The sequence below is a fragment of the Barbatula barbatula genome (genome assembly GCF_947034865.1).
Source record: "Barbatula barbatula genome assembly, chromosome: 5".
In the NCBI taxonomy this organism is placed as follows: domain Eukaryota; kingdom Metazoa; phylum Chordata; class Actinopteri; order Cypriniformes; family Nemacheilidae; genus Barbatula; species Barbatula barbatula.
Window position 1 is genome coordinate 8,480,007 of NC_136769.1, and position 106,663 is coordinate 8,586,669.

Genomic DNA, 106,663 nt, shown 5'->3' on the forward strand with positions numbered 1-106,663 from the left:
TTTAACTAGGTTTGCCTTTTTTGATTTAATCTCTGACAGACTCTTCAAAATGCAATCCAAAGGATAGCACTTCTTAAAATGATATGCTTAATGGAGTGACGTTCATGAATCATACTCCTCTGACAGGAGGCTTTATTTGGCACAGCTAAGCAAAACAAGTGTGAAAAAGGTGTTTGAATGCATCGATTCTCGAGAGCCATGTCATCCTTGCTGACACAAACTATCAAGTAAACAATCCGCTCCACTTCTTAACCATTACTACCTTTGACATACCGTTTGACCTATTAAAAAAGAACTACTTACAGCGTGTTTATAATTGAATCAGTGTCAGTCTTTATTTCTTTCAGAAAGCACCTCTGAGCCCTAGTATGCTCTGTGAATCGCCTACGAAGAGACGAGGGCATATTATGGCACTCAGCTGTAAATAAATACATAGTGGAATTCAAAGAACTAAATGCCCTATCGCTGCCCTCTGATGTGCTATACTATACCACTATATTAGAAGGTACACGACCGTTTAGCATATCAGCGTAGGGTCATTTCCAAACATTAAATGGTTTATGCAAGTCATAACCAATGGTAATACATGTAAATAAGTGATGATTATGTGTGCAGTTACGCTAACAAGCCCATTAGCCTTACGAAAAGGAGAGTGTTAAACCCACAGCACATTCATGCTAATGACATGGTGTCTTTTTTAGTGTAGTCTGCATTGCATTAACTAATAATTTCAAAGCAGCTCTGCCTGAATTTTCTTCTGAGATGATTTGAACAGAGGTGAGGAACAGCTATGCACGTTAGTTAAACCCAGAGGCCTTCTCAGGATCGCAGTGACGGTTGGGTATAAACATTGCTTGAAGTGGGGGGGGGGAGGTTTCCGGTACTCTCTTGTGCACGTTTCCATTTGCAATATTTGGACAACCGATTTAATAATGTAAAATACAAATTCGATTGATAATTGTATTACCTGTGACAGAAGTTCTGCAGTCTATTGAATTATTCTGTTAATTAAATCCATCATATACACAGTCATATTTTTCCCTAACATGCTAGAAAGGTATATGTTATGTTTTAAGGCATGTCAATTTGAACACACATTACATGTCATGATCCTGCCTCTCCTTGTCTTGGTTTTCGAGTCTTGTGGCAGGATCATGTCAGTCCCATGTGTTTTGTGTGGAGAAAGAGCATTGTTTTGGTTTGAGAAGCCATGCTCTCTCTCCGGTGTCACGTCCTTTAGCCCCGCCCCCTTGTTTCCCTGTTAGCAGCCCATTAGTGTTAGTCTTGTCTCCAGCCCTGATCCATCTTTCCCTTAGTGTTTCAGTCCCCTCACCTGCCTCGTGCAATCCTCCTGTTAGCTTTCCCTTAGTGTTTCATCCTTGTCACCTGTGGCCACTCTCCCTGTGTCATCAGTCCTTGTTAGTGTTTTCCCTTTATCAAGCCCCAGTTTTCCCTCTGTCCCTTGTCGGTTCATTGTCATTTTGTTGTCATTTCGTCATTATCGTACCTCCTCACGTCACCTTGTTGGATTATTCCTGTCTATGGATTATTGTGTTTGTTCCTGTTCTAAGTTTGTGGATTTTGTTGATTTATTATTCAAAGGACTTTGTTTGTTTTGTTCCCCTTGTGGAAAGTTTTAGTTTACATTTTTGTCTTGTTTTAGATCATGTTCTCCCCATCGAGGGTCTTTTGTTTAAATAAAGTTTTTGTTATTTAACTCTGCTGCCTGCGTTTGGGTTCTGTCCACACACCGTGACAGAATGAACCGACCACAGAGAACCCAGCAGGCAGCCAGGGACCGTGAGCAGTCCTCTGCCAGCCAGGACCACCAGCATTGGTGGCAGTCGACTGCTGACTTAATTCAGCGGGGCGATGGTCCTTTCCAGCCTCAGGGAGATAGATCCCTTAGTGAGTATGCTCAAGCGTCTGTGGCAAGACGTGGTTTTCTGCCAGAGACGCTCATGAATGCCTACTTCCTGGCGGGCCTCGTTAAGCCTCCACCGTTGGAGGAACGGGAGAGGCTGATCCGGGGGTCCTTTCAGCAACTGGTCAGCAGTCTTGCCTCCAGCTGCCCCTCGGCTGCACGCTCTCTCCTGCCTTCGATCCCAGAGAGTCGTTCCCTGAGGATTGGGGTTTTGGGCGTCACCACACACTCTGCTCCACCACCAGCTAGCCTCCGTGGTAGGCGTGGACGGCGGGAGTCGTGGGACTCCCCGTCCGACTCATCCAGCACAGAGATAGTGGGGTCCCCCACCGCTACTCTGCAGCCGGCCACACGTCCTGTGAGCCGGTCAAAGAGGAAGAAGCAGAGGAGAGCTGCACCATCCTGCCCTGCCCAGCACCCGGTATCCAGCCCTGCCCAGGCGTCAAGTCCGGTGGTCCCGTCAAGTCCGGTGGTCCCGGTGGTCCCAAGTCCGGTGGTCCCATCAAGTCCGGTGGTCCCGTCAAGTCCGGTGGTCCCGTCAAGTCCGGTGGTCCCGTCAAGTCCGGTGGTCCCGTCAAGTCCGGTGGTCCCGTCAAGTCCGGTGGTCCCGTCAAGTCCGGTGGTCCCGTCAAGTCCGGTGGTCCCGTCCAGTCCGGTGGTCCCGTCCAGTCCGGTGGTCCCGTCCAGTCCGGTGGTCCCGTCCAGTCCGGTGGTCCCGTCCAGTCCGGTGGTCCCGTCCAGTCCGGTGGTCCCGTCCAGTCCGGTGGTCCCGTCCAGTCCGGTGGTCCCGTCCTGTCCGGTGGTCCCGTCCTGTCCGGTGGTCCCGTCCAGTCCGGTGGTCCCGTCCAGTCCGGTGGCCCCGTCCAGTCCGGTGGTCCGTCCTGCACCCAGTCCTTCTCAGCCGGCGTCACAGCCGGTCCTCCAACCTACAACCCAGTCAGCCTTGCCCCAGCCGTTCCCTACTACGGCCGTCCTGTCATGCCCTACCCCTTCTAGTTCCTCCCACTCCGTGAAAGGTATCCCTACCATGCCCAGGCCTTCCTATCCCATCCCTCCGCCCAGCTCTAGGAAGCAGTGTCCTGTCCCTCCTAAGTCCCCACCCAGTTATGTTCCCAAGTTTTTCCCACCAATTCCGCCTCCCCCCTTCCCATTGATGTTTATTTTATTGTCCAACCCCAATCCCTTTCTAGTCATGTCAGCCCTGCCCCTAGTGTGTTCTGTTCTGTGTTTATGGTGTCTGTCCTCCTGTCTGTCAGTCTTGTCATGTTTAGTGTGATCTTGAAGAACTCCTGGAGGAGTTCATGTCGGGCGATCATGTCAGTCCCATGTGTTTTGTGTGGAGAAAGAGCATTGTTTTGGTTTGAGAAGCCATGCTCTCTCTCCGGTGTCACGTCCTTTAGCCCCGCCCCCTTGTTTCCCTGTTAGCAGCCCATTAGTGTTAGTCTTGTCTCCAGCCCGATCCATCTTTCCCTTAGTGTTTCAGTCCCCTCACCTGCCTCGTGCAATCCTCCTGTTAGCTTTCCCTTAGTGTTTCATCCTTGTCACCTGTGGCCACTCTCCCTGTGTCATCAGTCCTTGTTAGTGTTTTCCCTTTATCAAGCCCCAGTTTTCCCTCTGTCCCTTGTCGGTTCATTGTCATTTTGTTGTCATTTCGTCATTATCGTACCTCACGTCACCTTGTTGGATTATTCCTGTCTATGGATTATTGTGTTTGTTCCTGTTCCAAGTTTGTGGATTTTGTTGATTTATTATTCAAAGGACTTTGTTTGTTTTGTTCCCCTTGTGGAAAGTTTTAGTTTACATTTTTGTCTTGTTTTAGATCATGTTCTCCCCATCGAGGGTCTTTTGTTTAAATAAAGTTTTTGTTATTTAACTCTGCTGCCTGCGTTTGGGTTCTGTCCACACACCGTGACATTACATTATGCAACAAACTCCCTAAGTTTGAATTAAAACAGCAGAATTCGCTAAAGATAAATAGTTTGTATTTCTGAAATCTTACGATTTATCATTTTTATTGTAAAACCGTTGGCTTTGTCGTGATTGCCATCTCACAAAAGTCAGTCATTAGCACACGCCTGCAGACTGTCTTCTTCAATTTGATTGGGTAACATTTAGTCTTTAGTTTTATTGGCCGAACTGCTGCTTGGCATTTGTAATTTGATTGGCAGGAATGCCTTAAACCCTGTTTGATTGGTCAAACTGTTGAAATGAGCAAAGCCATTGAGAGAGAGCGTCAACTCAATTGACTCCAATGAAACATTATTTTCACAGCAATGTCGGTTCATTGAGGCTCTCAATAGTTCCCAGAAGTTACTAGTAACACTTGGAGCTGCGACTAAACAGACCAACTCAGGTAAACTTCTAACCCATTTAAAGATGAAAACCATTTAATGAATAAAAAAATTAAAGAAATAAAGCATTTAAAGAGAAAACATAACTTCTGGAACTATCTAAAGGCTCCATGAATCACGTTGCACGGCTCTCAATAGTTCCCGGAAGTTACTAGTAACGCTGGAGCTGCGACTAAACAGCCCCATTGAAGTAAACTTTGAACCCATTTAAAGACGAAAGCCATTTAATGAATAAAAAAATTAAAGAAATAAAGCATTTAAAGAGAAAACATAACTTCTGGAACTATCCGAAGGCTTCATTAATCACGTGACACTCCAGCATTTTGGACTTCCGTTGGCAGAACTCTCTCTCTCAATGGCTCTGGAAATGAGTAGCTCCACGCCAAAGACATTAGAAGGACAGCCTGCAATCTTTAGCCTTAAAAGCATAATAGCTAATGCTAGCGCCGTGGCTCTAACAAATCACCCAATCTATGATGCTTTGACTCGGAGTGGCAATGTGAGAAGTGCAGGTATGTTAAAGATTAAAATAGAGAAGTGCCGGCTTGTACAGGCCCACTTCAAGCACTGGGTATAAATTATTTATTTTATTAAAAATGTATTGTCAGTGGGATTGTTTAGCTGTTTTTCTTTGCATATTTCATATTAGTGCCTTTGTTTCTTCCAAGATTATTTAATGTTGTTTTAGATAGCCTTCACGAGCACAACTCTCACTGAACTGACCTTTACATCGGACGAATGTGTGCCTGGCCCCCAGTTAACTTCCGATTTGTGTTTATTGTCTAATAATATAACTATTTTTTTATTTCATTTAAATGTATATTAATTTGCATTATAATATACTGTATAATAATTGTATTAAATAAACAATTTGTTGAATTTTGTTGTATGTTCATTTTGTTAAATAAACAATTTATTGAATGGTCCTGGGGCCTGTACCATGAATGTAGCTGAACAAACTCAGGGTATTTGGATTAGTTTTGGGTTGACAAAACCAAACCAACGTGATCGAGCTTTGTTGGTACCATGAAGCAGCTCATGGAGTTTCTTTGTCAACTCAAGCTTTGATCCTGAAGCTAAGATTAGTTTGCGCGCGCATGCACATGAACGAGTGACGTCAGCATGGCAAGACCAATCGCATTATAAATGGATTAACCGATTTCCACAATATGAACAGAAAAATTAATTTCAGCCATGGAGTGATATGTTTCTGCTGTCTACGCAAGAGAGAAGTGCTTCAGAAACACTGCTGATTGCGTTAATGCGCAAGTTAAACGACTATATAGTACACATATTTACTGTAGTGCTGTAGGGCAAACAGGATCCGCGGGGTCCTCGGTGGGACTATAAGGGGTCCGTGTCCTTGCGGGCAACATTTTTTATGTAAGGCACGGGTACAGAAATATTACAACAAATGTTAATTGAAGCTCCCGCATATTGCAATTTTAACCTGCGCGCGGACAAAAACAAAATCCATTCAGGCAGCAGAAGCAAGAAAGTTAACCTTACATCTGCTTCATCATTTCCCTTCCGAGTACACATGAGAGGAGTCGCGTGCAAATAAAGTTCATTCTCATATATTTCTAAACTTACAAATTTGTTAAAGCTGTAAACGGCTAATTTGACAGGCAAATGACACCACACCGCTTCTACATTGTAAACTCTGACATCTTACGTGTTTAAAATCAATGAAACATGCACCGTGTACTGATGGTGCATGTCAAACAAGTTGCCCCAAAAATTACGCGGACTGGTTGCATATTGGTCTCCTTTTTGTCTGATATGATGCTCTGCAGAAAAAAAAACTAGTTCATTTTTTTGCAGAAAGAAGACGGAGCTCAGAATTATAAAATAGCGGTGTGTTCTACAACACAGAGAAGCGGAAGAAAATATAAGAATTACCCTTAATAAAACGGCCTGCTTTTACAACAGAATGCATAAGCCTGTACCTTTCATAGTCTAGTCTTTGCACCATTAACCAGGGTCAGTCATTTCATTGAAGGCCTAATAAAAACTACGGTTCAGGACAAGGAAATTGTCCAGCACAGTAAAATGAAAAAGTATGATGCTGCAAATCCCTTAAAATAATAAAACCGTCTTCATCAATAATCAAAATAATACACAGAAAAGTATGTATGTGCCACAATAACATGCATAACAGTGCAAATGTAGATTAAAAAGGGTTAACATAGCGATGAAAGATATGTGATGTCACCTGTCAATGTATGGGTTTGTCTGTGTCTTACTGTAGCTGTTTAGTTTAGTGGACAAAGAAAAATGTCCTAATACAGTGAAACTGAAAGTGTTCCTAGATGTCCTACACCACAGACAAGAATGTAAAAAATGCAATGCAAATACATGTGATACAATAAAAGTGGAATATAAGTAAGTAAATTGAATTTCATGTGAGTGTAAGGGAAAGCCAGCAAATCTGTAAAATCAGATTTTACTATATCGTAACCGATATTTGATTTTATATTTGTAATATATATTTATATATTTTATATTAGTACTTTTATTTTATTAAACGGTATAAAAAATAACTAGCCATTCTAACACGCACTGTGAGTCAGTTACGTCACCTATATGTTTCTTTGCTCACAGCTGATTGGTCAAACTTCAGTTGAGATATCGAATCCAGAACATAGCCTGCCCCGGAGCAGGTTAGCCGTGCAGCGTAAGATACCATGGCGACGAACACCGAATAAAGCCGAGCTACTTTCATGGTACCTAAAACCCAGGGTTGGCACAAACTAAACTGAGCTGGCTAGCCACCTAAACCAGCTTCATGGTACAGGCCCCTGGAGTTTTGACGCATATTAACGTGTATGGTAATTGATCTAGGGGTTGAGCTTTGTCTAAATTAAAAACATTGGAGAGACAAGTTTAGCCAAGTAACGATTCTTCTCGGTTTCTTTTGATTGTTAGAAATAATCTACAGGCGCTCTATTGTTTGAATGTGTACCGGAAGTTAAATTGGGTCTCAAAAGTGTGCAGCTATGTTTGTTTATGCTGTTCAGATGAAACTGTCTATATATCAACACAATCCATTGGGAATTTGTACCTATTTCACGTAGTAGCTCATTCATGAGAATTCCTACAATCTCATTCATAAGTTTTATTAAGATTTGACTTTGCCCCTGGGACGCTTTTAAGCTAAGTGTAAGTGTCTTTTGCATTCGGGTTGCGTGCATTCGCATTTATAATACTTTCGTCTAAACAGCCAAAGCGTCTCTTACCGGCCCCAGATGGCCAGTCTGCCCCTGCCTACAGCCAAATTGATACCTAGTCGTATCAACTGGCCTCAAACCGGGTCGGGCCAGTATTGGACTCGGATGCTCTAACAGGGAGGCTTAAGACTCAATATTGATGCTAATTCCCACACGACTGCGGACGGTTCATTTAGTCCGTCATCCTTAATCTGAACGTACTGTGTGCTAGTCACATAATGTTTGTCATTTTCAAGCTACAGCGGAACTATATATGGGACACAGTAAAAGCTTTTGTGAAATATTTTAATGGCTATTCTGCATCAGTAACTCAGGGTGTAACATGTATTTTTCTGGTCTGTGCTATAATTGCAGCAGGTTATACAACGACAAATTCTATAATTGTCTATAAAAATCTGTAAAGATTATAATAGCGGAAAGCTGTTAGTGGAGATACAACAAATTACCTATTTTCTATTTAATGACATAATTTGAAGCACCATGTCTATTAAAAGACCTGCAGTAAAGGTCTTTGTGGAATGTTGTACAGCATTTCAAGACAATTTGTGCCTGAAATGTGCCAAACTTCATCTTCCAGAGTATTGTAAAGGCTTGCTCACACTCTTCACAAATTTTAAACAGCTTTGAAACTATTTTAAGGGAAATTTCTGCTTAAGTGTCTACAAGTAAACAAGCAATAACAAGCTATTTTTAGTACTAACATTTAGTAATTTAAAGTTTGTTATGCGACATTATAAACTTGACACATAACAAACTGAACCTGACAGGGAAGTGACGGCAGACAAAATGTCAGCCTATATGAGTCACTTACTCCTGGATTCATTTTCTTCAGGGCACGCAGTGCATATTTTATCAATATGAGGCATGAAATGCTCCGTCATTAACAATAATGATCCTAGAGGGCAAAGTGACCCCTCATACGCTGCACTTTCTAATTGCCTGTAATTCTCCTCCCTGTTAATGTCTGTACATTATCAGCCTATCATTTACAGCCTGGACATTTTAGCTGAAAGGTAATCCGCCAGTCCTGGCAAGTGTCGTGCATCTTTAGAGGACAAATGTATGTGGCCTTTTTTATAAATTATGAATTACGTTTTTTAGGTCCATGCCATCTGAAATTGATCGTCGTTACATTTAACTTGTACTTCACTCAGAAACGTATCAAAAGTAAAACCTTTGATAACTTCCGAGAAACACAAAAGGTGAAGTTTAGCTGAGTCTTCAAGCTTCTCTTTTCAAATAAAGTGAGCAGGGACTGTCAAGGTCAAATACATGCAATAAAGGCATAAAAGCATTCCAAGTATTCAAAGTTTACATTTTAGTATAATATACGGAACCTTTTTATTTTATTTTCAAGGTGCTTTTTATGATCATTTTGAAGCTTAAAGCCGAAGTCCTCATTCAATTCATAGAAGAGTTCTCGGTATGGTCTTGTTATATTCAATGTAGATGCACAGTATATATTGTAGTTTTTAACAGAGCGAACAGCCAGATACACCATCATTTATTTCTCTCTAAAGCATCAGCAAAAACCCCAGAAGAACCGCATGCAAATCAAAACAAGATGAGCTGAAAGGAAAGTAGGGCATTAAATAATAACAGCAGCTTCACAGAAGGACTTATGTGGTGTAAATAGTGTCAGCCAAAGACTGGTGCTAAACCACCTCAGTTCTGGTACCTGTAAGCATTTGCTTATTCGTTTGAGAGTAACTTAACTTTACCATAAATGACTGATGGGTTAAGGTGGTAGGCCTGGCACTTGCTGGCTACAGTATACTGACCTGTCAACAGTAGGACTGCGCTATTAATGGCCTCTGAATGACCGATCGCTGGAGGGAATCTGACTCAAAAATATCTTCCAGTGACAAATGCAATAACAATACAGTCGGTTATATTTTGTTGGGATTCGGAGGAAACTGCATGCTTCATGCAAACATGATGATTCAGTGTATTAAATGAATTCTACCCTTATTTCTCATGTACATGTTTGTAACATTGGAAAGGTTCGCAAAGCCTGTTCTTACAAAAATTATCTTGAGTTTTAGCCTAAATAAAAAAAAAATTATTTGCTAGATACAGGACCTACTTGAATATAATAAAATTTCACCCCCAATAAATTCTGTCATCATTAACTTACCCGACAAGTTTGGAAAAAAACAGAGAAAGATATTTGGAAGAATGCTTGTAACCAAACAGTTCTTGGCCACCATTGGATAAATCGCCATGCAAAGAACTGTTTGGTTACAATCATTCTTCCAAATATCTTTCTCTGTGTTCATCAGAAGAAATACATTTAGACAGATTTGAAACAACTCAAGGGTGAACATTTTCTTTTTTGGCTGAACTGTTCCTTTAAGAACTAAGAACAACACCTAAAATACACTTCATAAAGTGCAAACATGTGCCAACAGCGTAAGACAGTGGCGAAAGGTATCATAAGGTAACAATCCTTCAAAATTAAATTACATTGAGGAACAGATTTCAGCCTTTTAGTGTATTACCCCATAAAATAAATGAACATTTAAACAATGACAAATTCCAATTAATTCGTAGAACTAATGGAAATGTTAATTCTCATATAATGGATTGAACGTACCAGCTGCTGACCTGAATCCACCTGCTAAATCTGAATTCAGGTACAGCAGCTTTGTACTGAAGTTCTAGCAGATTAGTGAGTGAGATGCTCATAGTCAGAGCTTTTAAAAGATGCCATAATCTGCCATGGAAAAGATAGCGGGGTGGGAGAGAACGTGCGTAAGTGAGCAAGCAGATGGGGCCCTCAAAGATGATTTCACTGTTGGGTGATGCAGCGTGTGAATGTGGATTGTGTAGGCGTGTGAGAGTGAATGAGCCAGAGGAGGTTGTGTGCCGTTGAATCGCGGTACGCCTCTCCGAACTGCCAGTGCCATTGAATTTATTTCCGGGGGAAAAAGTGTATATGTAACTGCAACAAAAACAACTAAAGGACAAGTGAGTATAGATCTAGATAGAGCGCAAAACTTTAAAGGCGACGACGTGTGTCATTTCTGTGTCACCACAGAAAATTCTGTCATAAACAGGCAGAGAAATACTGTGATTTGTATGTGTCACAGCTTTAAAGGGATACTTCCCCCAAAATTGAAAATTCTTTCATCATTTACTCACCCTCAGATTATTTCAAACCGGTATCAATTTCTTTGTTTTGATGAACGTTCCATTCTGGGACATTATCCACTATCACAGTAGGAAAAAATTGTAACACAAAATGAGATATTTAAAGAATTTAGGAAAACAAAATGTTCTTGGGCACCTTTGACTACCATTTAGTCGTTCCTACTATATGGCCAATGATGTCCAGGAACTGAAAATAACTAACATTCTTTCCAAATATCTTTATATCTGTATTAATAGAATTTATAAAGGTATGACAGTACATGAGGGTGAGTAAATGATGACAGAATTTTTTAGGTGAACTATCCCTTGAACACTTTTTAGGTACATTTGTCTATACCATCTACACCAGACGCGACACGACACGGCTCGCATCAGTGTGGACAAAATAGTAAATTATAATAAATGTATTATTTTGTTATTGTCTTTTGTTGCATCCGGTGTAGACGCGGTGTTAGGACCTGCTGTTGCCTTGTTGTTTTCCATCTCCATTTGGTGACAGTAATGGTGCACAAATCAAACGTTTGACTTCTGCAGTCTGTTATCTCAAAAACACAGTATTCCAACCTTTTCTTATTAAAGCTTTATTGAATGAAGGAAAAGTACATCCAGAATGTTTTTGGTTATTCATGTCAGTTTTGTTTATTTCAGCATTTCAACAGTAACGTCAACAGGGTAAAAAGCAGCTGCTTTCCATGTTGTTTATCTTCTGCAATAAATCTAAACCGAGTTCAAGGTCTGTACACAAATAAAAACACATACCTGTGATATATTGATCCTTGGGTTACCCTCAGTAAATCAGAAGGGGTTTTGAATGTGTCTAAAATTGTGGTAGTACATACAGTACTGTCATTAAATAATCATCATTAATACGCTGTTATAATCTTGTTTTTCACTTACAAATCATGAAAAATGTGAAACTCACACATAAATCTTTTGAACGGTATGTGCTGCAGTTGTTTTACCTCAGCCATTAACCTTTTTTTACCATTAAAAATAAAGTCAATGTTTTTATCGTCTTGTGCAGTAATACCAGTGTGGATTTTTCTTAAACGTGAAATGTGAACACCAGAAGCAACCATACCTGCTACTTTAAACCATGTTCCAAATGCAATAAATGGATTTGAAACAGGATTCCTCCCTTGGTAGGAGGCAACAGTGTTTCTCATCATGCCTACTCTTCTCCTGGAAGTTGTAAAAGTATTTCAAAGGCTTTTGGCTTAACCTGGAGGTATGCAGATTTGTGAATTTATACACTACATGTGCTTTCAACATCAGAGTCTCCTTTCCAACCAGCATAATCTTTCCTGTTCCTGTGGAGAGTTCTGCCGAGCAATATATTAAGGAGATGCTACAAATCTACAGTTAAATTCATTTAAATTAATATAAAAGGAATATAAATGGCATTCAATGTGTGTGACTCATTTTGATGGATCTAAGTGTTTGTATTCACAAAATTCAGAGATGCAACAAAAATAATCTGACACTGGGTCAGAGTTAAACTTTATTTTCCTTGTTACCGGAAATTTGTTCAGTTTCATAAAAGTCCCTTACAAAAGTGGGAATTAAGGTCCAAAACCAGACTTGAATAAACTGAACTAATCAGTCAGGCTTAAATGGGTTTCGTAAAGCTTAGCTTTAGTTGGCACGCTATTATTCAGCAGCCTTACAAACCAGAGGGAAAGATTGGCAAGAAATTTCTAAATGACTCAACGCATGCAGTAATATAAAGGGCCCTATTGTACACCCGGCACAGGCTGGGGTTTTTGCTAGTTTCGGCCTGACGCAGTTCTTATTTTCCTTTCCTGTGCCTTGTCTTTAAAATAGCAATTGCATTTGCGCTCATTTGTGCGCCCGTGGGCGTGCTGGTCTGAAAAAGAGGTGTTTTCAGGCGCATTGTTGGTGCGTTGCTATTGTGAGGAACTGAAAATAGACTGCGCCATAGACCAACTCAAACCTGGTCTAAATTCAATGCCGCAATATTTTTTATGTTATTTAAAGAGTGCATTAGTGGAAAATGCGCCTTCGGGCAGGTCCACAACGTGCTTCCACTTGACTTATTACATAAAGGGAAGCGCAGCAGAACACAAACATGCCAAATATTGATTACAATGTAATACATTATTATTGTGTACATAAAGATAAAAATCCCCCTTGTCCCGTAGATGGTCTGCTCGCGCGCTTTAACCTCATGCACTCGCAGATGCGTTTCCTCTCTGCAGAAGCAGTCTTTGCTCTTGCAAATTTCACCATGTAAATAGCAAATCCGCCATGGCACGAGTGCAACAGGCTCTTAAAGTGAATGAGATATGAGACTCTGACTGGTTTAGTGCACGTTACGCCCCAAAAACACCCATTACTCATTTAGAGAATTGGGACAACCCGTTTAGACCATGCGCCCGGGCGTTTTCCCATTTTTTTAATTTCCCATTAAATCGCCGTGCGATTTTGACCATGTGCTTAGATCGTTAAAATAGGGCCTAAAAGTGTTCAAATGTATTCATATAGCCTATTACAAATAAATTAAATAATTCTAAATCTTTGTTACATTCATCCTTTGCTTTTCAAACAGTAAGCTAGGAAAGGTGTTATTGAAATATCTTTAAATATGTATGTTAACAAAAATGTTACACCTAGGTTACTAGTTTTTATTTAATATCGTATGTTAATGTTTAATGATCAATTATCTTTGAACAAACTGTTGCCAGTAAATGACATTAATGTAAATCTACAGTAAGTTACTGGCAAACTGCTAAATCTTTTTACAGTGTACAAAAAAAACCAACTTTCATGGTTTGAAATTTGAAGAGTCAAAAATTATTCAAAACACAAGTGTTATAGTGAATTCCTGGAGAAAATGACTTGCCGCCCTCCATCGGCACTTGAGCCGTGCCGTGACGTCATGTGCATACAACCTATACTTATTGATTAACCGTCAGATAGAGTATTATCTACCTTAACATAGCAAATAGTTAAAAAATAAATTAGCTTCATATAACGGTATAGACAACACAAAATCCTTACACAGCCACGGTGGTCTTGAATGTGATGTTTGTGTTAATTGTGTTTTCTGTAAATTGTATGCATAGACTTCTGACAAATAAAACCTTTTATATTTTGTGCAGTGTCTCAGAAAAGAAGAAACATTTAGATTTGTATATGATTAACAGGGCATTGAAAACTATTGACTCATGGGACCAGTTCTACCTTTAGATGGTCAGTAGGTCTCTATCTTCTCTGGTTAGGGGGATATTTCCCACAAATCTATCACGGCATTTATTAAATTGTCTCACAAGAGATACTAACAGGAATACAAGGGCATCACATCTTCTGAAATATAAGCAATTACATATATTTCCAGCTTTTAATTAAATAAGAAGCCTCTCAACGGAAAAATGCTGAGCTCTAATCAGAGCTATCGTGGGCTTTCTTTAGTACAATTTGTATATCTTACAGCATAAATCATCGTTCACTACAATAGCACAGACTGTGACCGGAATTTTTTGTCATCTGTTATGCGTGCAATGTGCAGAAACATATAGACAATGTCCTCAGAAATCATTTTCGAGGTTGTATAAACCTCCATGTGTCACGCACGCAGATCTAGTTTTGTTGAAAGATAAATCTGTTCAGAAAATATGAAAATCAACATATAGATGTTTGTTTGATTCAATATATAAGTCTTTTGTCTGATTTTAGGGAAATTAAGTGTGCTACAGGCATGTAATTGTTTGATTGTTTATGATTTTACTTTATTATTTATATACATAAATATAATATTTATTTATATAAAATGTATACTTTTGATTATTCTGAATTTTGATTAACTCACTAACTAATTTTGTGTAAATAACTTTATTATTAAAAACATTTCTGAAAGTAGTTTTTTGTGTCATTTGTGGAGGATCTATATACAGAAACTCAATATAATAGACCTAACTTTGTCATCAGAGGTGTATAAAGACCTCACATAATGAAGCGTTTACTCTTTATTATTTAAGAATGAGTTATTTCTATCTACATACACCGTGGGTCCCCTTACATGGAATTCACCATGTTGTTTCTATAGCCCTAAACGAACAAATTGCTGTACAGAGTGCGCTTCAGAAATACATTATCTTCTTCGGCAAAGAAGTGACATTTTCGTCCTGTTTCAGCCTCCGTAGTGCTTCGAAAGGGAGTTGTGAGCCGTTGGTTGCAATTCGTGACCTCACCGCTAGATGCTGCTAAACCTTTAACACTGACGTTGCTCAATCAAAGCACAGAAAACGGATTTGCAGTCTCAGTTGTTTCATTAGGTATGAAACAGTATTGTGCAGCTTTTGTATGCAGACAGAGTTTCCTGAGAGTTAATAGAAGATCATTTATAGTGAGGGTTTAAATCTGGATTAGCTAAAGGACAAAGCAAAGCATGGTGGGTTGTATGACTGCAGAAGAGATTACAGGAAATGAAAGTTTCCATGGTGAACCACATTTTTACGTTTCTGAATGTTCATTTAAAATCAGAATCAGGTCATCGTAGAAATTTATCAGATTATCAGATATCTCTGAAGCATCCCACATTACAGGAGAAGGGCTTTTTTGGACATCTGGCTGAAAGGAAGGGAACTACTTTAATGCAAATGCATTTCACAGTGGAATGACACGGTTTGTTTAAACTCTACATTGGCGAGTTATAAATGGACTGTCAGATTGTCCAACCGAGTTCCTTGGTTCAGCCGTGTTGGGTGCTTCACACTAATAAAAACATTTGTTGTCAGAAGTGGGATTCGAACCCACGCCTCCAGAGGAGACTACGACCTGAACGTAGCGCCTTAGACCGCTCGGCCATCCTGACTTATAGCTTAATCAAGCGTCAGCGGCGGTACGCCAATGCAGAAACAGACCTGGCCTCATTAAAAGCATGTTTATCTTAATAAAAACATGTACGTTTCCTAAACTCGTTCTCTTTGCTTTATTTGTATTTTCTTTTTTTGCTGTGGATAGGCGAATGTTTGTCTTTTAGATTACACATATTTAAAAAATGTCCTATATATATATATATGCACATATATATATATATATATATATGCACACATATATATATATATATATGCACATATATATATATATATATATATATGCACATATATATATATATATATATATATGCGCATATATATATATATATATATATACATACATATATATACATACATATTTATACACACACACACAGAGAGAGAGAGAGATAATTTATGGCTGCCTTGTTCTGGTTCTGCCTGCAGAGCCTGGTAAGAAAGTATAAAAATGTGGAAATTTTGCTTATTTTTTGTATTTATATTTTATTTTATTTTTGAAGTACTTGAATCTTTCAATTTAAGCTATTTTGTAATTAATTTTATTGATTGGATGAACAATAATTTGCCTAAAGATGATTATTTTGTATTTTTATCCGTCTGATTGTACGCTTGTGTTAAAAAATAAACCAGTCGTTACTCAACAGTTACTCAGTACTTGAGTAGTTTTTTCACCAAGTACTTATTACTCTTACTCAAGTAATTATTTGGATGACTACTTTTACTTTTACTTGAGTCATATTATTATGAAGTAACAGTGCTTTTACTTGAGTACAATTTTTGGTGACTCTACCCACCTCTGCATGTATCAGAGAGGCAAACCTTTGAAATATTGCAGATAATGTGGGAAAGTAGGTAATACTGAAACTGTGCAACCATCGTTTCAGTGGCATGTGTTTCAGAAAAAAACACTCTAAATAAGGTACTAAAGCCGTCATTGGGACGGTACCCTTTGTATGTATATATTTATATATATCCCAGTATGTATATATTTGGTGCCAATATGTACCTTAGAGGTACTAATCTGCACAATTTAGGTGCAAAAACGCCAGTGACAGCTTTAAAACCCTATATTCTGATTCCATCAGATATTTCAAGATTATGTGGTCCTGCCGAATTTACAGCAGCCCTTGCCCTGCTCAACACACCTTAACCTGCCTCATCCAAAATCACCTGTTTCCATAACATATAGTATACATGCAGTATGAAAATCAATATGCGAAATGAGTACAGTGACACTCAAGTATGTTTCATTAGGGTTGGAGCTAGATTCTGCGGGACACTGAACCTCCGGGAGCAGAGCTGAATAGCCATGTTATATTTGCCTTTTCGGGTATTTCCATTAAATATCAAATAATCTTCATGACTCATAGCACAGGAGCATGTGACATACAACAGTTAAGAATCATGTGTCTAGAGTGCTCTTTATTTTGTAGCTTTACTTGGAATACTTAGTCATTCCATTAAGTCAGCAGGCAATGCAATGTCTGGGGTGCTTTGGTTGGTGCCAAACGCTTATTTGCGTGTGTGATTGTTTGCTTGTGTGATTCTTTGCCAAAAAATATATGGTCAGTCAGGACGTGCAATCTCTTCTTTTTATCTTTCATTATATTCCAACATTTTGGACTCTATAGTGGTCTCCCATTTTGCCGAACATTCCCTTCAAAAGGTACAAACTCCTGGGCCTGTGTCATCAGATTTGTGGTATAAAATGTTCCCTGAAGCAAAGATTTGAGGTTTGATTTGATGTATCAGAGGGTCTGCATGTGCATTACATTATGGCTGACTAATTCAAAATGGATTCTGCTGGTCTCCTCTTCTGTGCTAAAAACATAAACATTTCTAAATTATGCCAAGAAAATCAGATGGAGAACATATAATGTGTATGCATTAAAAACAGTAAACACCAGTAACAACAGGATTAGGCTTAAGAAATAATCATTTTGTTTTAAAAAAACAAGTGCGCTGTGCGTAACGGAATGAAACGAAACACTTTCAAATCAATCCATTTCATTATTATTGACTCGCATCTCACTGTTTTAAGCATCTCATGGGAGACGTTTTTCCCACAGTGCCTCGCTACGCCTTCGGGACCTCCGTGTGACAAGTCTGCTGAAATAAGTGTCCAAGATAAACCCACTCTCTCTTCACCGCACACAAAATCCACAATCCACTGTCCAGGACCGAAACAAGCTCCTTGCTGAAGGATTGAAGATTCTGCTGAATTCTGTGCTGGTGTGATAGCAACCAAAAGTATGTGACTAATATAGATGCACATTCATTAGGTGCCATGAGCCAGTCTGTGTTTGCCCCTTGTATTGTGGACTTTTATGTTCCCGGTTCTGTTTTCTATTGGTTCTTTGTGATAGTCTGCCCAGGTGTTTCTTGTCTGCTTGTTTTCCTGTCTATAGCTGTGTTTCGTTTCGTAAGGCGTAATGCGGAAAAATCCTTGTTTCCTCCAGAGGTCTTATCCTCTAAAGGATGCAGTATACGGAAAAGTATACTTAGAACTAAATGAGACGTCCTTCGTATGGCATACTGGCAGAAAAGGAAACATGAAGTACCACGTTGATATGACGACACGTTGCATTGGCACACCTGTCAAATTAATAATATTTCTACATGATTTTAAGAGGTAAAAAGTTTGATACTTTCTACCTTAAACAATGACAAAAGAATAAAACGTACATAAAAACAGTTTTAAAACATTTAAAATTCACTTAACGCTTGTAAACCTAATTAATGCAAATGCCTGCTAAGATTAAAAAACGTGATACAAACTGTAAACTGTTAACATTTAAACACCACATATTTGATTGGATGTGCAGCTGCTGCCGTTTATTCAAATAACAGAATATAATTGTGTGTTATCTCTAGCAACGAAGGATATACCTTCAAATCCTCATGAAAATAGGGCGCATTTGAAGGGTGCATACGGAGTGTCCTACCTGCTTTTATGAAACGAGACAGCCTCGATGACGTAACAGGCTTCAAATGAGACCTCCTCAGAACGCAGCCTTCTGAAACGAAACACAGCTCATTTAACCCTTGTGTTTCATTTGTCATGGAAACGTTTTTTTGTGATGTTTAGTTTTTGTCTTATTAAATCTTGTATTGCATGTGGATCCGTTTCATGCCTGGTGACTCTGACTAGTTGTTACAGAACGACTGACCCCTGTGCAGTTGCTCTTGTCCGCCTTCGCCAAGGATCTCACACCCTCGAAGACCACATTAAGGTTTTTTATCCCGTCTGCTGTGTATGTTTCTTGCATAACTTTTACTGCACTCTTTAAGTACAGCATGCATATTATGAGAGATACCATATTAGAAATTTTACATAAATCACTATGGTTCTGGTGACATTTCATGGAATCCATTTAGAAAAACCTGTAAAATAGTTTCACTTCTGAATTAGTCATAAATGTATGCTTGTGAAGACAGATCTATTTCACATGCTGCCATCCAAGGGATAACATTTTTACATTTAGTATCATTACTATAATAACAAGTCATTTGTCATGATACATAATAATATAAGCTGTAAATCTATAATTCACTTTTCCTTCTGTCTTTTTTCAATGTATATTTTAAGAAAGTTAGAGTTCATTTATTCATTTTTGTTTATTTATTTTAAATAAAGTCGTGAAGCAGTATCACACAACATATGGAATGTAACAGAAGGCGAGACAGATATGGGTGCGATTTCGTGACGGCCCGGTTCTCTGCGTGTGGCTTTTTTGTTTAGCGTTTGCACTAAATGGCTGATGAATCCTATGTTAGCAGAAGCTCTCAGCAAAAAATCTCAACTAAATAAGTCATTTTCAGCTCGTATCATCTTACCCAAACAAGGGCAGGTGCTGGGCAATCTGCTAGAGAAGTAACATAGAATGCTGTGTCATTATTCAAAAGCAGTCACTGTAAAATTGCCACATAGCACTGAAAACAGGTTTTTATGTGAGGTAGGGTCAGTACTGTGCTGTTCAGGCCTGACAGATGCTCACAACTGGCACACTGGATGCTCGGCCACTGGAAAACCAGAAAAAATAAAAAAGGAAAGATGTTTTACTTGAAAGAAGTGTCAAAATCTGTATGATAGCCATCGCCGGTTAGCCTTCCCATGACTAGCGTGTGTGTTGCTTTGACCTCATAGCTGGTTTTGGTGAATCGAAAATGGATGGGTGATTGGGAGGTTTGAACGGTGGCATGTATTTATCCCTAAATGCGGTGGTAAAAAATCTCAACCTCTGTAGTAATAATTTGTTATGCAACACTCATTTAAAGGCTTTACTAGAAATGAGAGCCCACCTAATTATCCCAACATCGTGGGCTAAAATAACACAGCAGAAGCTCACATTGTATCATAGCAACTGGTTTGGCAAGAAGATATCAACACTTTGAATCCTCATGCATGCCAAAGTCACACAGTGTGGTTACTAATGACATCATTGCAGACTGTGATGTCCCTGCTGAAGAAAACAATGTAAATCCAACATGATTCCAATAGCATTTATGGTGTTTTATTGGTTGCCATCTGTCAGAGAACATCCCATACCAGTACCATTATTGTTTCCATTAAAATCAATTAAATTCCCATTATAACTATTAAATTCATTACATTTTTCATTTCTTTTTTCAGCAGGGGTGATATGATACACAAGACTCTTATGATCAGAACGGCTGTTAGTCAGTTATAGGCGTTATTGCCAATGTTATAAGATTTAATTTACCGGTCAAATGACAATCAAAAGTACAATCAAAAGGCAGTGAAGACCGAGGAGTGTTACAAATCCTCTCATCTGTCTAACTACATGTGATGTGATGTTGGCAAAAAGCTCCCCGCCAAAGTGTAGACTAAATAAGAGTGTGGAGTGAGAAGTGTTGCAGTGTGAGGTACCCGCTCTAGTTCTGTCCCTTTAAATAAACATCATTCTGTTTGTGCCATTCACAAATTGTATTTAATGGTTAAGATTTTAAAAGCAGACATTATCTTGGTTGTTTTGGTAAAGATATTCATGTGTATTAAATCTGTGGTTCTTAAACTGGGGGCTCGAAGATGGATGCAGGGGGTCACATGATTTGTGGCATTTTACGAAATATAGAAATTAATTATAGATTTTATACAATCAAACATCAGAAAACTAAGACCACCAACCAAATGAATTGATGTTCCAGAACTGCATAACTCGATTTGTTTTAGGTTTAATAAAAATTCTAAATTTACGATTATAAGTGTTTATTTGGGGGCCACAAAGTGATGCACTCAACACAAAGGGGGACTTACAATGAAAACGTTTGAGAACCACTGTATTAAATGATGGTTTGTAAATCTGACTGATTACTGTGTCTTACATGCTAATGTTGCCATCTAGTGGTTGGCGAAAAAGCACAGTGGCGCATATTCAATGTTATTTGCATGACCACTGTAGGACTGTGGAAAGTGTCTTTGTTGGTGTTTTAATCTATTTTTAATCAATTGATTACATTTTTTATAATTTTCTTCCGTCTCTCGTTTCTGCTTGTCTACTGAAAAATGTATAGTGTAAAAAAGTATAATGCACTAAACTTTATGCACTAGGATATACATTTTAGGTAAAATTTAAGTGATGCCAAAGTTAGAAACTTCAGTTAAAATTTGTTTCATGAACCGCTTGGACTTTACTGATGATGAAACTCTCAATATAAAAAAGGTAAATGCGTGTGCATGTGTTGGTTCCCTTGCATGCGTGTGTTCCTCTGCATGTGTGTGTTCCCTCGCCTTTACCTTCACTGTCTGCCATTTTAGGTTTGAAGGAATCTATTTTTAGTTCAAATAAAAAAGCTATCACAGCTGCAGCCGATGCAGCAACAAAAACTTGTCTGAAGTTGAAATGTCACTGGCAGGGTGTTAAAATGACTCAAGGTCAACTAGCAGTCAAAGGACCAGAGCTATAGGTAGGATGACATGCGTCTTCACCCGCTCTGCTGAGAAGCAGGCTGGAGGACAAGGCGTGAAAATGGATGTGTCATCGCATGTGATTGTGAGGAGCTAAGTGTGTGTGGGGGAAGATCGTTCTTCAGTGTTACTCGACCTCTGAAGGTGCTGATGATGAACGAGACTCTTGTGTGAAGGACAGGGCGTCTATAGGCTGAGGGTCTACGTGTGCAGGTGGTCCAATCTTTGAGTGCACTGATTATTGAAGTGGTCATTTTAACAATTGTATATTGTGCAATTGGTTTCCCAGCATGCTTTATGTCCTCCATGATACTTTATATTTGAAAATTAAGGATTTGGGTGTGCACACCTCTTGAATGGAGTCTATACTGTGTATTTATAAATTGTGTGCATGCTTGGCATTTGTTGTGTTGCCATGAAAACGAAGGACCCGGTTGCTGACCGTGCTACATCCGTTGCTACCTTGCATTGTTGATAGTGACACATCTTGAACAAGCATTGGCAGATCATTAATCCTGTTTTTTCTCTTATTATATGTATTAGTTCCTATTACAATTATGTATAAATACACACGTGCATAGAAATATATATATATATACATTTACATGCAAGTATACATTTTAAAATGTATATAGGATTTACATAATATAAAAATATTTAATATATACATATACATTTCTTCTTAAAATAATGCATGCATGTGTGTGTATTTATATATACTGTACATAGTTATTATACACAGTATACACACACATACTGTGTATTATGTAAATAAAATTGACTTATTGTTGTACAGCTCTACTTTAAAATAAGGTAGATTTCTCTACATGTACTTAAACGTCCGATTACATTCCGTAATAAAAGCCCCTCTGACCAATCAGTGTTATTAAATGTATCAACCGTTGAATTCAGCATTCATTCATCTACTGCCTATTTCTGCTGTCACCTGAGTAACATGTGTCACTGTTTAGTGATTTTCAGTTTATTGATATAAGTCCTTGCGAAGGGGTGTACTCACAACTTCAGAAACCTGAGGACTGACTTCATCAAAAACTTTACTCTTTTATTCTTATCAGATGTGTCATTAATAATACATACAGAAGTTTCAGGCAGTTATGTTGAATGTCATTTGCAGTCAATCCTGGCTGGAGGTAGTATCTTTGGCACAATTGCCTGAAACCTTAAACATTTTCTATATAATTTGCACAGCAACACTTGACGTGATAGGCAAGAAATGTGAATAGCCTTATTTCAGCTCCCAAATATTTCACTTTAGAAAAAAAACTGGTGGGAAGTAATGCATTTAATTTTTTTACTGAATTCACATAACCATTTTCCATTTCTTCTATGAAATCCTTCGTGCTGGTGTGGTGACTGTCATGATTCTGCCTAATCTGGTCTTGGTCTTCTGGTCTAGGGGCAGAATCATGACAGACCTACGTGTTTTATGTGGAGAGAAAAATATTATTGTCAATCAGGACATGATATGTGTTCTCTCCAGTCTCGTCATTGGCCCCGCCCCTCTCGTTCCTAGTATTGCTTTCCTCCTGTGTCTCATTACCCACACCTGCCCATTGTTATCTCCTTTGTTAGTCTCCCTATTTAATGCCCTCTTGTCTATTGTCTTGTGCTCGTTCGTTGTACGTGTTACCTTGCTGTACTTGTATGCTGTTCTTGGTGCCTTGTACCCTTAAACCGTCTATAGTCAAGTCAAGTCAAGTCTAGTCTTAGTGTCTGCCTGCAATTGGGTTCTTCCTTCAGTTCCATAACAGGTGACCACATGTAATCTTCAAATGCAGGAGGGGTGACAGATTGGATTCAATACATAGTTCTGAAGCCCAGTAGGGGCTCAGAAAATGATTTAGAGATTGTAGCATGACTGCAGGTTTAGCTGAGAAACATGAACATAAATGTGAGAGCCGGCTTAAATCAGAGACTCATATGATAAGACACCATCAATTCAAATGGGAATGCTCAACAGAAAGAGCTTTTTATTTTCTTTATTCGACCATTTGTTTCTTGTTTAATTATTTTTCAACTTTAAAAACAATGAAAAGCATTATGCTAAACGCTTTGCCATCCATGTTAGGAAAATGTAATAATATTTTTGTTCTTACAGAAATTTGAGGATCTTTTTATAAAAAAGTAAATGCATTAAGCTTAATTATATAGAATTACTTTTATAGAAACTACATATTATTTTACAGAAACATGAGAGTTTCGGGGAGGGGTGGTAAGGAAACGTTTAATGCAGTTTGACTGTATTTCAAGGTAAAAAGAAATTCAAATACAGTCAAAAACTGTAATTTTTCTGAATATATTTGCCCCAGAAGTCAGAAAAATGTCAGTTTCTTTATACACAGTATGGTTATATACAAGTTTTTTCACATATTTGTAACACACACTACACAAAACTTTCCTTTCATTTCCTTAACTTTCATTCAGGCTTCCAAATGTCCTTCAAATACAAATCCTCTCACATCTACCATCAAATTCCCTGAATTATCAATTTGAACTTTGATATTGAAGTTGAACAGTACTCTTGAGCATGTCGCTTATAAATATGCCGTCAGACCTAAAAATCTTGGCTTCTCTCTGATCTTTATCACTTGCAGAGATCTAGAGACTTGCTGGGTACTTAGTGAAATGTTGGAAATTTGACACGTCTTAATCTCCCTCAGTCTCTGCTATTTCAGGGTTATACATCAGAGTCTTTTTGATAAAGAGATAAAATCCAGGCAGGTGAAATCCCATGCAGGGGATTGCTGGGTTTTGATAAGGGAAGGGGACATGTAGCATATGAGAATGTGTCTGTGAGCCAACACAAGCACCCAAACTGTAATGCCTCGGAAAGATCTGACAAGTGGAAAAAAGAGGATTTGGCAAGAGTTTAAATGACATCACAGGCATCCCAAGATGATAGCCAGCTATAAATTAGGAAGAGGTGGCAGTTGTTTGGAGCAATTTTACGAGATGTGGAGGTCTGAGAAATGAATGCAAATAGCCATTATGTTTGAGTGCTTATCTGTCCCAGAAAATACAGGTTTCCTTAAATGTAATCTCAATTATTTTCTTAATAATGTATCTTTTTATATTCCTTGTACAAATATAGTTTGTTGAATAGTCGTTACAAATAAACTGAATACATCCTTCGAGAGCTGTTTAAGATCAGAAAATGAGACACTTTAACTATCACTTCTGATGAAAATCTCCCCCAGAAGAGACTATTCCATTTAAATTCATACACCAAAACGAATGAACTCGCTACAGTCAAGGTTTTAATTCTTCATTAAGTTAACACAAGACAATTGCCAGGCAGTTAAAGCTTTTTCATGCCACTATCTAATCTAATGATCTCTCGCAAATTGTTCTTAGTTTCAACCTGAAATGCTAGTTATACTTTAATTCTAGATAATTTTGATGTTAATTTTGATTAATAGGTAATAATTAGCAAACTGTAAAAACAGCATGATATTGTTTTCCTCGTCTGCACGGTACATGAAAGTGTACCTGTCGAAGCGTTCTAAATAGCTAGAAAGAAATAACCTGTTGAAGAGACAGAAACAGGAACGATGGGGAGAGAATCAGATCTGCACTGCAAAAGAAATCTATTTCTTATTAAGCATTTTTGTTTTGTTTTCTAGTACAAACATCTAAACATTCTTCAATTTTAAATACATGTACCTGATAAGAAAAGTGAATGTTTAGTCTTGTTTTATGAATGAAAATATAAGAGCAAAACAAGCAACTTGCCCCATTGGCAGATTTTTTGTCTTTGGAGTGGTGGGGTTATGGAAGGGGCTTCACTGTTGTGTGTTGCTATTCATGTATGTTTTTAGCTTTAGAAAATGCTCATGAATAAGAAACAAATTATGTTTTAAATGTAATTCAAATATAAGAGTCAATCAGGTTAAATCTTACATAAATCTTCCTTGAAGGACATTTTATTTATTAAAAATTTTATAAACATGTTACATCTTTTAATTCAAAGCAAAGGGTTTCTCATTTGGAATAGTTTATAGATTAACTCGGCTGTAAACCAAAGAAGTCTTAGGATAGCAAGTAAACAGGTGTTTGTCAGAGAAAGTGAGGAAAAGGTAAGAAGGGAACAGATCGTGCAGCAAGAGCGAGAGAGAGAAAGTGGTTTGCCAAGTAATTGGAGTGAATGAGAAAAGGAAATAGTGGCAGTCTGAAAAGACAGATAGTGTCCAGCAATAACAGATAAAACTACTCTTCCCCTCCTTCAGTTGGGGCCTGGGGTGTATCTGTTTCAGGCTCTGTTAGTGGAGACGACTGCCTCATTCTAGCTAGTGCTGTGTGTCCGCTGCCGTCATCAGCCTGTCCGTCTGCCTCGGTCATCTCATGGCGATGAGGTGAGCAGATAGGGAGATCATTCATTTTCACAGTACAACAAGTACGCTGTGATATGAATGCGTGTGTTTCAGCAATGATTTTCCAAATGTATTCTGTTTAAATTAATAATTTTTTTACTTCAGCTATTCTGTTTTACTACTACGTATGACCTCTGTGATGAATTGGCCCAAATAATAATTTTCAGCAGATCACTGGATGAGTGATCAGTATGAAAACATTATGGATGCCTAGACCCCTAAAGTAGACCCTTCTGTCTCACAATATACAGTTTGTAGAGATTCTTTATATGACTTTTGTGTTCTGTGGAAGAATGCAAGTCCCATGGGTATGAAATGACAAGCGGGTGAGTAAATGATGACAGAATTTTTGGGTGAACTGTCACTTGAATAGTAGACCAGATATAAGCAGAAAAGAGGTCAAAAAAATGTAAACTTGTAGGGTGTTGTAATTGGATGCTTACGGAAATTATAATACTTAAGGTATCCAGAGAAATTTAATTCATATAGAAATATAATTTTCAACTGTAATTCGTTATCTTCTTTTTTTTAAGTTAATGGAATCTTACATAATAAAATGATTTTTTTGTGCATTTTCTCTTACAATCTTTAGATATTGTTAGATTGTGCTGAATAGATTTTAACGTAATAATTTTAAACTGAGCTGAGATCGAGAATGTGTCTCGGTTCTGCAGAAGTCTGTCTGTCTCAATGGTTCAGCGGTGCTAGCTCATATGATCAAATAACAGATTTCTATAATCTGTTACCGACGGAGGATTACAGGTAATAGTAATATGTGTTGTGGAGCAGAAAGCACACATATGAAATCATTTAAGGACAGGTCAGAACAGTACTTGATCCAACATCTGTTCTCTGTCTCTACTGCTGATACATGGACCTACAGTACAGCCAAATCTTTGTGATTTCGTTCTAGCAGACAAAATTAATAGTAGTTGGAAGACATGTAAAATAGCAAGTCCGTGTCGAGTGGGAATTTGGTTCAGGGTGCACTCAGGACCAAATATCTGCAATGCAAATGTATTCACGGGTGAGACTTCTTTAGCCGGACCTACACAATTCTGACAATGTCTCTGTTATCTTCTCAACAAATCGTCCACCTTTTTATGTAAGTTTTAATCTTGATTTTATGGTAAACTAACATTTGCATGTCCTGCTCCTGATGTAAAATGTTGTTTCAATGGCGCCTCTGATTGTTTGCTGGAATGTTTTAAGATAAAGTGTATTAATATAAAAGGGCACATAACTGAACCCTCCATTTGTATTTTTGGTGCTTTGCTTAAAAATAATTATACATTCATTGTTTGGCTGATAGCATAAGCTCTCTAGTACACGTACAAATCCACAACATGTCTGAAATTATTCGATGCCGCAAAACTTACTGAGCATTAAGGAAACCGGTGACATGTTTCATCTTATCTGAAGGAAACAAACAGACACCCACATATGTCGTATGAACTCAAGAAACCACAGACAAGTGAAGTAATGCTGTTATGTACAAAGAGAACTGTATTGAACAGACTCAAACCAACAGTCTACTAGAGAAGATGGAGGAGAGGTTGAAAGCAAGCCTGCTGAATTTCTCTGTGCTGTTTTCATTTCTCATTTATCCACATCACATCAGTGGCTTTAACCTGGATCTGAAAAACTACACCGTGTTCTCTGGCCCAGAAGACAGTTACTTTGGTTTTTCCGTGGATTTTTATGAGTCAAGCAGGAAAATGTGAGTGCGACTGACCTCCATAATGCAAATTCTGCATTGATTTTGCTAGTTGACTGTGTGTGTGAAACCCTACGTAGTCGGGACCCGCAAATATAGTAATAGCAGAAATGTTAGTTTTTAAATGCAAGAATTAAATACTGTGAGATGTATTTTGTGTAGCTGGGTAGTATAAAAACAAAAAATGTCTATGGAATGTCTCCATTTAGATACTGTATAAAATATCTGTTGTGCCATTGGATCTTTGGCTAGGTTTGAATTGGATTTTACTCTTCTATGATGCTCCAGACAAAGATAACATCTCACACTTTATTTCCTATTGAATAGAAGTTTTTACCATTGTTTTATGAGTCTAAGTTACATTTTCAACCAGTGTATTACCAACTAAAGAACGTTTTTTCGCCTTGTAGTAAAAGTTTGGTGATCGGAGCACCCAGAGCAAACACCAGTCAGCCTGGGGTCTCTCGTGGTGGCTCTGTGTTTCTGTGTCCTTGGACGTCAACTGGAGAATCATGTCGGACTTTAAACTTTGACCAGACAGGTCAGTCGCATACTGTATTTTAAAAAATAATGCCATGCATAATATGCAAACTACGTAACGTGTGGTTATAATGCTTAATTCTGATACAAAGGTGATGAAAATATCACAAGAGATTACATTATTCGGATGGCTCATAAGTCGAACCAGTGGCTGGGTGCTTCAGTTCGAACATACAAGGACTACATCTTGGTGAGTTACTCAAACTGCAGTTTACAAAAAAAAACTCACACACAAATAAGAAATACAGTTTGAGCACATACTAAGTTAGAGACCTCAGGGTCATTAAATGCAGTTTGCACAATTCTAAGTCTGTGCAATGTTTTTAGTACCTTTTACCTATATTGCTGTTATTATTTATTATTTTCTTCCCATATATCTTACTATCATAAAAACACAAAACAATTTTTTATAAGAATATCCTAATGAAGTGAACGGGGACTGTGGCTGTCAAGCTAAATACATGAGAACATAATGATGGCAAAATCTCTTACTACTATAAATGTCCTGTGTTTCTTGCCCCATGAACACGAGCTTATTACCTGTTCTAAATGTACGTACCGGAAAAGATAAAAGTCTCACAATTCCATGGTCAAAGAAAGGCAGATGGACACATTGTGGCGATACACGACCACTGGAGACGCACTGTAAATTGCTGATGAAAATAAATGCTACATTGTTCCTGTGAGGCAGGCCTGTGCCCCCATGTTCCACTGGAATGTGTTAATGGATAAGGAGGAAGCCATGAACACGCCTGTTGGGAACTGCCAGCTTCTGAACATGCAAACAGGACAGGTGGTGAATTACGCCCCCTGCAGGGAACTTCACGTGGATGCAGTTTATACCAGGGGCTGTAAGGACCTAAACCTACTGCCATATTTAGTGAAGCAAACTATTAAACAAACTCCTATTATTTCGAGCATTGCTTATGAGGAATGCTGTTGCTTGTAATATCACATATTTTGTAGACTAAATAGATCATAAATGAAGCCATTTAATGGTTGTCTGACTGTAGATGATTTGGTGAATCTGTATGTGCAGATTCTGACAGACGTTACTGTGAAGCTGGATTCACTGTGGACATCACCAAGGTAATGGCAGCAGCAAAACTTATGTTTGCGTATTTTTTCATCTATTTAGTAATCCGAGCAGTTTTAAAGAGCCAAGTATCATGCAAATATCTTTCTATTATACGTGTTCACTTGTGAAACAGGATGGCAGAGCGGTACTTGGGGCACCTGGAGGTTATTACTTTCAAGGTGAAGTATGCTCTCTTTCACCACTTTTAGAATACAGAAAGGCTGTTTTCACTCAACGGTGTGTCGTTTAATAAAATATATTTGACATTGTACTATCAAAAGCTTACAAGTGACATTATGAGGTTTGCTATGATTGTATTGTTATTGTAACACTTGGTCATGGCTATGAACCTCAGGTCAGATCATCACTGCACCTCTTCCAAACATCATGAGAAGTAGTTCCACTTTCTCTTCAATACACTTTGTAAGTGGAGAGACCAGGACATCACAAACACATGACCCTTCCGACCTTTACTTGGGTATGATGTGTTGTCTGACATTGGTGCATGGTGTCTATGTGTTCAGTGTCTCATCATATTCCTAATGTTTTGTAATAGGCTACTCTGTTGCTGTCGGACAGTTCAATGAAGACGGCATTACAGGTGATAAGATAAGTGGTCAGATGGTTTTTATTGTTTTCAACGGCTGATTTTGAGCTCATATGAATATCTTTTGTCAGCATTCATACATTTTTCTGTGTGATTGCAGATTATGTTGTCGGTGTCCCAAATGATCTGCACACCGCCGGCTCTGTAAGACACATGCAATATGTAACCCTGGACTTCAAAACCAGGATACTTTTTTTTTTGTAATAAATAAATCAAAATATTGCCTATAAAGTCGTTCATTAGTGGTGCTGTAGCAGCCCATTGCTAAGAAGATACAGGTTTGATTTAACACTCTCTATTGACGCCATGGAGAGTAGATGAACTTCGAAATTCTAAGCTTTACTTAGATACCAAACTTGAGTGCCCAAAGAGCGGACAACAGCGAGAAACGTTTGCTTGTTTCTTACACTTTTTGTTCACAATTTTGCTGCATCCACTCCCAATAATTACGTTGTGATATCTTTACGGTAGGAAATTTACAAAATTGGACAGTTTTTTTGGCCCATGGTCACATATAACAGATGATTTCACACTTTTCTCACAGTTTTGCCCTTGTTTGATTTGCAAATGAATATGGAGTGGTTGTATGTATTTACAGGTCAAAATAATAGACGGTGCAACGATACCCTTACAAACGATGAAGAGTTTTAGTGGAACCCAGGTAAAACTGTTATTGTGGATAATGTTAAGGAGACATTCTTGTTTTCTTTCATCTACTTACTTTTGCATTGAAGCATGTGCAGTGGGGAAATCGATTATCTATACTGTAAAATTTGTAAGCTCTTATGTGGTTGATCTTAAATGCAATAAATCTAACTTTGTCTTTTTGTATTGGTAGATAGCATCTTACTTTGGCCATTCAGTAACAGTGACAGACATCAATGGAGATGGGCAAGTGACCACTGCGAAGACCAGTTTCCCTTCTAATAGTTCATGAGAATTGCATATTGATATCAAAATTGATGTCCCCTCCCTGATCATCAGGTGGGATGACATCCTCATTGGAGCTCCGCTCTTCATGGAGCAACTGTCCACGCACAAGTTTCGAGAAGTGGGACAGGTGTATGTTTATCTGCAAAGAGAGAGGTTTTTATTCTCCTCCAAACCCAACCAGGTTTTGACGGGGACATTCACCTTTGGTCGTTTTGGCAGTGCCATAGCACCTTTAGGTGACATCGATTATGATGGCTTTAATGGTGAGAACTGTAATGGACAGAAAATAACATTGCATTTGATACTTTCAAAAAACGTTTATGCATCACACTCACACACAGGTACGAAAGAAATATTAATGCCCTGTGAATGGATACAGGTGGTAATGGGTTTTAAATGAGGAACTGCGGCTGTTGTACAGAATCTCATTTTTCACAAACAAATGAATCTCATGAGTCACTTGATGACAGCAGGTGCTCAAATTTTGCACATTTAAATCCTGTGACAACTTGCCCCAACCACCAAACGTTTAAAAATGCATTTGACCTGAAAACACAGTTCCCAACCATTCCAGTAAAACCTTCATTTGACCCTTATCTGAATGTATGCTAGTATCATTTTATTGACCACTTTTCCAATATTGTATTATTTGAACTCTATTTTGGAGGACATAACTCGGAATGATTGTGTTTGAAAATAAGGTCTGATCCGGTCTCTTTCTGTATTCTCAGATGTGGCTGTGGGGGCACCTATCGCTGGTGAAAGGGGTAAAGTGTTCATTTTCATGGGTCGGGGTGACGGTTTGGCCACCAACTATGCTCAGGTCCTTGAAAGCCCCTTTCAGACCCTCAAAGATCCACCAATGTTTGGCTTCAGTATAAGAGGGGGAACAGATATTGATAACAATGGATACCCAGGTTTGTGATATGTTGCACAAATCAAGCAATGCAGTTTTAACTTCGAGTAAATAATGACAGAATTTTCTAGATTTTGCTTTTCTCAATATAATCAAAGTAAAATGTTTAGAGAACCCTCCGTTGATGATCCCATGTGCCTCCTGTTATCATCTATTAATACTGGAACTCTGGTCATATATATCAATTAATTAAAGGATCCTTATCATTTAAGGATAAATTAATTCCCTAATCTTCCAAACAACCTCAAAGAGCCATCAGTCCCACCCATCTATTACAAAACCCACAAATAAGAGTGTGGTGCAGCCAACCAAAGTCTAAGAGATCTCTCTTAAAATTCAGAACAATCTCCTCAAACAGCCTTTCCCCTCAATCCCTTGAGAAGATTGAAGGGCTTTATAGAAGTGTCATCAGCTGAAGAGACCGCTGTATTCAGTCCTCCGTCTCTCGTACTGCAATTCTAAATGGAGGGTTCAGACTCTGGGGTCCAATGTGGACATGGCAAAGCTTTCTGAGACACAACACCTCCAGCTCTTAAAGAGAGACTCTTGTTGCTCTTTATCTCAATGCCGTGTCAATAGTGAAACGATCTCCAAGGTCTTTTCTCACAGAGACATGTTTTTTCAGGTCAATGTCAGTTTTTTCCAACCTGCCTCTATTGGATGTTTAAATAGTTATAAAATTAGTTTGATAGGTTATAAAAGCAACACTGTTTGTTCCTTAATTCTCTGTTCCTTTACATTTTGGGATTTGAGATTTTAATGGTATAATGTTCTTAGTTTGCATTGGTTTTGAAGCCGGTCTTCATATTATCAAGAATCGACTTTTTTCTTATAATGATGATGTTTTTTTCATTTCAGATCTCATTGTTGGTGCTTGGGGTGTGAGCAAAGTGGCAACCTACAGGTAGACGTTTGAAATAATCTATTAGTGCAAACAGCCTTAAATGCTCATCTGTTTTCCTATAAACCTTTACCCTTTCTGTACAAGTTTGAAGTCCAAAACCAGGGGTTATAAACAGTTTTTTAGCAAGTTCAACTTACATGGCATATACTGTAAAAAAGTTAGAGACCATTTTTCTGAATTGACTACATGTACTGTATGTGTTTAGGTAAAATCTACATTTTTGTTCGTTCTGTGAACATCTTACAAGATTTCTCCCAAATTTTACATAAAAATACTATTTCTATTTGCAGTTATTTGCAGGAAATGAAAACTGGAGAAATTACGCTCTGTATTTTGTCAGACCTGAAATGCTGCAAAGAAACCAAGTTCATATTCACGTTCAAGCAATACAACAATATTTGTACATGCATCTAGGAAAAGTAAAAGATTTATTTGATAACCTCGACTTTTATCACAGTTGCCGTGTGTCTTAACATGCTGTCAGTCTTTGAATTGATGTTGGATGTCTTCATGTCACTCCTGAGGTTTGATTTTGTTGACGTGCATTTAGCATTGTTTCACCCTGTTGTTGGGTCACAGCACATCAATGAAGACCAGCTGTCTTAAAACTATTCATCATGCGGCATAAAAACCAAACTTAGGTGTATAATTTTGTGTGTATTTCTGTACACATACAACCTTTAAGCTTGTCTTTGTTTGGCATCCTCAGGGCACAAACTGTGGTGAGGACGCAAACACGACTTTCCTTCTTCCCTGATCTCCTGAACCCTGAAGACAAGTTTTGTCAGCTCCCCCAGAGCAGCACCTTCATTACTTGGTAATGCTTCTGAACTTATTAAAGAAACGGCTTCGGTATATCATCATGATTCAAGTAGCTGGCATTTAAAATGCTCTGTTAGTCAGCTGTGAAAAACCTCTCAAGGAGTCGTGTTAGAAATGGTACAGTGAGCTGCTGATACACACGCATCCATTATAAGGAAAAGCGCATGTATATAATGCAGATTCAAGGGCATTTCAAATTCATCGACAAAATCATCACTTATGTGCACACAATGAATTTCATCCATTCACTTTCATTTTTCCCACCAATGTTTTTTATAAAGTTGCCAGCCAGCGCAGGCATTTTTTTATAATTTTTACATGATTTTCATGGCCCCCAGAATGTTTTCTTCTATGAATATATGAACATACATCACTCCACCACTCACGTCCCTCTGACACAGGCGTAAGATGTCGTCACATTTTCGCTTCTTGAAAGAGTAAATGCAAAGGTAAAAGCATGTAAAATCTTGATTAAATTATTCATTATTTTCATTTTGTTTTATAGCTTTACAATTACGGCATGCATTACAGTATCTGGCCACAGAATTCCCGAGGAGATTGGTAAGTGATACAACTATTATTATATAAAAGCGAAAAAATGAATTTGCAATATTTCCCCAAAAATACACAATATTTAAACAGACATGTTTGCTATATTTAAACATGTCTGTTTGATTTCGTGAGATTGTGCTGTACATGGTATACCTCTTTAGACTGGATTTAAAAGCATCCAAAAATGCTAATGGAGTCGGAATAGATACAGTATATCAGATATGTTTCATTTCCACATCCACAACGAACCAAACAAACACTAACAATAAGTTATAGGTTATAGGTTAGCTCAATAAGTAGCAGGCTTTTCAACTGCTGTATATACATTTCTATAATTCCCTCTAGTGCTGAACACAGAGCTGCAGTTGGACAAGATGAAACAGAGTATGGCCAGACGAATCCTCCTGCTGCAGTCCAGCCAGCCGTACGCTCTTTTCCAGCTCTCTGCTGCGAGAAACTCAGAAGTCTGCAGGAATTTTACTGCCTATCTTCTGGTGTGCTTTCTCATAACTTTCAGGTTTTGTTGATATGCAGCTTATTAGGGACATTTAAGGTCTTGTGACCTCCATGTTTCTGAACACCACTGAATGCCACTTTGTGATCATATGCTTTTTTGTCATGCCATAAGATATTCTATGTTGGAGTAAAAATGACTCCTTTCCTTTCAGCCTGAGTTCAGAGACAAGCTTAGACCAATATACATCTCAGTCAACTACAGCCTGGCCGACTCCCAAGATGCAGTGCTGCACGGACAAAGTGTCGCTGTCGGACAGGTGAAGACATACAGTTCACATATGGTTATGTCTCTATGATGGCATATATTCATGTTGCCTTTTTATGCATCTAGACACGTATATTACTAGACTGTGGACCTGATAACATCTGTATCCCGGATCTGAGGTTGAATGCAACCGCGTAAGTGTCAATATTATCCTTGACTGAGCTAAATGCTGCTTCATACAGTACGTGTATCTTAGCAAGTGTGTTCTTAACAGGTCAACAGATCCAATCCTGATTGGAGATGAGAATCCGGCGCTGCTGATTGTGGAGGCAGAGAATCATGGGGAGGGAGCTTACGAGACCGAGCTGTGTATCACCCTGCCGCCACACACACACTATCAGGGTGTTGTGAGCGACCGGGAGGTGAGGGTTTAGTCATTTCCTGTTTGTTTCAGACAAACACGCGAGCTAAAGAACATCAAGCTCGTCCGTTCTGTTGTGTGAAAGTCCTCACCCTGTGGAAATCGATGTCAATTTGCTTGAAAACACTGAATGCGACTATGTTTATTGGCTGCAGTCCAAAAGGTACAGACAAACAAGCTCTCCAAAAGGATCACCGTTTGGCCAGACAACTTGTTGGAGTCAAACAAATGTTATCTGACTGTTCTCTTTATGTCGCTACGTTTGTTTATGTTTTTCGGAAAAGCAGCATGATTGCCGGGTTGTGTCACATAATGTAATATGTGTCATAGGACTTCGGTCACTTGGTGTGCAGTCAGAGGAAAGAGAACGGGTCAGTCGTCGTGGTGTGCGATTTGGGCAACCCCATGAAGGCTGGACATCAGGTCAGAATAACAATGACCCATCATGGACAGTCTGTCTGGGTTGCGACCTTGGTGTTCAGCCCATTGTATAAAATGATCTTGTGTTCTCTCGCTCAGCTGAAAGCGGGTCTCTACTTCAGCATGGGTGGACTGGAACAAGTGGAGAACCACATTACGTTCCAAATGCAAATAAAAAGGTAAACCATATAAAAAAGGCTTTAGAAATTAAAAGAATTTTGCTGGCATGTGGGCATCATAATGATCTTTAACTTTTCTGGTGGTTTGCAATATGACAATGATTCTTATTTTCTCTGTCTCTTGGTCTTCCTTATCATTTGCAGTAAGAACAGCCAGAACCCGGAAAGTAACTTGGTCCAATTGCATGTTAATGTAAATGCTGCAGCTTCCCTGGAGATGCGTGGGTTGGTTCCGCTGTCATATCTTCTCATTACTTTTACTTCCCACGTCAATGAAGCTGAAAGCTGAAACTGATTATTTTTTTCAACAACAGTGTGTAAGACAAATGCACCAATTAGAAAGAACCAGAGTTAAAAGACTTTATGCTTGGCTTTTGCTCACACAGTTATACGCTACTTCTGCTAAATGAGTTCTAGTGTGCTATGGTCATATCGCTTTGACTGGACAAGAATGAGTCATCAGTATTTTGGGAAAATTGGGCATTTTAAATGTGCATATCTGTGAGAATAAACTAAATTTATTAGAATTTACACAGTCATAGATACATTCATTTCGTTTTTAATGTTTCGTTTTATGTGGTGTTAAAGGAACAGTTCACCCAATAATGAAAGGTCTCTCACTCTCACCCTCGACTTGTTCCAAATCTGTACACGTGTACTGTTGTACTGTGTATTTGTTTCGATGAACACAAAGAAAGATATTTGGTAGAATAACCAAACATTTCTTGGCCAATATTAAATACCATAGTAGGTCGAATTTAAATTCTAGTCAAAAGTGCCCCAGAACTGTTTGCTTTCCTAGAATAGAACAAAAAGTAATTTTTCCTACTATGGTAGTCAATGGTGGTCAAGAACGGTGGTCAAGTGAGTAAATGATGAATGTTTATTTTTCCTTTAATACTGAATCTAATGGTATTTTTGAACAGAGTATCTTCTCCTGTTGACTGTTTCCTGCCTATTGCTAAATGGGAGGAAAAAGATTATCCAGAAGACTTGGATGAAGTCGGGCCGCTTGTAGAGCACGTATATGAGGTAATACAGAGAACTGATTTCCAACTTTTTCTCTTCATTATACATTTCAAAATCATTCCAGGACCCCTGCCCCACACACGCAAAATGTTTGTATCTTTCGAGGCTTAGCTTTTTTTCATGATGAAAAAATGTATCCAATCATTCTAGGTTTTGTAAATTACTGTTGAGAGAGTCAGATGTCGCATCAGCTTTTTGGAAAACCTGTGCACATGTTCTCCCTCTTGCTTCAGTTAAGGAATATGGGTCCCAGTCCTGTCAACGTTAATCTTGAATTAGAGTTTCCGGTTGTACAAAACGGCTCCTATCTGCTGTACGTGTTTGTTAATGCCTCTGAAGATCTCATCTCTTGTCAAACAGACTACTCCAACATCGACCCACGTGGGGTAAGAGCATCCCCTGCTGATCAATGCTAAAACTACACCTTAAATTTTTCATTTATTCAAGTTGTAATAATTTGCCCCCCAATATTGTACTATTGACTTGTCCACAGCAATATTTTAAAAAGCTCCTTTCCGTGCAAAAATATGTGATACCATGATGGTAAAAGATGGGAATAGCATACTGTATATTATAATATTAAATCATTGTCATTTTCATGATATTTTATTGTAACATGTTTGTGTTCAATGTACACTTTTTCTAATCTATGACGAAAACCTTGCTCTGTTCTTTATTGAATTCTGTGCACAGTTTGTGAAGATGGAGTCCAACAACCTCACTGTAGCCCAAGTTCATCATTTCAACAAACGTGACCTGTCACAAAAAACAGAACATGAACAGCTGTGGAAACAAACTGTCCATGTGGTAAAGAATGATCACTTCTATCTGTATGATGCCCATAAGTTGTGTTGTGGCCCATTTTTAACACGTTATCACTGTCTCGACCAAACCTTGAGGTTTTTTTTAGTAAGTTGCACCAGAACAGGGCAATGTTGCTTTACATACAGGACCAACATACCACCACCAGTTCTTAAAAAATGTACCTATGTATCACAATCAACATTTGATTTGACTCAATTTCGTTTATATATATGGAATTTAACAATCAAGAATATGGTTTAACAACCATATTGTTTTAATGTTTTTATGTTTTCTTATTTTCTGTTTTTTTAGCTGAATTAAATTATCTTGGCTATTAAAAGTCCAGTGTGTAGTTTTTTGGAGGGTATATTGACAAAAATGCAATATAATATACATAATTATGTCTTCAGAGGTGTAATGAAGTGATATGTTTTTATCACCTTAGAATGAGCTATTTCTATATACTCTACATACCCGACGGGTCCCCTTGTTTGGAATCCGCCAATTTGTATTTACAGTAGCCCTAAAGGACAAACTGCTCTACGGAGCGCATTACGTAAATACCTAATCTCCTTCGGCAAATAAGTGAAAACATGACGAAATCTATTTCCTGTGTCAGCCACCGTAGTGGTGGAATGAGCAGTTTGTTGCAATTCGCAACTTCACCACTAGATGCCGCTTAAAATCTCCACATTGCTCCTTTAAGTATATATATATTTTTTAAATATTTCTATATTTCTCACACTCTGCAGAACTGCTCGAATGATGACCAGTGTCTTCTGTTCGAGTGTAAGGCTGTCGGACTGCAAAGAGATGAAAGAGCCATAATAAGAGTGATGAGCAGACTATGGGTGCAGACCTTTCTACAAGTGAGCTTAGCTTCATAATAAGCTTTTTTTTAAAAGAGAAATTTACTTTTATATTTAGACAGAAATTGAATTTGGTGAAATGCTGATTCTAAATCTTCTTTCCTTATCATAGTAACCTTTAGTTAAATCACTGGGTGCTTACACATAATATTTTTCTGCATTATTTGTTGCATATTAAATATGTAAACACATATTGGCAAAAGCATTACAGAAATAAAACTGAATTGAAAGTTTGTTCATTTTCTCTCCCTGTTTCTCGCTTCCTGTGTCTGCTCAGAGACCATATGTAAACTATGTTCTTCATTCCGTTGCTCGCTTTGAGGTCGTAGATGTGCCCTCAAAGATCCAGCCTGCTCTGCTGCCCAGAGGAATCGCAGAGGTGAGGTTTCATTCGTGTTTGGTTGTGGTATTCACTATATGCAACTCTTTATAAAAACTGTTGTGTGTGATGCCGTGCTAGACACGTACAAATATAATGTGGAGACGGCCAGATGGACAAGAGGAGGTGCCTCTGTGGTGGATTGTGGTGTCAATGTTTGCTGGACTGCTTCTGCTGGCTGCACTGAACATCATCTTCTGGAAGGTATTTCCTGTCTTGAGCAGCATAGGGCGATGTGTCCCATTAAAGTAATGTAAATCTCCATTTATGTTAATATGCATCACTGTGTGTTTTAAGGTGGGTTTTTTCAAGCGCAACCGTCCTCCTTGTGATGAAGATGGTGATGACATGCAGCAGCTGAGTGGAGAGCAGACTGAAACAACTTGAGTTTTATAATGCTTTGAAGCTTTAAGTAGTTTTGTGTCTTATAAAAGTCTTATAATAGCCCGTAATTGTTTTATCTATGAATTCCTACACACTCTCTAATAAAGCTCATACTTTTGCCTTTGACCTTGTGCCACATCAAATATCATTATTGATCAGTGCCGTGCTTGCACAATGCTCCATGTATTCTGTAGTTGAATTAAACACGTATTGTGGTTTGTCAATTATAAATATTGAAGATGTGGGTCGTATTGGTTTACATACCGTATACAGAAATATAATTCAGTGGAAATCTGATGCACTACTCGTGATCTCACATTTCAATGTAATGTAAAGCAATGTGGATGAAACCTAAAGGCGTGCCCTTATAACATTAGTGCAGATGGGAAAGGACCATTGATATCATTGAATTGTAGAACTATCAGTCGGCTTATACATGAAACATGAGCAGAATATACCGTGTGTCATTCTTAATAACCAAAAAGCACAAATCTATAAACGATAGGCATGCATGTTTAATGTATGAGGTCCACTCTATTTATTAATAGTAAAATCGAATCATTTGAATACATTTTATGTAATTGAATAGCAACAATTTGTGTTTGTTCCCCACTGACTTCCATTTTGGTCCAGAACCATTTTTCATATTATCCTATTATGTATTTCGCAGAAGAAAGTGTCATATGCAAGTTTTGAACAACATAAGGATGAATACGTGAATTTTAGGTGAACTATTCCTTTAAATGTGAAATGTAAACACGCGTCCAAGTGCGGCGCAGCCTTTGTCACCAGAGGGCGCACGGGAGCACTATACCCCAAGCTCACCCCCTCCCATCCGGGCAAGCAGGGCAGAGAAGCGGCGCTCTGCTCTGAAGGGAGTGGGACCCGGGAGCAGCGAGTCTCGTCATCCCGCGACCGATTATGGATGAACTGCTACTGAGGGAGGATCAGACGATGTAGCTGTGAGAATGCGTTCACCGCGCGCATCCCGCTCTTTTCTTCTGTTTCTGTTCCTGTGTAACGCATGGAGGACACTGGCAAAATCACTGCCGACCCAAACAGCAGTCGGTGAGTTTGTCGTTTCTCTTGACTTGAGATTGTAGCATCCGCGTTTTGCTGTGATGTTTCTCTGGAGCGCGCCATCGATTCACGGCTTTATTATGTAAAGCCCTTTGCGCATTTGCTACAGTGTATCACGCAGCGTCGGATGCGCCCACAGTAACTTTAGACTCTTATGCGAGTTTCAGTTTGAAAACAAAGGATTTAAAACTCTCCGGCGGCCCTTTAGTTGACCCCGCCGCGTATCTGTTAAGAAGTTCGTTTGACGGGCCCTGGACGTCATAAACACCGTGTGTCGTATTTTAGTCCCGTATTCTCGTAGGAGTATATCGTTTAACCAAGTACTGCCAATGAAACCTATAATGTTTTGTAGTTTAACACACGTTGGAAAGATGGTAATTTTAACGAGAGATGAGATAAAGTGCGCAATATTGTTACCTCACTCGCATCAACTCGTTTTTTACGAATATGTACTTACATCATAATTGAATGTTATTTATCTTTAAGTATCATGTTATGTTTTTGTTTAGAAATGACAGCAAAACACATTGGCATAGTATCAGATCAGCAAATGTAGTGTTTACTTGCCCTAAATATTGTCTTATTACTTGACACAGTTTGTCACCACAAGACCAAGCGGATCTTTGGGAGTTGTTTATGCAAACTCTTTTGTGAACACCCTTTTCTTCCTCAGCAACTTCCTATGAATATTAATGTGGATTTATTTGTTTCTCGGTCCGTGATCATGCGCCGTTCCTGTTTGCATACAAACTCTGGAAACTCAGCCACAGATTCTCAGGCTGATGTTTTCTCTCTTAAATGTGGTAATTCGGGAAAAGTTATAAAGAGTTACAAACTGAAACTTTTTGTTTCTTAAAAAGCCATTATGTCCCACTAAGCATGTCTCACTGGTGGCTGAATTTCCGTCAGAGCCTTCAAGGTCCTCGACTCTTATTAACATATGAATAACATAAATTAGCAAGGAATCAAGACACATCCACTCTTTCTTATTATCTTGTTTGATACTCAATCTCTTTATGTGCACGTTAAACATGTCGTACATATTAATGTGTTTTTGAAAAATAATTTGTGAAAATCAGGCTGTAAGATTGTGAGACACAATGTTATTCACCGCATTAGTTCAAATGTGAAGTTAAATTTGACTATAGTTTTATTTGCCTTGCAGCCTTCACTGTAAGAAAATCCGTTTTGGGATTCAAGGATTATTCTCAGGTTTTGGTGAATGTCATGGTTCTGGAAGTAATAATTGATTTTATCTGGACTTTATATGGACTTTGTCTTTTTCTCACAGACTTTCAAGACTTTCTTTAAAATATCTATGCGCAACTTGAACGGTGAACCTAACAATTCTGAGGTGAAATGACTTTAATTGAACAATCCATGCCAGTGTTGTTAGTTCACCGTGTTCAAGTCTCTTAACACAATAGCAGGATGCCTGGGTAGCTTCCTGACACTTTTCTGTTCTAGTTGTTATGTTCCAGGAAATGTGATGATGCTGATTTTTCTATACATCTTTTGCAGAGTATGGGGGTAAATTTATACCCTGTGAGCTTTCCCTGTCCTTGTTACAAATATCCAGAGCCTGGTTTTCTGAATGCTCCTTCTTATTTTTAGGCGGCTTCGCTTAACAGTGGTGAACTAAAGGATGGATGCTTGGTTGTCTGAAACACATAGATGCATCAGATTTTCATAGCAAAGCATCAACTAAAGCATAACATTTGGAAGCCTTATGAGTTTGTGTTGTGGCACAGCATACCCACACATCACCATTCAAATCAAGCTGACACCGAAAGCCTCAACCTCTGATTCAGGACAAAGACCTGGTGAGGAAAACCTACCAAGATACTAATTCAATCTGACTGCTGGAGGTTTTAGCAAATCCGTCTGTGCCTCTAGGCTGGTGTTGACCCTACCCATTTTACACGGTTCTAAAAACAGCTGTACAGTTTCTTGTCAGATGGTTTTGGGCAGAGATTCAAGTCATAAAGGCTGATTTCGGAGCAGTTCGAGAGCTAAAGGTTTTGTGGGGAAGGCTTCATTGAAAACCTGGTGTCTGTTTTGCTCTTGTCTTTTGTGTTGTGTCGACAGCGGCGCAGAATACTGTCCAGGTGCCACCTAATGAGTCATTGTGTTGTCAACCTATAGTGGATTTCAAGAGATTCTCTTGTATTAAATCCTCCTCATGCATAGACAAGTGTTTCTATGGTAGCGCTTGTTTGAGCGCTGTCCCAGCTTGCTTCTGTATGCTTTTATTTTGGGAACAATCACTGCATTGTACTGCATGTTGCTTTGATCGGATGTCATTGAAATTCAGAACCTGTCTGACTTGGTGGAGTAACAGTGATCAGATCAGCCATGTGTAGATATAAATAAAGTTTTATACATTTTTTTTGTTCGGTTGACGACAAAAGGAAGATATTTTTAAGAATGTACGAAAGCAAAAAAGTTCCGTGGCATTTTTGACCGCCATTGTAATTTTATGTAAATAATCAATAATGAAGGTTCAACCAAACAGATATCATATAGAAAATATTACATTATTTAACTATGTGCATAATTGTTTGTATCACTAAACATTTTACATCGCTAGTAATTTCAGCATCACTGTTCTGCTTATAGTCTTAAAATAATCTTAAAAAGCAGAAATAATTTGAAACCAGCCGTAGAGAAGAATCTGTTCTACTGTTCCAGGCCTTTTTACAGATAAGAATATGAAATGAATTGAGTTGTGTTTCTAGTCTGAATCAGTGCAGCAGTTAGTGCTTCTTTGAGTCATTGAATATTTTCTAAGACAACGTCATATGCTTTGACAGCATATCTTATATTCATGGCTTTTTAGAACAGCAGTTTGTGGGTGGAAGGGTACAGAATAGATTTGCAGGATTTTCTGGTCACACGGGCCGTCACATCTTTAGGGAGTGCGCGTCTGGGCACCGGCCCACCTCAATTTCCCCTGGCAGCTGTTTAAAGATAGGAATTTCTTTGTTGACACTAGACACCCTAACACTCAGAGGAAACGGCAGATTTATCATCGACAAAACCCCTGTAGACCCGACCTCTAAAGAGATCCTGCTTTACATCATCATGGTGTGCCTTCAGATGTTCTGATTGGTGGGTGTAAAAAAAGCTTTAGGAGAAACTCATGGAAACTTGGAGATTACATCATCGACATTTAAACTAATCCTCGGGTTTGTAAAATGGCCCAGTGCTTGTAAAACACAATCCAGCAGGATGTCTTCTAGTGTGGTAAGACAAATACCGTGTTTGATATGAGTTTAATTTTAAAAACTTTAATCTGGATTAGATTTTAGAGAGGTTCCTTGTAAATCCGTTTACAATCCGTATACGGTTTTCTTTTTATGGGGAAAAAGCAGACGGTTTGGCAGATGTTTCAGTGGAAATTAATCAAATGTGACAGAAAAATAACAGTGAGACATGAATAGAGAGAAAGACCTTCAAACTGACTTTAGTCATTTGTCATACAGGAGTTTTATACTAAATACTGATACTGTTCTTGTTAAATTATCGTGTTTTATAGAGACAGTCCATCACTCACATGCAGTAAAAGATGAACAAATAAAAGTGATTATCTTGTGGATATTAGGCTTGGCATTTCAGACATTTCCTCCGATCAGGCTTTGCAGAAACTCTTCCCTGAGCAACAATGGCTTCATTAGCGCTGACTCCACAGATATTTTTGCTGCGCTCTTCCTCTCTAGGGATGTTTTAACACCTTCAGAGCCTTTAGAAGATATGTATCTCCCTCCAGCAAAATGTTGCGCTCTGCTTGACTGGGTTGTTTGTGCGATCTAAAAATCTGATCCACTGTTTTCTCTGCCCATAGCAACATTCTTCCCACGCTTGTTTGTATCTCATGCTGCATTATGTGTCTTAACAATATGCAGTGCACGCAGAAATTGTGTGACGAACCAAAATAATAATGTCTGGTAAAAAAACACACAAAAATATGTTTTTAAAGCAGTTTTTCACACACTCCCTGGAAAATGAATGGGCATTTAAAATTGCATTTGTAAATATTGATTTTGATTTCCAAATCAATTTTCAATGGGGTGTATGCACACCTCTAAAATCTCCGTCATATCTGTCACATCCGGAGCTATAGGGAACGATGACGTTTTGCCTCAGGATGCACATAGGATTACGGGCAACAAAGTGTGTCCAATTATTCAAACACTTCGCCATATGTCGACAACCAAAAAGGAGAAGCAATTCAGGCTATCCGTTTCAAGGTACATCGATAAATATGCAAAGTGAACTTTTGCACTTGATCACAGAGGCACTTAACAACGCTCACCCATAGTCGTTTCGCCGAAATTTGAATGTTTTCTTATTTAACACATCGTTAAAACTTTGTGAAAATGTCGTCGTCCCGTATGCATACACCCTATATATCGCTTGCTCCCATTTTTAACATGAGGTGGATTTTTTTGGTGATATTAGTACAGGAATAAATAGTAGTAGTTTTCTTTTAAAGTCTTTTCTTTGTTAAGCTTAAAGGGACATTCTTCAAAATATCTTCTTTCGTATTCAACAGAACAAAGACAATTACAAAGCAATACTATGGCAGTCAATGGTGGCCAATCACTGTTTGGTTAGGGGTGAGTAAATGAAGACAGAATTTACATTTTTGGATTCTTTCAGGTACTAAGGTTTATGTTCTCAATAAAACGATTGGCTTGCAGGCGAGTACCGAGAGCATACCGAGGGCACACTCGATCAATATTTATTTTGGACCACATATACATTTAACTGTGATTTAGCACTGAAATGTGTTGGGTTTATTCCGCCCTCACAGTTTCACTATTGCTAATCTTCCATTATGTCACGGACGTAAGGTATCCCAGAGAAACACTGTGGTTTTGGCAAATGGGATTCCAAACCGTCAGACATTCCTGGAGGCCTGTTAACACTTCGGCTACCCGTCTGAAAAAACAACAGGGTGGTCCATCGGTGACACGAAAATAATTCATAACACCTCTGGGCCTAGTAGAAACCACATATAATGCCAAGCTTTAACATACAGTATATGCCTGTAGTTGTTGAGTTGATGACCATCTGTATGTAGTTTAACATTGATATAAACGATAGGATACCTATCATATCTGGACCCTTAAACATGCTGATCTCGAGACCAGGGGCCCATATTCTAGATGGTGTCTGCTATGTAGGACACTTCTGATTTTGAGCGATAAGTGAGACAGTAGACCAATAGTATTTCAACAGGCTTGGAAGTGTTTGTTTTTCCCTGAAGTGTTATCATAAAACGAGACTTTGCTGGTTGAAATCCTCCACACTTGACTCAAAGTGCTTTGGACTGTCACTGCATGCAGTCTCATCAGTTGCTTATAACAAACCTTAAGAGACATGGCCTGCGGGGACAAGCTACTTCCAATAGCCTCTGTGTTCTTCAGAAGATTGAGTGGAAGAGATTTAGCTTCGTAATAAAGCAAATTATGAGGTGTAGTTTGTTTTAAAGAGACTGTCTTGGTGGACAGAAGTAATCATGGAGACCTGTGATCGGAGAGATTGGGATTGATTGTCACCATTCTTACATGCAGACCAATAGTTTTGTTTGGAAAATAATGTTTAGATTTCAATAAACATTGAAATACAAAGGATGAGAACTTTTACGATGGGGGAAAGGATTCCAGGATGATTTGAGCGCTTCGCTTGCGCTCAAACAATAGACAGGAAGTGGAATTGTATACAGGAAACCTAGCCAGTTAATGTTTTAAAAAAAAGATTTCTTTGACGGAACCATAAACTTCAAATGCCAAGTACTGTGTTTTTATTCACAACAAGAAATCTACATTTTTAGATATTATTTATTGGTTTATCTGTTATTTTTCTCAATTTAATTGCCATTTCTTTTTCTGTAAGTATTTACTCATTTGGTCCTCCTCGGGTCCGAGGTGTTCTGAAATATTTTTTCAAAAGCACATACGAGATCCGCAGAGCTTGACTGAGTCTGAACGAAACTAGTGTCCCCTCGCCAAGAAATGCAGGGACCCGTTTTTTCCCACAGTTAGCCTGCTGACATCTTGTATCCATGGTAACATGCATCAATTGACCCATTTAGAATCAAAGGAACGAGAGGTTCTGAAGGACGCTGTGGTGTGCGAGCATGAAAATGATCAAACATTGAGGGAATGGAGCAGGTAGAGGTTTTGGTAGAAAAATATGAGTTTAAAAGAACAGTTTAGTTAAAAACTTACTTCAGTAGAACACAAATAGGTCATTGATACCAAAATGTTCAAGGTGCTATAATGAAAATGACATGATGATCACTATTATATAACTTTGACTCGGCTTTCCTGAAAGTTATATCTAATTGGGAGAACACGAAGATGAATAATTAGAATTAGTTTTCTCTTTAATGTACCTAAACAACAGTTCAATAACTAAAAACATACTGACAGAATTAGAAGGTATTTACAAGGAAATGTAAAGAACTTATTGAAACAAATCTCCCGTATACATTATTTAATGTATCTATTTAAACGTCTCTGACCCTGCCCTTGTAAACTTTGTGTGGTGATAAACCGGGTCATCCATATCAACCGTGAGCACACATCCAGGATCTAAACCAGAGAGTTTGACCGCATCTGCCCAGCGTTAATCAAATGTGATGGCAGACAGACCGGCTCAATAGCACTCAATGCTTTCTGGTCTTCATTGTAAACAACAAACCATAGTTGGTTGGATCAGGGCAGAGTTATCTTAACATATCGATCAATCTGTTGAATGTAGGCCACTAGGCCAGTTGACTACACAAACTGTCAATGCAAAGTCAAAAGTTGCTAGTTACATGAATGTAGCTTTGGAACACAAAGTCAGTTCCACAGGCCTTAAAGCAATAGTTTGCCCAAAAAAGACAGTTATTTCATCATTTACTCACCCTCATGTCATCCCAAACCTTTATTACTTTCTTCTGCAGAACACAAAAGAAGATATTTTGAAGGATGTTGGTAACCCAAAAACATTGGCCCCATTGACTTCCATTATATGCACACAAAACCACTGACACATTTCTCAAAATATGCTTTATGTGTTCCACAGAAGAAAGATTCACATACACTTTATCGTTAACGTTTTTTTCTTTTTTTTTGTGCCCACAGAAGTGCTGGTTAAAGTGCAGGTCTTTGACAACAGTAACCTCTCACCTTTAAAAGACGCTACAATCCAGGTGTATGGAAACCAGACAATCTTAGCATCCAGCCTGGCAGGAGAGGATGGCATCGTCACACTTAACTTTATGTATCGACCAGGAACGTGGGTCATCGTCACAGCATCAAAGCATGGATTTGTCACAAACTCAGCACCCTGGCATGCCAGTCGCATTCCCTGTAAGTATTTCCTCTCTTATTAAGTTTACTACTGAACGTTTTTCAAACCGCGTCAGTAAAACTCTGCTGTAAAGCAGAGAGTATTCCACTAAATTCTAAAATGATTGTGAATCTTACCCCATGAGTTCCTGTTTTAACTGCTGCCGAAAGACCATCGGGTGTTTTAAGAGCTTTACTTTGTGGTTTTGTGGGTTTTACTGGAAGCAATGTCTCATTGAAAATGTGGGGTGTAGTTTAGCCATTGACTGCTGATTTAAAGGGATAGTTCACCCAAAAAATCATTATGTATGATCATTAGCATTTTGTCATCATGTACAGGCCATCTTGTAATTTCAAATCTTTATGAGTTTCCATCTTACGCAGAAAACAAAAGAAAATATTTTGAAGAATGTTGGTAACCGAACAACAGCGGTGAATGGGTACCGGCGTTGTTTCTTTAAAAAAATCTTCTTTTGTGTTCTGCGGAAGAAAGTCAGTGGGTGAACTATCACTTTAAATCTGAGTGTCGCCATTAACGCTATTGAATTTGTTGCTTTAGATTAATTTACTTTCCAAGTAACTTAAAAAAAACTTTTATTATGAGTTTAATGTCATTTCACAGAGCTCTAAAAAGCTGACTGTTCTATGAAGTTTTGTGTTTACCAGATTTTTACATCACTAGCCATAGGAAATTGAAATACTTAATCAAAATATAGATATAAATACATTTCTAAGCCTAATCGACATCACTAATCATCTGTTGTTAGACAAACAATCAACTTGTTGATCGACGTGTGAATTGTTGGTACTGTAAACCGCCTCCGTGAACTTTCTGAATCTCTCTGTGGATTTGCGATCAGTTGGCTGCATTCTTTTATTTAGAAGTCAGGTCGACCAGTCAGATCTGTACTCCAGATGGAGCTTTGCACACAAACGGACAGGAATGTTAAACAACACTCGCCGGGGTGTGGAGCACGCCGGCCTGTGCGGTGATACCCGGCAGCTGTTTTGCTCAGACCCCAGATTGCGTGTCCTCTTCTGACTCTCTGGATGTCTGATTGGTGTAATTCTGTTTGTACGACACCGCGTTCCCTGACTCCCCTCTCCACCCAAACCACACCCGGTTATGCGGTCAGACCTCTGGGGAGGGGGTTAGTAAAATCATGAATATAAAGCTGTCTGCAGTAGCAGCTGGAAGCCACTTAACCAGTGGGGTTACAGATATGGAGGCAGCCAGCAAATGGACCAGCCAGGCTGGTGCAAGAAGGCATGTTTAGTATGACATGAGACTCTTGGGAGGGCATTACACACATTCCCACCAAGTCACACCACATTGGGAGATGCTGTGTGTTTGGAATGTGGTCGAGGAAATTGAGGGAAAAGGAAGTTAGGGAATGGATTGGGCTGTGATGTAATATAGTCTCTGTGCCAAATGATCTTATAAAGGCAACAGTTATAATAAAGATATTGAACACTTAAGAAAGGGAAATATCAAATAAATTATTCTGCATTAATTGTTAACAAAAAGAAGCATTTCCATCCCAGTCCAATCTGGTCTAAGATAGTCTCCATATGTGTGACTCAGCTTTTTGAAGACCAGCATTTTCTAGTCTAATCTGTTTTGTACCACAGCCATCTGCCCAAACCCCGTGTCTGCTAGCCATGCTTAAATAGAGTTTCTAAAAAAAAAAATTTGAGAAGTTTTAACTGTCCCCGTAGCGCTTTAATAATCTCAGCGAGTCACGCGAACCCGTGGAGTGAGTCATTTTCTGAGCGACGAGGCTCCGTTGATTTCATTGGAGGAGAGGAACACTTTTTCTTTCCTCCGTTAGCCTATCTCACTTGCTCTGTTACGGTTTAGCTGATTCATTCTGTTTTCCTCCTTTAAAAGTTGCCATTAAATCACCATAACTGTTATCTTTCGGCATAGATCAATGCATTTAATAGCTATTGACTAAAAAATATAAAGAATGGACACATCTTTGGACCGGTTCTAATCAACGTTTTCACAATAAATGTCAGTTCAGGACAGAAAACTGTGACGTTTCTTGATCTCTCTGAACTTTTACTGATGTCTGTTCTATAGTTCCTTACTCGCAATCCGTCTTCTGCAATGTCATCTTTTCTCTTTGAAAGCAAATGCATTGTTTCTGTTTATATTTACATTGGTGTATAGTGTTGGCACACTGCGTCAAAAGGTTACATGTTATGTAAAATGAAATACAAATACATATAATATTTCCATTGATCTTCTATTGTGGGTAGTATTGTTTGTTTACATCTTTATTTTCTGTGCATACCTACCTAGCAGAATATTAAAGTCTACCTAGTATACTGGGTGTCCTTCTGTTCAGTGCAGCTGTGCTGTCTGTATGTGCTCGTATCCAGAACGGCATGAGTGTGAATGTTTGCGAAATGCCTGTGTCACGTTTCCTACAATCCGTTCATACAAGGCACAAGCGGTCAGAGGTGATGAAAGCTGAATGCACAACACTCCTGATGTCATCATGATCCCTGCATTTACCTCTTGAATGTAAATTAAAGAAATGTGTATCATGGAATTATGTGAAATTCAATTAATCCGATGATGAATATTATCTGTAATGCTGAGGAGTGGTTGGGGGTTGGCAGTGGCATTGCAGTGTTGTCTTAGCAGATGGGAAGTGAACGCACAGGATTTCTGCTCCCAGCATGCAACGGTCTTCTAAAGCATTGCCAACGCATGTCCTCCTGTCCATAAAGAAACACTCAGGAGTGATGTACCTCAACTGACAGACATAAATGTTGTACGTAGTTAAAGAAAATAATGTAAAACAATAAGGTGGTATGTTATGTTAAAGAAACACTTTAAATGTGTAAAGTATGTGGCTCAGCTGAAACTGCATTGGCCATATGTCTTTGTGTTCACAGAAATGAACTAGTTACATTTTCCCAGAAGTTTGAACAGCTTTTTACTGCAGGCCTTTGGTAGATTCCTTGGGTTTCTTTGGATTTGTCAGAGGGTCTTTTCTAGCGGGTTTTGAGATTGATGGTGGTCACCTTGCTGTGAATCCCTGGAGATTTGGATGCTGTGTCATGTTCCTCAGCTCTGAGCTAGAGTTTGGTGAACTGCTATATATTACCAGAGACCGATACAGATGCTCTCCATTTTTAGTGATCCCTGAAATTGAGGTTGGAGGGTGTTAAAGACCAATACAAATCTTTCAGACATGAGATGTGGATTTAATCCACTTTTTTGAGACTTTTAAAAGTTTTGTAAAAGTTCAACAACATTGAACATGTAAGGCAATTATAAACTGGCATAAATGCGTTGCATATACCTCCTCTGTACATAATCTGCATAATATCTTAATATCATCATAACAGCGTTAATAATGTGAATTTTAAAACATTTACTGTCAAAGTGTCCCATTCCTTACATGTGTACCTAATTTTTCTCATTCTCTTTGTGTTTCAGTATATGCCTCCATTAGTCTGTACCTACTTCCTCAGAGACCCGCCACTCTCCTGCTGTACGATGATGTGGTGCAGTTACTGCTAGGTTCTCCAGGTGAGTCATATTTTTTTAGGCTCAATTGTGCCACATTAGCCAGTTTGGCATCAGGTAATTTAAGGAACCAGGAGAACGAAAATAGTCTCCTAAAAACAGATTTTTCCCAGGCCATTTTCTCGGTAGAATGAATACAGAGAATATTAGCATCCCATGCATATGCACAACACCTCAAGCATTACGGCTGGCAGATTTAGTGTTATATAGTTTAGATTATAGATGGTTACTGGTACGCCTCTCTCCATGGTGGCTCAGCCGGTCTGTGTTCCACATGGTTAGTTTAGATTTCCAAATCTGAAAGCAGCTCAGTTGATTCACACACATCTTGTGGCGTTTTCATGTGTAGCGTGTGGAACAGTTGGTCTTCAGGTTTAGTCATCAAGCTTCGACTACAGACGCGTATCTCAAGTGCTGCCAATAAACAGATGCCATTAAACTGAGACTGGGTGTTAGTCCTGCAAGCTTTTCCATCACATCCTTCACTCATTGAATGTTTTCTGGAATTTACACACATCATCAAATGACGTGATCACTTTGGCAGGTGGCTGTTTCACACAGTGTACAAGATTTATAGAAACTGATGATTGTGTTGTTTGGGTGGCTCGTGTGTTTAACAGTTCCTGTCACCCGTTTAATGGGTTAAATGGTATGGCTTGAATTATGAGTGCACTGTATGAGAGCAGTGTTGGAAGGAAGCGATTTTACACAATAATGTAATGTGCTTTATGAAAGTGTGTGTGTTCGTGTGCAGTTCCCTGACGCAGCTCTTATTATCCGACCCTTATCAACTTAATGGGCCTGATGCTTCTTTGCATATAGGGGTCCGATAATTGTGTTTGGGGGTCTTTGATGTTCACAGTTATTAAATGCACTCTGATAGAGCAGTATCCACCCATCCCCACTTCAGCTGAAAACCAACAGCTGGCTCTCTTTACACTCTCTCACTCTACAATATCATCACTGTCCTCAAGCTGTTCCACGGATAAATGGACAGCACAAGAAAATACCTCTTCAACAGACTAAACAACATTTTTGTAATTAATTGTACATTGCCTACTATATAGTAAGGAAGTGTGCCATTTGCCATTCAGCCAATGGTTATTTACAGGAAGTGGACTCACAACCTCATTTCCAGAGAAGCCATGCTGGGTAACCGCAACCTTACTGAGCTCTAAAAAATTCAGCTTAGAAACTTTAGTTCAAACTTTAGTTATTAAGTGATGTTGAATTTGGTTAAACTATTTTGATGAGTTAAAGCAATAGAAAACGTGTTACCATGACTTATTCAGTGCCTCATTTTTGCAGTGTGGAGAACTAGTTACATGTTCTGTAAGTCGCTTTGGATAAAAGCATCTGCTAAATGTTACCTTGTCCGGCAAAGCTGTGGTGCAGAATTACTTTGTAATATTATGCACAGACACAAAACATTCTGTGTGTTGTATTAATCTTAAATCATTGTTTAGGCTCTGTGGCATATTAATACTAGACAGCTTAACATTGAATCACTTACTATTGAAATTATTACGAGGTGCAATTAGAAAATAAAAAGTATGTTTGTTTGGGCATCCATTGCGGTAAACATTAAACCCTTAGTGAACGCCCCGCAGAGAGAGAGATCAGCACTAGCGTGTTATTTTTCTTACCTCAAAACCTATTACCATGGCAACTTTGGCAGAGGCTGTAGAGCAAGTTATAAAAGAGGAGGGGTTTAATTCAAGTGTTGCATTTCTGGCTCTGTCGCGTGGGAAGAGAGTGCTGTGCAAAACCTGATCTGAGATCTGCTCTTCCGTGTGGAAGGCTTTTCTTGTCTGTCGTTGTGCTGACCACTAGATGACCATTTTCCATAGATGGAGCGAACTGAATCTTGTACATTTAACATGGGCATTTATTGTTTTGCTGAAGCATGCACACGTAGCGTTTCGTTACCTTGTGTTTGCCAGGAGTCAGACAAACATACAGACAGTAGGAGTCCTAAACTCAGAGCTGTAGTGTGGGTGGATGTTTTTGTTCTTTATGTGCCAGCCTGATAAAAGCACCGCAAAGCATTTGGCTTTTGGTAAGAAACATGGATATCATGATATTTTACTTATAATTGGAAATATACATTGAAAATAAAAATAAAAAATTCAGTTGTTTTAAAGATGTATATTTTTCACAATGATTTTTAAGTCCATGATTATTGGGGTATTTTGAAATATTTCCTCTTCAATCCGCATAATAAAAAAGGATGCCTCATTGATCCCAACATGGATTCATGTCACTTACAGAATTCTCAGGTCAAGTAAAGGGACATCTTCCCCTCCCAGCAGAACTCTAAAGCTACATCTGTAACAGTGAACACCTGTAATGAGGAGCGAGATGAGAAATGAGAGGCAGAGTGAAAGCGGAGGAAAGCGTTCTTGGAATAAACTGGTGAGGATCGAGCAGGAATGTGAGGTGAATGTAAAGCTCTTGAGACACAGGGCCCTTTAAGATAGAGAATGCTATTGAATGAGTTCGATATAAAGCATTGACAAAAAGGCAGTTTGCAAATGATAATGTTGGTTTAAAATATATTTTAATAAATATTTGATAAATAGCAACTCTCCCAACCAAAAAAATATTATAAGTGCATATTGCATGCTTGTTTAAGGGAACTGACTCATGTCATTGCAAGTACAGCAGACTCTGAAAATGTTGAGAATAGAGCAATGCTGATAGACATGACATGAACACACCACGGACGGGTTAAAAATAATTTCAGTTGATGAAAGACCATTTTTTTGTGTTGGGGAGCAGATGGTATACATAGATGGCACACATACACAAAACTCTTAGCCCATACCGAACACACCCACACATATAGACTTACTCATCATTAACTTCATAGCATCCAAACAGCCCTCGGCACAAAAGACCTGCTGATGCCAATAACATCTATGGCTTTGTCATGGAAATGGTGATTAATTGTGTGGTGTGTTTAAATGAAATGCACTTTAGTCTTTTATTGTGAGTGGTGTGTTTGGGTGATGGGCTTGTTCCCTCGGGAGTTGTAATTTTCTCGGTCTCTGACCGACATTAAAACGATGGATTCACTTTGGTGTCTGAATGTGTACTCTAAATTCAATAAAATGAATTGCTGTTATTTTTAAATTAATAAAATGTTTAATTAATGTTGTTAGTAAAATATGTTATTAATAAAAAAAGAATATTATTAATAGAATATTTTTTGTTTTATGAATTCTATCATTTATATTTATAATAACCATAAATTATAATATTTATTAAACTATTATTATTTTTATAAAGGACCCTGTAGTTTGGTTGCAATTAAACAAACTGTATGGTACATTGACATCTAGCGGTTGATCTTGGTATCGCAGTCCAAATTCAATATATTGGAGAGAGTAGTTTAGCCAAGTAACAGTTCTTCAGAACGCAGTTTATCAGAAATAATCTACAGGTAAATTCAAAACGCACTCCGCCTCGACCGGTCCACTTTTTAGGCAGTAATCCGCGAAACTGATATGACTACAGCTGACAGCAGCATCTTGGAAGTTTGTGATAAACATCGCTGAATCTCCGTAGGAGCTATCAGTGACATATTATAATGACGTATAGTAGTGGTGTCCCATTTCTTAGGGGAATGTTTTTAGCCCTTCCCCTTGCCACTCGGTTTCAAGGGTCGAGGGGTAGGCGAATGGGTATAAAATAGAATTGGGATTGGGCCATATTTTGTTCACTAACCCCTAATGAGCAGCCCAAAGGTGACTGTGACACACAATGAAAAACAAACATGAATGACATTCATCCTGTTTTTGTTTTCTCTGGATGCAGCTGATGTTTGTTATTTTTATCACTGAGCATCTTTCTGACGCGACACAGTCCCATTAGAGTAGACAAGCCGCATCTTTTCAAATTAATTGTATCCTCTGTAGCGATTGAGAACGGCCAAGCTCCTTAGAAGGCTTGCCAATTGGCTGTGCACCATCCAAATAGACCGTTCTGTTCTTTTACAGCCTAATCATAGTTTTCAGTGTCAGGTTTACTAGGATCAACCCATCTCCAGCCCAATCCTTGTGCAATCCCATAGGAATTGGAAGGTTTCTTTTGGCCACAGGGTTCCTACGCGTTTTGGAAAAGTATTAATTTTATTTGATTGTTTTTCACGTCTGGACTGGTATTGAAACAATAAAATTGAGTATGGAGAACCGTATGAGTTTCCAGACTATTGCCCCATTTGGTTTTCTAAATATTTTTTCTAAAATATTTTTTGGAGCATGTTACGAGCTCTGCCAAAAGATCGGCGCTAGATTGTTTTTCAATCTGGTAATATTTTAATAAAAACATAAATTGACTACGCGTTTACTCAACACAGCTAGAATCATGTCTGATTATCAATGTAAGGGATAATGTACAGGCAGCCGTTTGTTATCGCAGAAATAACCCCTGTATCACACTGAATGGGCTTATTTTGCCATAACAGCCGTCTGCTTGTACGTTATTACACAGCTACTTGCCTTTAAGGTAAGAAAGGACGTTCAGATGTCACGAACAGGCAATTCGGTTTAATCATTTGTTAATATAATGTCATAAATGTATTAAAATATATATTTCTATTTAATTTGTCAAAAAAACCTGTCAAAGGATTACCGTGTATTATTTTTTTTGAGCGGTTGTTATCTGGGAATAACGAACCTGCAAATGTCGTGACTGCCCAATCAGAATCAAGCATTCCAACAAGCCATGTAATAATGTTATCTGATTTGCACTCCAATTGTTATAAAATGCACATATGTTGCTCAAGAAAATCTTATTTTGTTTGGGACAAACTCTGTTTTTGGACCTCTGTATTTCTAAAATCCTGCGTACGGCCCAGATTGATCGACTTTGAATTTTGAAAGAAGCCTTTTAATGGACTTAAGTTCTCTTTTCATGTTCATTAATGAATTATATTTCACCAATCCTTCGGTTGCTGTGGGTTAAAGGTTTACTGTGCGTACACACCGCCAGCGACAAAGCGAGGCGCTGTCATTCATTTCAATGGAGAGTTGGCGACTTCTGGCGATACAAGTGAGTGACCATTGGCGACAGGAAGTTATGACACGACAAAGTTGAGATTTGCTGAACTTCATGCAAATGATGATCGACTTTCGGGAGCGATTACCAATAGGAGTAAAGCAGCGTAGCTCCCATCATCCGTCTCGCGTCAGTTACTGCAAGGTTTGTTTATAACACTTCTAACGGCCTTCTAGCAAGAGACTAGTGACACCTAGCAACACAGTCGCTGGCGGTGTAGACGCATAGTTTCAGTTATTTCATTTGACCAATTATAAACATTGCACTAAATTCCAGTAACATGTTGTCATGTTCAAGATGTTAAATATGGTCTGAAAAGTCTTTGTGGAAGTCTGTATGTTTGAGTCTGGAAAAGTATGGAATTTCAAAATGGAAAACGTGTAGGAACCCTGCCAGACGCTTGTCATCGTGCAGGATGCAAATTGCTGCCAGTGGCGCGAAATGCAATTAAATCAAAGACCTAAAGATAGCCTAATTGAATCTAATCGCACTTGTCTGAATTGGCTGCCGTACGTATGCTATCTTAAAGTACTGCTTTTTAATCTCTCACGTGCATGCAGCGGAGAACACGGTTTATGGAGATGGATATGATAAGTAAATGAATAAATAGCTGAGAGAAGTCTGGGCCCCAAGCACTGCTACACTGTCCTGGATGTCTTGGTGGATCAGTGACCGGCTATTCTAGGTCTAATCTTAGTAGACAGCCTGCGGTGAGAGGTACACGGTTGTATTCTTAAGCCTTTACTACTTGCCAATCGCACGCAAAGAAAGTCAAGTGGAGGAGGGGATTGTTGCACGGGGGGGATTATGTGATCTTGTAGATGTTAGAATAAAAATAGCACCACAGTTCCTTGATTATCCTGGTCTGTAGATATACTTTGTATATCTGGGGTTTTTTTTACACAAAAGAGAGGAAAGTGAAGTACGGTAGCAGCCAAAGCAGAGAGAAGTATAATCACTTATCATTATCACAGCAAGAGTGCTTACAGGAAGCGGTTCTTCTCATAAAACTGCGTTCAGAAGTAAATCACGACAGCTGTTTGTTATTTGGGAAGAAAACTTAAGATCTTTTTTTTTGAGAAAACGAATCCTGAAAGTACTGAAACCCAATTTGCTACTCATTTAAAATGGTTTATAAATCCTTTTTGTTTAGGTTCTCGGAGACAGCCATGGGTACAGCTTCAGAGGAAAGCCATCCGGCCATCTCTAAACACCTCCCAAATCGCCCTCACTGCCCTGCTCACATCATCCCGCAGTCAGTATGAGCTCGGGGGCTTCCCCTACCCCCTAGCCTTGGAGACCAACTCAACGGGTGAGTTCCTCTCACATGTTTCTCACATGAGATCTCACATGTTTTCTGATGTAGGTATGGCATATTTCTTGTGTAGAGTTTGTAAATGGTGGCATGGTGTGGTTAAATCTATTTTGTTATTATGGTCTGTCCTGATTTAGGGTCCAACAGTAGCTGGGTGGAGTTGACAGCTCTAGCGGCGATGTGTGCGCAGCTCACCGGCCCCAATGACACTGAGGTTCATGTGTCTGAACACATTCACATCTCTATTCCACTCCCCTCTGATTCTCCTCTCAAGACTTCCACCAGCGTCCCCGTCTGGAGGTTTGACGACAGGACTGGTAAATCACTGAGAATATCACTGGATATTTGTGTTAATTGATTTGTGTTAATTGTACGTAACAGCAAATCTTATGGGACTCAAGCAACAACCAGTTCTGTATCTAAAGGAATAGTTCACCCAAAAATGAAAAGTGTTCATTTACTCTCTGTTAGCTCTAACGGGAAATTATTTTAATCCAAGCGGCTTAGTCTATGGCAGCCTAATCCCAGCTAACATTAACCCAGTAAGTAAATGAATGATTGGTCAGGGGAGCTATCAAGACCCCCACAGTCCACGCTGTTAGGGAAACACTTCAACAGATGCATATTGAAAGGCATTAAAAATGGTTGTGTTTGTCTTTAATGCATTGTTGACGAACGCAGAATCTAATTAAGTATTAAAAGAATATGCATAGATATATTTATATATTGATATAATATACTACACTCGCTTAGCTTTCTTTTGCTTATTTTAAACTGGCATTCAAAATAAAATGTTTAAAAACATCCCACATTGCATGTTAGCCATAAGTGTCTGTAAATCAGCTGTTCGGAAAAAACATTCGCTGACATCTTTGATCTATCATAATTTCGCCCCCTACAGGACATGAATACATTATTTATATGGTAAAGATATAGTAAGAGGTCTAGCAATGCTGAAGTCAGTTACTACATTTGTATATAATACATTATTGATCTAATTTAAATCAATTTGTCTTTTTTTCTCTTTATAAGTGTTTGTTCAAGCTAGATGATACTGTAAATGAACAGGAAAAATCCCATAATATAAATTTTGTGTGTGTGGTCAGACAGAACTGGGTTTCAGATAAGAGATAACGCTAATGCAGAACAGAGGTCTGTAGTCTTGCGTGGTGGGCAGTTGTGAACTTCTGCTTGTGTTTTTGTCCATGTGATGGTCAGATGTACTTATGTGGTCTAAAACTACAAAAGACTGTATTGTCAATGGCTTTGCTCTGTATAATGAGGATAACGTGGATGCTGGGAATAAGAAGAAATCACCCGGAGTTATGTTTTGTTCAAGTTATACAACTCAAATTACAGTCCATTTTGCCGAAACTTTATCTAAAACATCCCGGTTATGAAAAATGTTTTGCCCTGTGGCCACTAAGGCCGTATTTGTATTGGTGATAAGAGCATTATCAAAATAGGGTCACACAGAGAGAGCAGAGGCTGTTGCACATGGGATTATTCTGGGAAAGCCCCCTATTTTGAAGCATGCCTCCCGCTGAGCTAAGCACATAGCGCCTCCTAGTGTGCATAAAAAAGACATTGCACACTGGAGACATTTGTAATCGTATTTTTCAGAGTATACCCTGTCAGAACACATTAACTCTCTGTCTGTCCTTAGGGGCTTTTTGCATAAATCATGCCCCTCATTCTCTTGGAATAATATTGAATGGTTACCTAGACTGATCCCAGATCTTAAATTACTTTTAAATGAAGAAAATCTATTGACTGTGTAATTTGGCACAGTTGGGGGCTAATCTGTCCCTGGCACGCTGCCCATTCACATTTAATTGAGCATTTTGTTGCAGGTTTATGGGTTCGAAGCGGAGCTGGCTACATAAAAAAAGAGGGCACTCAGATGACATGGAGTTTCGTAGCTCCAAGTTTAGGGTACTGGCTTGCAGCATTTCCATCAACGTCAGGTGAGATCAGCTGTAGTCAAGTGGTATATTGTATTGTAATTGAGTTGTGGTCTTTTTAGCTGTTTCTCATTTGCCTGGTGTAAAGAGACCTGATTTTGTGTTAAAGGGACTGGTATGAATTCCTCTGGTTTAAGAGACATCACAACTTACCACACCATCTTCTTGCTTGCTATTCTGGGTGCCATGGCCCTGCTTGTGCTCATCCTGCTGTGTTTGCTACTGTACTACTGCAGGTATGTGCTCAATGTGTGTGTTTGAGTGGAAAGCTCACCTTTGTAGGCTTGGACTGAATAGGCCAAGATATTTTTATGAACAGATACAGCAAGATGAAGATGAATCATTTTCATAAAAATTCATTTTTGCCAGTACTTGGATTTGTCCCATTTTTATAAATCTATAAATACTATGAATATACAGCTACGAAAAAAATGAAGACAAGATTTTCATTTTTCAGATTTACTTTTTACTGTATTGGTAAAATTATCCTTTTTGTTTCATTCTGTGAACAACTAACAATATTTCTCCCAAATGTTATTGTTTCTATTCGCATGTATTTGCAGAAAATGAAAACTAGAGAAACAAGTCAAAATAGGAGAAACAGATGCCCTGTATTTTTCAGATCTCAAATACTGCAAAGAAAACAACTTCATATTGATTTTTAAGCAATTTTACAGTAATATGTGTACATGTATTTTTGGAAAACTATAAAAAAATATGATGTGGTAACCTGTCAGTATTCACATTGCTGTTGGATGACACTCCTGAGATTTAATTTTGTTAAAATTCAACAGATACTGCACTGTAATGGCCGCTAAAAATGGTGATTAAATTAAAATTTGGTCTCTTCATCTTTCGGTGGCCGTATTTGATGTGTTAAGTATTGAATAAGTAGTTCATCAAAAGTAATCTTTTGACAAAAACTTGCTTTGATTTTTTTCAGGAGGCGATGTCTGAAACCTCGTCAGCACCGTCGAAAAATGCATCTCTCTACCACTCTGGAAAGCTCAAAGAGAGACCAGGGCACATCCACCTCCCACCTCAATCTCATCAGCAGCGGACATATGGAGACAACATCTTCAACCACCGACCCTGACGGCATCAAATCTGTCCTTTCCTCTGACCGTGATGTGCACAGCTCCAGAGAAGACTTCTTCAGATACGGCCCCACCCAGAAACAAAGAGACACCAAGAAAGGCGAAAGCTTCCCAATGAAGGCTACTCGATCTACTCACACAGGAACCCGAGACCCGTTCTTACAAGATGACTACAGCAGAAGTTACAACTCTGCTGAAGACTCTGATGAACGCAGATACCATAATGCTAAAGACAACCAAGGTTATTCCTCAGACCCACCTTCACCACCTCCTCTTTTTCCACCTTTCGCTGGCCACTATCAGGATCACAGTCGGGACAGCAATCCTCCGGAGTATTACATGTCCCAAACAGGTGATCACCTTAGTCGGCCGAGTTCTGTGAACACGCAGGCTGGCCAGCTGATCTTCTGTCACTCCATGGAACAGATGAAGGAGAGCATGTACCACAGCATGGTGCCCACATTGGTCATCCCTGCTCATTACATGCATATGTCCTCAGACCTGTCAGCTGTGGAGCAAGCAATGGAAAGGCAGCAACAGCTGCAGCACAATATGGAGGGCATCCAGGTTAGCATGACGCTACCACAGCAACAGAGTCAACACCAAAAGCAACAGCAGCAACAGGCCAAGCAAGAGAAGGCGACCGAAGAGTCGAACCAGCAGGCCACAGGGCCACCAGACCAGAACTGGGAAAGCGAACAATCCGCTTCTCAAGTCCGTATTCCAATTTTATTCAATGATTCTACAATCGCGCAAATGAATGGAGAGCTGCAGGCGATGACTGAGAAGAAACTGCTGGAGTTTGGGGTAAAGCCACACCCCCGCGCCTGGTTCGTTTCCCTCGACGGACGTGCAAACTCTCTAGTTAGACACTCCTACATAGAGCTGGGAAATGAATCTTTGCGTGCACCTGCGGCCACCAGCAGTCTATCCCAGGAGCATCGTGCTGGAAGTTCAGGGAAATCAACTCAGCGGAAAGTAAAAGAGAGCAGGGCAAGTGAAAGAAAGGCTCGCGGTAAGATTTATTCCAAGCTTCCGGTTATAGACATGCCAGACTCGAGCAGCGAGAGCCATTCTGCCACGTACTCACCTGAGGAGAACTCCACAGCGCCACTGCTCGACGAGACCTCTCAGACAAGAGGCGGGACCTTTCCCCGTAAAGGATGCAGTCGTGACAACAGCACCCGCAGTAGCGCAAGCGAGGTCCAGAACGATTCCATCACCAGCCCGGGCGATGAAAATGAAGCGGACGACAAAGATGACGACGGAGTGAATAAAAAGAGCCCCTGGCAAAAGCGAGAAGAGAGACCCCTCATGGTGTTCAACGTCAAGTAACTCGCTCATCACTATCCAGATCTGCATCATCCTGACCTTGGAGGAGTCCTCACTAAAGATGAGTTTAAAAGATGCAGAACAAGCACAAGAAAGGACGTGGCACTTACGTGAGGGAACAGGTTCCCAGCATCCAGACTAGGCACTAAGAATACGCACTGAATGATGCTTGTTATGAAGAAACTGATGAATTCTCGCTCCTCAGATGTCCTTCGGATAGATTAGCCTCTTGCTATGTAGAAAATGACATTTGGTGTTATTCTGGCACCGGGTTCCTGAGACCAGGAAATATTTTATTGCAAATTCGTACTTTGCTCAAGATGCTCTGTAAATATCCTTTAGTGATGCCCACTTTTTGTAAGAATGACCATGAGCCATTTTAAATCAGACTTTGGTGAGCAATCCATAAGCCTTAAAGAGCTTTTTTTGTTTAAGTGTGAGAGATATGGATGGAAAGGTTTCCCATGAATGGCAAAAGGCTATTTTACGTTTTAATAGATTTTCAGTATAGTTTACCTTTATTGTAGTGATGGATTTTACTTAATTTTTTATTTGATCATGACTACATACTAGAGCTGAACCACTAAGATGTGTGTGGGTAAACGTGGGTAAACTACACTTCACAAATGGGAGTGAATTGGTTGCTGAATAAATCTGTTTACTCCAAATGTGACTTATCAAATCGTGGCGTTTGACACAGAATTACACTGTATTTTGTACTGTTGGTAAAATATGCCCTTTTGTACTGATCTGAAAGCAGTGTTGCTGTTTCTTTTACTGTTACGAATAGCTAGGAAAGCTGTTCCTACAGGTTCTGCTTCAAGGCAGAAGACATGTTGTACTCTGAATATGCCTTTCCTATTGGGTCAGTGCAGCACTTGTGTTGTATGAAAATCAAAGTTCTTGCCTTGGACACCTGTGACAATGTTTCCACACAAATCATTTCAACATTTGCCATAAATGAGAACCACAGCAATTGTCAACTGTGGTAGTTATCCTTTTACTTTTAAGGACTTTTCTGTGGTGCGACTGAAGATACAGATTGTGCTTGAAATGGATGTGCATGGATACATTTACAAAAAAAGTATTTTTTTAAACCACGAGAATTGCTTAAGCTCTCTTACTAAACTCTGAACCACTTATTTGTAAATAACACATTAGTAAATTTACACTCTCAATTTGGGTCTTGTGCTTTTTATTTTTCACATGCGACTACCATCATATCAACTACGACTACCTTGTTTTCATATGCAGTTGCCGGTTTGTTGTCATTTCGGCCCTCATAACTTGAAGGCCATTTCAAACATGCTGTACATCTCACCAATTCCATTCCATTTACGTTCTCAACCTCAACTTACTTCGGGGCAGTGTATATTGTTGTCTTTATTAATATAATATCACGGCCAAGTCTTAGCTTAAGCCAGGACTATGCTTTAGTTAAATTAGGACATTTAAGTCGCTTTTAATACAATGCCTTAGATAAAAACATTACTGGTGTGCATGTTGAAAGAACAAATGCCAATGACATGTTTTAAGATATGTTTGGGCAGTTAAGACAGTTTTTCATTGTAGTGTGAGACTAGTCTTAAGCCTTGTCTGTGAAACTGGGCAAAAACAACGTGTAATGAATTATAATATAGTACGTAAATGCTATAGATGTACATTATTTAGACCTGTGGACAAATTTAAAGTAGCCTACATCCCTCTTCTCGGGGTTTAATGACAATAAACCTAATACTTTAATAAATATGTAAACCGCATTTGACTAGTCATTATGTTTGTCCACAGAGATTTAGGTGGCACAAGCTTAGCAACAGAAATGACATTGATCAACGCCCTATGGGTGGTTGTTATTCTGGGGACACTTACTGGCATTTTATCGCATTTTATCGACTTTCCCTAATAAAAAGTACCGTGATTGATTTAACACCGCCTTACAATCACTAAGTAACAGTTCATGCTCCTCTCGGGCACGTGGTCGGCAGCGCGCGTAAGCATCCTCGAGAGTGCGCATGCAGCTTGACAGCATAATGCGCGCTCTCGCGTTCCCCGGATGCGTGTTTACTCGGTCTCCTCTCTCTCTCTCCACCCTTGAAGTGAGAGAGATACGGAGTGGAAGGGACATCGTTTCAGAAGAAATCCTCCACGAAAGAAAAGCCGAGATCGAGAATATACAGCAGGCGGGTGAGAAGCACGGGGAGGCGACCCTTTGATGCGCGAGGAGAAATCGATTCCACGCCAAGGTTAATTGTCTCTTGAAAAAAACTTCAGACACGGAGAAATCACGAACCCGTGAGGATGGAGCAGGCATACGGGGCAGGCAAGGCTGGCGGAACCTTCGACCCGCTTACCTTCTTTCAGCAGCCGCAGACTATTCTTCGCATTGTGTCTTGGGTGAGAGTCGATCTGTTAATGAAATCATTTAAGCGCCAGCCCGGGTGTCACGTGACGACGTGTTAATCTGCGTGCTCTTAATGTATGTTTTGTTAACGTATTTGCATTTTTATTTAAAAGAAATTGCGTATGCACATAAACGCCGAGTTCAGTCTAACTAAAGGTTCATGTTTCATAACTTAAATACGTTAAGTACAAGACGATTGGTTTGCCTGTTATATAGCCAATATAATCAAAGGATATTATATATTTACCTGCAGGTTGTTTGCGAGTCTCCCTTGACATAAAATGGATGGAAATGTGCCACAGTCTGAGTAAAGTTGAGGCGTTTAGGACGTCTATGATCTAGGGCTGCGCAATTAGTCGAATATTAATCGTAATCGTCAATTTTGGGCTTCATCAATTACAAAAACAATATAATCGACGTAAACGATTATTTCCATTTGGCAAGGATCCTCTCTTTTCTTGAAGTATAAATCCACAGGGCACGCATTTCCTTTACAGTGGTTCAGCAGCGCTGTTTCTTTACATTTTTTTTTTGTTAGTTTTTTTTTCATTTTCAATGTTGTTTTGAAGGTTAAATAATCGGGATTTCTATATTGGCCAAAATAATCACGTCTCATAATCGAGCTGCCCTACTCTGATGGTCACTCGTGATTGATATGATCTCATGTGCACAGAAAAGCTCATGTAGAATTTATTTCTTAGTTTAGAAATTATTATTATAGATTTAATTACGCGTAAATAGGCCTATTTTCATTTCTCAGTCAAATGTTTGATTTTGCTTGTTTTACTGCGGTGACTTTTTTCTCTAGTTGGCTTTCCTGAGAAGTTTCAAAAAGAAAGGTGTTTGTTCTGACCATGCATCCATCTGTGCTGAACCGTATAGGAAATTGTATGTTCATTTGTCTTGAGGCAACTGTCGGTGTACATTCTGCTGTAGGCCTGCACACACATGGGTCAAATGATAATCATGATTATTTTGCTCAAAATCACGATAAATAAACACGGTTGTTTGTCAGTTCAGGACTTTGTTCAGAAATGTGAAGACGATCGGCTGTACAGCATCTTCATCGTGATAGGAGGTGTGTTCCTCTGATTCTTCATCTGATTGGTTGAATGAATAAGTGTTGCTGCGTTGGCATGACATTTATTGAAGACCTGAGACTGGATAGTAACAAGCTTGCTATAAGGAAAATGGATGAACTGTAAATGCATCAATGAGATTGCCTGAGGAGCTGCGGCTCCAGAATACATCTGTATAGAATTGATCCTTTCATGTGTCATGTGAGATATCTCTTTCATTGATCGTTTCTAGCTCATAACAGAAAGAACAGCAACATTAGCATGCAATGAACATTCTGTAGTCGTGTTATTAAGTAAATACCATGCTGGATAGTCTCTGATAGCCTAGGACTTCCTTGCTGCTCAAAAACATGATCCTTTTTTTAAAAGAATGGATCTGACTTTAGCCACTTTTTTCTCATCCGGCCAAACCAAAGTTGTTGGAAACAAGGTCCTTGGTAGAGATAGTTTGATACATGATATGAACTAGAATACTAGATTATTCATGTATTTTACTGTAAAGAATCCTACTGTAGTATGTTTAAAAAACTACAAAATTACATTTGACGACATAATTTCCCCCAAAGTACGCCGTGTAACGCCTATTGCAAGATGTATGATTAACACACGACTGTCTTGTTTTGTACATTGTGCCTATGTGATGTTTTTAATATCTTATGGTACACATATTGTTGTGGTCCCTTATAGCACTAATGGCACAGCTGAATACGGCTGCAGGTGGGCATCCTCTACATCTCGCTCCATATGTCCACCTTTTTCCTGCACAGGCATTATGTCAGAGAGTAAACATAGTTTGAAGGTCCTCTTCATCCCTCTAACAAAATTAAACTGAAATGATACTACAGTATGATTAGTCTATTTCCTGCCAGTATTTTCCATTATCTGGTTGCAATGTTTTGCCAGTGTATCTGTGTTCACTGATGCACTGTGTCATTCTAATTCTGTCATGTTGCATTGTAATTAAAAAGCATCTCGCCATAGTAGGGAAAATAAATACTATGGGAGTCAAGGGGTTGAGATCGTTTTGGTTACTGACATTCTTCCAAATATCTTCCCTTGTGTATGGCAGAACAAATAAATCTATACGGGTTTGGAACAATCTGAGGGTGAGTAAATGATGACAGAATTTTCATTTTTGGGTGATTTATACCTTTAACAGGAGGGCTACTAAAGGTATGAATGTATTTGGGTAGACAAATAAACTATTCCTTGTGTCCTATGGTGTGACAGCATAAATAATATGCTAGAGGTTAAAAAGGGCAAAACCTACTGAAAACGGACATCATTGTCTTCATTGTGTCACACACCTGCAACATTTCAAGTCATTTTTCTACCACCATATTAGTTTATTAGAATTGGATTTCCTGCTCCACAAAAACACAGAAGCTGCGACTATTTCTGTTTAATTAAATTTGCTGTTTATAGCACAGCTGGCCTATTTCGCTACATGCGACTGTTGTGTAGAAGTATCCTTATATAAAATTTTCAAGTCCACTAAAGGTTGCTGCATTAATGCATGAATGTTCTTAACAATGATCATGTTAGGCTTACTGTGACGGCTTTAAAATGGATAGGTGGTCGTCATTTGTAGTCCCATGACTCAGTCTCTCTCTCTCTCTCTCTCTCTCTCTCTCTCTCTCTCTCTCTCTCGTGATCTCTCTTTCCCTGCACTGTGAACACAAGGTCAGGCAGATTAAAGAGGGCTTGAGGGGGAGGGGTGGTAGAGAGGCAAAGCTTTATGGGTCAAGACAACTGCATAAGGAAAGAGAACGGGAGACTTGCGTACAAGATCACTGAGTGATTCCCATATACAGTGTGCCATTATTAATGAGGGGACATAAATTAAAACAAACTCAAAATTTAGGATATTTGTTGGTAACGGTAAGTTTTAGATCAGGCTTATACTGTAAGCATACCCTATATGGGAACATCCTTAATTGTCTTTCCTATTACGCAACACAGACACCATTGTAAATTGTATAAAGGGTCCTTTTGAAGAGCAGAACAGGTCTTTTCCGCTAAATTCTGTTGATTGATTTATTGGTGGGCGAGCTACGGTTGACTGATCTACAATGGTTCCCAAACAAATAAGCCCGAGCTGATATGTATTGCTGAATGAAGAACTGTAAATTAAAGCGACAACCAATGAAAGCCAATCTATATGTCATGCTGACCTTGTAAATGCTGACCGTGCAAATGTGACATAACCTTTATATACAGCTGCGAAAAAAACATTTATATACGAAGGTACGTGTGCAAGTAAATTGATCAGTTTTGTTTCATTCTGTGATTTGGTGACAACATTTCTCCCAAATGATAATAAGGTTTGTTTGTACGCAGATGCTGGCCCAAAGTTAACTTACAGTCTGTGTTTGGTTATAATATAAAAATGTATTTTATATATTTTTTTTTGTTTATGTTAATGTTGTTGTATTAATTAAATAAAAACTATTCAGCAGTTATTGATTCTTTGCGGAAGTCTACCGGAAGTTGAGTTTGGCCCAAATAATGTTTGTTTATGTTGTTATTGCTGAAACTGTCTATTTGTAGAATTCTTAAATGGGACAAACTGCATATAAATAAAAAACATGCCATGTTCGCAGACCTTTAATACCGCAAAGAAAATAAGTTAAGATACCAACATAATGATGGAATAAGACTAAATTTGTCTTCCGCCTTGCTTTTGGGCGACTGTCATTCCAGGGGTTTGTTTTTGTTGAAATTCAACACTGCAGAAAATCTTACATGTGGCACCTTAAAGATAAAAATGTGCATTTCTGTGTGCCTAAAACAATGTCAGCCAGGTTTAAACAGAAAGCGAGTAAAAGCTCTGCTGCTGATGATGATCACAAGATCAGGGTCCCGCGTGCTGCCCGTTACAAAGCCTGCTTTCATGCGACCCTTGTGATCCAGACAGCTAATTTAACACAGCCAAAACACTTGACCGAGAAGTTTCAACAGCAGTTCAGTTGATGACATCTGCGTGAAATTTTGTGCTCTTTCTCTTAAAGAACATTTGTTTGAGGAGATAAAGATAAAGGTTTGAATGATGCATTGAGATGTCACAGATTGAGTGTTTCAATGTTGCCAAACCCCTGATTATTAAAGCTGATTATTAGGTTTAGATTACAGGGTTGGAACAGAAAATAAGGAAGCAAATATGGCAAAGTTTGCCTGCTGGTAGCCAGAATCACTTGAGATATTAGTAGAATAATGGGGACCAAACTCTCTTCCTGTCTTTATAATTTTAGACGCATTATACAGATGCAGAGGCCATCTTTTTTTTTGTTTCATCTAGTAGGAAACAAACACACAAATGGATCTACAAACATCTCTTCTCTTTGTGATGTTTCATTCACCCTGTTCAGTCCTGTGCTATACCAGTCCTAAAAGCAAACTTCATAAATACTTCAACCAGACGTTTTTGTGTTTCCTGCAAAAAATCATTTAGAGCAATGATGTTGCAGAAAAATGACCAGGTTAAAATTTGATTAATGTTAACAAAAGACACAAAAAGCCTGAACTTTTCACTTCACATTACAATTTTGTAAAAATCCCTCAGTATTACACAATATTATTTTATTTATGTCAGCCTTTTTTACTTTCCACAGATCTTTTCCATTGTCATCTTTGGATGTATTGCCAATGAAGGCTACACGAACCGTGCAGAGGAGGAACAGGAGTTCTGTATCTTCAACAAGAACCAGAACGCCTGTAACTATGGTGTGGGGATGGGTGCACTGGCTTTTCTCTGTTGCGCTGCTTTTCTGGCCCTGGATGTGTACTTTCCACAGATAAGCAGCATCAAAGATCGCAAGAAAGCTGTGCTGGCTGATATTGGTGCTTCAGGTAAGGAACGCTTTTATTGTGTAGGTGATGAAAATGTGTGTTTCGTGTTGCTTGTGTCCAGAGTCTGGCATGTTGTATATTGTAAAGCATAGCATAAACCCGCTTCACCAGATAGAATTTGATTTGTGCAAATAATGTGTAGACCTTCAACACAGGCATCTTTATCCATTGCATTCCATTGTTTTTAAGTATCTCACAGATTCAGTGATGATTTTAAATATGCATACTGTAAAAACACTTCTACAATGGATAACAATATCTGTTTTATCTGTTTTAAACATCCTCTGACATACTGCTCTCCCCATACTGCTGAACTTTCTGCAGTGTGTAATGCCAGTGCTTTGTCCTAAAATAATACCAGCCGTGTTTTAAATCCTAGTCTGCTTTTTTCTGCAGTATGCATACTATACAAACAAACAATACAAGTACTGTTTTTATGAAATTACCCAGATGACCCACTACATACACAAGATGTAGCCTCAATATTTAAACCATTTTAAAATGTAAAAATGCTTAATGTTTAAATGTATTTACTTATACTTATTTACTTAAAAAAATTACACCTTAAAGAATAATATTTATAAGTATGCAGTATAGTGTATTCTGTGTAATATGCAATAAACAAGTATTCTTTTTTCATAGACAATATTTTTAACTCAATTTTAAATTTGTTTGTTTGCACGTCCTGCTTGAAAATCTAAATCATTGCACCTGTTCTCTATTTCTTCCAGCATTCTGGTCTTTCATGTGGTTCGTGGGATTCTGTTTCCTGGCCAATCAGTGGCAGGTGGCCAAACCAGAAGATAACCCCCTGAATGAGGGCGGAGACGCAGCCAGAGCCGCCATAACCTTCTCATTCTTCTCCATATTCACTTGGGTCTGTGGTGACTTCTCTCACTACTATAAGACATTTAAAGTAGATTTGATTCACTCTGATTCACTAATCTTCTCTGTTCCAGTCTCCCCCAGATTATTTACTGTATTTTCCATAGTAATCTGTTTGCAGATTTCTAACCCCTTTGTTTTCGATTTGATTACTAAATCCTCAAAGTGCTTCTCTTGCAGAAATCGCCCGCTGCATTGACCAGTTTAATCCTCTGTTGAAATGTTTTTCAGTATTTCCGGATGTTTTTCTGTTTTTTTTATCACCGGCTCTGACCGATCTATTTTTCTTCAGGGGGTTCTTGCACTGCTGGCCTGGGAGCGGCTAAAGAAAGTCTCATTTGAAGAGGAATACAATAAACTGTTCACACCTCATACACCACCTCCATTTGTCTAACATTGAAATAATGACTTGTTTACTATGTTATAGGCATAAAATACAAAACACAGGAATCAGAAACCTGAGGTCGCTAATAGTAACAAAGATATGCCATGTTATCTGTTTTGTTGGTTGTGGCTGTGCCTATCAAGCCCTGAATCCACCAGTTTTAATTTGGAAGAGCCTTAGATTACTATTAAAGTGTCTAGGGGTGGTTTCCCAGACAGGGATTATCTTAAACCAGGACTAAATTTAATTAGCAAATTTGAGTAGTTTTGGCAAACATAATTTCCTAAAACATTACTTGTGTGCTTTTTGAGCCAACACAAAGGCACTGATGTATTTTAGGATATGTCCGTGCAAGTTGTTTTCAGTTTGGACAGCTCTTACATTTATTTCCGTCTAGGACTAGTCTAATCCCTGACTGGGAAACCACCCCTATGTATGCTGAACTAAGCAATACAAAAGGAATAGTTAACCCCCCAAAATATGTCAATTATTCATCCTCATGACATTCAAAACCTATATGACTTTATTTCTTCTGTGGAACCCAAAAGAAGATACTTTGAGAAAAATGTCCATAGAAGGAAAAATGAGAAATGTCCATACGATGGAAGTCAATGGGGACCCATGCTGTTTGGTAACGGACATCCTGCAAAATGTATTTTGTGTTCTGCAGAAGAAAGAAAGTCATATGGGTTATGAATGACATGTGTGCATGCTTTATACATGGAAGTCAAATCTTGTCAAGCTGCAGGTCCAGTTTTTATTAACTAGGGGGCATCAGCACATACTGTATAATATTGCCAGCATGGTGTTATATCCTTAAGAATCTTAGATGTGAGCAGGATGGATTTTGTGGCCCTTTTCACACCACACTGTTATTATGGCATTTAATGATTACATTTTATGACTAGTTCACAGCTGAGCTGCAATGCTTGTTAGATTTAAAATGCATATTTATCCTACGGAAATCATACATTTGCCCTGTTTTTGTTTCTAGAAAATGTTGACATTTTGAATGTGTTGATTAAACCGTCTTAAATTTGAGGTAATTGGTGGTTTATAACCAAGTGTTGAATGTCAATTTCATGTGCACAGTTTGGTTGAAAGGTTAGTCTAGGACATTACATAAATTGCCCGTGTCTTTGTTAAACTTAATCCTGACTAATATTCTTAAATTTGCTGCTTAATTGAACTAACGTTTCTTATCTTTTTTCTCCCCTTTTCTTCTTTCCTCATTGTTCTCACCCACTCATTACACTGTTTCACCCTAATGATACCAAAACTTTACTTCCCTAATGGATGCTTTCACATTTGTTCACATCAATTCTCCTCTCATGCTTCACTTGTTGCCATAATCCTGTAATTCCCTTTGCAACATTTCCACCCCACCCTTAAAACCCCTCCTTTCCACCTCCTCCATTATCCCCATCGTCTAAAGGGGGGTCAAGCTTTCTTGGGATATCAGCGGTACAAGCTAGGTTCAAGCTCCTCCCTCTTCTCTCAGGACTACACCGATCCAAGCCAGGATCCAGCGGCAGCGCCCTCTACAGCTGACAATGCTGACATTGAGGCCAGTTATGATGGCACTGGTGTTGGGTACCAGAACCAAGACTACTGATGTTTGATGTAAGGATGTACGCAACAACCTTAACAAGCTAGGCTACCAGGGTTACATGGGGAAATGGGAACATTTGGGATGAACATGAACATTGGGACTCATTTTGGGAATTGGGTGGATGATGGGGATCAAAGCTGGTTGAGGGGGTGAGAAAATCAGGGGTTTAGTTGGTGCAAATAACCTTCTTTATACTGAGTTTGGTGTAGGTAATGCTATTTTTGTCACAGGGTTTGATTTAATTTCACTACAATGTTTGCCCATAGCATTAGGGTTAAGACATTTGGGACAATTATTTATTGGTTAATAGATATAGAACGTATATATAACATTTAACTCATTTATTCATTAGTTAAACAAACTTTCCAAATTTGAGATCTTTAGCAGACTACCATCAACAACAACCATTTCCTGTGTGGTCAAAGAAACTAACTAGCTCTAATAAAACCTGTAACAAAACACAACCAAACTTAATGCTTTTGTAAGACCACAGTGTCTATTTGTTCGTAAACGTTTATTTCTTCAACTCTTGACCTCTAATAGAACAGATCGCTCTACTCCCTTAATAGCTCTTTGCTGCCATATTATCATAGACCAAGAATCCTAGAAGATATTTTTAAAAACTGATCAGATTGAAAAAATCTGTTTACAATATACCATGATATATTTTCTGTTATCCAAAATATTATGTAATACAGAAAGTTAAAGTAAAAATGTGACTCGTAGCCTAGCGAAGGTGTATGTGGAGCGAGTTTATAACATTTAATTTGGTGCTAATGACAACATGAATCCAGCTACTATTCTTACTCCACAGTGAAGCCTCAAATTGTTGTGTTTGCTTGGAAGAACAGTCATACTTATCATTTACATCTAAATGAATCTTTTAGGGTGAATGGTCAATTTATTATAATCTATAACTTAAAAAAACTTTAAAAGGTTCCCCTGTAGTACCCTGTGGTAAGTCTTTTATACGTAAATGTCTTGAGAGAATACATGAAATGCTGTTTTGAACTCTTAAATCGGAAGGGTTTTACTTTACAAATAAGTCCACTGGGTGTTTTTAAGTTGCAGTAAATGTATCTGAATGTATAAAACCAGCATATTTTTATTTACAAAGATGTAATATAATCAAGTACATAAACATTTATTACCAAAATACTTATCTACATTAACAAAACAATGGTTTATATTGCATTATATATTATTATGAAGTGTAGAAGTTGAGCATTTTTCTCATTTCGAAAGTTATATTGTTTTCTGAATCAGGAAACCTTTATTATCTCTTGTTGAAAGGAAAGCTATAATAGAATGGGCATGTTATAGATGATGTATTATATACTGTACATGTGCAATTATGGAGCTGGAGTTACAAAATAGTGCAAATTTGATGTGTATTAACTGAATCAGGTTAAAATAGGTGTGTGTGTGTGTTTTGTTTAGTCTTATATGTATCTTGTCTGGTAAGATGTCTGATAAACCTTTTAATAAAAACATTGACTGATGGACTTACTAGCAAGTCTTGTCCTGTTTTCATAACGGAGTTTATAGAAAAAGATTTGAAACGTTAACAAATTTAAGCGCATACTTCTAAGCAAAACATTTCAGGGCTGAGACATACAATTATCATTTTGGGGTCCTGTGAATTCCAGCCACAAATTCATAAATACATCTTACCGGAAACAAATAAAAAAAGTGTCTAAATGTCATAATCTACAAGACATTCATTACTGGAGTCCTGCTCTGATGTTTAGTTGTCATGCTTGTGTAACTCATGACTGGCATTATATTTCAATTGCATAGTGTGCTGAGTGGCCACATAGCAGGAGAGAGAAGCACAAGAGTGAGATCAGTTCCTGTAAGTGCCCGCTGCGTCATTGAGAGTGAAGCGGGGACAGAATGTGTGTGTAACATGAGAATATGACTGTCCATAACCTCTGTCTGCAAACTACTATATTAAGCTGATGAGTGAATAATGCCAAAATCTTGTCGCTGAACATATGCTATGACTGCACATGTGTTATAACTATAATTTTCTTATAAATGATTAAAACCTCAACATAAATCGTACATAAAAAAGTTTTATTTAATTGAAACAGTCTTTTTATTTTCCTATTAAGATTGTGTTAAGTGTTAAGACTGTTGTCTTAAATAATCTTCATATTCTTGAAGGTATAATGCATCGTTTTCTATTTAACATGAAGTGCTTTTTTTTACCCAAAAGTGAAAACGTATTTATTTAATCACCCTCTGTATAGATTTGTTTGTTCTGATGAACATAGAGAAAGATATTTGGAAAAATGCTTGTAACCAAACAGTTCTTGACCACCATTGACTACCATAATATTTTTGGATGCCAAGAACTGTTTGGTTACAGAAGCATTCTTCCACATATCTTTCTCTGTTTTCATCGGAACAAAAAACATTATACAGATCTTGAAAAACTACATTTTTACATTTGCATTCATTTTTTTCTTAAAAATCACTGTTAACATGTTAACAACGTGACCTTGGATCATAACAACACCGATGACACACTTATAACCGTCCCACTTGACCTCTCTTTATAGTATAACACATTCTCTTTGATGACTGCTATTTATTCAATGTCTTTGAAATAGATTATCTTTCCAAAAGAAGTTTTAAATGGGAAGATAACAGTTGCTGCCATTTGTTCATCCTCTCCTGTCTGCTTCCATTGTTTAGTTTCCATTGTGCTCCCAGCGACACCTTTGATGTCGAATGGCCCGTGCAGGAACAGCTGTCATGTTGATAAAAGATAATCAAAGGTTTAATTCGGGACAAATAAATAGAAATGGAAAATTTAAAGAGGCATACTTGTTATTTTGATATTAACTGTATTTATATTTGTTTGTATTGATATTCAAACCATATAGATAGATGAATGTTCAGTGATGACTCTGAAACGTGTCCAGGAAATTTGAGTTATCGGATCTGTGGGGATTTCTGAGCTCATGTCCATGTTCCAGTGCTTTGCTTGTGTGATACGTGGTTGAGTGGGCAGCAGGCGTCAGTGTAATTCCATTGGACAGAAATAGCAGCAGAGCTCTATAAAAGCACAACATATGCTCAAGCAGCCAGAAGGCAACAGAGACGGGTCCTTTCACTAACTACTAAAACAAACAGGAAAAGACGAATACAAAACTTGGAAATCACCAGCGTTTTGACTAAACTATTATAAAACAGTGAGACACGAACAGACTCTGACGATGCAGATGTGCACAGTTTTGGAGAAGAAGGGAGGACGTGTGGTAAGAGCTGAGCTGAGCTGCAGCGTGAAAGAGGAAAATAAAGCCGTGAAAGAAAGTTACACAGCTGACTGGCAAAGCATCAACATGAAGACGCAACCTGAAGATCGGTGAGTGCTTCTCTGTAGTAGACTTGTCATATTTGGAAGACACTATAGATTTAAAAATTTGACAAAACGTGATTGTTTATCCATACTTCTTTGTTTTCTTTTTGCAGTCAGTCCATGCTCATGTCAGACGACTCTCGCAGAGAAACCCTCTCTCGATACTGGCAGGCTCGTCCTCTCAATCAGACATGTCCCTCGGGTGTGCTCAGAGTGGGCAACATTGAGACAGGTGTCCGGGAGCACCAGGTCTTACCCTACCGGAAGACCCTGCCCTTGCCCATTTTCAAGCCTGCTGAACTGGGTGTTCGTCTGGGTCGTGGAGCCCCCCACACCCTTGAAGATCTGCCCCCCGCCCGAGCTCCCGATGGTGCCTGCCTGGACAAAAGACCAGTGGAACAGATCACCAAAGACCTGCCCCCAGTCAAACCCATGCGAATGGAGTTTGCCAAAACACCAAGAGACCTGGGCCGATCCATGTCCCAGGAAGCCCAGAGAGGGTGAAAGGGCAGAAAAAGGAGGATGATGAACCAAAGACTGTATGGACTTTTTTAAAGAATGAGAGGAACATACGTGTTAAACTAAGAGATTGAGCAGGTAATAAGAATTAAGCAATAGCCAGCAGGTTCAGCAAAGTGAAAACTAAAATGAAGGTAAAGATAAGGTAATAAAAGCATGATGGTCTTGGTAATTATATATTGTTATGAAGGATGATGGCTTTGTATAGTGAATTTAGGTTGTAAATTGTATTTTGTTTTAATTGTTCAAAGTATTTTCGGAAAACAGCACTTTTTTTGTTGGGTTGCCTTTGCAGGATAGTCTTCTGCACATTGGATTTTTTAACAAATAGGAATTGCACTATATTGACTGATGGTGTTTTGTAATTTATTAATGTTTGTTATTTTATTTATATTGAAATAAAAGGTGTTTAATGCAAATTCAGTTTTGTGTTTTTGTGTCTCATTAGAAAGCAAGGAGAGGGGGATTTTTTTTAATATAAATGCTCATTTTAAGGTCATAAAAACACAACTTATGTATGGTCTTTCGAACATTTTGGCAGGGCTTAGAACAGACTGTACTTTGGCATCTAACACTCTTTAGTCTGTCAGTTGTATGTATAATAAAAACTGAGAAAGTGGATTTGTTCTTTTGGAAAGAAAAGAAAGAAAACATAGTTTTGTGGATGCAAAGCAAAACTAGCATTTTGAGGTTTTTTTTAATCAAACTGAGCGTAGAATTGACTGCGGTACATGCTGTCTGTTGTTCCAGAATGCCTTTGGTGATTTTGTGCCAAGAATGTCATGCAAAAGACAGTATGTTAAGCCTGTTTCTCTCCCTCGCTCTCACTTTTCTATCTCTCTTTCCGATTGATCCATCTCATAAAGACATTAATGAAAATAAATCCTTTTATTCCAGTCATAATCAGAGTCATTTGCAACAGATTGCGCTGTTGTCACTCATTGCTGTTGGATATTTTTAGATAAAACAAACAGAGCCGGCGTACGATAGACACACTGACGAATGGAGGGGGCTGATCCTTTAATCCTGCTTGTTCTTGCTGGTTTTCAGCTGTCCCGGCAAACACACCCATGTGGACCTGGGCTTATATCTGGGGCCCACCTGGGCTAACCAACTGGGACCCAGCTAATTGTGTCCTCAGTTTCCATGGTGGTCACACATGTGTTAGCCCAGAGGGGCTGATGATGGGCCCTTGTTGGGTTCGATATAGGTCTAACCAGGCAGCTGCCATTTGGTACCTACATGGGCTACTGATGGCACCCAGCTAGGTCTTATTTCTGCTCTTATGTTGTTTGTTATCATGTCTTCCCATTTTCTAAATTCTTCCAGGGTAGCCTTCACTAAACGGGGTACAGCTGCAATCCATTAAAAAGATTTGATTATCCCCCCAAATCACTTCTTGAGCAAGTACAGATTCAAACAAAAGATGGTGCTCAATAAGCTAAATGAATCTGCCCAAAAGGTATTTCAGTTTCGAACATTCCAGTTTAATCATCAGTTTGAAGTATGTGTGGGGTCGATTGTTATGGGGGGTGACAATATGAGTGTCAGCTGATTCTATTTGGACCACTGTCTGTCTCCTAGAATAATCTAAATGGTTTGGCATCTTTGCCAATGTGTGCCTGTACCATCAATGTGCTTGAGCTTTGAGATAACCAGCATGCCAGATCGTTGTTATTTGGAAGGAATCATTCCATGGCAACACACACATAGATTCACTTTTTTAGAAAGTCAGCTTCAAGTGGGGGGATGCGTGTTGATGTGGAAAACCATATTGCATGTCTGATACATCATTCATTACTGCAACAGTACAAACACAGAAACACTCACTCTGTAATTCACACCACTGCTGTTAAAGAGTAAAAGTGTGTCTCAGTATGTAAAAAGTAAATAACAGTGCTAAATGTTCCAACACCCACACAAGACTTATGTGACCGGGACTTTAACCCCCCCCCCTGTAGGCATATGAACTTTGAAGTAACACACACTCCTGAGGCAAGTTTCTCCACCAGCTGGTTCTCTATTTCACAACACCATGCAATCCCTAATAACATTACTTAATGCGATATATTATGTCTATTCCCAAGAATCACAGTGCATGTGCATGTGTCTTGCCTTGCAAGTATGTATGAATGTATTGCAACATTAAATCTTTACTACAGCTGTTTAAAAGTACACTGTTAGAAAAAATTGTCATAATTTAAAGTGTCATAATATGCAGTGGAGGTCATTATGCATTTAGGGTATTTTAAAGGTCAAGTGTTAAATATTAATTAAATAGCTTGTTTAATGGTTTACTAATAAATAAATATACAAATAATACCAAAGCACATAGACATTATATGTTACTGTAGCGCATATAAAAACGGTGTGTTTATTGTACTTTGACCTTATTCAAATCTACAAAGCTGAAATGGCATCTCAAGAGAGTGAGTACAAACATTTAATATTGAAAATTCATTCATTTCTACAAACATTTATCATTGAAATTCATTCCTTTCAAAGACCTTTGTTACATGGCAACTATTCCTACATAATAACTTTTGTGACACTACACACCGGAGGGAAGAACGATGCCACAACAAGACTTTTGATGATGAGGTTTAAAAACAAAAAACAAATATTCCACAAAGTAACCAGACGAGCAAACACCAGGATATCACAGGAGAACAAAGGGTAGGCACTAGAACAGTAACAAAATACAACTAAATCTGACAATAATCTAAACAAGCAAAGGTTACATTTAGTGTCCATTGGATGGCGGGTGCAAAGGATGATGGGAAATGTAGTTCGTGAGAGTCATGTTTCTTTCAGTGCCTGCTGAAAATCTCAATCTGGTGATATTTGGAAGCAGGGGTGCTGAGAAGATTCATTCAGCAAACACAAAAAACTTTTTAATGAGATTTATACATAATCTGAAAGCTGAATAAATAAGTTCCATTGAAGTATGATTTCTTACCATATGACAATATCTGGCGAGATATGACTATTTGAAAATCTGGAATCTGAAAAAGCACTGCAAATAAAAATCACCGCTATAGTGCACACCGCTATAGTGACGTTGTGAAGAATAGATGAATCCAAAAGCTGAAACTCCAAGCTTTACATGGTTTTTCTCCAGTGTGAACTCTGATGAAGTTTGAAACAACTTGACTGAGAAAAACTCTTTACACAGTGAGAGCAGAGGTAAGGTTTTCTCATGGCAAATAACACGAGATTTCTTACGGAAACATTTATCACAGTGTGAACATTGATGGAGTTTCTCATCTGCCGTTTACTGTTCTGTGTTTTCTCTCATGTGTCTTTGAATGTCTTTGTGAACTGATTGTCTTTCCATAGGTAATGCAGGAAAACATTTGTGCAGTGAGTCTCTGTGTTGGTGCAGTTTATCCATCACAACACGAATATCTGCTCTCCTCTGAAATCTTTTTACATTTACTTAAACACAGGAAATAAGGGTCAATTCAGTATGTTTTCCTTTATATTTAAACACTCCCGTTTCAACCTACTGTAGGAGAAAACAATGACAACTGTATTTTATAAGTAAATCCGGAAAATGTAAATCATGTTTGGTTCAAGTCACTGCACCAGACACACCGTTACATTGACCAATTGAGTGACATAAAACCACCTTTCATAAAACAGTAACTCACATTTCAGTTAAACATTGTGAAAAGACAACAGCCCTGAAAGAACAAAATGATGTGAAACACTTCTGCTGGTTCGTCTTCTCATCTCCATCAGTTTCCTGCAGTCCATCAGTTTGACAGAACACCCGTTCAGTGGTATGGTGTGTGCAGGATCTTCTGTTCTCCAGGCGATACAGACAGAATCCAGACACTCTGTGGTGGTTTGATCAGTAAATTCAGCCAGATTCAAAGAGTGATTGCTGTCACAGACTGTGGGGTTTGTGTCAGTATAATAGAGTAAAGTGAGACTAATCTTTGAGTCCCGTGTGTGTCTGGAGTTCTGTTAAGAGAGTAAATATAGTTAGATATAGCTATAAACACAGTTAAAAACAGTATTCAATGTTTTTCATCCATCAAAAAATGTACTTATGTAACATGAGCTAAAAAAGAGAGATTGATGAAAATGTTGTTTAATGTGTCCGTGTTGAGTTCATCTCAGCTTTGCCTCCAGTAACGCCACCTCTTTCTACAGCCGACAGATTTCTGTGATGAAATCATCAACATCCAGCATGGACAGATCAGTTCCTACTGACATGGTCTGTGCCGTCAACATCTAAACACAAAGCACACTGAAAACACGCTTTTTACACTCATGAAAACACCAAAGAGAGAAAATCTAATTGATATGAACATGCAGTGCTAGATTTTTGTCTTTCTTATTTCTTTAGTGGGTGTATCGGCGGACTACAGAGCTGGAGTGAAGACACAGCACACTTCGATCTTCCTAAAAATCTAGGAACAGGGTTCTTACAAAGTTATTCAGAACTATTGATTTAGGCTTTTAAACATCCAGCATAGTACACCAAGCCACTGAAGCGCAAATCGAGTCGCTCTATTATTTCTCGTGTTGCGTGTCTTTCAACAAAACCACGTAAATATTAAATACACAGAAGTAATTGATAAGATAATGGCGAGTCATAATAAAAAAATAGAACGTGCTGGATTTCTTAATTAATCTAACGTTGGGTGTATTGTGTCTCCAGTCCGGCAGGTGGCGCTCTCCTGCATTTTAATCCGCCGATAAAAACACTAAAGTACGAAAGACAACTATTAAGCGCTGCGTGAACATGTCACTTTTCTCTCTTCAGTGTTTGTAGACGAGGCTGAATCCAGCTTCTTATTCGCAGTTTCTTATTGACGCTATCCGTTCCACCTTAAAAACGCGAAGCATCCGCTTTTCCAGTTTCTTATTCACGCGTAGCTTAGGGATCATCTCGCGTTTCTCTTCTTTTACGTTTTTAAAATAAAAACGTTTGTGTGTGTGCGCGCGTGCGCGTGTGTGTGCGTGTGCGCGTGTGTGTGTGCGCGCGCGTGTGTGTGTGTGTGTGTGTGTGTGTGTGTGAGCGAGAGTGCACAGATGATGGGATGCTGCTTGCTGTCTAAGTCATGACATGCTGAATGCCCCTTGGATGAACGTGAACTTCACGTGGAACCTCCATCACCCACTCCCCTTGCCATTCTCTATATTACTTTGATAGGACAGTTTTTTAGGCAGCCTATCTCCACAAAGAATATTAATCATATCCAAAAGTACCTACATGTTTGTAAGTGCAATATTCTAGTGCAGAGCCTGCAATACGGTTGATGCATAATTAAGTAAATTACGTGTATATTTGTAAAAAGCATAGTATAAACCGTTTTGTAATACTTTGCATATCTATAATTAACTGTACATCTAATGTAAATTAATTATTTTCATCATTGATGTATTTTATTGTTATTCTATATATATATATTTTCTCCATTTCCTGTGTTTGTCTATACTGTATTTTTTCATTCTGAGCTCCTGAAAGCACAACACGTTGCATGTCTGTGTGTGCACAATTGGAAAATAAAGCTTATTCTAATTTTTTTCTGATCCACTGCTCTTATACAATTTATTATACTCTTGTTGGTCTAAGCCATTGCTTATATTACTGCTATGCAGTTACATGTATATAGATTTATGTAAACTTGTTTGAAAATGTGTTTTTGTACAAGCATGGCTTTGATGGTGCGTTAAAAGTTCCACAGCTAGGTTATACCTTGTCTTGATGTCTACCGTCAAAACAGACAGTTTTACTCTAGTATTATGGGGTTATTGGGACATTATGAGGTGCTACATCTCGAGAACCTTCAAGGGTGCGTTAAAAGTTCCACATAAGGTCTATACCCAGTATCCTTGACTACCACCTAGCCAAAAAGCAGACATTTTTACTGTAGCATTTTTAAGTTATGGACCCATGAATTCTGCATATCTTACAGTACTCTTCATTGCACCTATGGGACATTTTGAGGTACTACATCTCGAGAACCTTTAAGGATGCGTTAAATGTTCTATATATAGGTTATACCCGGTATCCTTGACTACCACCTAGCCAAAAAGCAGACAATTTTACTGTAGCATTTTGGAGTTATTGACCCCTGAAGTTGGCATATTTCAGTACTCTTCAATCGGCAAATGCACCTATGGGACATTTTGAGGTACTACATCTCGAGAACCTTTAAGGATGCGTTAAAAGTTCTACATATAGGTTATACCCAGTATCCTTGACTACCACCTAGCCAAAAAGCAGACAATTTTACTGTAGCATTTTGGAGTTATTGACCCATGAATTCTGCATATTTCACAGTACTCTTCAATGGACCGTTGCACCTATGGGACATTTTGAGGTGCTACATCTCGAGAACCTTTAAGGATGCGTTAAATGTTCTACATATAGGTTATACCCAGTATCCTTGACTACCACCTAGCCAAAAAGCAGACAATTTTACTGTAGCATTTTGGAGTTATTGACCCCTGAAGTTGGCATATCTCACAGTACTCTTCAATCGGCAAATGCACCTATGGGACATTTTGAGGTGCTACATCTCGAGAACCTTTAAGGATGCTTTAAAAGTTCAACATAAGGGTTATACCCAGTATCATTGACTACCACCTATCCAAAAAGCAGACAATTTTACTGTAGCATTTTGGAGTTATTGACCCCTGAAGTTGGCATATCTCACAGTACTCTTCAATCGGCAAATGCACCTATGGGACATTTTGAGGTAATACATCTCGAGAACCTTTAAGGATGCGTTAAATGTTCTACATATAGGTTATACCCAGTATCCTTGACTACCACCTAGCCAAAAAGCAGACAATTTTACTGTAGCATTTTGGAGTTATTGACCCATGAATTCTGCATATTTCACAGTACTCTTCAATGGACCGTTGCACCTATGGGACATTTTGAGGTGCTACATCTCGAGAACCTTTAAGGATGCGTTAAATGTTCTACATATAGGTTATACCCAGTATCCTTGACTACCACCTAGCCAAAAAGCAGACAATTTTACTGTAGCATTTTGGAGTTATTGACCCCTGAAGTTGGCATATCTCACAGTACTCTTCAATCGGCAAATGCACCTATGGGACATTTTGAGGTACTACATCTCGAGAACCTTTAAGGATGCGTTAAAAGTTCCACAGAAGGGTCATACCCAGTATCCTTGACTACCACCTAGCCAAAAAACAGACATTTTTACTGTAGAATTTTGGAGTTATTGACCCCTGAAGTTGGCATTTTTCAGTACTCTTCAATCGGCAAATGCACCTATGGGACATTTTGAGGTGCTACATCTCGAGAACCTTTAAGGATGCTTTAAAAGTTCAACATAAGGGTTATACCCAGTATCATTGACTACCACCTATCCAAAAAGCAGACAATTTTACTGTAGCATTTTGGAGTTATTGACCCCTGAAGTTGGCATATCTCACAGTACTCTTCAATCGGCAAATGCACCTATGGGACATTTTGAGGTAATACATCTCGAGAACCTTTAAGGATGCGTTAAATGTTCTACATATAGGTTATACCCAGTATCCTTGACTACCACCTGGCCAAAAAGCAGACAATTTTACTGTAGCATTTTGGAGTTATTGACCCCTGAAGTTGGCATATTTCACAGTACTCTTCAACAGGCCAATGTCAATGGTTAATACAAAGGCAGGGATGATTCTGTCGCTGTCCAAGGTGCTGCAAATTATATCACAAAAATGTTTAAAAAACTCATCATTATCCAAAATAATTCTGTTTATATTATGAGTCATTGATGATGTTATCATTATTTTTAATTTTATATTATCCTACTGCACATAAAAACATACTTTTTACATTATAAAACATGTCAAAAATGTGAATATAATTATTGGACTATGGCTAATATTTACATAAACATTTATGCATTTTGCAGACACTTTTATCTATTTTAAAGCGACCTATAGTGCACTTATAGCGCTGAGCTACAGGAAAGTTAATTTTAATAATTTAATTTTTAACATAATATTAATAAAAAAAGAATACTTTACAATATGGTGCTGTTAGTTAACATCACCTAAATTGATTAGCTAACATTAACAAAAAATTTGCATCATTGTTTTATTAATTATAATGTTTCTGTTACTCATGCCAGAAACCTTATTCGTATTAGCTTGTGGTGCATTATTAATGTTAGCAAACAATATTTTATCATATTCATTTATTAGTAAATGCTGAAATTTACATGAATTAATATTGTAAATATAGTAGTTGTTGATATAATGTTTATATAATTTGTTTATAATTCTTTAATCACTACAATAATTTAGACTTTAAGCTGTCTGTTATTTATATATTTATTTTATTATAAATTGCAGTACCTATATTTTGAAGGATTGGGTTAAGCCGCAAATACGAACTTCGAGTCTGATTCATAGTTTTATAGTTCATGCAAGTGTGATGAATAGGTCACCGGAGGTATGATTGATGGACACGCCCCTTAATTTGAAGGACTGGACATGGTTAATTCAATTAGTGGTTACAGCTGATACGGGAGGAGAGGTGTGCTGATCTCTACCTCTCTTATACTTCGTGCTGTTGTTACACAGGCAAGTGGTAAGCACGGACATTATGCTCAGAAAAAGGCTTAAATCTTCGTCACAAAGGACTTGAACATTCGTAAGAAAGATTCAAAGACTATTTCCCTTTCTCGCAGCATGCAGCCAACGAGGTATAGTGTTTTATTTGTTTGTATTTTGTGTCAGTAAAATGCCATTACATCTGTTGCACAGGCTTTGCTTTTGCTTTTGCTTTGTGTCAAGCTAATGTTAGATTTCTGTATCTTATTTTGTTTTCACGGTAGAAATGGAGAATTTGAGTCCTCAATTAAACCAGTAGCAAGAGAACCACTTGTGTTAATAGAAGTTGTAGATTGTTTTCATTGTTAGTTTGTCTGTTAATGCATTGTTAACAAATTGCACCTCATTGTAAAGTGTTTCCATTTATTTGATTGCATATGCTTGCCATTATAAATAATCAAAATAAGAATTATTAAGAAAGTGCTTTATAAATAATACAGGACATAAATTACATTGATAAATAAAGTTTATTTGTAATATGCCTTTTTAAATTTTCTTTGTTGCATGCCTTGACATTATCTGTCCCCATATGTTTAATCATCTGAAGTCTTTGTGGGACGCTGGCGTGATCACTAGTCACCTCATGATGAGCATCCCGAGGTAAAAGTTTGAGAAATGGAAAATACTTAAGTGTTGATGCTGTCTTAGTATTTTTTGCTGTTCATAACTTTCAACTAAACGGTAATATTACAATTTAATCCGCTAAACTGCAAGGTTACAAGATCCATTATGTAAATGTTTGGCTACAGAGAGGACTTCAGTGTAGATCAAAACTGGTACAGTGTCTGACCTAAATCGAGAAAGTGACTTATTAATTTTAAAAAGGAGTTAGCTGAACTTTTAGAAATTTGCTGTGTACTGGGTCACTTAAACATTATTTAGTGAGCCTATGAAACCAATGAAACATTGTTGTATAGGTTTAGTTTTCTTTTTCAGTGCTGCAGCTGTTCTTAAGGTGAAATATATTTTATGCTGATTTGTTTTATTTTTACTTTTCTTAAGCTGTATCGGTTTATATGAATCACAAGAATCACCACGCATTACTAAGGTTTGAAAATTTATTCTGCATCCTTTCAACAGTAAGTAAGAACTTTTTTCAACAATTTCTGTACTGTTCTTCAGACATTTTTCAGTGGAAATTACATATTAAACATTAAAGGTAAACTTTTCAAAGATACATTACCCTTGTATTATGTAATCATGAGGAGAGCTAATTAAGCTGTTTTGCTCATAATGATCATTCCTGCATTGTAGGCAGTCTTCAGTCTTCCAGTTCTTTCTGGGTATTTTCATCTTCACAAAATGAAAAGACATGAACATAATTAGTTATTTTACGATCATGTACATGTAAAAAATATATATATTTTGTCTGTTTTCGATGGAAATGAACTGGCAAATTTTCCCTTTAATGTCTTCCTTTCACTTTTACTAGTGCGTCTTCGAAATGTGAAGCCTGTGGAATGATCTATTTGGCCAGACACTTCCACCTTAACCAGGACACAGTCTGCATCTTTGGCAGGTTCCTCAACTGTGCACAACGGGGAAATTTTCAACTGGCCTTTCCTTGCCAGAATGGACACAATTTCTTTCTTGACTGATACTGAATAGCTTTATTATACGAAAATGCCAGAACACAGTTGCTAATTTGACAGAGTTTTTCTGAAAGCATGTCTGTCCAGCCAGCTTTAAGCATTCTATATCCTTGTCTTTTGCATGGTTTTATTCCGTTCCACTCATCTTTTGACAGCTGTATTTGTAATTCAGGGGGGCACTGCTGAGACTGTTAATCTCCTTCTGTACAAGACGTATGCTTTTGTTCATCCTCCTCCCCCCCCCCCCCTTCCTTTTCAATGTCACCAGACTGTGGTGAATCAAGATTCCTAAAGTTAAGTTTTGTCCCCCTGTAATGGTAAACTTGTCTTTTTTTGTGGAGCAGTCAGGACACAGTCATGGTGAAATCACTTTTATGTCTTCAATGCTCTTGTATCCTACACACTTTGGGTGAAACCAATCTTTACACCTGTCACACTGGGCATATGGTTTGTCCAAGGTGTTTGGTAGCTTGCAGACACAATATAGAGGTTTAGAAGAAACAGATTCCACTGAACTGGAATGCTCAGCCTTATTAGGGAAAAAAACTAATAAATTACTTCATATTGCACAATATATTGACTACTCTCAAGCATATTTAAGGAATATCAGTATTCTACTCGGTTATGTCCGTACTTAAATTTGAAATTACTACAAAGTTTAAATATGTGAGGTAATGCATCGAGATAGCTGTATCCCAATTATGTGTTAGGAATATCTAGAGAACAACATAGCTGTCCCCAGACACCTGTGTCTTGGTAAGGAGTATTGAAGAAGTACTGAAAGACTGTCCATTAGACCGGAGTTCTGCTAATTCTGTGAAAATGTTTTCCTCACTCACAGACACATACCGTATCTGTTAACAATGAACATAGTTACAATACAGGTTAAGACTGCATTAAAAACTGTGTGCCCCCAAACAAAAACACCCACAGTCATCTATTAAACAATCTTAACAGATACCTTTCCAAACACATTGAACCTGCAACAACAAAACTAAATAAATGAATGTTTGCACGCAAGAATATTATAAAATGTTGATAGATCATTGTAAACAAGTACTGCCAATAAAACAATAGTAGACCTACTAACGTTAAGCCACACACCATGTATAAAGATAGCCTATATTTTCAATACATAAACAAATGTATGCAGAAATTAATTTGCTTACCTGTAAACATCCTTAGACGTCTTGCGATGGGGTCCTAGCTGTCAAACATTTTAGTCCAGGTAGGCATACGTTTAAGTTTTTTTTGTAGTCAGTTTAATTGTACTATTTTACCAACGCAATTACAGTCACACTATAGTTGGGATTGCACATACCTATGTATATGCATAGGATAAAGCAAGTTAAGACACTTTGGAAAAAAGCGTCTGCCAACTACATACATTTTAATGTAATCACGCATTTATTCATATAAAGGTCTTTAAACTATTAAGACGAGATTGAAAAATGGTTGCATTGATACGTCCAGTATGTTGACAGTTTCTGGCTGTGGGTAGCAGTTTCGTCTGGTAGGCTGCGTCGGAATCTTTCAGACAGCGCACCAGTATTAACTTCTCTTTCGTCCTTGAATGAACAAAACAGGCAAGATTATGCCAGAAAGCACATTTTGTATTCTGAAGTATTAAATGAATACAAAGAGTTATGAAAATAGTAAGCACATTAGACCTGCTTAGGGCTGCAGTTCTTAAAGGGGCTGCGTTGTTAAACCTACTGTTAAGTCACTTATGTTAATATAAAAAAAGGGAATCAATGTGATTTAGATGCTTAAAGAGTATTCTACCACCTTTTTCAATATTTAGAAATAAAGACTGTAGTGTTTAAGAACTTAATTGTGACCCTGGACAACATAACCAGTCTAATGGGTAAATGTCTTGTTTTACAAATTACGCCTTGAATTAATGTATGGTTGTTAGGATAGGACAATATCTGGCTGAGAAACTTTATTTGTGAATAATGATATTACCAGAATAAATGTAATTGATATTGTATTTTTAAGGCATTCTAATTCTTAATAGCCATTTCAGCACCTTGGGCATTGATAGAAATCACCTTATCCCCTGCACATTGAACGCTAAAACTAAAAGTCTGCTTTCTGGCATGTTGGTAGACAAATAGACATGGTATAACACAGCTCTGGAACATTTAACATTTATCCTCAAAGACAGTTGAGATATGGCACCCCAAAATGTGCTAAAAGTGCAACCGCCATTGTACCGTTTTGTGAGATATGCCAAACGTGAGATTCACGGGTCCATAACCTAAAAATGCTACAGTAAACATGTCTTTTTTTTGGCTAGGTGGTAGTCAAGGATACTGGGTATAACCTATATGTAGAACTTTTAACGCACCCTTAAAGGTTTTCGAGATGTAGCACCTCAAAATGTCCCATAGGTGCAACGGCCCATTGAAGAGTACTGTGAAATATGCCAACTTCAAGGGTCAATAACTCCAAAATGCTACAGTAAAAATGTCTGCTTTTTGGATAGGTGGTAGTCAATGATACTGGGTATAACCCTTATGTTGAACTTTTAAAGCATCCTTAAAGGTTCTCGAGATGTAGTACCTCAAAATGTCCCATAGGTGCATTTGCCGATTGAAGAGTACTGTGAGATATGCCAACTTCAGGGGTCAATAACTCCAAAATGCTACAGTTAAATTGTCTGCTTTTTGCTAGGTGGTAGTCAAGGATACTGGGTATAACCTATATATAGAACTTTTTACGCATCCTTAAAGGTTCTCGAGATGTAGTACCTCAAAATGTCCCATAGGTGCATTTGCCGATTGAAGAGTACTGTGAGATATGCCAACTTCAGGGGTCAATAACTCCAAAATGCTACAGTAAAATTGTCTGCTTTTTGGCTAGGTGGTAGTCAAGGATACTGGGTATAACCTATATGTAGAACATTTAACGCATCCTTAAAGGTTCTCGAGATGTAGCACCTCAAAATGTCCCATAGGTGCAACGGTCCATTGAAGAGTACTGTGAAATATGCAGAATTCATGGGTCCATAACTTCAAAATGCTAGAGTAAAATTGTCTGCTTTTTGGCCAGGGGGTAGTCAAGGATACTGGGTATAACCTATATGTAGAACTTTTAACGCATCCTTAAAGGTTCTCGAGATGTATTACCTCAAAATGTCCCATAGGTGCATTTGCCGATTGAAGAGTACTGTGAAATATGCAGAATTCATGGGTCAATAACTCCAAAATGCTACAGTAAAATTGTCTGCTTTTTGGCCAGGGGGTAGTCAAGGATACTGGGTATAACCTATATGTAGAACATTTAACGCATCCTTAAAGGTTCTCGAGATGTAGTACCTCAAAATGTCCCATAGGTGCAACGGTCCATTGAAGAGTACTGTGAAATATGCAGAATTCATGGGTCAATAACTCCAAAATGCTACAGTAAAATTGTCTGCTTTTTGGCTAGGTGGTAGTCAAGGATACTGGGTATAACCTATATGTAGAACATTTAACGCATCCTTAAAGGTTCTCGAGATGTAGCACCTCAAAATGTCCCATAGGTGCAACGGTCCATTGAAGAGTACTGTGAAATATGCAGAATTCATGGGTCCATAACTCCAAAATGCTACAGTAAAATTGTCTGCTTTTTGGCTAGGTGGTAGTCAAGGATACCGGGTATAACCTATATATAGAACATTTAACGCATCCTTAAAGGTTCTCGAGATGTAGTACCTCAAAATGTCCCATAGGTGCAATGAAGAGTACTGTAAGATATGCAGAATTCATGGGTCCATAACTTAAAAATGCTACAGTAAAAATGTCTGCTTTTTGGCTAGGTGGTAGTCAAGGATACTGGGTATAGACCTTATGTGGAACTTTTAACGCACCCTTAAAGGTTCTCGAGATGTAGCACCTCATAATGTCCCAATAACCCCATAATACTAGAGTAAAACTGTCTGTTTTGACGGTAGACATCAAGACAAGGTATAACCTAGCTGTGGAACTTTTAACGCACCATCAAAGCCATGCTTGTACAAAAACACATTTTCAAACAAGTTTACATAAATCTATATACATGTAACTGCATAGCAGTAATATACGCAATGGCTTAGACCAACAAGAGTATAATAAATTGTATAAGAGCAGTGGATCAGAAAAAAATTAGAATAAGCTTTATTTTCCAATTGTGCACACACAGACATGCAACGTGTTGTGGTTTCAGGAGCTCAGAAAAAATACAGTATAGACAAACACAGGAAATGGAAAAAATATATATATATAGAATAACAATAAAATACATCAATGATGAAAATAATTAATTTACATTAGATGTACAGTTAATTATAGATATGCAAAGTATTACAAAACGGTTTATACTATGCTTTTTACAAATATACACGTTATTTACTTAATTATGCATAAACCGTATTGCAGGCTCTGCACTAGAATATTGCACTTACAAACATGTAGGTACTTTTGGATATGATTAAAAACTGTCCTATCAAAGTAATATAGAGAATGGCAAGGGGAGTGGGTGATGGAGGTTCCACGTGAAGTTCACGTTCATCCAAGGGGCATTCAGCATGTCATGACTTAGACAGCAAGCAGCATCCCATCATCTGTGCACTCTCGCTCACACACACACACGCGCACACGCACACACACACAAACGTTTTTATTTTAAAAACGTAAAAGAAGAGAAACGCGAGATGATCCCTAAGCTACGCGTGAATAAGAAACTGGAAAAGCGGATGCTTCGCGTTTTTAAGGTGGAACGGATAGCGTCAATAAGAAACTGCGAATAAGAAGCTGGATTCAGCCTCGTTGTTTGTAGTGTAAACAGAGTGTTGTCTGTGTGCATTGTTGCGTTAAGATGTTGACGTCGACGTCACATTCGGGCGTGATGTGCTGTAAATCAGTAGGAACTGATCTGTCCATGCTGGATATTGATGATTTCATCACAGAAATCTGTCGGCTGAAGAAAGAGGTGGCGTTACTGGAGGAAAAGCTGAGGGCAAGAGGAGATGAACTCAACACGGAGGTTTGGACACATTAAGCATCATTAACCCCAATCACTGACTGTTTTCATTCATGTCAAACCAAATCAATGTATATAAAGCTTAGTCGCTACTGTTGCTAACTGCTCACTTGTGCTCGTGATGTGTGATGTTTATTTTATGTTGTTAGACTGTGGTAAAGGTTGAGACCTTCCCCACAGACGCTCAGGAGACGGCGTGTGACAGCAATCTCACCTTGACTCAGGATGAATCTACTGATAACACCACAGAGTCTCTGGATTCTGTCTGTAATGCTGGAGAACTGCACACTAAACCAATGAAGATGTGTTCTGTCAAACTGATGGACTGCAGGAAACTGATGGAGATAAAAACAGAACTCATAGTAAAGGTAGAAGAAACTAATAATGGTTTGTTTTCTTCTGTGAAACTCCTAAACTGCGGGGACAAGATGGAGATACAAACTGAATCAACAGCAGAGGAACTTAACGCTGATGTGGATGATGATTTTATTCTTTCAGGTATGTTTCTTCTGTTGTCTTTTCACAATATTTCACTGTCATGTGAGTTTTTGTCATGGAGGATGTTTTTTTGTCGCTAATGTCACAAACATACTGAAACGTTTCTTATATTCTGTCCTGACTAGTTTATGGTGCTTCTGAGTTAGTGACTTCATTGATTCATTTGGATTCGGACTGTTCATATTTGTTCATATGTTCTGTGTGCGGTCACTCTTCTATTCTCAAGATAAATTCTTAAAGGATTAATTTTGGTTATACTATGAAGTTCCTCTGTATGAATATGATCATATTTAAAATGGACTGACAGCTTTATTTATTGAAAATTACACATAAATTCCCCCTCTTATTACGCTTGCGTTCATTTCAGATGAAAGCAGTGATTCGTGTTGTGATGGAGAAACAGCCTCTACATCAAAACAGCGACTGACAACGCAAACTTGTTCCTGCATCGCCTGTGGAAAGACATTCAGTTCACAGAAACATTTAGAGACACATGAGAGAAAACACACAGAACAGAAACTCTTCACCTGCACCAGATGTAACGTCAGCTTTCCTACCTTACAAGAGAAGAAACTTAATTCACAAGAGCACAGAGAAAAGAATCAGTTTCACTGTGAGCAGTGTGGGAAGTATTTTGTCTCCTCTTCAAGTCTGAACATCCACATGAGGACACACAGTGAAGGAAAGCCTTTCAACTGCAGTGAATGTGACAAATATTTCAGAACCAAAGGAAATCTTGCTACTCATAAGAAAATTCACAAGAAAATGGTAAAACCACACAAGTGTCCTCACTGTGAGTGGAGATTTAGGTACTTGTTCCTTCTGACGAACCATATGCGATTACACAAGGATGAAAGACCGTATCAGTGCAGTGAATGTGGAAAAACCTTTGAGCAGTCGTATGATCTAAAGTCACACCAAAAAATACACACCAAAATCTATCAATGTTCCCACTGTGATAAACGATTCCTTAAAAAATCAAATCTGATGATCCATGAGAGAATTCACACTGGAGAGAAACCTCACATCTGCTCTTACTGTGGAAAGTGCTTTTCTAATCCATCTAATTTCAGAGATCACCAGAGAATTCACACTGGAGAGAAACCTTATCACTGCAGCGCTTGTGGAACGAGTTTCAGTCGATTGGACACTCTAGTAAAACATAGGAGAATTCATACGGGAGAGAAACCTTATAAATGTTGTCAGTGTGACAAGATGTTTGCTCGATCAGATGCCCTGAAAACCCATCAGAAAGTTCATACTGGAGAGAATTAGAAGGAACACGCTGAAGAACAAACTGTACTAGAATCATCATAGAGTCTTACTATTAAACAGTATCTACCTGTTGTTTTGTGAGATTTTCTGCAATCTATGTAGCTATCAGTTTGAATTGGTCAAGTAGGGTCTTTCGCTGCAAGTCATGTCAGTTATTTTTGTCATGTATGAACTAAAAATGATGTTTGTCAACTGTCATCACTCATCAGTTTAATGGCAATTTCAAGTTCTGGATTCACATTTAAAACTAACTTTGTGACCATTACAATAAACGGTAAAGTTTTGTATAGATGAAGAACAGAGAGATAAAGAAAAATATTTTCTTTCTTGAGTGAAAGTGATAAACAGCAGGAACATGATGGAGATAAAAACAGAACCCATAAAGGAACCACAGATCGATGAAGACGAGAATCATGATGATGATGATTTTATCCCTTTATGTGTCTATCATTTTTTAATGTTGTTGCAATGAATGTATATATTTTGTAAACTACCAGAAATGTGTAGACTAATGAGATTTTAGTATAATAATAAAATATTTTAAATTTATAATATTACGGGGGTCAATAGGGATATGATATCATAATTATTAATAATGTCTGGGACCCCATCATATTCTCAGACCAGTTCTGGTGTCACCAACCTTTTAGTAACACATAAAAAAATGATTTCAAGAACAAAAGTTGTGGCAAAACAAAAATAGGCTTGTTCATATTTTATGCACGAAACAACGCTATTTTTGTTTTCTGTGGCTGCTGTGACAGCTTTAACGGCGAAAATTCTTTATGAAATTCCACTTTTTAACCATTATCAGTAAAATTTTCTAACATAAAGCAAATACTAAATCTCTCACTGTAATGGAGCCCTCCATGGCAACGTAAAGAAAAAGGTGAATATTTCTGTGTGGAATGATTAGTTTGTGGGCGGGGCTAATGCACACAAAGTAATGGTCACATGATCATTGTTAAATCTGTGTCACACAGAAGCGGTGGATCAGTAGTGCACTGCATATGAGGGACATTTGAAACACAATTTTGTTTGTTCTGTGTAAATTTGAAAAAAAAAAGATGCAGAATCTCGATTTATCCTCTTGTTTTCCATGTTCAAAGTTTGAGAAAATGCAAATTGAAAGACATTTTTAATGCTAATGTGTGTATTTCAGATGAGAGCGGTGTTTCATGTTGTAGTGGAGGAACGGCCTCTACATCAAAACAGGGACTGACAGCACAGACGCTTTCCTGAAAACACACAAAACAGAAACTCTTCACTTGCACCAGATATAACATCAGCTTTCCTACCTTACACGAGAGGAGACGTCAGTCAAATGTGCACAGACAGAAGCATCACTGTGAGGTGTCTGAAGCAACATTTGCTTGTACACAGCAATGAGAGGCCGCATCAGTGCATTGAATGTGGAAAATCCTTTAAGCAAGCAGGTTCTTTACAGAGACATCAAAATGTACACATTGAAGAGATACTCTATCAGTGTTCACACTGGGATACATGTTTCTGTCATAAAGCTAATCTGATAACTCATCAGAGAACACACACTGGAAAGTAAACCTTTCCTTTGCTCTCACTGTGGAAAGAGCTTTGCACAACGATGTCATTTCAAAGTTCATCAGAGAGTTCTCACTGTAGAAAAACCTTGTCAGTGCAGTGTTTGCGGAAGAGTTATAGACGGCTGTACAATATTAAGAAACATCAGAAAACTCATACTGTCTGGGGACCTTACCAATGGTCTCGGTGTCACAAGCCATTGACTTCATTCAATCCATCAGAGTCCAGTACTAAAATGCCTAAGTCAGATACCAACCATTGTTATTGTAAGTCATGAGTAGGCCTATTTGCTAATGAAATAAAACAAGCGCCAAGTGTGCTTAGACAAGGCTTTGTTTTTATTGTAGAGCTTTCACTGTAAGAAAAACACAATAACAAATAATAAAATACAAGTAGATAGAAATCTAAATAAAAGTACAGAATTGTACATTACGTAAATTTACTTAAAAAACGAAATATACGGACAAGTTATATAGAATATAGAACAGTTCCCTGATAGCAGACATAGGCAAGAACTTGTCAACTCATTTGTAATACGTCTCTGAGACGTCTGTTGTCACATGTAATAGACATCTAGAAGATGTCTGTAAGATGTTTGCGATTTTGAAATGTATGTAAAACTGCCATTTTGAAGATATTTAGCAGATGTTTTTCAGATCTCCCGGGGCCTCATTTATCAACAGTGCGTAGAAGAGGTTCTATATTTTGTCCTACGAATGAAATTTAGAAAGTGTGTTAATACAGAAATATAGTACACGGGTGTTACGCACACCACTGAGTGATGATTGTTGATGAATCCTACATGTTCTTAAGCGCCGTGCTCGTTCACGGTCATTTGCATTTGGAAACGCCCCAATTAACCATATATGGTGACGAGACCTCCCCTTAAAAATCGCGTGAATGTCCTCGGCGCTCTCGCTAAACAGATGACAGCGGTCTTTGAAAACGCATTCTGTGCGCAATGCATGTTTTGCTCAATTTGATTTTTATTGAAAATGTCATAATTATTTATAGGAGATTTATTTAGCATAAATTAAAATGTTCATGACAGGAACCAAATTTGCAGTTCTTTTTTGGTGGAATCGCTATTTCATTATGATTAGGTAAAGCGATGTAGTAATAGAAAAGCAATAATCTGTTAAAACAATTTGTTAATAAGAAAACCTATTTTTGGTTTATTTCAGTTCGTTAGAATGTTTGCACTTTTATTTATTTTTTTCGTCTATTGTTCTGTTAAGTGTGTCTTTAACATATAAAAGGTTTGCCAAATCCTCCAGCAAAGTGAGACCAGCCATGACACTAGAAAATACATTTCAAATTATTTCCCATCTGTCTTTGGTAGCTTACCAATTATACAAATGTCTAGCTTGAACTATAGATTTACTGAGACTGCAATAAAACGACACAAGAATCACAAAGACTTATTTTTGTGATAACACGATCTACCACTAACGCACATTTCTACGTGTAGGTACAAATAGGTAAATCCCACACTTTGCATGAAACCGTTGTTAATACGCACAAATCTGATGTTAAAGGAGGATCTTTGGCAGGCATTTTCCAGGCCTACCTGTGGTATCCGTCAAGTCCCAACGTCGGAAATCTGTCTATTAGATCATTACGAGAAGATTTAACATTCTACGCACTGCATGCTGCTCCGTTTATTTTAGACTGTATGAGAAACGTCACAGACAGCAGGTTCAGCTGTAGTCTGTTTTCTCTCCAGTCCAGCAGGAGGCGCTCTACAGCTATTTAGTCCGCCGATAAACCTACCAAAGAAGGAATTGTAGACCAAACGCTGCGTGTTCACGTCAGTTTGATTCTCTCTCTTTGGTGTTTTCAGGTTGCGTTGTTGTGTTTAGATGTTGAAGAGATGACGGCACAGGCGATGTGCTGTAAGTCAGTAGGAACTGATCTGTCCATGCTGGATGTTGATGATTTCATCACAGAAATCTGTCGGCTGAAGAAAGAGGTGGCGTTACTGGAGGCAAAGCTGAGGGCAAGAGGAGATGAACTCAACACGGAGGTTTGGACACATTAAACAACATTTTCATCAATCTCTCTTTTTAGCTCACGTTACATAAGCATTTTTTGATGGATGAAATATTGAATTTATATAGTTTATAGCTATATCTAACTATATTTACTCTCTGAACAGAAATCCAGACACACACAGGACTCGGAGTTCAGCCTCACTTTACTCTGTTATACTGACACAAACCCCACAGACACTCAGGACACGGCGTGTGACCGCAATCACACCCTGAATCGGGATGGACCAACTGATCAAACCTCCACAGAGTCCCTGGATTCTGGCTGTAACGCCGGAGAACCTATGGAGATAAAAACAGAAGCCAAAGTAAAAGAAGAACAGAATGATGAGGATGCGAATCTTGGTGATTTTGTTCCTTCAGTCAAACAGGTGAACGGCAGGAACCTTGGGAATAAAGCTGAACCCACGACAGAGAAAGAACACATTGAAGAAAATGACATTGGTGGTGGTGATGATATTGATCATATCCCTTCAGGTATGTTTTACTCTTTAATGTTGGGGTCAGTGGGGGATATAATGTCATAGTTAAGAGTAGTATCCTGTCCCGCACCACTGTTGCCCTTAGACCAGTTTTTGGTGTCACCGTGAGCACATTCTATCTTCAACGCAGACATCAAATTCATAACACACTTTATTAATAAATCGTACTTTATGTAATGCTGGTGTTAATCCGAATTCTGTGAGAATCTAACTATGTGACGGTCTTACTGTAGGAAGCGCTGTCGTCACCATAATCCTACCCCAATCCGAACCGTCACTTTAGCCCCTACTGCAGTCACAGAATTTTATGGTCAGAGAATCTGATGTTGCACCGGTCCTAACTGCACCACCAGGTAGTCCACATCAAAATTCTGTCAAGAATTACTCATCCTCAAGCTGTTCCAGATCTTTGTAAATGTCTTCGTTCCGCTGAACGCAAAGAAAGATATTTAGAAGAATATGAGCAATTGAGATAAATGTGGCACCACATTTACATTTAGTCATTTGGTAGACGCTTTTTCAACTAGTAACTAGTTTCAACAAAAGCTAGACCACTACCTGTTGCTACTGTGCAATAAGTTTTTGAAAGAAGTGAAATAAGGACACAAATTAAACAACTGCTTGTGTAATTTGACATTTTTGTACTGGTTTATAAAATGTTACGTGAAGCTTGTCCACTTTCGACCACGTCAGTTGAACAGAGACTCGATCGCGGAGACAAATTTAACTCCGCATCTGACCTTAGGAACATTAATCGGAGGTAAATATCACACAAATCGGTTTGTGTATTCTAGAATAACATACCACTCTTTTGCCATGCACAGAGAAGAGAGTGCTTTTATTGATGCAGTCTGCAAAATGTTGTGTGTGTTCCAATTTTCAAGGCATCGTAGGATGGTGTTATAAGCTTTCTGATATTGTATTTGAGTCACCAACATCATGTTTTAATCGGGTCAGAAATTACATTACATTATAGTTTTTCAATTCAAATCTCCACAGACTGTATTATCCTTCATCCAAGTAATAACAAAGACAGACACTCTACATTAATCGATTAATCGATGTTCACACTAATGTGAGCGAACTGGGCCGACAGCTAAACAGTAAACAATAATGGGATACGCGTCAGCAGAATAGATGGGTGTTATGCAAACATTACTTTCTGTCGGCCTGAGATTTGAAAATTAAACAACTCGTTTCAGCGTTTCAAAGTCGACTCAACATCTTTATTTATCATGGACTGTTTTGATTGAAAACTTTGCATATCAATGACATTGAAGGATGGCTATGTTAGGGGGCAGTCGTGGCCTAATGGTTAGAGAGTTGGACTCGTGACCAGAAAGTTGCCAGTTCGATTCTCAGGGCCGGCAGGTAACGACTGAGGTGCCCTTGAGCAAGGCACCTTACCCCTACCTGCTCCCCGGGCGCTGCAGTGATAGCTGCCCACTGCTTCGGGTGTACGTGTGTTCACCACTTGCTGTGCGTGTGTTCACTACTCACTGGATGGGTTAAATGCAGAGGTCACATTTCAGGTATGGTTCACCATAACTGACAAATAGGTCACTTACACACTGAACTAAAGACGATTTTAGAAAATCCATGTGCCCTTTTTTTCAAGTAACAGACAACCGGAATAAAACTTTATCACCTGTAATGGAACAATCACAAGACTAAGCTCATACAAAAGATGGTTCTTACTCTGGTATAATGATCATGTAAGGTCCTATGAGCTTTGTGGCGGAGTCTTGAGTTGAGTCCGAGGCAAATCTTTTGTCACATTAAAACGGTATGTTTTAGCTATATACATGAGAACACAATGTAAAACTGACATGCTTTGTGTTTGTTGTTGCAGAGTCAAGTGATATGGACCAAGGGATAATACTCAGAGTTATTATTAATGATGGAGATATTCGAAAAATAACCTTACCAGAGAGACCTTCCTCAGTAGAGGCTTTTACGATGTCACTTAAAGGAAAACTTCAACTGACATACAACTTCACATTTCAATACGAAGATCCTGACTTTAATAACGCACTCTGTAATCTCACCGATATGGGGGATCTTCCTAACAAAGCCACACTGAAAATTATTCCATGGGTTCTTTTGGTTCCTTCTGACACAAGTCCCTGCACAACCGACATCGAAATGTTGTCATCTGGCAGTTTTGAGTCATCCAGTAAAAACCAGTGGCCCAAGTTTTTTGAAATCCCGGATTTTTCCTTTGACGTCAACCACAGACTGCAACAGGGAGACCAACTGTATAAAAGGAATGGCGCTTATCACCTCACTGTCTCTAAGGACATGAAGCATGAAATACTGCAGAAGTTAGCAGAGTGCATATACTCATTTAAAGCATACCCAACTGATGAAGATTTTGCGGAAGTTGCCAAAGCCCTTATCAACAAGCATCCCTGTCTTCGAGAGAAAGGGTCATGGACAGGGTACTATGGGTGGAAAAACAGTCTCAAATTCAAAATGGGCAACTACCGGTCAAAACTTCGCAAAGCTGGATGTCTAGATGTGATGGTTAATGGGGGAAGAAAGAGCAAGATTTCTCCTGAAGGACAACCTCCCAAACTGAACATAAAAAAACCACGAAGAGATGAAACAAACTACCTCCCAAACTTTCCTTTGGGAAAGGACGAAATAAGTCTTGAAAGAGACCGAGAACTACTTTCTGAAGAAATGAGAAAAAGAACACCCAACAAGACCCTAGTCTCGCAAAAGATGGACCAAACCTTTCCTTTACGAAGGAAAGAAATAGTGGAAATGGAGCTACCAGTTAAAACTACGTTGGAACGTTGGCCAGCACTCTTTACAGAGCGTGAGGTAAGACTTTGCGTTTTACTGCGATTTGTTATTTCCGTTTGCATTGTTGCGTAAATGATTTTGTGTTTTGTAGGTGTTCGCAGAATTCACCAGGATTACCTGCAAGAACCTACAGACAGAGTTCTTTAGTGAACTTGACAGACACACACCCTCTCTGATAAAGATTTTCAAGTCTAAAACAGGAACCATAGGTCGGACCGTATCAGAAATACTGGAGCAACATGAACCAAGGAGAAACGTCAATGAGACCTTGTGCAAGGTTTGTTTGCCTTGTCTTATTGCAAAGTATTGTAATTTTATTGCATGGGGAATTTCTTCCTTGCCTGAAGTAGCCCTTCAGCCATTTCATATTCATCCTTGTTTCAGGAATCTCTGGTTACTCTTCAACGAACTGCAGTTCTTCGTTGCATCCCTGTTCTTCTTGGAGACAATCCCTCAGAATTTTTCAAACACTACATTGTAAGTATGGGAAATGATGACTGTTGTGTTATTTTTTTATGCGGTTATCTGTGTTGCAGTGTTTGTTGTTTTGGGATAAAACAGCTTGCAGAATCTGGATAATCAAATCTAATAAATGATTAATACATGGAGTTTCATATGACATCGATGTACACACACAACTGCAGTTTCAGAAATAGCAATTTTTATTTACAGTTTTTTTAATAATTTGTGATGTTACCTGAATTATCAACAATAACGTTTTTTTAGTGTGTGTTTGATAGTTTCACTTCACATGGCTTCACTCAGAGTTCACAAAAAAACTCTGAGCAACTTTGGAGATGAGGTTCATGTCCTCCTACAGTTCAGATGCAGACAAATCCATGACACTCAGAACACCCAGAAGGCATGTGTAAATAACAGGATTATTTAGTTATATGGATTCGATGCAGCTGGAAAACAAGTTTCACTCGCTAAATAGATAAAAACGTAATTAAAAAGCGGTGAACTATTGATTAATGTCTCACAGAAATAAGCACAACGCAAGGGCTTCGTGTTCCGGCACCGTGCCGGATCTCCGTCTTTAAAAAAATATTGCATTTAAAAAAGCTTCTTGATATCAGTTTGAGTTCGTAAGTTCGCCTACTAATGGTATGAGAGGAACACAGCTATCATTCTCAACCAAACAAACATTACTAGCCAATCAGAATTCAAATGCGGCAGGTCTTGATTGCTGGAGCGGAGATGTTACGTTGGAGAGTAGCAAGCGAACAGTCTGCATACCAACCTGCTTTGACCAACTGTGATCTCATTACTATCTGTTGTGGATGTGTCATATCATCATCATTTAAACCTATGAAACTAATGATTAAATTACTACTAGAGCACAAAATAGTTTAGTAGAGTACAAGTTCATCATAGATCTAGTCACCTTTTTGCTCTCAAAATGCCATCCCAAAATAATGTTATGATGATGAATTTGGTATGTTAAGCTATGTTTTTATATACCACAATTGTGTAAAGCTGGTTTTGTGGGTAATAATTATGCGCCCACTTATTTCGAGTCATTCTGCGATCCATACACACTGGCATACTAGCATTAATGTTCAAGAAACTTAAAAATGTTTAAATAACGTTTTAAAAAATTAATAATGTTCTTTTTTGTTTGACAATAACCCTACGTATGTGTCTTCTCTCGCAACCCTGCATAAATAAGTTCAGGCACAGGATTTATTTTGGGCTTTAACCCCTGACAACGACAAACGCACTTCACACAAACAAGCGGTTCTGTTTAATGCACCTGCCAAACGTTATCGCATGCATGCTTCACTGGTAAATACATACAATTAATAGATAAACTTTGCCGGCTGGAGTCCTAGAAGTTCGGTTTAAAGATAAGGACCATACAAAGCACAATGTTCTCCCACCATTTTCCAGATTCTGAAAGGTGTATGTAAAGGTCAGACTGCAATGTTGCATGTTTTCCTTAATTTTATTCTTCTGAATGTCTTTTCAGGCGTCAGATGATAACAGCTTTCTTGAGCACATTGCTGTTGCCATTCTGACAGTCATTAGTGAAGAATCTCCTGACTCCTCTTTGCTGATTCATACAGATCCCGTGTCCACAGCTATCGTCATAGAGGGAGATATTGTAATGGATGGGATCAAAGATATGCCTCTTGCTGTTTGTCTGTTGTTTGGATTGTCATATGCACTCAACCTTGATTACCCAAAGGGCATGAAGAACACATTTTACTTTATCCAGCAAGTTCTGCTTGATTTGGGAGCAAAAATACTGAAACCAAAACTTCAAACTCTGAAGAACCAGTTATTTAGCTGAATCAAGATATGTCAAATTTAGAGGTTGAGATGATCTGACGCATTTCATATGACTAACAAACATGAAAATTGTCTACTTTTTGAGTTGTCATTTCATGATTCAATGATTTGTATAACACCATGACAAATGTCAGTTGTTTTGAATATTTTCATTGCCTGTTATATGCAGTTAATGGAAGCTAGGGTTGTGTTTAAAAACAGTATTTATCTCTGTTTAGAGAGTTTAGGTCCATATACCTTTATTACTGTGAACATTTTAATACTGTACTTGTATGTTCCGTTTCATGTTTTTTTCCTGTACGCTTATCAATATGAGTAGTTAAGGTTTTTATACTCCTTAAGCTGTTCTTAAAGAATTTAATTCTCAGATGTACAGTGTACATATTTTCTACTCAAGAAATATAATTTTTTTTAATATTAGAAATTGTTTACTGCATCCGTTTTTTCAATATTTTGGAAAAAAAACTTTATGAATTGAGAGCTGTGGTTTTTGTTACCATATGGGTGAAACAATAGAGAAAAAAATAATAATAATTGTACAAAAAAAAACATTACTGTAACAATTTAGGTAAGCTTTACAGAAAATGTTAGAATATATTACTGTCACTGTTTCTCACATCACAGACCAAATTTAGTTAATTTACCTTAATAACAATTACTTGAGTATCTTTTTTTTGCAAATAAGGCTTCAATTGAACCTGATAAAATTTAGGTAAAGGCAGGTTGGATTATCCTTATAATATATATCATCTGTGAAATCCGTAGGACCAAAACACGTTCGCCCAATCAAAATATTCTGTCTGAACGCTGTGACTGGTCATGATAACAAAATAGCATGGATATAAAAATGCACAGTGCCTTGTAAAAGTATTCATCCCCCTTCATTTTATTCACATTTTATGTTATGTTGCTGCCTTCAACTACTTTAAGTGATTTTTATACATGAATCTTCACTCCATGCACAATAATGTCAGATCAAAAAACTGATTTATGACAGAACTTAAGCAAATTGATTAAAACTAAAATAAGCATTCATACCCTTAACTCTGTAGTTGGTTAAAGCACCTTTGCAGACTTTACAGAATCTTTTTGGGTATGATGTGAAAAGCATTACATATCTGCATTTTGGCAATTTTCTGCCATTCTTCTCCTCAGATCCTTTCAAACTCTTGTCTGGTTGGATGGAGATCATCAGAGGACAGACCTTTTCAGATTTATACAGAGACGTTCAGTTGGGTTCAAGCACTATAGCTGGGCTACTCAAGGACAATGACAGAATTGTCCATAAGCCACTCTTGCATTGTTTTAGATGTGTGCTTGGGATCATTGTCATGGGGCTTCTGCCCTGTCCGAGGTTTTAAATGTCCTGGGCTAGGTTTTCATGATCATGTTTCTGTATATTGTGCCGTTGAGCATTTCTTTTACTGTGCCCCAGTCCCTGCAGCAGAAATACACCGCCACATCATGATGCTGTTTCCACCACTATTTACGGTATTGAACAGGTGTTGAGCAGTGCCTGGGTTTCTCCAGACATGATGCATGAAACTTGTTGTTACGTAAAATGACCACTAGTGTGTGCAATATGCCAATTTTTACTATTTTCTGGGCTCACACGTTAAAAGGATGAAATGTGATTGTAAATCTAATGCTGTTGAAAGTAAAAAGCTAACATATTTTGTCAGCAAAGTGAAATTCTGTGTCTTTATCAAAATATATTTATCTTAATGTTAATTTGAAATTCCACAATGTTATATTCATTAAATATACATTATATTTTGTGTGGGCATGTTTGTGTGGATGGATTCAGGTGCTCCCTATGTCCTGATGATTCCCTGTCCCAGAGGCTGTGGCATGATCAACTTTGTCGATGACCACGGCCTGATCTGTGGTGTAACCGATGTGCGTCTGTGTGTCCATCTGTGTGCGCATTTGTGTGTGTGTGTGGTGTGTTTGTGTGTGGGTGAGTTTAAATTGGTATGTGGCTGTCTATTGTGTTTTCACCCCCCTTTTTTTTACTTGTATAACCTTATGTTTTGTTTAGTCAATATGTTTCTTATACAGCTTCTTTGTAAAAATGAAAATTGTAAAAAGCGCACGAAGAGAACAGCTTTCCTGTAGCTCAGTGGTAAGAGCCTGGTGTAATCAATGCCATGGTGGTGGGTTTGATCCCAGGGGATTGCACATACTTAGAAACAAATGTTAAGGCAGCTTTATTTATATAGCGCGTTTTACAATGTTCATTGTTACAAAGTAGCTGTACAAGAAAACATTAACTATAAGCAAAACATAGAAGGTTATGCAAGTCAAAACACAGGTCAAATATCAGACACACAATATGCAGTGTTAATTAAATATGACTATAAAATTCTAGCGGCAATTATAGCGCAAATATTGAATTCATACAAAGAAATCAGAACATTTAAGTATACAAGTTGAGTCATAAAAAATAAAGTGAAATGACACAGGGAATAAGTATTGAACACATGAAGATAACAAGGTTATGCAAAATGGCATAGAAAGCCAGGAGATGACCTGAAATCTGTCAGTAACTAATTGATATCAGCTGCTTTAGTCCTAATTGATGGCCTATAAAGGCTTCTCATTAGGTGGCACACAGGAAAGACTTCATGATGGGTAAAAGCAAAGAACGCTCTGTAGATAATCGCAATCGCAGAAAAGCATTTTGATGGGAATGGTTATGGGCGCATTTCCAGAATGCTGAATGTCCCTGTGAGCACTGTGGGGGCCATTATCAGGAAATGGAAAGAGCATCAGTTCACCATAAACCGGCCACGATCAGGTGCTCCACGTAAGATCCAAAGAGTCCAAAGAATAATCAGGAGAGTGTGACAAATGAGGAGATACATCAAGACAAAAAAAGAAGTATGAGCAGTGGAAACACAAGAGGTTTAAGAGTGAGAGGTGGTGGCCAGGGTAGAGGGAGAAGAGGAAGAGGAGATAGAGAAAGAGGAGAAAGAGAAAGAAGAGCTGAAGATGTAGGAGGAAGAGCGAGAAGGGCTGAGGATGTAGGAAGAGCAGAAGAGATTGAAGAGATGGATAGATTGGAGGGCAATGGTATAGTGCAAAGAGAAAATATAAGAAGAGGTGGACAGGGAGGAAGAGGAGGGCAAAGAGGAAGAGGAGACCAAGGTGTAAGAGGAGGGAGGAGAGGTAGAAAGAGGGTAGGGTACACACATGTTTCAAATGAAATGAGAGCCACACTTATTGACCATGTCATAAATCATGGTCTATCACTGAGAGAAGCTGGCCAGAGAGTTCAGTCCAATATAAACAGATCCACAGTGGCTTCAATTATCCGTACATTTCAGCGGGAAAACCGTAAAGTAACTATATCATTCTACTTTTACAATGAGAGTCCATGTAGTCTTGTTTGACATAGGTCTAGATCTCTACAGTAAATGTTCCTGCTTGTCCAAACCTTTTTCAGAATTGAAGTTTGAGAACATTCAGGTGGACGAACAAGACTTTTTTCAGTTGAACAAGAGCATGCCATTGTTGACATGATGGTCCAGAACAACACCCTCCGCCTCAAAGAAATTCAGCAAAGAATAACACAGGACAATCTACTGTTCCACAATATCCACCAATGCAGTCTCTCCACAATTGACCATGTTCTTGTAGAAGAAATGCTATCCGAATGAAGCAAGTATCCAAAGTGCCCTTTGAGAGGAACTCCGTTAGAGTGAAGGAATTGCGATTCCGGTTTGTTCAAGTATGTGCAACCCAATTACTGCAATTGTACTGTCAACTCAAAGATATATTTTCCTGAATTTTAGGTATGTGTCAATAAATTATTCCATGCTACTATATGTGAAAAGGTTTAGGCATATCTGTGTATACTGCTGCTTCAAAGTGTAAACTCAAACTTCAGCAACAATTTCACAGTAGTATTGACTGCAATCAATGCCATTACTGTAAAACACAAATGTACTATATTTTATCTTGTGTTCTTTTTACTCTAGAGAATATTGGAGTTGGATAGCAGGGCAACTCATAATGAGTACCTTTATATTGATGAAGCAGGCTTCAATCTTAAAACAAAAAGAAGAGGGAGAAATGTGATTGGCCATCGTGCTACAGTCAATGTCACTGGACAACGAGGAGGCAACATCACTCTCTGTGCAGCAATTTCTACAACTGGTGTTGTGGCACACAATGCTGTCTTGGGAAAATATTTTCTGTGATGTTGATGAAATTCTCTGGCCAAAATAATTGATTCAATGAATGCAGTACATTTATCACTTTATTTGTTATTTACCTCTGTACTTATTTGTATTATATATATATATATGTATTGGTGTATGTGGGGTGACAACTTATTGTTATACACCTGAACTCCTCATTAAAGAACTTAATGAAAAACATGTATTTTAATGTATTTCTTTGTGTATCTTCAGCTGAATTTGTTATAAAATCAACAGAGAACACAATTTTAGTTTTGATGTTGATATTGAATTTTAATAAATGCATTACTAGAATAAAATGCTGTGTTTCATTGTGCAGTGAATACTTAACGGTTTCGCCAGCA

General features: G+C 38.4%; 6 protein-coding genes across 8 annotated transcripts; all 6 read left to right on the forward strand.

The window, feature by feature from the left end:
• Positions 1 to 27,255: 27,255 nt before the first annotated feature.
• Positions 27,256 to 39,217, forward strand: itga2b (integrin, alpha 2b). The gene is made up of 30 exons (XM_079457190.1): positions 27,256 to 27,536; positions 27,944 to 28,074; positions 28,166 to 28,263; positions 28,765 to 28,924; positions 29,113 to 29,162; positions 29,285 to 29,330; positions 29,507 to 29,629; positions 29,708 to 29,752; positions 29,859 to 29,902; positions 30,357 to 30,419; positions 30,597 to 30,649; positions 30,743 to 30,954; positions 31,423 to 31,608; positions 32,466 to 32,511; positions 33,221 to 33,328; positions 33,839 to 33,894; positions 34,231 to 34,379; positions 34,554 to 34,658; positions 34,733 to 34,800; positions 34,881 to 35,028; positions 35,358 to 35,450; positions 35,547 to 35,626; positions 35,771 to 35,851; positions 36,553 to 36,658; positions 36,889 to 37,041; positions 37,349 to 37,462; positions 38,212 to 38,328; positions 38,606 to 38,707; positions 38,789 to 38,911; positions 39,005 to 39,217. Exons 1-30 carry the CDS (start codon positions 27,307 to 27,309, stop codon positions 39,092 to 39,094), a joined length of 3,180 nt encoding a protein of 1,059 aa, XP_079313316.1. The 5' UTR covers positions 27,256 to 27,306; the 3' UTR covers positions 39,095 to 39,217.
• Positions 39,218 to 39,928: 711 nt separating this feature from the next.
• Positions 39,929 to 63,004, forward strand: fam171a2a (family with sequence similarity 171 member A2a). Its single transcript, XM_079456573.1, has 8 exons — positions 39,929 to 40,159; positions 47,311 to 47,538; positions 50,975 to 51,067; positions 57,279 to 57,437; positions 57,578 to 57,757; positions 59,294 to 59,407; positions 59,514 to 59,640; positions 60,348 to 63,004. The coding sequence occupies exons 1-8, from the start codon at positions 40,060 to 40,062 to the stop codon at positions 61,834 to 61,836; spliced, it is 2,490 nt and encodes an 829-aa protein (XP_079312699.1). The 5' UTR covers positions 39,929 to 40,059; the 3' UTR covers positions 61,837 to 63,004.
• Positions 63,005 to 63,764: 760 nt separating this feature from the next.
• Positions 63,765 to 73,558, forward strand: syngr1a (synaptogyrin 1a). 2 transcript variants are annotated; one of them, XM_079455558.1, is made up of 4 exons: positions 63,765 to 64,227; positions 68,925 to 69,162; positions 69,894 to 70,039; positions 70,340 to 73,554. In XM_079455558.1, the coding sequence occupies exons 1-4, from the start codon at positions 64,132 to 64,134 to the stop codon at positions 70,439 to 70,441; spliced, it is 582 nt and encodes a 193-aa protein (XP_079311684.1). In that variant the 5' UTR covers positions 63,765 to 64,131; the 3' UTR covers positions 70,442 to 73,554. The 2 variants fall into 2 exon arrangements, with proteins under 2 accessions (XP_079311684.1, XP_079311683.1); XM_079455557.1 differs by having other exon boundaries at positions 63,866 to 64,227; positions 71,868 to 73,558.
• A 1,380-nt stretch (positions 73,559 to 74,938) lies between these two features.
• On the forward strand, positions 74,939 to 76,355 carry tcap (titin-cap (telethonin)). Its single transcript, XM_079455559.1, has 2 exons — positions 74,939 to 75,420; positions 75,528 to 76,355. The coding sequence occupies exons 1-2, from the start codon at positions 75,272 to 75,274 to the stop codon at positions 75,916 to 75,918; spliced, it is 540 nt and encodes a 179-aa protein (XP_079311685.1). The 5' UTR covers positions 74,939 to 75,271; the 3' UTR covers positions 75,919 to 76,355.
• Positions 76,356 to 80,658: 4,303 nt separating this feature from the next.
• On the forward strand, positions 80,659 to 93,396 carry LOC306894089 (uncharacterized protein). Of its 2 annotated transcripts, XM_079456331.1 has the most exons (4): positions 80,659 to 80,709; positions 90,924 to 91,145; positions 91,292 to 91,640; positions 92,008 to 93,396. In XM_079456331.1, exons 2-4 carry the CDS (start codon positions 90,978 to 90,980, stop codon positions 92,913 to 92,915), a joined length of 1,425 nt encoding a protein of 474 aa, XP_079312457.1. In that variant the 5' UTR covers positions 80,659 to 80,709; positions 90,924 to 90,977; the 3' UTR covers positions 92,916 to 93,396. The 2 variants fall into 2 exon arrangements, with proteins under 2 accessions (XP_079312457.1, XP_079312456.1); XM_079456330.1 differs by lacking the exon at positions 80,659 to 80,709 and having other exon boundaries at positions 90,655 to 91,145; positions 92,008 to 93,281.
• A 2,769-nt stretch (positions 93,397 to 96,165) lies between these two features.
• LOC306893717 (sterile alpha motif domain-containing protein 3-like) lies at positions 96,166 to 102,621 on the forward strand. Its single transcript, XM_079455699.1, has 6 exons — positions 96,166 to 96,501; positions 96,634 to 97,003; positions 98,861 to 99,837; positions 99,911 to 100,096; positions 100,204 to 100,296; positions 101,792 to 102,621. Exons 1-6 carry the CDS (start codon positions 96,349 to 96,351, stop codon positions 102,113 to 102,115), a joined length of 2,103 nt encoding a protein of 700 aa, XP_079311825.1. The 5' UTR covers positions 96,166 to 96,348; the 3' UTR covers positions 102,116 to 102,621.
• Positions 102,622 to 106,663: the final 4,042 nt, after the last annotated feature.

Coding starts and splice junctions, on each gene's coding strand:
- syngr1a (XM_079455557.1), top strand. CDS start 64,132: ATGGAGCAGGCATACGGGGCAGGCAAGGCTGGCGGAACCTTCGACCCG. Junction 64,228..68,924: donor TTCTTCGCATTGTGTCTTGG/GTGAGAGTCGAT, acceptor TACTTTCCACAG/ATCTTTTCCATTGTCATCTT. Junction 69,163..69,893: donor GGCTGATATTGGTGCTTCAG/GTAAGGAACGCT, acceptor TATTTCTTCCAG/CATTCTGGTCTTTCATGTGG.
- itga2b (XM_079457190.1), top strand. CDS start 27,307: ATGTACAAAGAGAACTGTATTGAACAGACTCAAACCAACAGTCTACTA. Junction 34,380..34,553: donor ATTTTACTGCCTATCTTCTG/GTGTGCTTTCTC, acceptor CTTTCCTTTCAG/CCTGAGTTCAGAGACAAGCT. Junction 35,852..36,552: donor GCTTCCCTGGAGATGCGTGG/GTTGGTTCCGCT, acceptor ATTTTTGAACAG/AGTATCTTCTCCTGTTGACT.
- tcap (XM_079455559.1), top strand. CDS start 75,272: ATGCAGATGTGCACAGTTTTGGAGAAGAAGGGAGGACGTGTGGTAAGA. Junction 75,421..75,527: donor AAGACGCAACCTGAAGATCG/GTGAGTGCTTCT, acceptor TTCTTTTTGCAG/TCAGTCCATGCTCATGTCAG.
- LOC306894089 (XM_079456331.1), top strand. CDS start 90,978: ATGTTGACGTCGACGTCACATTCGGGCGTGATGTGCTGTAAATCAGTA. Junction 91,146..91,291: donor GAGATGAACTCAACACGGAG/GTTTGGACACAT, acceptor TTATGTTGTTAG/ACTGTGGTAAAGGTTGAGAC. Junction 91,641..92,007: donor TGATGATTTTATTCTTTCAG/GTATGTTTCTTC, acceptor CGTTCATTTCAG/ATGAAAGCAGTGATTCGTGT.
- fam171a2a (XM_079456573.1), top strand. CDS start 40,060: ATGCGTTCACCGCGCGCATCCCGCTCTTTTCTTCTGTTTCTGTTCCTG. Junction 47,539..50,974: donor GCATGCCAGTCGCATTCCCT/GTAAGTATTTCC, acceptor TTTGTGTTTCAG/TATATGCCTCCATTAGTCTG. Junction 51,068..57,278: donor GTTACTGCTAGGTTCTCCAG/GTGAGTCATATT, acceptor CTTTTTGTTTAG/GTTCTCGGAGACAGCCATGG.
- LOC306893717 (XM_079455699.1), top strand. CDS start 96,349: ATGACGGCACAGGCGATGTGCTGTAAGTCAGTAGGAACTGATCTGTCC. Junction 96,502..96,633: donor GAGATGAACTCAACACGGAG/GTTTGGACACAT, acceptor CTCTCTGAACAG/AAATCCAGACACACACAGGA. Junction 100,097..100,203: donor TCAATGAGACCTTGTGCAAG/GTTTGTTTGCCT, acceptor TCCTTGTTTCAG/GAATCTCTGGTTACTCTTCA.